General features: G+C 36.6%; 5 protein-coding genes and 3 long non-coding RNA genes across 19 annotated transcripts; 3 read left to right on the forward strand and 5 right to left on the reverse strand.

Moving 5' to 3' along the window:
- The first annotated feature begins 282 nt into the window (after window positions 1-282).
- Window positions 283-8,429, forward strand: LOC114246035 (mitochondrial thiamine pyrophosphate carrier). Its single transcript, XM_028178416.2, has 4 exons — window positions 283-611; window positions 2,011-2,206; window positions 3,613-3,837; window positions 8,211-8,429. Exons 1-4 carry the CDS (start codon window positions 283-285, stop codon window positions 8,412-8,414), a joined length of 954 nt encoding a protein of 317 aa, XP_028034217.1. The 3' UTR covers window positions 8,415-8,429.
- Window positions 8,430-10,273: 1,844 nt separating this feature from the next.
- On the reverse strand, window positions 10,274-16,637 carry LOC149503442 (uncharacterized). The gene is made up of 4 exons (XM_028178392.2): window positions 16,230-16,637; window positions 16,028-16,089; window positions 11,752-12,077; window positions 10,274-11,076 (listed from the first exon to the last, which is right to left on the reverse strand). The coding sequence occupies exons 1-3, from the start codon at window positions 16,245-16,247 to the stop codon at window positions 11,783-11,785; spliced, it is 375 nt and encodes a 124-aa protein (XP_028034193.1). The 5' UTR covers window positions 16,248-16,637; the 3' UTR covers window positions 10,274-11,076; window positions 11,752-11,782.
- A 14,513-nt stretch (window positions 16,638-31,150) lies between these two features.
- On the reverse strand, window positions 31,151-34,646 carry LOC114246007 (uncharacterized). The gene is made up of 4 exons (XM_028178383.2): window positions 34,280-34,646; window positions 32,327-33,431; window positions 31,908-32,081; window positions 31,151-31,413 (listed from the first exon to the last, which is right to left on the reverse strand). Exons 1-4 carry the CDS (start codon window positions 34,537-34,539, stop codon window positions 31,297-31,299), a joined length of 1,656 nt encoding a protein of 551 aa, XP_028034184.2. The 5' UTR covers window positions 34,540-34,646; the 3' UTR covers window positions 31,151-31,296.
- A 282-nt stretch (window positions 34,647-34,928) lies between these two features.
- LOC114252315 (uncharacterized) lies at window positions 34,929-37,229 on the forward strand. 6 transcript variants are annotated; one of them, XR_016325772.1, is made up of 3 exons: window positions 34,929-35,419; window positions 35,507-35,794; window positions 36,281-37,229. It is a non-coding gene; the product is annotated as an uncharacterized LOC114252315 (long non-coding RNA). The 6 variants fall into 6 exon arrangements; XR_016325776.1 differs by having other exon boundaries at window positions 34,929-35,366; XR_016325777.1 differs by having other exon boundaries at window positions 34,931-35,419; window positions 35,548-35,794.
- A 1,101-nt stretch (window positions 37,230-38,330) lies between these two features.
- LOC114252314 (uncharacterized) lies at window positions 38,331-40,013 on the reverse strand. 7 transcript variants are annotated; one of them, XR_016325792.1, is made up of 3 exons: window positions 39,750-40,013; window positions 39,177-39,423; window positions 38,331-38,690 (listed from the first exon to the last, which is right to left on the reverse strand). It is a non-coding gene; the product is annotated as an uncharacterized LOC114252314 (long non-coding RNA). The 7 variants fall into 7 exon arrangements; XR_016325790.1 differs by having other exon boundaries at window positions 39,177-39,464; window positions 39,750-39,764; XR_016325791.1 differs by lacking the exon at window positions 39,750-40,013 and adding an exon at window positions 39,605-39,743.
- A 692-nt stretch (window positions 40,014-40,705) lies between these two features.
- LOC114247384 (uncharacterized) lies at window positions 40,706-41,657 on the reverse strand. Its single transcript, XR_016324776.1, has 2 exons — window positions 41,383-41,657; window positions 40,706-41,187 (listed from the first exon to the last, which is right to left on the reverse strand). It is a non-coding gene; the product is annotated as an uncharacterized LOC114247384 (long non-coding RNA).
- A 3,090-nt stretch (window positions 41,658-44,747) lies between these two features.
- LOC114246270 (uncharacterized) lies at window positions 44,748-47,267 on the forward strand. The gene is made up of 2 exons (XM_028178735.2): window positions 44,748-45,257; window positions 45,387-47,267. The coding sequence occupies exons 1-2, from the start codon at window positions 45,125-45,127 to the stop codon at window positions 45,797-45,799; spliced, it is 546 nt and encodes a 181-aa protein (XP_028034536.2). The 5' UTR covers window positions 44,748-45,124; the 3' UTR covers window positions 45,800-47,267.
- A 1,481-nt stretch (window positions 47,268-48,748) lies between these two features.
- Window positions 48,749-81,658, reverse strand: LOC114246128 (gamma-soluble NSF attachment protein). Its single transcript, XM_028178540.2, has 8 exons — window positions 81,445-81,658; window positions 74,210-74,277; window positions 63,849-64,003; window positions 59,793-59,948; window positions 54,891-54,961; window positions 53,287-53,434; window positions 51,817-52,071; window positions 48,749-50,869 (listed from the first exon to the last, which is right to left on the reverse strand). The coding sequence occupies exons 1-8, from the start codon at window positions 81,495-81,497 to the stop codon at window positions 50,762-50,764; spliced, it is 1,014 nt and encodes a 337-aa protein (XP_028034341.1). The 5' UTR covers window positions 81,498-81,658; the 3' UTR covers window positions 48,749-50,761.
- Between the last annotated feature and the right edge of the window lie 30,555 nt (window positions 81,659-112,213).

Genomic DNA, 112,213 nt, shown 5'->3' on the forward strand with positions numbered 1-112,213 from the left:
GTATCTATTTAGACTTTCCAAAGCTGTTAAATATGTCTTAGTAGTAACATTTGAATTTCACCCGGAGCAGTTTATTTGACATCCAAATTGAAATAAATAAATTTCGAATTTGTATTTAACCAGAAAGCACGCTAAAAGAGAGTAATTCTCTTTCGCTCTAATCTTTCGTTCGCAATGGATAAAGTATTTTGAAAATTCTCTATCTGTCACTATCGAATATTGACAAACAAGATGACGAAATGTAATTTCATATAAAAAAAAACCGCATAATGCTTATTCTAGATGGTCGGCTATCAGGAGAATGACACGCTGACCTCGAACCAGAAGTTGATCTCTGGCTGCGTCTCGGGATTCATGACGCGGTTCATAACCCAACCTCTGGACGTCGTGAAACTGCGGGAACAGCTGAAGAGTCCAGCGGTCCGGGCAGCCGATCAGAAGGAATGGTTCAAGGCCACGCGGAAGATATTTAAGAACGAAGGGATTACGGCCTTCTGGCAAGGGCACAATGTAGGCCAAATACATTCTATGATTTCATTAACGTGTCAGTTTTTTGTGTACGAAGTCTCAACGAAAGCTGTCGCGGTCTCTAATGTTCATAATAGATATAAGTAAGTTATTCTCCTTAACTTTTAATTCAGAAAAACACATCGATGACGTTTCTTTCGTTTTCTTAATAGGCAAAGAAACATATATTTTTTTATTGCTTAGATGGGTTGACGAGCTCACAACCCACCGGGTGTGAAGTGGTTGCTGGAGCCTATAGACCTCTGGGACGTAAATGCGCCACCCACCTTGAGATATAAGTTCTAAGGTCTCGAGTATAGTTACAACGGCTTACCCTTCAAACCGAAACGCATGACTGCTTCACGGCAGAAATAGGCAGGGTGGTGGTACCTACCCGCGTGGACTCACAAGAGATCCTACCACCAGTAGACTCACAAGAGGTCCTACCATCAGCAGTACATATGGCCTAAACTAATTTTAATGGACAATATAAATCCCAAGGACGGAGTTGCCTACCACTCAATAAACTTTTCAAATCACGTTTGAAGAAAGGCATGTTATAGTGCTCTGAAAACACCATCTAGGGGAGATCATTTCCCAAACGGATGCAACGTGACAAAATGATATCTGAGTATGAACTGTCCACAGCCCGGTATTCTGATGAAGATATATGTTTTTTGGCCTGAATATACTCATTGTTGTCTCGAATACATACTTCCTTTTTTATGAATGAGGTATTACTGGTGGCCCAGAGGCCTTTCCAGTTTCACCAGGACAGGTGGGCGAGTAAAGGCTTAGCCAGGAACTTCCTCTTACCCGTAACAAAGCAGCAAATACCAGTGCGGTTCATTGCTCGCCCACCTGTCCTGGTGAAGCTGGAAAGCCGCTCAGACAACCAGTAATCATTCCTTCATAATAAAAAAAAGGTTCATTAAAGAAAGGTTTCTAATCTCAACTTTAGGTCCCATACTTTGCTTATATCAATACCGTAGGCGTTACGAATTAAATATATTTTTTGTTGTTTATCGACTAGTTTTTAATGAGAATTATTGAAAACAAACTTGAACGATTTCCGTTATTAGTGTAGACCAACACTTTTGTGGTACTGTGTTAAATTAGTACAATAATTTGTGCCCGTAGACACACAAACTAAAGTAAATTTCCCGTCCTGACGAAACTGTAAAAGGCTTCCGAGCTATCAACAATCGCTCCATCGCAAATATTCAAAATAAAGAGTCTAATTATTAGATATTAATTACATTTTCATTTAGATTATTACATTTGAAACACCGAAATATAGCTCAAACCAATTATTATTACATAATAAATGTCTTAGATCGGTTGATATTTCATAGAGCCTAAAGGGGTAAGCTCTGCTGCTCTGCCTATCGCGTTTGTTCTGATTCGAAGTGTCGGTCAGTCATTTTACAATCAAACTGAGAATATGAACAAAAAAAATTTCGTTATATGTTTAGCAGTAAGCATTGTATGTATTCATTTCAGGCCGTTCCTTGTCTTCATGTGTGGAGTATTAGCTGGTGGCTCCACGGCCTTATTGGTCAGTCCCTTGGAGGTGATAAGAGTGAGGCAGATGCTAAACAAATCCCAATACAAAGGTATCATTAATGGCGCTCGTGAAGTGTACAAAACCAGAGGGATACTTTCATTTTATGAGGGCGTCAATGCTTCCTTACTACAGGTAAGTTTTGTTTATAGTGTGGATAAGCAAACGAGCTGCTTACCCTTATAGACAACGCAATGTGGTGAACACCGCCTGCCTAACTAAGATGACGACCAGTAAAGCGCGTTACAAATCGAATGAAAAATAACAAAGTCGTGAAAATAGCTTTTTTTTATTTATTGCTTAGACGGGTGGACGAGCTCACAGCCCACCTGGTGTTAAGTGGTTACTGGAGCCCATAGACATCCACAACGTAAATGCGCCACCCACCTTGAGATATAAGCTCTAAGGTCTCAAGTATAGTTACAACGGCTGCCCCACCCTTCAAACCGAAATGCATTACTGCTTCACGGCAGAAATAGGCAGGGTGGTGGTACCCACCCGCGCGGACTCACAAGAGGTCCTACCACCAGTAAGATATAATACCACCAACAAGATCTTGATATAACTTTACTCCCCCCGAATGTAGCACTGTAAAAGCAGTACATTGTCCTAATAGATTTTTCTATTAGATTGCCACGCTTCAAACTGAGACGTGCGAATGCTCCTCGGTAGTAATAGCAGGATGATGGTAACTAACCGCGCGAGTTCTCAAACAATTATCATGCCAATAAAACGTAAAATGAATGTTTATATATTTACTAAATTGAACTAAGGTTCATCCAAAGAATGGAATTCGACCTAATGCATTGGTATCTACTCTTTTGCTACGTACGACATTGTTAGGTTTTTTCTTTTGTTTTGTCATTATCCTTTGAAAGAAAAATACTGACAATTCCAAAATTTTTAATAAGACTAAATCTCTTTAATTGAACCGGTGTTCGAATCCTGCAGGCGGGTACCAATTTTTCTAATGAAATACGTACTCAACGAATGTTCACGATTGATTTCCACGGTGAAGGAATAACATCGTGTAATAAAAATGAAACCCGCAAAATTATAATTTGCATAATTACTAGTGGTAGAACCTCTTGTGAGTCCGCGTGGGTAGGTACCACCGCCCTGCCTATTTCTGCCGTGAAGCAGTAATGCGTTTCGGTTTGAAGGGTGGGGCAGCCGTTGTAACTATACTTGGGACCTTAGAACTTATATCTCAAAGGTGGGTGGCGCATTTACGTTGTGGATGTCTATGGGCTCCAGTAACCACTTAACACCAGATGGGCTGTGAGCTCGTCCACCCATCTAAGCAATGAAAAAAATAAAAAAAAACTTAGCTTTCGGCTATAGCTATTTAATTAGAGATTTAGTATTTCAGTTTTATTATTCTTCTTCTTCTACTTATATTTCCAATGGTTATTATTTAAGAGTTTTCTTAAATCAATATGCCTTGAAACTCGTATTTAATTTAGGCATGGATTGTTATGTTGCTTGTCTGTGCATAGTTTTGATAAATGAACGTAAAAATTCCAAACTTTATGTTCCAGATGGGCCCCTCAGTTGGCATAGGCTTTGCTGTCTTCAATTTCGTTCAGCCTTTGGTCTTGGCCAGGATGCACAACTGCGATAGGGGGCACTGCAAGTCTGGACGTCACCACTACAACCCTGAACATGTGCTGCTGGCCAGCACTATAGCCGGATCAGCATCAGGCTTTGTATCAAAAAGCGTGACGTATCCATTTGATCTGGCCAAGAGAAGAATGCAGATTTCAGTTCGTATTTTCTTCTTAAATTTTGTCTTAAATGAGTACTTTCTTGAGTAAAAAAATGAGGAGGATTTTAAGTGATACAACTTTGAGTTATTGTAAAATAGAAGGGGTTAGCGACAAAGCTAGAAATGATTGGGAAATAAACTCAGTAATAAGGTTCGAAACCATAAAAAGTATGCCTATAAACTGTACTACCATCGTCCATCACTGTGTTCCATAATATTCACATAACACGACGCCATTACATAAAACAAACAAGACACAGTCTACATTGAGTTGACAAACATTAACAGTGATTGATGAACACCTGGTCTACGTTCGACGCGTAGGGCCACGCACACACGTGCATTTTTAAAGACTTTAGATACGTAGATGTGTAGATTTATATAAAATCTACCCATCTATCTATTGTTAAATATAAAATAAACATTAGATACTATTTACCTCTAATTACGATTTGTATTAGTGTACTCCCATGATTAACTGGAACTTCTTACTAACAAATGACGTCACAATATGTACTGAGTCATGCGATTCGAATTTGTCGAAAATTTTTGGACTAATCACAAAACGATCCTTGTGGTTTTTTATAATTTCATATAACAAGTATCAAGTTGATAAGTCACTGAAATGAGCAATTAGATATATTCTCATTTACGATAGAACTAAACGAATTTTCAATTAGAAAATATTTGTATGCACCTTACCTTATACTGCGTGAGACCATCGACCTGACGCAACGCCCCCTACTAACGGCTTGATAACAGTTTGTTTAATTGAATTCATAATTTAAAAGTCATAGGTTGAATTTTCTTATGATAGCTAATATTGTTTGTATTAATATATTATTATGTATATTGACCCTATCCAGGCCAACTGAATAGACCGTACCATTACTACAAGTATCCTCCACAATTCTTCATTTGTCATTTTTCATTTATCATTTATCATCATATCATTTATCATCATATCATTTATCATATATCATTTATCATGTCATTTGTCATTTAATTTCCTTTTTCAATCGCTTCTATTACATAAAGCATAGCCTCTTCTTCTTAGAGCCTTTAGCGCATGGTAGCACATTGGCAACTTATGCATTTTTATTTTATTTTACATGGTATACAGCAATATAAGAAAAATGTATGTAGTACCATTAACATAAAACACAAATTTATTTCTTATATCGAAAAGAGCCAAACCCATACATGAGTTTTCTGCCCAAAAACCAAAATGAAAGTAACATAAAGAGATAATTAAAGTTTAAAAATTAACAAATATAAAGACATTACGTATGCAAGTGTTTTGTCAAATATGCTAAAATTCAACCGAAGATAAAAAATACATTTACATTACTAAAACATAATATAAATTTGTAATAGAATATAGTGAAATATACTACATTTATACCATAACTTCTCTTGTGTACCACAACCCTCTGAGAACCAGTACTCCTAACGCGTAGTAGGCTGCCGGTCGTAAAACAACAAAGCCAGGTCAATTATGTAATAACAAACTATGTACATAATAATAGAATCTTTCTAGGAGCCGTGGTATTGTTTATTAATAAACTTAAAACAATACTAGATTACTTAGCATTTTGACGATTTTCTAAATATGTACCAAATTCAATTCATCTCATAAGGCTTTTTTTTTTAATTAACGTAAATTAATTCCAAACCAAACCAAAGTGAGGCTGGTACGTACATTGGTCTTCTCAATTTTTCTTTATGGCGCCGGATCCTGGACGATAAGACGAAGTGAGAGAGCAAAGATCGACGCTTTGAAATGTGGTGTTGGAGATGGATGTTGCGAATTCCATGGACAGCACGCCGGACCAACCTGTCCATTCTGAAGGAGCTCGGTATTGCCACAAGGCTGTCCGCTATCTGCTTCCAACGTATCTCGCGTACTTCGGCCACATCACTCGTAGAGGCCCCGATAACTTGGAGAAGCTGATGGTAGTTGGTCAGGTTGACGGGAGAAGATCACGCGGACGCTCACCTATCCGCTGGTCTGATCTGGTTAAGACGCTCACCGGCCTGCCAATAACCGAAGCTATAACGACCGCCGAAGACAGGAAGACGTGAGGAAACATTGTGCATCGAGTGGTCCACATTTTAGATTAGACACGACCTTCAGTAATGAAGAGACCGACTCAGAAGAATAAATTAATTCCAGATAAGATTTCTCGAGAAACTCGTGGTAGGATCTCCTAGTGATGTCTTAAACGAGTACTATACGGATACAGAGTTCACAATGCAAAAACGAGTTTCTTTACAAAAGTAACAGCTATTTTAACGATATATTTAAATGGGCCGGCTCATTTCTCGCTCTCTTTTGTGTCTTCTTAATATGAGAATACTAAATTGATATTGCGCATTTATTAATTTAAAAGAAAAAACGGTAGTTTTTTTTTTTACTTAAATGGATGAACGGGCTCACAGCCGACCTGTTGGTATGTGATACCGGAACTTAGCACGACGTGATTAACGCTAACCACTCTGAAAGATGAAATCGAATTTAAAGCAAAACAGCTGACGCGCAGTAGCCATTTTTTTTTGCTGGTCATTGAACTCACAAATTCGCTAGGTAAAATAAGATTCATTTGCATATTTGCCGTCTATGCATTTTGTTAAGGGTTTTCCTTATAAGCTCTTTTTTATAACGATGGTTTGTTTTTAGCTGTACACAAATGTGACATGCGCATGTGCACGTGAATAATAATATGTTTAATATCGAATGCATTTTGATAAATTTTAATTTCTTATGATGTGAACAAAGAGAAAACTTGACATAAGATGTTTATCCACACAAACGTTATTCACCGGTTCCCGCCTGAATAGTGATACACTACTCTTGCCACGCTCTTATTGGCTTTATTTTATGGTCTTTGTAGGGAGAATAGCCTATGACCTTCTTGACGGTGAGTGCTCACCGTCGCTCATGGCCATCAGCAACGCCAGTGGCATAACAAAGTTGCGGCTTTTCTCGACCTGCTCGACCTGCATTATTGCTTCTTTTTTTTTATTGCCTTTGTAGGCAGACGAGCATAAGGCCCACCTGATGGTAAGTGGTTACCGTCGCTCATGGACGTCAGCAATGCCAGGGGCAGAGCCAAGCCGCTGCCTACCATAAAGTACTCTCCGCAAGGCTCGTTTGAAGAAGGACATGTCATAGCATATTTAAATATGTGACGTTGTATCGCTCAACGTAATTATAGCCATGTTCAAGACCATGTGCGATTAACTCTTGAAAATTTTGCATACGTATTAAGAAGTAATAACAATCCAAAAAATTATATTATGGAAGGACGAGGATCATCGTGCTGAAAACAAAAAAAAAATCTGGTTTACCTCTTTTATAGCTTTTAAACGATATTACTTAAACACTAATAGCGGTTATAGCGACATAATCTCTTCTGTTGCCATCCTCTTACTTTTTATTAACAGCTATAAGCATTGGATCTTGCTAAAATTACGAAAATCCACTTTAAGACCTCCAGTAAAAAATATGCGTATTTAACCAAATAAGAACAAAACATAGAAGCCTATACAAATTATATTGTTTCTTTATTAATCACACGATCGGTTCATTTTTGTTCGAGCATACGAGTACCAGGGTATGGGTACCAGGAGCGTGGGGCGTCCTCCAACCAGGTGGACTGACGACTTAGTGCGCACGGCGGAAAGTCGTTGGATGCGGAAGGCGTAGGATCGCATTATGTGGAAGGCATTGGGGAAGGCCTATGTCCAGCAGTGGGCAGATAAAGGCTGATGATGATGATGATGATACGAGTATGCGAATTTCAACTTTATACCACATGGGCCTAAAAGCAATGTTTATTTTTCTGGGTTCATTTAATGTATGTCAATTTCATAACTTTGAAGTATCTGAACATATTTATATATATTAGAACCGACTGTCACCTAATTAATGTAATTGGTTAAGGAAGGCCTTATGTTTTTATTTTTAAATGTTATTTTAATTGCCGTCTCCGAGACGGAGAGGAAGTCTGCTCATCAACGTGGAAGCTCTTCACGTCTACTTGAGTCTTACGTCTTACTGGTGGTACGACCTCTTGTGAGTCCGCGCGGGTGGGTACCACCACCCCGCCTATTTCTGCCGTGAAGCAGTAACGCGTTTGAAGGGTGGCGCAGCCGTTGTAACTATACTTGAGACCTTAGAACTTATATCTCAAGGTGGGTGGCGCATTTACGTTGTGGATGTCTATGGGCTCCAGTAACCACTTAACACCAGGTGGGCTGTGTGCTAGTCCACCCAGCTAAGCAAAAAAAAACTTTAGTTTCACAGCCACTATATAGAGAATAATTTAAATATTAATATATTTCTTGAAACACAAATTTATCTTTCAGAGCTACAGGTCCGTAAATCAGCCCGTTTCTAAGGAATTGATGAAGTGCACCTCGTTGAGTGACTGCCTCGTAAACATGTACAGAGAGGACGGTATACGAGGAATGTTCAGAGGTTGGAAGATCACGATTTACAAGGCTCAGATAACCAGCATCGTCTCATTTACGTCATACGAATTAATGTGCTATTCTTTAAGACAGATATAGTAGTTGTTTTAAAAATTTTGAACTTTTATTTCTTAGGTTCTGTAGGTGAACAACTTCTAAAATACAACTAATCTAACGCTGCTGCTATTACAACCGCTGCCCCACCCTTCAAACCGAAACGCATTACTACGAAACGCATACATACTGCTTCAAGGCAGAAATAGGCAGGGTGGTGGAACCTACGCGTGCGAACTCATAAGAGATCCTACCACCAGTAATTACGCAAATTATAATTTTGCGGGTTTGATTTTTATTACACGATGCTATTCCTTCACCGTGGAAGTCAATCGTGATAATTTGTTAAGTACGTATTTCATTAGAAAAATTGGTACCCGCCTGCGGGAATCGAACACCGGTGCATCGCTAGTTACGAATGCATCGGACTTCTTAAGTTTTGGGCCACGACGACGATATTATATTATCTAACGTGTTTGCGAGATACTTTACGGTATAACCCAGATTTTTTGAAATTTGTGATTCGCGTAACTTGATCTATGTCACTAAATAATTAAACTATAATAAAAACACGAAATCGAACCATAAAAGCATTATAGCTTCAACCTTTAGTAACTTAAACCCAACGAATCCTATCATAAGTACAATAAATGTAATTGGTAATGTCGATTATGGCTTCAAGGAATAAAACTATGAAATTTAAGTGGCGATTTGATTCACTTATGGGCACGTCAGGATAGACGTAATACGTAATTACTTGATTCAAAACGCCTTGTAGTAAATTACGCGCATAGTACCTACTTTCCTTACCCGAGACATAGTAAGTGAAAGTGAAACAAAATCCATCTAACGCCTCCAGAGAGCGAAGACTTTAACCACGGATAAAATTGTTTTACCACTATTTCGATCGCGTCGTTGTTTTAGAGATGCGAAACCCTGATTGCAAGACTCGGACTAAGGATATTCGGTATTCGGTGTCTGAGTACTTTTCATGTTCCTTATAATACCTATGATATATGATAAATTCCAGGAAGTGGTCATTGAATTTTTATATAATTGTAAATAGACATGCTTTAATAAAAACCGACTTCACATTGAAAAAAAAAAGATATTCCAAAACAAATTAATATACACGATAAATCATCGAAATCGGTTGGCGTGATATTGAGTTATTCATCTATTTGTCGCGCACGTACTTAATGAAAATTTAAGACTTAAATGTTTTTCTCATGGATACCATTATCAGAACTGGACTAAATTAAAATGGGACCACACGGGAAGCGTCAGAAGGAAAAAAATAATCATCAAAATCGATTCACCCAGTCAAAAGTTATAAGGTAACAAACATTAAAAAAAACACACAGTCAAATTGAGAACCTCCTCCTTTTTTGTAGTCGGTTAAAAAGCTTGCTTCAACTTAGACTATCAGGTATTCCCCTTCGCTTCGGATTATATATATAAGCATAACGTTTTTATTGCGCTAAATGTTTCTTCGAGATCATAGACATCATTATGTGAATGTCACCATCCTCCTTGAGACATGAGGTCGAAGCTTTGACTTTGGAAGACTCGCCCTTCAAACAGGTACGCATGATCGCTTCTCGATAGTAACCACAGTTGCGGCTCAATACCAACATAACTTGCAAAATATCTTATACTGTTTAAGTTTGATGTGAATTCAAGACAAAACTAAATTACAAATTACTTTCAGTAGTAAATTGTGATATTATAACAAATGAATAATAAACGCATATAACACTTTAAAAAAACAGTCTACAGGAATTGCTGAAACATTTCATCAGAGGTATAAAGCCATAGATAATACACTTAATATTTGAGTTATAAAGCTGTCTATAAACGTGCGTAGTAGAAGCAGGAGTCGCGGCAATGTTAATAAAAATACATTTTTTTTTATATAACCACTCCATTTATTCTCTTTGGTTATATACATTTAACAAACATGGTAACTATAAAATGAGTATAACAATTACAGTGGACGAACAGTTTACAAAATATACAACCTTACATTCGTTGACAATCGAATAAATGGCAGGCATCATTATAGCATTAAAAAAAATTGGAATGAGCCAAAATGTACATATATGAATTTCTCCTTTTAATAAATTTTCTTGGTAGGATTGCAATATGCATATTCTATACCAATATACAGATAAAATCGAAATGTCACAGAGTATCTTAACGTTTTCATATTGGTATGATTACAAATAGCTTAAAAATTTTTTTATTCGTTGAACTAGTGACGTCTTTTTAATGTTGAATATTTTATTGGCATTTACTAATAATTTATTTATAATGGCTTTATATTTAAATTTTATTTTGTCGAATTCGTTAGCTGATACCTTAGTGTCAACTTTATAAAATGAAATCAATAACATTTTAAAAACAGATTTATATTATACTTCGTAAACTGATGTCGTAAAATCACATTCGGTGGAAAACGAATATTGTTAAAACATGTCTTTAAAGCGTATACCGTTGCATTATTTTAGCAGTTTAAGCTAAAAATAATGCTAATATTTAATTATTATTATTATAGTTATAACATTGTTTTCAACTGAATGTAATTAGTTAGCCTCTTCTAGCAATAGCTATTCGATTTTTCTATTTACATTATGATGATGATGGTGAAGAAGCAACCGATCCTTGCTCGATCGATTTGTGATGACGTGTGATTGACCTAGTGTATCTGAAAAACGAAAATAGTATTTAAGGCAATGACTTTAGAGACGAAAAACATCGTCTTGTTAGTAATTCAGTAATAACAGTAGGTTGTTATTTATTGCTTAGATGGGTGGACGAGCTCAGAGTTCACCTGGTGTTAAATGGTTACCGGAGACCTAGACATAACGTTAATGCTGCCAACCACCTCGAGGCTAGGGGTTCTAAGGTCTAACGGTTAAATAGAAATATAATTTATATAACTCATTTTCAATTTGTTGGTTTACGCAGGTAAGATATTGTTTTGGTATACAATAAACTTGTTAACCTAAGTTAACGTCTGCTATCTCATAGTTATTCCAAATCATCGTCTAAAAATTGCCTCTTGTGTCGTCAATAGTTCCTATTACACGTTTAGTCAGTGGACACGAAGCTATTTTTAAGGTGAAGCGGATTCTAATTGCTCACAGCAGTATGAGTTCTAGAGTTACAACAAAAAAACTGCATGACTTGGTGGGAAATGTCTCTGGTCTCTAATTGATTTACTAAAATAATATCTACCTACTTATTATAACATAAATAGCATATACATATATTCTGTTATCATTCCTAGTATTTGAGATAAATAAACGAGATTTAGTTTAAGATAAAGCAAATGCTAATTGAAAAGAAATATTCAAAATTTATGTTTGTCGAAACCGACCTTAAGCTATGATGAATTTTCTTTGATAAAATCAGTTCCAGCCGTGTAACGCTTCGCCTTCCCACCCGTGTTGTTCCTCTTCATGGTGCTCATGGTGCTCGTGATGATGGACCGGCACGATCACCTTCTTCTCGACTTCCACATGTTTCACGACGGGGAAAGGCACGTGCTTAACGATGGGCACCGGCACGTGTTTGATGATGGGCACCTCCTTGATGACCTGGACTTCCTTGATTACAGGCACGTGCACTGGAACGTGCACCTTGGACACGTGGTGGTGGTGGATCGTGTGGATCTTGTAGGGAACGTGGATGGTCACGTGTTTGCTGTTGAAGAAAAAATCGAAGATGTTAACTTTAATGTGTTCAATGAGGTCCATAGGTGTACTTGTGTGTGCTTAAAAGTACGAAGCAATAAAGACCTTATGAATTTGATACTAAATACTAATGATACTAAATACTAATGATACTAAATTTGACACTACATAACACGTTTCACAATACACGCTGATGACTCCGCGCGGAAAAGAGTCCTAGCAGCCAATGAGACTGTGGGCAATACTATCAGTCAAGTCACACATAACCAAAATGTAATAATTATGAGCAACTTAGTAGACTTCAAGATTATAAACCGCCTCTGTCTTTACCGCAACTAAGCCCTTGCATTAGACGCCTTTAGCTCTAACACTAGGAGTAGAGACCTTGGTGACCGTACTCGTCGAACTCGACAAAGAGTTCGATGTGCAACCTAACCTAAGCATCGACCAGCTGAGTTTCTCGCCGGATCTTCTCAGCGGGTCACGATTCCGATCCGGTAGTAGATTCATTCGCGAAGCAGCTGCCCTTGAGTTGTTAGGTCTCCTTTGGAGGCGCTCGAGCAGCTGTTAGCAAATCTCACCCCTCCTGGCTGAGCCTCTGCTCGCCCACCTGTCCTGGTGAAACTGGAGGCCTCCGGGCCACCAGTAATCCCTCATTCATAAAATATAAAAAACCGCATCTACTTATAATACAAGTCACAATAAACCAATATAATTTATAGTAATTGCTAGAGGCTGATAAGTTTTTGTATGATCAGAGAGAACCTGTATTTATTTTTCGATTCTCCATAAACCGGATCGTGGTGAAGTTGACACTTTCGCGAAAATTCCATCGTTACTTTTGCAAGTGATGTAATGCAACGTAATGTTTATCGATATGTACATCGAGGGTTGAAAGGATATTTAGTTTAAGTGATATTTCGCTTAATACACAACATTTATTTTTCTGATTAAAGGTATTGGTTATAGGCTTTCTAATTAAATAATTTGGTATTATAATCAACAGTTCGGTGTTTTTAATTGAACTTCAATTAAGTTTACTACATTGAAATAGCTAAAGAAGTTTTTTCTTATGAATTTTTTTCAAATTTTCAAATTTAAATGGACTCCTGTAAAGTTGTAAAAATGGCGCTTAAACCAAATCGCCTTTCGTCCCTCGATATGATTTTTTGCAAATGATATGTTTTCTTTGGATTTATATTGAATTTTTATGAGAACCAATGACATAATTATCAATACAGCTTTAGACAGGTATACGCAGTAGACAATGATGTAGTAAAATTGTATTCAGCAAGTAGAGAACGTTGAAATCGTAATGAAATAATATATCGCTTGACATTTTATAACAGTCAGACGATTGAAATAAGCTGAGCCATCTTTAAAAAAATAATCTTATTCCACGTTTAGTAGAATTTGAGATTTGTAGTGATTTTATTCCGCTAAATATAACGAACAAATTTCTGGTGTTTATAAATTAATGCGTACTAGTTTGAATGAAAACATAGCTGTTATATCGAAATAACAAAGTTTGGGAGCAGTTTTAACAAATTGTAGTTTCAAACAATTTAATTATTAAGGGCACACCCGTATATAGCCGATACGATTTATCGTGTAGTTAGATGTAAATCTAAAGCCGGCGGTAAACAAAGTCAATTGAACTTTCACTACAAATAACATAGATTATATGAAAATAATAAGGAACGCGCGTTTGATTACGTTTACAACAGAGAACTAGGAGTCGTATTGTGAAGCTTACTTTAAGAAAGTTGGGAGGAAATTTTACGAACACAGAATTAAGAAACTATCTAATTTGGACAGTAATTTGATAGTAATTTATGTAACTTTGTACACAATAGAAACAATGGCAGAATGTGATTCACGTGCTTACTGGGTTAATGAAGGGAAAATTTATCTCCACATTAGACACATAACGGTCAGATACGATTTCAATTTTTCAAATCAAATTTATAATAAATAATAAATGGGAATAAATCACGAACGGTCACCCGCCCCTAAATTAGGATTCCCTGTGTTATCAATGGGTACCAATGACTGACATACATGCTTATATACATTTAAATATACACATATAAAGATAATAAGCACGTAGACAAAGAGCAAACAAGCCTCTTCATCGATGTGGGAATCGAACTCACGACTCTCGGCGCCACAATCAGAGACTCTAACTACTGCATCGCCGAGTCAGTAATTTATATGTGCTAATTTTATTTCCCAAAAACAAAGTGATGTTTTAATGTCAATACGGCAGTCAGACTTCAATGTAGATGTTGAGAGTAATCACGGTGATGCCTTTTGGTAATAAAAAATATCATCCACAAAAGTATCTACTTGAAAATATCATTAAAACATTTCATTTAACAAAAAAAAATATTCGAAATTCCAGTGCCCGTCTCACCTTCTTATATAAGATCTGACTGTCTCTGCCTTTTACTTTAATGTAAATGTGTACTTAAATGCACCGTATATTCGATTAAAACTTACATGACGACAGACTCGATGAACGAGATCAAGTATTCTTAACGTATTCTTAGCTCGGTGAGTATTCTCGTACGAAAAGAAACTTAAAAGGCAAGAAATAGTTTTTATATTTAAAAAGCAGACAGGAGATGCCCCCAATAATCAAATGTCGACGAATAACACTAGAGCGGTCCGCGACCACGGAACCCGTTTAGTATCTGCCGGAAACGTCGAGAATGACAAAATAAAAATGCAAATGCGTGATCGAAATCGAAAAAATAGTTTCAATTTCTTAATCTTATCTTATCAAAATATATGCATTAATTTTTTTACTGGTGGTAGGACCTCTTGTGAGTCCGCGCGGGCAGGTACTACCGCCCTGCCTATTTCTGCCGTGAAGCAGTAATGCGTTTCGGTTTGAAGGGTGGGGCAGCCGTCGTAACTATACTGAGATCTTAGAACTTATATCTCAAGATGGGTGGCGCATTTACGTTGTAGATGTCTATGGGCTCCAGTAACCACTTAAAACCAGGTGGGCTGTGAGCTCGTCCATCCATATAAGCAATAAAAAAAAGAATTAAACAACTTTAAGATTACAACTTTTGAATTTAGTTTCGTTCATAAAAAAAAAGCGAAGTAATTTATTGGCGGCAGTTATTTTTTTAATTGAATGCTTATTATAAATGACGTTATATATCAAGCACGCTTTAGTAACTCAACACACGATCTGTTACATAAGAAGCGGGGTGCAATAATGAGAGGTTTGTTTTGTGCGTTCATTAATTCCGTAATTTTCTTTCGTAATTATGCAGATGAGGTCATACGCTCTACTCCACTATTTCTTGGGCTTTCTACAATATTACCTTGCATTAATAAAAAATAATGGCTCTCGCTAAAATTCTTTATAAAATAGATGATTACGTATCACGTTTTAACAATACAATTTTAATTAAAATTGTTGATTAAAAACCAAAAAAAAGATCAATTTTGATTGAACTTAATCTTGAATAATTTAATGCCTAATTAACACACATTCATGCGATTAATTAAAATATTGAGAAACACAGCTCTATACGTTATTGCAGATCTGCTAATATAATACATATATATATATATATGGTGAATCTAGACCAAAAATTAGATTACGAAAATAGCAAGACATAATCGGCTTCGGCTGCGGCCTTCGCTTACATAATTCGATTGTTTTCTGTCGAAAGATTTTTTCTTTTAAATAATCGTTAATTGAACACTGGCTGTTGTTACGTGTAATGAAGTTCAATGTCGATACTATTTTGACTTTCTGCGAACTGTTGCTACAATTCGTTTTTCAACAACGCAACGATTTTTTTGGATCAAAATGTTAAATTGAATTTTCATTATTGTAATTCAATTCTACTAGCCCTATAAGGCTGTATATGATTCTACAGGTGCTCTAAACATGAAATGGATTAAATTGAATGTGAAATAATAATAAATACGTACTGTCCGCCGCCGCCTCCGGGTGTAGGGGATGCGACCACTACGGCAACCACGAGTGAGATGAGCTGAAAAAGATACACAAAAATAACTTAAAAACCGCAACACTAAACACTGCTATTTAAGTAATTATTTTTTAATATCACTGCAGTCCCATCTCTAATTCGTTATTATTCTTATTATTATTTTTTGTAAATAATTCACTCACGGCGATTTTAGCGTACATCTTGCTTGTTTCCGCTGGACTGATTCAGTAATACACTTGGTCTGTTGTCAGTACTTTCTATGCATTGAGCATGCTTTACCAGCTTATATATAGTGACCGTTGCCGGCTAAGATACATTGCGTAATCTAGCCCCCTGATGCATCCCTACTAGCCCGTTAAACCCGGTCGCTTTAGAAAGGCTTTATTCGATACCGTTGCTGCTAATTGAAAGGTGTTATTTAAATTCGGTTGGGTTTGAAGGTGGGGTGAATTCCGTATACAGTTTTGGGTGTATTTAGTGCATGGTATCGAATTAAGAGTGACGTGCGGATGAAAATAATTTGATATTAAGTTCTTCTTGTCAGGTTAGACTGATCCAGTGGTTGGGTCTATAGTTGCTAAACTTTTTTTTTTTCTTGATATATTTTAATTTTTTAATTTTTCATTTGCACTTTCGTAAGTGATTAATTGTGTTTTTGCTTTGCGAAGTTTTTTTTTGTGCTAGTGCTGATTTAAATCATTTTCAAATTTAATGTAACGAAATACACGAAAAACATAAGATAATCAAATTCATAAAACAACGGTCCAAAGCTAGTTTTCGTAATGTTGCTTTAATAAATTTATAATTTCGTTTTTGATAAATTAAGATATGAAAACGTCATTCACTAATTAACGATTTAATGTAAAGTAAAAGAAACCGTTACATTTAACTGTCCATAATTATAAATGCGAAAGTGAACTTTTTTATTTGTTTAAATATTTAGTTTTGTAGAAAAACATGAACCACCTTTTTATCATAGCTCAGAAAAAAAGTATTATTCCCGAGGGTTATATTATCTTTACCTTTCAACCGAGCGAAACCGCTAGGTTTAAGAAGCTAGCATGGAAAAACATCCAACTATGACAGGGGTTCCCAAACTTATTTTGTCTACTGCCCACTTTGGGAATAAATTATTTTTAACGCCTCCATTTTTTCACCTACTTAAAAACCAATATAGCGAGAGCTCAGTCGGTGTCTAAGAGTCTTCCTAGATAAAATTACAAATTGCCTTCCAAGCCTCTATACAACGTCCCTTTTTTTTTGCTTCTCTTACCGCCCCCCTTTAGGCTTGCAGCGCCCACATGGGGGCGTTATCGCCCACTTCGGGAAAGGCTGATCTATGAAAATGGAATGGAACAATTGTAGCTACGTGCACCCCAAGCACGTGCTATTTACAGCCCGTCAACTAAACCAGATTTGTCTAGTGTAATTTTATTTTACTACCTAAGCTGGTAGCATTGAGAGGCTATGCCAGCGTACCCAAGCGAATAGGTGAGCTCTCGGGGCTCTAACGTGGAGGCGTTGCTAACAGTAGCGAGACCAGCGCTTCGCAGAATCTACCGCCGGATCGGAAACGCGACCCACTGAGAAGATCCGACGAGAAACTCAGTTGGCTGTGCTTATGGGTTAGTTTACTCGCCGAACCCTGGGAGGACCCGAAATGACGTCTAGTGTACAATAACCTTTACTATTGTACTCTCGGAGTCTGTATCTTTGTTAAAGATTAGCTGTTCGATGTCTAATTATATTTGCTTTTATCTCATGTCAGTGTTTCCAGTACTCACAACATAGGAATTCTAATATTTAACTGCTTCATTTAAAATGTTTTTATTGATAGGCCTAAATAAATTAATTTATTCTTCATCAGTCAATCATTCATGCACCATTTATGAAAAAGTATACTCAAGGATATAATTATAAACTTGTTGCCGCTTACGACAAAGAAAAATCAAAGTCATAATTTGTGTAATTTACGACTATGATTACGATCGCTTTGGTACATTATAAAAAGTGTGAACACACATTATGACATTGCAATTGCGCTTTTTTTTTGCTTTAATCGCATGTCCCATACATAGTCCCTTACATTCCTGCGAGTTATACCTACTGCTTACCTGAGTCTATGAAAAAAATTGCAATTACATACAGTTTAAATTAATTGCAATTACCTACATTCAAAAGTTTCCGCCGTAAAGCAGTTGTTATTTCCAGTCCAAAGGCTGTGACAACCTTTACCCGATACAGTTGAAACTCCGATCTCATTTCTCGAAACTTCTATTTCCACCGTCAGCCGTGACGATATCCGCATTGATATATACGGTATGCTCTTAAAAACGGGTAGGCCGTGAGATCGTTCATACATAAATGCAATAAATAAATTAATTAACTTTTACTATGTAATAATGTAACAATACACTCTTAGAAGCACTATTTTCTAATGAAATATGTACTTAACAAATATTCGCGATTGACTTCCACGGTGAAGGAATCGTGTAATAAAAATCAAACCCGCAAAATTATAATTTGCGTAATTACTTGTGGTAGGACCTCTTGTGAGTCCGCGCTGGTGAGTACCACAACCCTGCCTATTTGTGCCGTGGAGCAGTAATGCGTTTCAGTTTGAAGGGTGGGGTAGCCGTTGTAACTATACTTAAGACCTTAAACCGTTTATCTCAAGGTGGGTGGAGCACTTACGTTGTGGATATCTATGGGCTCCAGTAACCACTTAACACCAGGTGGGCTGTGAGCTCGTCAACCCATCTAAGCAATAAAAATAATAGGTGAGAATTATTAGTCATTACTTATTTTAGTACATAATTAGAGTTTAATTATTTGTACTAAGTAGAATGGTATGAACACGAAAGCGTGGTAGCTACCACCACCCTACGTGGGGTTTACGTGTTTCCACCAGCTGGCGGCTGTAAGTTCTATGACATCCCAAAAAGGATTTTCTACTAGGACTTATTTAAAAACCGTAATACGTTAGTAGGCATAGCTGTCGTCGCGCACTCACTTATGTCACCAGCGATTTCATTACATAATATCATATTATTGCCACAATCTTTATGTACGTTTATTCAAATAGTCTAACTACGGCATACGCGTGAAATTCTTTTTTCTAATCACGAACATCAACGGTATTTTGCACGTTCGAAATATAAAATACGTTGTAAAACCGCAATGCTTACCCAACGCATCAAATACTACTACAACAACATTAAGCAAGTTTTAACTATTCAGTTTAGCTCAGATTGAATGAAATAGAAACGTAGTAACGTTAATTGTAACTGCGCTTAATCGTATCAATCTGAAACGGCATTAAAGTTTTTCGGTTTTACGCGAACAAAAATAAGATGAGACTAAAATTTATTATGGCCTCATGTTACAGAGCACGGAAACTTTGAAGGGCCCATTCGAAATGTTAATACTTCTTGTTTCACTGCTGCCTCATTTTTTTTTCTTTTTTTTATTGCTTAGATGGGTGGTTTTAAGTGATTACTGGAGCCCATAGACACCTACAAAGTAAACGCGCCACCGACCTTGAGATATAGGTTCTAAGGTCTCAATATAGTTATAAAGGCTGCCCCACCTTTCAAACCGAAACGCATTACTGCTTCACGGCAGAGATAGGCAGGGCGATGGTACCTATCCGTGTGGACTTACAAGAGGTCCTACCACTACCGCGCCGGCTGACTGATTGGCGACAGAAACGAGCAGAAAACTGGTACTCACCGGTGCAGGCTCACGATATGCTCTATCGCCACTAATTACGCACATCTGTACATGTTACGAGTTTTATTTTTGAACCTTATTACAGGATTTTATAGGCATAGTGCGTCATAAGAATATACCTAGTCAGGTCATAAATTCTGTCACATGTTTGATGTAAAATAATTGAAACAAGTTTATTCATTATGTAACCATTCATATACCAAAATGAACTTAACAAAACATAGATTCTTATGACACTAAAGTTTATTCAAAATGACCTCCGTGCTTTAAATACAGGCCTTCAATCTGCGCGGCCAGTCGTCTATCGCAGCACGAACGAGGTCCATGTCAATATCGGCGGCTGCCTTAATCAAGGATGTCTTGAGTGACTCCAAATTGGGATGACTCACAAAAATGTACCTCTGTTAAGCCCCAATAAGAAACTCCCAACCATACCTTGAGCGAGGATGGAAAATTACCTCGTTGGACACGCGGAATACGGTTGCTCGCTTCTTCACTACTGTGTGCGTACACCTTATCATTTTGTTTGTTGTAGCTCTCTTCTACGGTAAAAATTTTTTCATCCGAAAAAAGAATTTCCCGATATTTTTTTCCCGCGTACCGCTTCAACAAAGCGCGGCATCTCTTCAGTCTCAGGTCCATTAGACGAGCATTCAAACGATGTCCTTTTTTCTTCGATATGCCCGAAGCCCTAAGTCTTCATTTAACACCCTTTTCACCGTGGTTCTGCTTAACCCCATCTGAAGGGCCAACAGTTTCTGCTTACGTTTGGGATTTCTTTGAATTCTCGCCTTCACAGCTTTTATCACTGCTGGAGTCCTAACAGACCGAGGGCGACCACTTCTTGACCTGTCATCTACACTAGAGTCTTCATTGTATCGTTTGATGGTACGATAAACGAATCTTTTGGTTATATTCAAATTTTTCAGTATGTTAAAAATTTGACTTGGCGCGTAACCGCAACGATGCAACGCAATAACCGCAACACGGTCTTCTTTAAGCGTCCACTCCATATTTTAAAATGAGTAAAATTCTAAAAGTATACATTTTTATTTTCATGAACAATTCGAAATTCGAATTCAATAAACTTTTTTGTGGCCAGCATTCTAAAAGAAAAGTTTTTACTGTGTGACAGTACTTATGACCTGACTAGGTACATACACCCGGTTGTCGTATCATTTAGGCCACGATGATGTCGACCAAAATATCTAGAGAACAGAGCACAGAAGAATAGTTCATGTGAAGCTTAATTCAGAGTCACCTTAGGATTACGTCATTTAGGTACGTAGTTAGGTTTACTACAATACTTCCCTGCGTTACGGTCTGCTCAGTATGCGATTTCTTCAACAAAATAACCATGAAATGACAGCCCTAATAGGCCACACTCAATTTCACATAACGTGCCGACCTTATTACATGACAAGGTAATTTACGTATCCATTAGAGCGACTTCAAACCCCCTGAATATGCTTAAGGCTTCAAGTCAATATACCCATTACAACATATTTTCGGATAAACTTTCCATATTATTTAAACAGTTTTCAAATTTCTGGTTAAAAGTCCTAAGTAAGACTGGCACTGGGCAGGGCACAATGCTCTCCTAGATGGTCATGGTCGTGTCGCTCAGTCGCCAATCCAGCGAACTGAGAACGATTGGCGGTTGGCGTTTATTTGCACGTTATTCATTATAGCTCACCGCCTTACTCAGCTCTATCTCAGACTCAAACTAGGGCTTAGCGGCAAAGTAGTCGATCGCTAATCACCAGAACAAGGCGATCTTGTGATAGTTGTGAGTAAGTTGGAGGCACATAGGCGTATGTTGATTAATATCTAAGCAGACGATTATGATTAAATTTCTTATCGTAAAAATGTACGGTCTTCCAATGAAAGCCAAAGTGGTTTTATGCGCTGTTATTTTCACGTTATGTTGTCTATGACCTCCGATAGCTGGCACAAGCTAACCGTCAGGTCTACTGCAGTAATGTAACATCGCAAATTGATCAAATCGATTTGATGGCTTCCACGAATAAATGACTGGCGAGGGAAAGGCATGGTATCCAATAGTGATAAATAATGATTGTTTTCCCTTTTTTTTTATATATATACAACCAACAAAGAATGCTCACCTGTTGCCAGGAGTCCCATTTTCTTCAGACTTTCATATTTATTTTGTATTTATGTTTTCAATTATGCACATTCGCAACGATTGCTATTCGCTCTATCATCTAAACAACCGAATAATGCATTAAATGCGGAAGAAATACTCAAAATGTTCATAATATCCAGAAAGGTCTACGTTTCATTGAAACTAACCTATAAGAACCGGTCAAGAATCTTCGTTTATTACATAAATGCAATTCTCTGTCTCGATTACAGTTTAATCGTCTCAAATCGCTTCCTTGTTTTAAATTGTGAATAACTTAACAATGTCATTAATCATGATTGGACTAGATTTTTTTTTTCGACATCTTAAGACGAAAAAGACTGACGGTTTTGGTCGGAATTACGATGCAGATTGATATAATATATAATTTACGTTTCTGGAAACGCAATATTATAACTATCTGAAAGACTCGAGTCGACTTAGAGAACAAGAATTACCTTATGAAAAAATCATATTTATGTATTATATTATTTTCGACGAGTTCACAATCCAACACTACAAGGTGAATGCTAAGTCTTGCTTGATAGCTCGAAACGAGAATTCATGTCTGTTTCCCCGGAGAAACAAGGCGCTCGCACTTACTTACGAGTCAACAATACGGCCTACGTTAATGAAATAGTTTTTTTTTTTAATACAATAGACGGACAACTGATTTGATAGTAATCAGCGGAGCTCATGTACATACATCACAATGTGAATCTAATCACCCACTGAACAGTCGGTTAATTAGTTTGACGCCTATTAAGGTATTCAGTTTTCCCTTTTTTCGTCCTCGTCAAGTTTAGAAAAGCCACAATGTCAAATCTCCGTCTTAGTCTATGTCTTCTATAGATCGCATGTCTGTCAAAGAGGTTGCACACCACACACCCATTCTGCGATACGAAGTCTTTTATTATATATAGCGGCCCGCTCCGGCTCCGGTCTTTAACAAAAATTTCAACGATATTTGACGTTGTTTTATTTTTTTAAATCAAAGAACACTTATTGCGGCATAACTATAATAGTTAGAAAAATTATTATGCTGTCGCGATGTAAAGAATATTTTAGGTATTTTTTTTACACCCTGGGTTACATTATTAGAGTTTTAGTAAGGATCTCTAATTTTTTTTTTCAAAAAATATTATGACCTCTGTCACTCGAGAATAGTGTAGCTTCCAAACAGTAAAATAATTTTTCAAATCGGTCCAGTGGTTTCGGAGCCTATTCAATACAAACAAACAAACAAATCTTTCCTCTTTATAATATTAGTATAGAGTATAGATAAAAGCTATCCCGCTCTTCAAATCTAACGCATAGCAGCTTCGCGATAGAAATATTCATAAAAAAATACTTGTTAATGTTTCAATATTCGTAAAACGCTTCGAAATAGAATTGGTCAACTATTTTCATTTCTGTTGAGATATGTGACCCGGACCTACACGAGCTAGCCCCTCATATAAATTGAAGACATGAGTGTATGAATGGGATACGATACAATTTGTTAATTTTGAGAAAACGGGTAACAAACTTTTGTTACTTGTACTTTTTCATCGTACATAACTCCTCCATCACATGTAATTTCTAAAAATAGCCTTTAAGCCAGGAGTTTTTAGGTCTAATATTGTTTATAGGCACATAACACCTTCATTAAATGTAAAAACTCAAAAATCTTAAAAATGGTACTTAACCCCTTCCACTCCACTCATGACTTCAATTCTCCATAACTCATCATCAGTAGTGCGAACCTATCTTAACTACTAACCCATTCGCGTCTTGATTGGCCAATCCATTCCTAAGTAAAGGTATACAGCAAAATAAAAATATACATTCTACTGGTGGTAGGACCTCTTGAGTCCGCGCGGGTAGGTACCACCGCCCTGCTTATTTCTGCCGTGAAGCAGTAATGCGTTTCGGTTTTAAGGGTGGGGCAGCCGTTTAACTATACTTGAGACCTTCGAACTTATATCTCAAGGTGGGTGGCGCATTTACGTTGTAGATGTCTATGGGCTCTAGTAACCACTTAACACCAGGTGAGCTGTGAGCTCGTCCACCCATATAAGCAATAAAAAATAAATAAAAATAATGCATAACTGTATAATTTAGCTTTTAATGAAATGCTGCAACAGGTCAATCACATCTCGAGCTCTCACAAGTCCTTACCATAACGAACGCTAACGCATAGTTAAATTTCAGTACATTACGGATTCCAATTAAGAGAATTAGAAACGCAACTAGTTCACATACGTTTAAATTCATTATGTTAGGCTAATTTCGTAAGCATTCGTTCCAGCATTTATTGCTGCAATCATTTCTATTCTTTCATTATTTTGGACGCTTGCGAAATTTAATAGATTCAAACGAAATTAAGTAATTTATTTTATTGCAAAATTAAAAGCAAAACGTTACGTATATGTTATTAAATATATAAAAATTCTAATCTTCGATTAAGGATATCATAACCTCTTTAAAGTAATTGTAGTTTTTATCGGTGTAGATGCGCAGAAGAATTTACGACCAAATCCAATCCAATCTGATAATATATTTGGCCCTATCCTGAACAAAGTTTTCTCCATTCATTCCATTTGCAGCCCCTCCCATATTCATTTCTTGAGTACTGGTAATAAGGCCTATTTTTATTTCACAAACTCGTAGTAAATACACTAAATAGATTTGAGAGAGATTTGTATAGGTTCCTATTATATTTCAATTATATTTTATTGCCGAAGTAGAAGTAACTGCGACTCCATTCGCGAAGCATATTTAGATTTGCCCTATTATAAACTTTCCAAATTCTTATGCAGGTATTCTAACAATATGTTTGCAATAAAATAGCACTATTCTTGGAAAAAAGCATTCTATTTCATTCTTTTACGTTCTACTTCTGTGAGACAGTGACCATGCAACCTCTTATTTGTCTCGCAACCTATTAAACCTGTCCTTATCGGGAGTGCGAAAATATTCTTTTGATAAATAGTTTCTGCTTACTAATATTTTTATAGATAAAAAATACGCAACATAACCATAATTCGTATTCATATTATTTTATGGCACTAACAAATTATTAATTGACATCGTCCAATAAATTAACAACGGAACACTCAATCACATCAACGTTCAAAATCCGTTTTATAACTCTTAAACATATCATTACAATCATTATTAGAGGTATGCAGATATGTATGTTATCTTATAATTAATATATTGCACTAAAATAGAAAGTTGAATATCGAATAACAACAGTTTTATTGCTATATATAATTAAGTAGCTTTGGGCCGTTTTATATTGCGTTCTCGTTACGTTGTTTTATTCGCTTGGAGCCGGCATGATGTTATCTGATACCATACATCATTTGTTTTCCGGTAATGCCCATCTACCAGATGGCTAAAGAATAAAAATGGAGTATAGTGGAATGTTGAGTTTTTGAAACATTTTTATTTATATCACTTTATGAAAAACTGATTTTCATAACTTTTTATAGGTTTTATGTTAAGTGAGTGATTAAAGTGATTAATCTGAATAAAAGAGGTAAATTTGGCAAATTATTTATAATTGCCGTAGTCGTACCCTATAAATGTAAAATATCTACCATAGAGTTCAGGTTCAATTATCAGTCAGCCATATTACTTTTTTTTATTATAATTTCCGTAGAAAATTAAAAATGTCACTTTGAGAGTGACAACCTACACCGCGAAACTTCATTACCAAAAACTTTTTCATTTCTTTTTTTTTAAAGACAATGGCAGCGTGAAAGTATTATTTAGCGATAATACCTTCCATTGTACATTAAAAGTCTATGTTTTAGAGTGAATAAATTGTGTATATTCGTAGTATTGTATGTTTCTAACTTGTTCTTGCCTCGTATAAGTCATACAAGAGAAAATATGAAATTTGAGCGCTTCAATGTTTATGAATTTAATGAATGTTTAATTATTTCAACTACGCCAAAAATACTCGTATATAGATTTAAATGAGACAAATGAATAGGCCTCCGTGTTGTTATCTAGTTTCACGATATAGTCTCATTATGAGGTCGATGTTATAATAGCATTGGAATAGCGTCTGCCTTACTGTTCAAACTGTAACGCATTGCTACCGGTACATCACAAAGATATATCAAGCAAGCGTTTTTGGGATAAGATTTCTTAAATTATAATAAATCTACCTAAAATACAGAGATCGAAATCGTCAGGAAAAAAAACACAATTCGAATGAATTTAAAATCGCTATTATTTTTATTTAAAATATTTACTCGCCTATACTAGATCTAAATTAAAAAAAAAATTATAATTAAAATTTAAAATTATTTAGCATTTAAATATTTCAAAATGGAGCCTTAAGAAATAAGTATATTTAAAACGATTAAAACGATTACATAAAGCAGCTATACAATTACGCATGTGGGTTAGATTGGATCACGATGTACGTACCTCAACTGGACCGAACATCATTTTTGAAAGGGGTTCAACAGCTTTTGCACGTAGTTTAAGTATATTACACAAGATAATGTTCTTGAAAATGAAATTAAAAAATATCTTGCGTCTTATTGATAGTGACAACACTTTAGATGAGGAACTAAAATTTTGTTTTCTCATTCCAAATTATTAGCGTAAGCCAAACTTTTGTCTTTTTTTTTTGTTAATTTAATATCATTTCGGTTTTATACTTGTAATAATGGTAGACTTATTAAGCGTTTAATATATAATATGTAAATGCGCACATCTGTGGAACATGAAACAAAATCGCTAAACCGTTATTTCAGCCGTGAAGCAGTAATGCGTTTCGGTTTGAAAGGTGGAGCAGCCGTTGTAACTATACTGAGACCTTAGAACTCATATCTCAAGGTGGGTGGCGACATTTACGTTATAGATGTCTATGGGCTCCGGTCACCACTTAACACCAGGTAGGCTGTGATCTCGCCCACCCACCTAGGCAATAAAAAATAAAATAAAAACCTAGAACTGCAGTTTTTTTTAAACATCTACAACGTAAATGCCGCCACCCACCTTGAGATATGAATTCTAGTTTTAGTATAGTTACGATTTCAGCTATATCAGCCTCATTTCATTCCGGCCTTATTCATTCTCTAAGTAGCCAATTATGTCGTTTTGGAACGACCTAGCAAGAACGAATAGTTTGACAAGCGTGGATGTCGACGCAAAAGTGAGCTCACCGGCTCAACCTGAGAGAATTTGCTAACTGGCCCTAGCAAGAGCAGTGCTTCGCAGATTCTACGACCAGATCGAAATCGAGACCCCTTTTAAGTCCGATATTTAATGAATTTACAATTGAAAATGAAATAAACGCATTTCTAATACTGAAAAAATGTATACACCTTTATTCATCAATATTATTAGCCGTTATATCATTAATGTTATTTAATTAGCTATTGTACGCAAATTTTCGTACGGAAGGCTTTAAATGGAAGCGATTTTAAGGAGTAAACTCTAATAACCTCCACAGAGAACATACTAGTCTTTAGAAAATTTACTATAATAAATCTTTTAAGAATCAACACCCATTATATCGTTTTCATTTAGGACGTTAAGGACTATCGAACATACTTAGTACAGAAAATCAAATAAAAATATATTTAATAAAAAAATACCTTCACACTAGGATACGTTCCGGATTTAGTCCGAGAACTTTATATCTCGGTCATTCACCGTCTCGCTTACTAAATCCATCCGGAATCGTCGGTACGCTTAACCATGACCTATACCGGTGTTTTATAAACAATCACGTATGTGCTGATTTCACAATTTTGAGCAAACACACACACGCAACAACCGTAATGAGTTCAATTTGTAATTACAGTGCGTGTGTTCTTTATTCCGACGAATGGAAACAGTGACATTTGTCCATCACTAATAACTAGGAACCAACCCTATGCCGCTAAGGACTTACATAATGAAAAACTCGTTTAAAAAGGCATAGTGTTTATAAAAGAGCGTGAAAGGTAATTTATTCGAGACGAACGAAAATGATTTATAAAAATTTGGATCAAAGTAGTATGGGTCGGCTCTGCTGGGATAGCAAAGAACACAGAGATAGTAAAATTTAGAGGGGCAGATCTCAAACAATATCTCTAACCACTCCCTGTGGATCCGTATAGTAGACAACACAGAGTCCGTGCGACTGTCATTAACTAGGTACTCCTTTTATCCGACCTGATATAAATTAAGCAATTTATAACATGACAGCTTGGCTTTACCCCTCAAACTACTGCTTCTGAATACCTATGAAACTTTACGTTCCGCAATGGCTCCAAATGACCCGAAGTAAGATTTCTTCTGTGTTATTAGTGTTAACAGAGCATGTAAGTGACAAGAACAATCATATCTTGGATAAAAAATGGTTTTAACAGTGACTACGGGCACTGCAGTACAGTAGGCACTTAGGTTTACTAACCACTAAACCAGCGAGGAGCTCGAAATGTTTTTGTATAAGACTTTTTCATAATAACATAAAACAATTTGCGGGAAGCTCAGAAGATGCTCTGTTGGGAATATTACGTAAATTTTTATTGTTTATCATGTTAAATGAATTTATTATGTTGAAACACAATTTACCATATGTAGTTAAATACATAGAAATGATTGTTATTACGTCAAAAGGAATAAGCCTGTATTTACAAAGGACTTACTAAAGATCTGTTTAGTCATGCTATTAAGTGGAGCACAATTAGTTATGCAATCAGCTAATTTCCTAAATTATTTTTAATTTCGGCAGTTTTTTATTTTTTTTATTGCTTAGATGGGTGGACGAGCTCACAGCCCACCTGGTGTTAAGTGGTTACTGGAGCCCATAGACATCCACAACGTAAATTCGCCACCCACCTTGAGATATAAGTTCTAAGGTCTCAGTATAGTTACAACGGCTGCCCCACCCTTCAAACCGAAACGCATTACTGCTTCACGGCAGAAATAGGCGGGGCGGTGGTACCCACCCGCGCGGACTCACAAGAAGTCCTACCACCAGTAAATAGTGGTTTTGCGATTCTTTTTTATTGTACTTGTAGGCAGTCGAGCATACGGCCCATCTGGTGGTGAATGTTTACCGTCTCTCATAGACGTCAGCAATACCAGATGCGGTACTAAGCCGCTGCCTACCTTTAAAATTATGCTCATTAAATTAATATAAATTTAGCCAGGGCGCCTGTTCTTTCATCCTAAGATATTATGACTGCAATCACCAATTTATTTTGCTATCATACCAAGTAAAGGTTTTTTACTAACGATAATCACATGGCAAAGTTTTGTAACATTAACTCAAAATTCAATGAAGCGTTTATAAATATTTATGTAAATGATGACTTAATAAGTGACGTGTTCCATGGGTCAACGTTACTTGAAATGCTGCACGTTTGTCAATACTTCAATACTTAATATATACGATGACTCATTGATTTACAATACTTGTTTAGATATTACATATGAAAACTAAATCCACAATAATAATTGGTATATGGTATTTTTTGTTTAACCATATATTTTTATAAGTGTAAGGTAAATGGAGGTAAAGTGGAGACAACTTGTGAGGGCCCTATGTACCAGCGGGGTACCCTAGGACTACAACAACAACAATATATTTTTTCGTTTGATTGAAAACGATAACACAGTTTACGAGACAGACTGTATACTCCATAAAACAAAAACGCGGTTGATATGCTAACATATTCACGTAACTTTCCCCGTATTACGACCACAATTACAAATTACCGGTCCAAGGCAGTAAGTAAAGCATAAAGTCACTTACATAATATTTCCCGAGCTGTAGAAGATTTCCACTACAACTTATATTTATATTTTGTTACGTAAAAAATGTTTCTTTCTTTATATTTCAAGGAGAATCGCAAATGAATACCAGTTTCACAGGGTTTCTTTGAGTTGGGCATTCAGATTTTTTTCAAATAGGTCAAAAGTGATTTATGGTAAGCCCGTGGCTCTTTAACTACTTATGTCGTAAATAACAATATCTAATCCTACCTATTCGCCAGTAGCCTAAGAGGATATTCAAGCTTCGTGCAGACGGGTAGGTGACCACAGGGGCTCAACCTAAGAGTTTGCTGACACTAGCCGTAGCAAGAGCAGTGCTTCGTAGAATCTACCACCAAATTGAAACCGCTACTTACTGAGAAGATCCGGCGAGAAATTCAGTGGACTATGTCTTGAGTTAGCTCGCTCGTCTAACTCTTCGATAACAAGTTCAACCAGAACGTTGACCGGTGTTTGAAGAGCCTAAAAGCACCGAGGATCCGACAAGACAAGTTTCTGGCGACGGCCACTTTGTATTGTCCCGTCGCCTGGGTCGTACATGTTATCAATATGACGTACCTGGTTCACTTTATAAAAAAGGCATCGATTTTATATGTGACTTTTTTTTTAGTGTAGTATATTTTATGTGCAGCTCTAAACGATCCCGTTAGCGAGTGCACAAGAAGGGCCGCGGTACGCGAGGAATGGCGACGTCTGGTGAAGCGCACCACCAACCAAAGTGATGACCACGACCACTCTGCCAAGAGTGCATACGACTGAGAATAAGAATATTTTATGTATTATTGTGTATGTATTAATTTGTGTTTATATTATGAAAATCATTGTTTATATTATGAAAATCATGTTTATATTATGAAAATCATATCTTCAAGAAGTCTACATGTCAAAAAATATCACTAAAGCCAAAAGAAAGGAAATCAACGCGGGAATTCAAGTCACGTCAAACGACAGGACACAGGTGCGGAATCGCAACATGCAACACAGTGATTCGCATCGATCGTGTAGGTATGACCTAATTTCTATAGTTTACGTAAGTGCGTCTGCATTCAGTACACGAAATTACACGAAATGTCAATGTCTTTATAGACTGGTCTTTACGCTACAAAGAATTAGTTACGAAAAATCAAAAACATTCAAAATTCAAATAGTATTTAAACTATATGGCGGTATGGTCTTGTAAGCCTATGTATGTATCGTATGTATGTATTGCTAGTATTGCACATTGCTTATTTCTGCCGTAATGCAGTAATACGTTTCGGTTTGAAGAGTGGGACAGTAGTTTTGTAAAACTGAGAAAAAAAAGCTACTTTACGTCTTTGATGTATTTTTTTTTTAAATTCCATCTAGGTGCTTACTCAATTGTAGAATGAAAATAATGAAAAATAATATTGTATTACACAATAAACGCTAAATACTTCTGTTTGATTCGTTCTTTATAATTAAACATATATAATGGCTATTTTTTTTATTTAAAACCCAATCCTATGAAATACAAATTTTACATTATGGCACCTGAGTTAAAGCCGGTATAAAAACTATAAGGAAGTTTCTGTTTTACTGTACATCAAAACAGTGATGCAATAGGCATATAAGCAGCTTCACTCAGTCGAATCGATGTCACTAAATTTCTTTTTGAGTACATGCTTTAATTTGAAGAACAAGTCTGTATGATTTCTCATATACATACGAAATGCTCCCTTATCTAACGTTAAAATCTGAAATAAAAGATGAACCAAATGGCTCTTGAAAACATTATTACCATAATATTAGCATAGGCAAGAAGACCTCAGTAATATCAAAAGATGCAGATTAAGTACCAATCCCTGAATTACTGCTATAATTTCCTTATTAAAAATCCGTAGTTATACATTTCCATCAATTTTCTAACCAAACATCTCATCTGCCCATAAAAATCTTCCTACATCTACCACAAAGCAATATTTCAATTTGAGATGTAAGACAGCCTACAGATGAGGACCCTGTATTGTCTACAAATGCAATTGAGGATCTTGATCTGGAGTCTTAAGATGAACAACAGCATATACATTATGGTGTCATTGGACTCTAGTAACCCTGCCCTAATCTAGGTGGCGCCAGAACTCGTCATCTCATCTTAGTGAACTTGGTAACTCATTTTAGTAAAGTAAAGAGTTAACTCAGAGTTATGAACGAAATCTGAATACTTTTCAATCTAAATAGTGCATCGAACCTGAGAATCTGTTATTGTCACAACATATGATGTCCTGACTTCCTTGTCAGTAATAAGAGACAATTCTCCAAAATAATCTCCATCAATAAGGTGAGCAGTCTCCTCATCATCCACCGAATACACTGCTAGTTCTCCTGCATCTACTATTATCAGACCATCACCTTGAATCCAAGGCTAGAACAGAATAATTACTGAACCAAATTATGAGTTCAAACACATAAACAATTATTTTTGTAAGAGTCTTGCCTATAACCACGTTGTGGCTCCGTACAATAAATTTTCATGTTGTGGTGTCCGTACAATAAATTTTCATGTTGTGGTGTTGGGATTTAGAAGCAACATACTCTTCAAATTACTGCATTTGTCATATGAGTCCATCTATTATTACTATAAAATGTAAATCCTTGTGAATTACTAACCTCTGCAACTATATCATTGGCCAAATAAATTTTCTCTTTGAGCATAACAACAATATCCTCAATGACACTCACAGGCCAATCGCAAAAATAAGGTATTCTCATTATGTAGCCTCTATAACAGCTCAGCATGATTTCTCGCTGCAATATATCTGGTAATGATCGGTATAGGCAGTTCTGCCATTTAACAACTGTCATTTTAGAAAGATTGGACTTGTAATATTTCACTACCCTCTGGTACACTTTTTCGGGAAGCTTTCGACTTTTTACTAGATCTGCAGATGACTTTACATTCATTATTATATGATCATTTGTATACTTGTAGCAACAAAAGAAATCATAGCATTCCAAAAGGCACCACACATAAAAAATATTGGCTATCAAATGAGCCATAAGTGAGAATATCAGATCTAGATAATATGTTTTCTTTAAAGGTCTGACACTGAACAGAACAAGAGATTTACAAACTCTCAGAAATTCATAGGCTATTTTCTTGTAACTTGATATTGAGTTACTTGATTTATAAGACATTTTAAGGAGATATCCATAATGTGATGAACGATCGATATCATCATTGACCAAAATGTACAGTAAAGAGACTGTGTCAGAAAAATTAACAATCTGAAGCATAGTGAAAAAACTAATTAATATTATTCGTAAGAAATTGTGCAAATGTATTGCTTTCAATGACTTTCTATTTCTGTTACAGTACGTTGTTGTCTCATATACCCTATATAGACTGATTATGCTAAGAAGTCGCAGCACGCTGATAAGAATATTGGCCTTGCACAATGAACAGTATGAATTTCTCCCATATTTCAAAAAAATTATGACTTGCACGGGTATAGCTGAAGCTACATGAATAAATAACTTTGTCGAAAAATACCGTACCAGCCCCTTTTTTAAATCCAAAATTATTTCTCTACTTTCACTGTCAACATAACCCGTATTCATATTGACAAACAAATCAAGAATTATGATGAATTCAAAAAATATCCCTATGTAATAGGGAATTATAGTATTTGTTGCCAAGATCACTGAAGTATTATGGTGTTGTAATATCTTGTTGCAAAGAAATACATTTACAATAAGGAAGTCCCAGAAGTTACTGTGAAATAAAACTATATTTTAAAAGAACTTTCTTTAGAACTACATTTTTAACTTTAAAAGTTGTCATGGGATAAAGGATAGGATTCCCAGGGGGCTGTATCAAATAATGCAACTATGCAGATGTTTGAATCCCAACTGACATCATGTGTATTAACACTTTGTAATAAAAATTAAATCCTCAAAATTCTTACAATTATCAGAATTACTATACAATTCAGACTTAGATCTCAAATCTCAAGGTAGATGGCAGCATTTAAATTGTTAATATGTCTACAGGCTCCACTGAACACTTAACACCAGGTGGGTCACAAACACAAACACTAGAAATTATCTATGGGAAAAATAAAGAAAAATCAATAATAAGTAGGACCTTGTTAAGATTCTATCACATCTCACATTAGCAAGCTCCCCTTAGGCACTTACTAGAGAGGCAGTTGGGTAAGAATTGTGATATGTACTAATACTACAGACAGATGTTGAGAAACTAGTAGTAGACTGAATATTAGATTTGAAAATAAGCAGCGATAAAGATGCATGACACACAAATTTATTGCTTTCCAGTGCAAATTTAAAAAAATCAAACTACTGTCTATGGCTTGTCCTTCAAGATGCTTTAGGCGGTAATGCTAATTCCAGTAGAAAACTAGGTTTTAGATATCTATGCATTATTAAACTTAATAATCAATATGTACATACTATTTTATAATTTTTGGACATTAATTATTGTTATAATTTAGAACGAAGCAGGTAAAAAAATTAATTAGTTCCGGGAGAGATGAATGATACCATCACAATCCAAAAAAACGTGAAAAATTAACGAATTAAACTACAGTAGATATTACTTACCGAAACTTACTAAATGGATGTATACGATATATGCAATGACGAAATTGTCTTAATCTTTCTAATCTAATTGCATGTGAACTTGTATAATAATTGCGTGTCCTTTTATCTTCATATGAAAGTAAGAACAAATCGCACCATTTCCTTTTCAAATTTATGACGAAGCCATTCCCAGTAATATCTGATTCAAGTACATCGGTCTTGGAAGTAATGGAACAAATATGTTCATAATATAATTCATGTAATCCTTCTGTTTTAGGCATTTTATGATATTTATTTTAGTTTCCTTTTAAGAAATTTTAGGATACAGCTATTATTTATTTTCACCAATTTTGTTATAGCTATTATCTAATTTGCATGCTATTTGACTGTAATTGACGTTGACGTGAGTGAGTAGTGTAATGTAGTAATTCTGCTTTCCAACCGGAAAGGCGAAGGTATCACATCATACGGTTTAATTAAAAAAAAAAAGTAGAGTGTGTAAAAAAAGTACAGACCGTTAGGTGAATGAAGTTAGCCCCTCAAAAAATTTTTTTTTTCCTGTTTTCTACTTATTTTCTATTAATTCGTTTGTTCATCATTTGTTCTTGATTGTTCACTGTTAATCATTGTTTGTTCCCCATTTATTTATTTTAAAAAAAATATTAAAAATATATCTAAAAGTTAGCCCCTCGATTGCAATTTTTAATATTTTTTCGTCCTTAATTACTCGTAAATATTCATTTTCGATTGTTCTTATATAAAATACGTTTGTTCTCTTTCGAAATTACTCATTTTTTGTTTAATTAATTGTATTAGTTGAATAAATGTATACAAAATATGTGTACTGCGCATGCCATAAGTGTATATTCTATGGCGCATGCGTCAACTATAATGCCTAAACTTTCTACGCGGTTTTAATCGTGAAAAAAAAACAATTATAAATCCTGAAGGATCAATTAATTGGTATACAGTTTAATTAAAAAAATTAAAAAATAAATAAATAAAATAATGTGCATTCGCGTAAAGTTAGCCCAAATACATTTTTTCCATCCTCCTATATACCTATCGCTATGAAGGTATAAAAAAGATAGGTTAAGAGTTCACATAGGTAATATAAACAAATAAGTAAATATGTTCATTATTTATCTTTCAAGAGATAATGTAGGTATACATTATAATAACATTTTGACACAGTCGAAATTATATTCCTAACATTAGTAAAATAACATTTTAATAATTTTTTTATAGGTTATGTATTGAAATTGTTGGAAAATTATTTCATGTTTTAGCTGGAAAACGACATGGAGAATTATATGCAATACAAGATAATGAGCTCCATCAAATGAATTCGAATGAAACCAAACTGTTTACCATCCAAATTCGATTGTCGGGCAGATAGAAAACGAAAATTCACTCATAGTGAACCTCGGCCTGCATTTGTGAAACGGCAAAGACTCACTATTATCAAGGAAATTGAAGAGACGACTAAAAATGAGATGTGTCGTATTATTATACCTTTGCCATCTTGTAGTCAAGGTAGGTGTAACTGTCAATAATTAGTTACACTCACAAATCTCCTAATCAAATAACAATATCAGAAAAAATGAGAATAGTTAGTTAGTTAGTGGAAGTAGCCAAAATGGGCAAGTGGATCTCAGTTCCTATTACATAAGGTACTAGGAAGTTTGTGAAAATGAAAATTTATCACAGTGTAATATCACTTACTTACTTTAACAGTGAAGGAAAACATTGTGATGAAACCTGCACACCTAAATGTTCTTAGGATTTTCTTAGGTGTGTAATCCACCAACCAGCACTAGGCCAGCGTGGTGGACTAAGGCCTAAAAACCCTCTCAATGGTAGTGAAGGCCAGTGTCCAGCAAGGGGATATATTATATGGGCTGATGATGATGACTAGGAAGTTAAATACTACTACTACTACTACGACAGTACACATATAATCCTATATATTTACAAACTATACGTTTGTTGGAAATTGCTAACATTATTTCATATTTCCAGATGTCCAGCCACTTGAAAATAGGTGTAGTAATGACAAAGCTATCCAAGTAGCTCCAGCACAGGAACACAAAGGCAAGGCAAGTGTGTATTGCCACATCACCCCTTAATATATCTGAAGCAAGTATAAGTAAACAATCAGAACCAGCAAAAAAAAAAAACTGTTGTTCCTGAGGACAAATTTGACAGTGATGAGTCAAATGCACCAGCAACAGAAGGATCAACTGTTGACTATGAGTTATCTCTCTATATCTCCACTCCATCAAAGACTTGTGCACTTCAGACTATAGCTCTCAAGAAGACTAAAAAGTTGAAAAAATGAATGTGTTAACAACTTTATCTAAAGTGAAAAATAAACAACGTTTATATATTGGTCTTCCACAAGAATTATGTTTCATAATAGGCTTGATTGAGAAACATACAAATGTTTCTGAACAAAATATTATATTATGTCTGATGAGAATAACATTAAATAGAACATTCTCTCAATTGGCTGATGATTTCGATTTATCTGTAAGTCAAGCAAGCAATATATTTTTCAACAAACTCCCAGAAATTGCAAATGTAATATCACCCCTTGTTAGACTATAAAAAAAACAATACAATAAATATATATGCAGGAAGGATAATTGATGTCAACTTGGTGGAAAATAGAAAGTTTTTAGATAGTTTGCCACCTACAAAACTCTTTAATTAAATAAGTAATCCTTACTTATAAATAGGAAGTTTTGTAAGTATTTTCACTCTTCATTCAAAAACTACTGAACAGATTTTAATAAGACTTTTATGCTGGTCTTCTATGGCTAGCAACTCATTATTATTTTGATTCTGTTTTCCACAAATGTGCTAAATATGGGCTTATATATATGAAAAGGAATAAATATTAATGTTATGTAACCTTTGTACCTGTATGTTAAGAATAATTTTTAATAAAACATAATTTAAATTGAAATATTATTTTTATTAAATCACATTCATTTTGTACACATCAATATTTTGTACTCCCTAAAAGGAAAATAGGTATAAAGTTTTTTTAAAATATTTAACATTACATTTTTGTGTAATATTAGAAAATTGTTATTCTTCCAAAAAGAAACTACATTATCTAACAACTGTGCAACTTACTCGGAATCAAAATCAATACCTACTAATTATAGTGACCTGATTATTTTTTTCAAAGTTGCTGGATGCTACACAAAAGTAGCAAGTTTTACTTTTAGCACAATACATATGCATTTGAACTTGTGCATAATATCTTTCTTTAATTTTTTTTTGCCTTTTTATTTATGGAAACATAGCATTACTCACTTGCTTGTTTGCAGATCTATCAAAAAAACATAATTTATGTTTTTTTAGCACAGTGGGCAATACCCTATTATTCATATTAATTATATACGGCGCGGCGATGCGAAAATTCATTACTGAATTATTTAAGAATGATAGGCATAATATAATATTTTAATTCGCGATCTGTTTATAATTTTTAATATATGATTTAAAAATAAGTTATCTTTAATATTTTTAATATTGTGATTTATGGGGTGGTCACAGTCATTATTATAAAAATAGAAATTTTGAGGAAATATAAATGTTTAATACAAATTATTTTGATAATCGAAATAAATTCATATCAATCCAAATTCATATTTGAACTATGAAAATTGTATGGTATGTAAACAGAAATATATTTTATAATTATAATGACTATTTATTCCATGCAGTATCGGTTAGAGAAGCTTGCACAGCTTCTCTAACTGACACTGCAACTAGAATAAAGTCTAATAAAGAATAAGAATAAACTTTTCTTCGAAGCTCAATTCTACAAGGGTATTCAATCAGATAGCTATCTATCTGTCGTTCCTGTATGAAATTTTGGTATGTCGAAATCTTGGATAAATCCAGCAAAGCTAAATAAAGTATTTACCTAAAAAATATGTTTATGCTTAAAGTCACGTGTTTATGTTATTCGAAAGTATTAAGCTCCAAGCAGCATTTAGCTCCAACTAAATTCATTAAGAACCAATTTTTCAATCGATGATTAAAACAACATTAATACTGAGAATGAATATTTATTTATAAAATACACATATGTTTTGACCACGAATTTTGCACGATAATTTAAATTAATATTCATTAATATTAATTTAAATAAATATGAATTAATCTTCTTCTTCTATAACCCATAGTCAACAGTTGATCCTTCTGTTGCTGGTGCATTTGACTCATCACTGTCAAATTTGTCCTCAGGAACAACAGTTTTTTTTTTTGCTGGTTCTGATTGTTTACTTATACTTGCTTCAGATATATTAAGGGGTGATGTGGCAATACACACTTGCCTTGCCTTTGTGTTCCTGTGCTGGAGCTACTTGGATAGCTTTGTCATTACTACACCTATTTTCAAGTGGCTGGACATCTGGAAATATGAAATAATGTTAGCAATTTCCAACAAACGTATAGTTTGTAAATATATAGGATTATATGTGTACTGTCGTAGTAGTAGTAGTAGTATTTAACTTCCTAGTCATCATCATCAGCCCATATAATATATCCCCTTGCTGGACACTGGCCTTCACTACCATTGAGAGGGTTTTTAGGCCTTAGTCCACCACGCTGGCCTAGTGCTGGTTGGTGGATTACACACCTAAGAAAATCCTAAGAACATTTAGGTGTGCAGGTTTCATCACAATGTTTTCCTTCACTGTTAAAGTAAGTAAGTGATATTACACTGTGATAAATTTTCATTTTCACAAACTTCCTAGTACCTTATGTAATAGGAACTGAGATCCACTTGCCCATTTTGGCTACTTCCACTAACTAACTAACTATTCTCATTTTTTCTGATATTGTTATTTGATTAGGAGATTTGTGAGTGTAACTAATTATTGACAGTTACACCTACCTTGACTACAAGATGGCAAAGGTATAATAATACGACACATCTCATTTTTAGTCGTCTCTTCAATTTCCTTGATAATAGTGAGTCTTTGCCGTTTCACAAATGCAGGCCGAGGTTCACTATGAGTGAATTTTCGTTTTCTATCTGCCCGACAATCGAATTTGGATGGTAAACAGTTTGGTTTCATTCGAATTCATTTGATGGAGCTCATTATCTTGTATTGCATATAATTCTCCATGTCGTTTTCCAGCTAAAACATGAAATAATTTTCCAACAATTTCAATACATAACCTATAAAAAAATTATTAAAATGTTATTTTACTAATGTTAGGAATATAATTTCGACTGTGTCAAAATGTTATTATAATGTATACCTACATTATCTCTTGAAAGATAAATAATGAACATATTTACTTATTTGTTTATATTACCTATGTGAACTCTTAACCTATCTTTTTTATACCTTCATAGCGATAGGTATATAGGAGGATGGAAAAAATGTATTTGGGCTAACTTTACGCGAATGCACATTATTTTATTTATTTATTTTTTAATTTTTTGAATTAAACTGTATACCAATTAATTGATCCTTCAGGATTTATAATTGTTTTTTTTTCACGATTAAAACCGCGTAGAAAGTTTAGGCATTATAGTTGACGCATGCGCCATAGAATATACACTTATGGCATGCGCAGTACACATATTTTGTATACATTTATTCAACTAATACAATTAATTAAACAAAAAATGAGTAATTTCGAAAGAGAACAAACGTATTTTATATAAGAACAATCGAAAATGAATATTTACGAGTAATTAAGGACGAAAAAATATTAAAAATTGCAATCGAGGGGCTAACTTTTAGATATATTTTTAATATTTTTTTTAAAATAAATAAATGGGGAACAAACAATGATTAACAGTGAACAATCAAGAACAAATGATGAACAAACGAATTAATAGAAAATAAGTAGAAAACAGGAAAAAAAAATTTTTTTGAGGGGCTAACTTCATTCACCTCAGACCGTTCACCATAAGATGTCCCCTGCCTTGAGAGTTGGTAGCATTGCCAACGGTGTTGCAAACAATATATGTACCTTTTACCCCCCATTATCTTGTATGTAATGTAAAATTATTGTTTTGGCTTCTGTTGCTCTAATAAAGACCCCCTATATTAGTTTTTCTTTAATATCTTCAAAGTACAGATATCGACCTGGCTTATTTTTATTATATGTCTAGATAATATATTATAGCTAAAAGACTAGGAAGGTGGTAAATTATCACACAATTTAATTTTTAAATTATTTATTTATCTCATTTTTCCTGACAATAAATAAGGACGAAAGAAACGATTCCAGAGATATCACTGTCACTTGCATAAGCGTCGTCTGACGTAGGTATCCGAATTTGTGCTGCTGTCGTTTCCTAGTTCACTTATGAATTTATCCGTAATATTATCCATGCAGTCATCACGTTCATAAAATGTCTTCTAAACATTTTACGTGTTCACACTGTTTTTGCCAATCCTGAGGAGTTATCGATGAAAAAGCTTCTTCAGTTAACTTCACGATATTACCAGCTTCTTGGCCGACATTATTGCTAGCTAGTCTCTTTAAAAGACTCTACATAAACTCAATAACATTTAAGTCACAGTGATAGGGGGGCAACCTAACCACTTTATGGCCATGACTTATCAATAATTGGTCAGCTTGGTTTGAACCACAATTTTTGTATTGAAATCCGATTCATTTTAAAATTATCCACAAAGTCGTTCGACCTCCACCAAAGTTTATATCATTCTTTAATTCAATAAGTAATTTATTCAAGGTAGGAACAACTTTTCTGACAGTATACATTTCATGGATTTTATTTCTTAATGCGCATAAATCGAAATAATCAAGATTCACCGTTTTACGTTTTTGACGGTGTTTTCCAGGAGACTTGAGTTTTTGAGACGTAGAGGCAGCAACTTCACCTTCTTTAGTTATTATACGCACGGTTTTCTCCGACATGCCTGAAATAAACACATAAAATTTGTATCTTTTTATAAAATTTAATATTTATATAAACTCAAGTAATGACCATATTATAGAAATAAATTAAATTCACTGAGATGTGTACTTTTTTATTTTAATTCTTTATGTCAGTAAATTCTTATTACCCATACTAAAGGCATTGTGTCTGAAGCTTGTATCCCAATTTTACTAACCTGTCATGGCGGCGACTCGTGCTCGCACTTGATCGAGTCGAATTAACGTGGCTTGGTTTGCCTTTTCTCTCTCACAAAAGGCACGAACCTTCAACACAATCTCTCTTGCACTGCTTTTAAATGGCTTTGGCATGATTAATTTGAAGGGGTATTAAATATTAGCACAAAAACTAACGGCACACGTCACAACAGACAATCTGACAACACCAAATTGACAAAAATGACAAGTAATAGTGCCAACATCACGGCAGGGGACAACTTACGGTGAACGATCTGTAGTGAGAAAATGAAATGGATGAAATGAGTTGAAGTCAATTTATTTGAGACTCTATAGTTAATAGGGGTGGAGATGGGATAAAATAAGGTAAAATTTTGGTTCTTTACAAAGACTTTAGGGACATTTTGGAAGAACCCGAAAAGCTACATCAAGCTATTTTGTTTCATTTTCTCACACTTTTGTACTTTCACAGACGCTAAATAGTTAATAATCTACTGCAATTAAACGTTTCATCATAAATGTAAAATAATTCACACAACTTTGCGAGTAGTTTTATTATCGTCTTTTGAATAAAAAAAGGCTTATTATAGCTTAATAACTCTTTTTCCGCGAACGGGTAGGTGAGCTCGCGGGCTCAACTAAGGATTTTGCTAACACCAACCCTAGCAAGAACAATGCTTCGCAGAATCTGCCGCCAGACCACTGAGACCTGCCAAGAAATTCACTGGGCAACTATGTATATAACCTGCCACTTAACAAAATGTCATTGTGTATTTAATAGATGTAGACATATACCAACTTATTTTTGTTTATTTAATGGTGAGAATAGACAAAGATTCCGCGGAACTTTATGGAAGACACGAAAAGCCACATTAAGTCTTACACGTTTAATTTAATTTTGTTCATATTGTTTATTCAGGTCTTTGAGGGATATCGATATACCATGTACATGTCGATGTTTAGTTAAAGCTTTAAAATGCAATTTGAATTGAATTGAATTGAATTCACGTGAAATAACAATCTATTAAATAACTTTTACACTTAGAACATGCTGGAGTCATAGTCCAGACGGCTGGCTGATCCTTCACCTAGTCGTAGGACCGTCGAGGCGAATCTCGCCCAAGCCCTGGCCTTCTAAGCGTTTCGGGTCCCCCTCACATGTCGGTCTGGGGACCAGCGAGGGGGGCCTAAGAAGACGACGTGCAAGCTGCTCTGCACGCGTTTTAGACAAGAGCATCCGGGTGACGGAAGGCTGGCTATCCTCGACCCACGCTGGTTCTGGTCCAGCGAGGTATTCCGTAGGATAGCTCACTCTAACCGGCACCATGCGGGCTTCGGATAGCCTGCCGACCGAGAGGGCTGGTGGTCGTGGTGCCGACGACCGCCGGTCCGGTGTCCGAGGGGGAGGGTGATGGGAGAGATGTGCTCCGCACTAATCGCTACACTGTCCCCCCCTTGCCTTTTCATGAGTTCTGTCTCATGTGAGGTTTGGACGTTGGTTGTTGAGCGACAGGAGGTTTTAGTAAGTTCGACTCTGACAAGGCCAGGCCTCCATTTCCAGTGGAGGGCGGAAGACCGGCGATTTCCTTCTGACCAAAATAAAAACACTTAGAACATTAACAGTGTGATTTTACACATTTTAATTTTACCATGATTTCTGTGTCTACCATAAATCATATCAATGTGTGATCAGCGACTGACAGTACGGTTTCCGTCACGGTCGGTCAGCTGGCGATCTTCTGGTATACCTTACTCACAGGTGGGCTGAAGCCTTGGAGAGAAAGGGCGAGGCTCTTGCTGTGAGCCTTGATATCGCGAAGGCCTTCGACAGGGTCTGGCATAGGGCACTTCTGTCGAAGCTAGCATCTTACGGAATCCCCGAGGGTCTCTGCAAGTGGATCGCTAGCTTTTTGGATGAGCGGAGCATCACGGTCGTTGTAGACGGTGACTGTTCTGATACCATGACCATTAACGCCGGCGTTCCACAAAGTTCGGTGCTTTTCCCCACGCTTTTCATCCTGTATATCAATGACATGCTGTCTATTGATGGCATGCATTGCTATGCGGATGACAGCACGGGGGATGCGCGATATATCGGCCATCAGAGTCTCTCTCGGAGCGTGGTGCAAGAGAGACGATCAAAACTTGTGTCTGAAGTGGAGAACTCTCTGGGGCGAGCCTCTTGAGTTGATTGAACTTGGTTCAATTCAACCCATTAAAGACACAGGTTTGCGCGTTCACTGCGAAGAAGGACCCCTTTGTCATGGCGCCGCAATTTCAAGGAGTATCCCTGCAATCTTCCGAGAGTATTGGGATACTTAGGGTCGACATTTCGAGCGATGTCCAGTTTCGGAGTCATTTGGAAGGCAAAGCCAAGTTGGCATCCAAAATGCTGGGAGTCCTCAACAGAGCGAAGCGGTACTCCACGCCTGGACTAAGGCTTTTGCTATACAAAGCACAAGTCCGGCCTCGCGTGGAGTACTGCTCCCATCTCTGGGCCGGGGCTCCCAAATACCAGCTTCTTCCATTTGACTCCATAGAGAGGAGGGCCGTTCGGATTATCGATAATCCCATTCTCACGGATCGTTTGGAACCTCTGGGTCTGCGGAGGGACTTCGGTTCCCTCTGTATTTTGTACCCTATGTTCCATGGGGAGTGCTCTGAGGAATTGTTCGAGATTATACCGGCATCTCGTTTTTACCATCGCATCGCCCGCCACCGAAGTAGAGTTCATCCATACTACCTGGAGCCACTGCGGTCATCCACAGTGCGTTTTCAGAGATATTTTTTGGCACGTACCATCCGGCTATGGAATGAGCTCCCCTCCACGGTGTTTCCCGAGCGCTATGACATGTCCTTCTTCAAACGAGGCTTGTGGAGAGTATTAAGCGGTAGGCAGCGGCTTGGCTCTGCCCCTGGCATTGTTGAAGTCCATGGGTGACGGTAATCACTCACCATCAGGTGGGCCGTATGCTCGGCTGCCTACCAGGGCAATAAAAAAAAAAGCGAAGCGAGGGCGGATCGCTAGTTTTTTTATAAGATATAATCTAAAATCTATAACAGACCCGAACAATAAATAATTAAATCTGGAATTGTTAGACTGTCATTGATATTTTTTTTAATGTAATCAGTACTATTACAAAATTAGAGTTTTTAATTATATTTTAATTGAAGTAAAATATCTGAGGGCTATTTTTTTTACTATATTATTAGTTAATTAATGTCTGCCACATTTAGAAATATTTATTTCTAAATAATTTAGTAATAATTCTATTAGAGGGGCCTAGAAAGCTGATCAATTTCCATACTCTTTGGAGATTTACAAGATACTTTTTGGCAAAGGGATTTGAGATATTTATATTAAGGTTATGAAATGAAGAAAATGATAGGTACATAGTTTACGTAATATTAATATAAACTAAACATAATAAAATTTAAGATATGAATTACGAAAAAAAATCTTACGCGCATGGCAGTGTTTAATGATTTTATTTTAAAATTGCCATGCTTAAAAAGTTAAACAAAGCAGAGAAAAGCAGCAAGCCGCCATAGCAATAGCACCTTCTGAATTTTCTGATTTCAGTCTCTTTGAGCTTTGATTTTAAGCTAGGCTCATTACATTTAAATATCTAAGTTATAATTTTAAAATTTGAGCTGAACCTGGAGCCTAAGTCACACAACATACCTCTTTCTAGGTATTAATGCCTTAATCTTTGTGTTTATATTAAATAGTCACATCTCAAAATGCCTAAAAACATAACTAGTGAAGTGCGCGAAATAATATTAAAAGTGAAAGAGTTTATGGACGAAGAGAAACGAATGCAAGTTCCTATAATTCCTCTGAGTAAAGTTTATGTTCGAGTTTCGGCCGCCACAGGTACGTTATTAGTCGTATAAGTAGTCATAAATATTCTATTACCCTACGAATAAATAATAAGTATTACCCCAGTCATATTATCAAGCAAATATATTTATTTTCTATATTTTAATAGTTCTTGATTTGTAGGTGTTTCAGAGCGCACCGTTCTTAACATCGCGAGGGAAGCACGACTAGTGGAACAAGGCCTCTTAGACCCTGAAACTTTAAAAAAGAGTCCAAAAAAAAGAGTACGAACTAAAGGTAAAATTGAAGTTGATGAGTATGATTTGCAAGTAATCAGAAGAAAGATTCACGAATTCTATGCTTTCAAAAAAGAAGTTCCAACTATTAACAAGTTGTTACAAATTTTAAAGGAAGAAATAAATTTCAAAGGTTCTAGAGAAACCTTACGTAAGATACTCCGTAAGAATGGTTTCCAGTTCAGAAAAACGAAGAACAATAAAGACAAAGAACAAGCACCTCAGCAGACCACATCAGTACCTCCTATGGTACCGCCATACATTCATACTATGTTCAGTCATAAGTCCATACAATCATAGATATAAGTTAAATCAGTTTAGATTAAGATTAAAGACTTGAGAATCTAAACTCTGTTAAGTGCTTTATAAAAATCATCCCTCACTAGAGTATAACTGTACAGTTCAATAATTTGTTAATAAAATATTTTATTTTGTAGTTTATGAGGGATATAAAGCCATACATTTTAACAAAATCACATATGCATATGAAACATACATACAGATTTGTTTTGCGTATCAGTTAAACAATGTATGTTTATTCTTAACAAATAAATATAGGTTAGTGGAATAGATTGAGAAAAATAAGTTATCATAAAATTTAAGGAAAATGTATTTCTATTTTTAAGGCTTTTTAGGATTATAATGTAAATTTAACATTGAACAAAAGTTTATTTTTTTAGTAATATTATGCCGATCAAGTAATCTTCAAGCCAATCATCGTCACAGTATTGTATATCACCAATGTCTAATAATAACAGTGAAATTTGCCAACATACCTGCTAATTGCCTCCAGCTGTATTGTTTAAATGGCCAATTTAAAAAATTTCAAGTATTAATACTAAGAATGATCATTAAAATAATTACCAAATAAGGCTGCTATGCGCTTCAATCTTACCATTGAGCTATTACATAATTTACACCCTTGTACTTTATTGCAATGTCGCTACAGCGAATAATTATTATAACAATAGCTACAGCGATTAATATTATTAACATTTATATAGGCAAGGAATGTTGCAAGCCTCACTGTTTATTATACCACGTAGGTACCAGTGTGTATTTAAGAATGCAACCCTTGTGAATGTGAGAATACCTTTCAATATTTGGATCATAGTATTTCTGTAGATGGCAACATGCCTGTGGTTACCTTTGTTCATGGACATCAGTAGTACCAACAGAAATGTTAAAATTGCATAACCCACAGACAACCCACTGAGTTTCTCATCGAATCTCTTCAGCAGGTCGCTAATTTGATCCAGTAGTAGATTCAGCAAAACACTACCTTTGCTAGGGAAGATTTTAGAAATCCTTTCAGGCTGAGCTCTCGTGAGCTCACCTACCACCCATGGCAAAGTCAGAATAGCCCCGAGGGTACTGCCACTTAGACAAAAGATGTGGTAAACTGCTGCCTTCTTAAATATTATATTGTTAAATAAATTCTTGCAAAATATAAGAATACCAAAGTCTGATTTTGGATGTCCCAATGTGGGAAAAATAGTATTCTCTTGAAACAAACTTTTGGATGTAGTGTTCACAAGTAACACGGATGAACGATAGATGAATGAATCTCTTTCATTAACCCACCAATTCTCAAGCAGCCACGACTCTCACTTTAGGACAAGTTTAGATCATAGTAGCAGAAAATTTTCAAAGAAGCTGGTCGTTACATTGCGATCTGTATTATTATCAATTTTTTTAAAGAAAGCTATGCGTAATTACTGTTGTAAGGGCGTATTGTGTAACCAAGTACAAGATAAGTAGCCACAAAGCGTTTCACTTGCAAACCCTTAGGTGACGATTCTATAATTATATATTGTAAAACTGCCATGATACTGTAATACTGATACTTAGAAGTCGTGTTTCAAGTGGGTATTAGCATTTAGGCTGTTGATGTCTATGGACTCCAGTAACTATACCGCGGGGGCCGTGAGCTCGTACGCCCGTCTAAGAGAGAGAGAGACAAAGAATACACTTTATTGCACACCAAAACACAATTTACATTCAAAAAACAATGCAAGCAATGAAGCAAAGGTAATTAATTCCACGAGAGTATCTCGGTGGTGAAGTAGTTAGCGGCCCTGTTTGTTGCGCCGAGGGTCGTGGGTTTGGTACACACATTAGTGTGCTTAGTGCGAGATTTTTAACGCTCTCGATAGCGTAAAAGTTAACTCAAGTTTATATGGAGTCGTCGCTGTCGTCGCCGAACATACGCGGGGACCCCGTATGAGGTTTTCTTATATCTCGAGGTGGGTGGCGCATTTACGTTGTAGATGTCTATGGGCTCCAGTAACCACTTAATACCAGGTGGACTGTGAGCTCGTCCATCCATCTAAGCAATAAATAAAAAAAGGTTCGGCCCCCGGCCCGAGAAAAAAAAAAGTATGGAGTTGGAAGGTTTGCCTACGTTTGCCGCTAGGGGCGCTGCAGTAAGTATGGCAGTATCCGGTACCAATAACACAGGGAATCCTAATTTTTTACTATTAATATACTACAGTTTGGTCAAATTCACTTCATTAAATAGGTTAGCTTCAATCATCATTGTTACTGCAAGTAAGACAAATTACCTAATAACCGTATCAAGCTTTATGGGACTCGCATACCTCCGCTTCGAATAAAGTGATGCCTCTACTTTACTTATCTTTATTATCCGAAAGAGTGAGACTGGTGAGATTTGTGTAATAGATCCTCATATTTCGACTCCGTTTGATAGAGTCCGCACTAATGTATTTTTTTTTTTAATTGTTTATTAGAGCCATGCACCTATTAGGTTAAGTCGGCTTCGCAAATGTAATTGGATTTGGAATTTTTGTTTCAAAGGAATCCTTTAGAATCAGGAACCTTAGGAATCAGAGTTTTCATTCAATAAGGCATACCTTATACATGATTTGGCAATTCGCTGACAAATGTCCTTAAGCAGATTGACGTCATCCGGTTCTTTTTTTTTCTACCGTACCACCTTGAGAGGCTATGTCTGCGTAACCCTAGGGTGTATGTGAGCTCTCGGGGCTCAAACCAGGTGTTGCTAACACTGGCCCTAGCAAGAGCCGTGCTTTGCAGAATCTACCACCGGATCGGAAACGCGACCCGCTGAGAAGATCCGGCGAGAAACTCAGTGGGCTGTGTCGGATGGTGGTCATCTGAGCGATGGTCGTAAATCTTAATTCAATTCAGATTATACTGTGTGACCACTAAGGATAGGTGATGGAAGTGGTATAAACGACAAGATAGGTTTTAATAATAACGCTGGTCTATTGATTACATTTATTACTAATAAAAGTGAACATATAGTGGGCTCTCCACTTTACTCATACATCATTAAAACTGACGCCTGCACTTACTGAACGCGGCAAATTGAACTTGAACTATAGATATCCCACTGATGCGTGGTTAATATTACATTGTTTCATATTATATTAATGATGCATTTCATATTAAAAAATTACATGAATAGAGTCTTAAATATGTGTCCGTCGATTATTGTGCATTTATTCAAATGTTCTATTCAGAACAATCTGAAGTCAATCGCTGCTGAAATGTGATTATATAGCCCTAATAGCTACATACCCGGATTTTAAAAGTTTCATAGTAACTCAAATAATTTATCGATAAGAGAAAAAAAAAGTAGTATCGTAAAATGCACAATAATCTTCCATTTGTAAATCCAGCAATCGTTTCATTAAACCTAAGCTGTAAACGTTACCCGCGGCTAAAGTATCAAATACATACGAACGAAATCTTACTACGCTCAAATGATTACGATACTTGCTATTTAAATTTTATAACGAGTCTTACTGTTTCAAAGGCAGCGGCTGAAACGCCAAATACAAAAGACAAAACATTATATCCTTTTGCCACGTCAAGCGATACCTACGCTTTTTGTGCGTGTTTTCAGACTTGTTCTTAGTTCTAAATAGGCAGTTGAAGTTTGACGTTTCTTTATTGTCAACGCTACAGCAGTAGTTTTTTTTTTAAAGTTATGCAAACAAATTCACTATAGTTGCTCTTGTTACGCTCGGGCTTAACATATGCATACGATCGAATAATCGACTTACTAGTCGTCGATGACGGTCTGAATTGAACGGACGATGTTGTATATAATATTTGTCGCATTAATTTCGAGATGTTGAATGGTCAATGGAAGTCCATAGACCACAACTATATAATAATTCGATTAACGATTCGTATAAATGCGCTTAGCCTGGCTGAATTTAGGACAGTGTCGTTCTATTTAAGATTCTATTACCGATTAAAAACTTAACAACTTACTTAATTATTTAAAAAAAATACATAAATATAATTAATATACAAAAACTGAGCATACAAAAAATCGTAAATGAAAAGTATCGTTAATTAACTATCAAAACAATTAAACAGAAGGATGCATCTTCTAAATATACACTTACATGATTAAATTTTAAGTTAAAGATTAATGATAACATATGTTCGGGAACCGCCGGATCAATAGCATATTGCACTAAACAACACAATCACAAGATTAATGACGTCATCCGATATGAGACAATGACGCGTTGCCAGATTTCGTTACGGTAATACAATTATGTACGGCGTTATCCCCTTATACTAATATCTAATAATATTTGATTACGAATTACGGAATACATTCAAAGTGAAGGTTTCAATCGCTATGGGCGTAATTACTTAAGCTGAGGAATGTAACTAGTATATAAACCCGTTTCGCTTTAACATTACGATTTTACAGAATACGCAAGATAGATAAAAGGTTGGAACACATCATATCAGACGTACGATGGTACGATTGTGTGACGGTAGTGTTTTCGATGGCAAACGTAAAATTATATTCAAATTACGGTGTGTGTTTTAATTAAACGAAATAAAACAAGGTAATTCATGTATCACAGAAAGAAATCGTATGAGATTAAACAATAATCATACAACATCACATTTGGATTCAAATCCATCAATGTAATGGCAACACAAAAATTTAAAATCACGCAACTCGTGCGACTATTGACTCTTAGCGTTTTCTGCGCTATACATTGCTGACTCGACATGTAACGAAAAAAAATAAACTTGTGTCTTGTTTGTGTGTCGTCAATAAATTACAGTTACAGCTCAGAGTCCATCACTAAGTTCCTCCTCCGATAAATTTCTCAAAGGAAGAAGCACCACTCGAATTCATTAACGCCTTCTTCGCCTAAAAGTTTCTGGGTTATGTGTGTGGTCTAAAGGTGTGTATTCGGGAAGTGGATGTTAAGGAAACGGGTTTATTACGTAATTGATTTAGCAGAGCTCCTCGTCTTCGTCTTCTTCCTCGATCTTCTTGGGGCCGTAAGTGACGGGCTCGTAGGGAGATTCCTCATTCTCCTCGTCGTAGGCACGATGATGTTCCTGTAAAACAATTCATCAATATTTTGAGTGTTACCATCGGATTGCAATTTTTTTTAAAGGGATTTTAGGATTTTATGACCTGGTAATTAAGACCTTTAGGTCAAGTCTTATTTTAATTTATATTCTTATTTTTATGAAAAATGATAATATGGAGTGAAATGAAATTAATTAAAGATGATTAATTTGAGACATTAATCAAATAAGATGAAATTAAATGAAATGAGATGATATGGAATGAAATATAATCTCAGTAAAATGGTGGTTATCTATTGAGACTTTTTCAGTAGACTTTTTGAAGGATCACGAGAAGTTACGTCCAGCAGCTTTGTTTCATTTCCCCACATTTGTACACTTTCACAGATACTAAACAGTTAAAAAACTACCGTTATTACGCATTTAAACATGAAGAAACACTAAATAGACAACATAAAACAAATCACACAACTTCACTCCTCGTGTTCCCGCCAAAAAGTCCCATCGGATTATAATAAACTAGCGACCCGCCCTCGCTGCGCTTCGGAAACTGTAATTTATTATTGATTTCTCCACTATTTAATGGATGTTATTATACATATAAACCTTCTTCTTCAATCACTCTATCTATTAAAAAAAACCGCATCAAAATCCGTTGCGTAGTTTTAAAGATTTAAGCATAGGGATATAGGGACAGAGAAAGCGACTTTGTTTTATACTATGTAGTGATTCATCCATTTATATAATAAATCGATCTACCCTACTAGTGTTCTCCACACGAAGGTGTGGAGTCTTGGAAGTCAAAGTTTAGTTAGTTAACAACACTCTAGGACAGGGGTGACCAATAAACTTCCCGCGACGGATATATTAATCAGTAAATAGTTTTGGAGATAAATACACAGTTTGGATAATAGAATTCTTTATCAAAACAACATTTGTATCAGAGCTACCAGATTTAGAGAGGGAGTACGTACCACCGAGGCGGATGTACTGGCGTTAGGGCTGACGTACGACGGCGCGGCGTTCTCTCGCACTCCGGCCCTCATCATCGGGTCCAGTGGCTCCGGAAGCGGGATGCAGTTAGCCAGACGGGAGTACTCCACGTCCATGCTGCGGATGAACGGGGAACGGAGGGCCTTGCGAGCGGAATCCGGGTCCTCTTCATCGTAGGCCTGGAGCAGCTGATCCAACGTCTGCACTTCGGCCATTTCGCAGTGACCGCCCCATTCCTTAGAAAGGTTTTGGAAGAATCTATATATTAATACGTGAAGCAAAAAATGTTAACCCCTTTTTACACGAAAATTGCGCGGACGGAGCAGTATGAAATTTCCCACACTTATACCGATATAGAGAAGGAGTACAGAATGCTAATTTTTTTTTTTTTTTAATTATGCTTTAATAATATATTAAATCAATAAATAAAAACATTACACACACTACCGTGTATTTGACACGCACACGCATGCATACTGTTTGTTTATTTTCAATCTTTTCTTTATTTATATAGTCTGTGGTCAAATTGAGAATAGATTAAATATTGTTTGTCTTTATTAATATTCGTCAAAAGTGTATGTAGTGTTGGCGAAGTATAATAGTATGTGATAATAGAATCATAATAGTGTACAAACTTATAATTTCAATTAATTATAGTCGAATTTCGACCACCGGGGAAGCACTTCCAAGATTTAGATTCGACTAGTACTCGAAGAAATTACTTAACAAAAATAGAAAAAAAAACTGTACTAACTACACAAATCATACGTAGTCTATTTATCCGGGAGATATAAAGAAAAACCTTTTTTTATGTATTTTTATAAAAAATCTTTTTAGTTTAAACAAATAATGAATTTTCTTATATAAATTGACTGAACTCTCTGTCATTGAGAAAAAAAGGCGAGTTCAGTTTTATTTAATTCAAGAATACTGCGTAAAATAATTTGTGGAAAATTAAGGATTTTTTTTATTGCTGAGATGGGTGGACAAGCTCACAGCCCACCTGGTGTTAAGTGGGTTACGTGGGTACTGGAGCCCATAGACATCTACAACGTAAATTCGCCACCCAACCTTAGATATAAGTTCTAAAGTCTCAGTATAATTACAACGGCTGCCCCGCCCTTCAAACCGAAACGCGTTACTGCTTCACGGCAGAAATATGCAGAGTGGTAGTACCCACCCGTGCGGACTCACAAGAGGTGCTACCACCAGTAAGAAACACATAGTTTATACACAAGGACGTTACTCACGCTAGCACCATACTCGTTCAATCATTATTTACGTTATAGTCAAGCTATATCATGCCTACAGAGCTCTAACACCATCTCCCTCCTGGCTGAGGCTTTGCTCGCCCACCTGTCCTGGTGAAACTGGAAAGGCCTACGGGCTACCAGTAATCCTTCAATCCTAAAAAAAAAGCTCTAACATTGCACCATATTGAATACGATTACCTTGTAGCTCTTCTCGGCAGCGACGGTATCGCCGCGGGCCAGTTGTACCAGCACGATGGCCACGCACAGCCTGCCCACGGCCGGCAAGTTATTCGCTTCAAGATGGAATCCGATCTCGCGACGCAAATTATCGACAGCCTCGTCGTAGCTGAAAGCATACCAAACGCTACTCAAATACTAATCTTTTAAAACCCTCTTGACTCGAGAACAGACCACGACATTGGTAAGTAATATAAAGAGTACAGCTTTGAAGTCATCGTGGCCTAAAGGATAAGACGTCCGGTGCATTCGTATCCAGCGATGCATCAGTGTTCGAATCCCGCTGGCACGTACCAGTTTTTCTAATGAAATACGTACTTAACAAATGTTCACGGTTTACTTCCACGGTGAGGGAATAACATCGTGTAGTAAAAATCAAACCCGCAAAATTATAATTTGCGTAGGTACCATCACCCTGCCTATTTCTGCCGTAAATCAGTAATACGTTTCGGTTTAAGAGCGGGGCAGCCGTTGTAACTATACTGAGACCTTAGAACTTATCTCAAGGTAGGTGGTAGCATTTACGTTGTAGATGTCTATGGGCTCCAATTGCCTTATGCTTCAATTGTATAGTAAGTATTGTGGCTGCTTCAACGCTACAATCTGTAACGCGTGACTGTTCCGTGGCAGAAATAGGCAGGGTGGTGATACCCACTCGTGGGGACTTACAATCAACCCTATCACTAGTAACGGTCAATTTCGATCAAAACGTTTTTGCTTGTTAATTTCAGTTTATGTATCGTTTACCTTTTATTCTTAAAAGCTATAAATTAAATTATATAAGCTATAAAACAAATTAATATTATAAATTAAATAAATTGGGTAAAACATTCGTTAAAACTATACCTCGCATTTTCTAAAGCCAAATCAAATACCCAAACAAACCATATTTCACGGACACATTTTAATTATCGAATAACTTTCCACGTAGTACAGCTAATTACGTCAATAGCTATGTAATTGTACCGAGCGCTCTGAATATTTCACATACCAATGTACTACAATGGCTTTGGAAGAACATTTCCCTGAAAATACGCACGACGTGTTTTAGTTCTCTCTGTATTTTGTACCACATAAACCAATCTGAAGGATTAGAGCGGATGATTCTGTCGTCCGTCTTCGATTATCGCACCTCCTATCATACGAAATTCATCCCTACGATATGATACCGCAAGGTTCATCTACAATGCATTTCTAGAGATTGTTCTTGCTACATATCACCGAGCTCTGGAATGAATTTCCTTTCAAGATAGGTTTCCTGAGCACTAAGACATAATTAAAATACGACTGTAGGGAGGTCTGTATCGCTGCGTGGGATTGAGGGAAATTTAAAATAGAAATAATTCAGGAACAACAACAGGAGAGCATGCCACAAGAATACGAAACTTCCTAGTCGTACACTCTTGATAGAGTGGTCGTGGTCATGCATCAGTCGGATCCTGCGATACCGATGCTCTCGTGATGCGACGCCATGTGGCATGTTTCTCAGAGTGAGTGAGTTAAAACTACTTATTGTATTATGAAGAATATGACATATTATAACGGATTGCTTCAAGAACACTTACCGTTCAAGACGAACCAACAATCTGGACGCCTTGCTTATGTACTCGATGCCCTGATGCTGGCTGCTCTCGTTCTGAAACGATTTGTATTGCAATGCACAGGGGAGCGGTCACAGTAAACGTTATTCATTGTCAGACATTACTAAATATTTTTGGAATGAAGTCCCTTATGGGACGATGCGGAGGGGTACCCTAACCGGGAAAAAACGTCCGTAACGCAAGATTTTTATTAGTAATGCACACACGACTTAACTTTGTAATAACGTACAAAAAATTACATATTTTTCATTCATTCATTGACCACGATCTCAGAGCGTTCGTTTACGCAATACACTAACTCTTATGCAAACAACCGTGAATGAAGTGTACCACAATAAGTTCGCACGTTACCGAATGACCGTGGGTTGTTGCGAAACCTCCAGTTTTATCTTCTTTATACTTCGAATAGAACTTTAAATTAATCTACACTAATATATAAATCTACAGTGGTTTTTACGGTTGTTCCGTTATAACTACTGAACCATGCATCCGATTGACTTGAAACTTGGTATCCATTTAGAAAATACATGTACTTAATGGATACGCTGATATATAAATGAGCGTTGGACTCCCTAATAATAATGACAAAAAAAAAAAAGTGGTGTCGTGGGACACCAGGTAGGAACGAAGTTCCTTCGGCTAATGTAGAATAGACACAATTTGCAAAAAAAAAATGGTGCTCAATTTTATGTAGGTTTTCTTGATTTTTCTCTTAAATTTTGCTGATTAGTTTTTATTTAAGTATAGGAAAGTATTTAGGAAATGCAGTATTTTAGGAAATAATAAATTACGTAAAATAGAAAGAGAATGGATGAGAGAACGAAAAGAAAGAGGGAGAAAGAGAAAGGTATTATACACTACTCGCTTGTGTATGCGACTGTCGCGCCTGCGCACGTCTCATTTAACGGTTTTATTCCACGCACTTTTTTCCACGGATTTTTTCTTACGGTTTTACTATCACATTTTTTTCAGTTCGGTCGCGCAGCAAAATCCCTATCCCCTCCAAGCCTGCCGTAAGGAACTTCGTTCCAATAAATAATAATTTTAATTTTAAATGCCCAGCGAAGCGGGCGAGTACGGCTAGTATTTTTATAATAAGGAACTTCGTTCCTATCTGGTGTCCCACGACACCACACATCTTTTTTTGCAAAAGAAGGACCAACATACCGAACTATACTCGTGAGCTCTCTTCCGTAAATCGTGCATATTTATTTTTATAAAGCATCATACATTTTTACCCTAGTCAATCGTTGGTAGCCTAAGGAGTTATTCCAACTTCACACGGATCGGTAGGTGAGCGCACGGGCTCAACCTGAGAGAATTGCTAACACTAGCCTAAAAACCAATTTATCTGTGTCTGCTCGTCAAAATTAATTATCTGTGATTATAAAAGGAGTAATCAATAGTAAGTATACGTTGAAGAAATTCAATAATTATGTCAGAAGTAAATAAAAAAATGAGGCTTCTAAATTAAATTATATTGTTTCAAAACTCATCCCACGCATATCTAGAGATGTACAGTCTTTTATATTGATTCGATATCTGTACCGATCAAATTTCACGGTTCGTTATCGGATATGAATACTTTCAAGAATTTCGCAATCACAAAACAAACACTAATTAAGGAAAACTCTAGAACACACGACACGTGCAAATACACGTTTCGTAGAAATCATAGAATGATCCGAGACTTGAGTGAAACCAGCTTAAACGTTTCTATCGAGGATCTGAATACACAGAGTAACACAAACTAACTGCATTTACTATACGATACAACTCGATTTATGATACACTATCTATCATCGTTGTACAGTAATCATTGAACTAAAATTTTTATTTTAAGATATCAATTGTTGTCTCTTTCATGTAAGGATAACGGAAATGTAAATAAAATTGTACATTGAAAAACAAATTTAACAGTCAGTTGGCTCCCACTTTTTTTTTAAATTTTATGCGTTTTTTTTATAATTTAAATTTATTCTTTTAGTTTTATAATCATATTGGCCCAGTGCCTTCTTTTATATGTATATAACTACAAGTAATTTATCTGTACAACAATGTTACAAAAGTGTGAGTCAGCGATTTTTTTTGGCTTCATGAAACCGAACCTTTATAAACGAACCTTTATGAAACTCGAGCATATTGCGACAGACACGAATTAATCCAGGAAGCGGTATACGTTTTGCGTCATAAACACTCGTTTATCAATTAAAAATCAAGGTTTTTCTTTTAATTAAATGAATCCTTTACAAGCTCTTTTATAACGTCATAAATTTACCACCCTTTTTGAAAGTCACGTGTACCGGACACGGTGGGATCGTGGGCCGGTTCCCGGTTGTGCGCGGTGTTCCACAGGGGTCGGTGCTCGGCCCCCCTTTTGTGGAATATCGGGTATGACTAGGTGCTGAGGAGTGCCCTCCTCCCGGGCCTGAGCGTAATCTGTTACGCAGACGGCACGTTGGTCGTGGCCTGGGGGGGAGTTTTGCTGAGTCTGCCCGTCCTGCTTCCGCTGGGGTGGTGCATGTCATCGACAAAATCAGGAGTTTGGGTCTCGGCGTGGCGCTCAGTAAATCCAATCAGTAAATCTATCACCTGTCGATGCCCATATCGTGGTTGAAGGCGTCTGTATCGGGGTCGGGGTGCAGCTGAAGTACCTTGGCCTCATTCTGGACAATCGTACCTTCCGTGCTCACTTTCAGCACTTGGCCCCTCGTTTGTCGGGGGTGGCCGGCGCGTTAAGCCGGCTTCTACCCAACTTCGGGGGGCCTGACCAGGGGACGCGCCGTCTCTATACGGGGGTGGTGCGATCATTAGCCCTATACGGGGCGCCCGTGTGGGGCCAGTCCCTGGCCATGGGGGTGGCGAAGCTGCTGCAACTTGTCGTTGCCGAGTGTTGTGGATACCATAGACATCTTCCAACGTAAATGCCACCGCCCAACTTGAGATATGAGTTCTGAAGTTTCAGTATAGTTACAACGGCTGCCACATCCTTCAAACCGAAACGCATTACTGCTTAACGGTAGAAATAAGCAGGGTGGTGGTACCTACCTGTGCGGACTCACAAGAGGTTCTGCCACCAGTAATTACGCAAATTATAATTTAGAAATTTTGAAATCATAACAGTAGTAAAAAAAATACTATGTTTTATGTGGCTGCAAATAAAGTAATGTGTAGTTATAAACTCAGCAGATTTATGAACAACTTCAACTTCGTCCGATATTAGTTTGCCCACTACAAGTTCCGCTTATTCGAAGGCCGTAGGTACTATAGCAAATATTATCGGTACATATGGATCCAGACAGATCCAGGATTATAGCCAGTTACAGCGAGATTAACATCAAAGTACTTATAATGAAATACCTGTGCACTTTAATGAATAGAATAGACGATATTGTAATATCGCACAAGACTTAAGCGTGATTCAAAAACACTTTGTTAGTTTTCTTTTTATTATAGACTAGCCGTACTCGCCCGCTTCGCTGGGCATTTAAAATTAACATTATTATTAATTGTCATTAGTATTAGGGAGTCCAAGACTCATAAATATTAGCCTATCCATTAAATTAAGTACATGTATTTTTTACACGGATACCAAGTTTCAAGTCAATCGGATGCATGGTTCAGTGGTTATAACGGAACATCCGTAAAAACCACTGTAGATTTATATATTAAGTATAGATAGTATAGACTACTATGAAGAATGCGTTTTATTGGGCATTTGAGCATTGGCATTTGAGAATTATCTGCGTTACACCTATTTTCATTAAATTTTCTAATCAAATATCAACGGACATATTAATCGGAAAGCACAAGGCACTCTTATTCTATTTAAAACTTTTAATATATTAGTCGTGATCACGGAATAAATTAGCGGTGCTCTCTCCACAACGAGAAAATACACTGTGACATCTGTGCATTAACAAAATTATTTTTCAATCCTCAAAGCGACCACATTGCTACCTCTTTTCATAATTATTTACCAGAATAAACATTTCAAGCAGTGCGCTCGAATACGCGACCCGATATTAACTTTAAACTTGATTTTTCAATCATCAAGCTAATTACAATTTTGAGTGAATAATATCATATAAATACTTACAATAATATCATCACATAAACGAAATGCGATTTTAATTTATGTCATTTTTATCCTTCATTGTGAACATACTGGGATCTTATAGACGTTTAATGTTGAAAAAATAGGTAAGAAGCATGATCAACTTTTGCAAAAAATCCTCACTGTACGGAGTTCTTTGAACGAAGTAGAAATGCACTTTGAATAAATATTATTCGTAGCGGTAGAGCATTCTAAGCCGACCCGAGTGTGTGCTACCTATTTAAAGGGGTAATACATTCCAGTTTGAAGATTGATACAAACATTATACAATAAAATGCAATATCGATCGCATTTATCTCTTTCAAACTAAACGAATGTTCAGATTTTGAAATAAATTAACTCTGGTAGCCTTTTAATACCAAGAGATCTTAAAAATATTAATTTTTTTACTGATGGTAGAACCTCTTTTGAGTTCGCACGGGTAAGTACCTGTGTAACCCTGCCTATTTCTGCCGTGAAGCAGTTATTGCGTTTCGACTTGAAAGGTGGGGCAGCCGTTGCGACTATACTGAGACCTTAGAACTTATATTTCAAGGTTGGCGGTGACATTTACGTTGTAGATGTCTATGGGGTCCAGTAAACACTTAGCCCCAGATGGGCTGTGAGCTCTTCCATCCATCTAAGCAATAAAAAGAAAGTTACCCACATAATTTTTCAGGGTTGCCTTATCAACCATATTTCCAACACTGTTAAGTAAGTAAGTTCATCAACATTTTCACCATAAGATAAATTATGAATTTACTACTTACGGCAGAAATATCGGCAGCGTGCTGGTACAGCTTCACGGCCAGCTGGGGTGTGTCCTGCTCTAGGATGCGACCGGCCTTGTCCAAGAGTCCGGCGGCGCTGTCCCCGGACCCATGCTGCTGGTACAGGCTAGAGGCCTCCAGTGCCAAGTTGAACAGCTACCAATACAAAATATTCGTTATCTACAAGTCAGCATTGATGTTACTAAGACTTCGCAACAGAATGCTGATATCTTCCATTAAAGGCTGCTTACTGACTTGTGTCAATCAGTCAATCAATTTTAAAATGGCGGACTCCAGAATCTTCGTACACGCCGTTCATGATAACAATCACACAAATAAATCGGTTATTTCTGTTTAATGGCAAGGAACAGCAGACCTGTTGTGTGAAACTTCATTTCAGCTAAAAAAAAATTTAACTTCAATGTAATCTTGACGTAAAATGGGCACACGCATTGGACTCTTTGGATGATATTCATCCTTAATAACCGCGGACCGAAGACTGTGTCCATATAATTTAATTTCGACAAAATTGCTAGAAGTTGTATGGTATCTTAAATAGATTCCAGTAATACTTCTCGATTCTAAAAGCAAGTTATTTAAATAGAAGAGTTCATTTCCTTTAGCATTTTAAATATGGATGTGAACTTCATTTTATGCAAAGAGATGCAAAGAGTCCAATGCAGTTGAAAATAAATTTCTGCTTATTGTTTTTTTGTCGCTACTAGTACCTAATTATTAGTTAATTATTAAACTAATTAAAAATGAAACAAAATTACAAAATATTTAGAAACATATGTATATTTCTAAATAATAATAAAATTTATTTTCAACCGCATTGTACTCTGTACTGCTCTTTACATAAATGAAGTTTATATTCATACTTAAAAAAAAAACTACTTTCTTATTCGGCTAAGAACAAAAAAATGATTTTTTTTACTAAGAACTCAAATTGCATAATCTTGATAAATTATTTATTTGATTTCACACATTAAAAAAAAAACTCTCTTTCTGATCCTTCCAGTTAGACATATGCATATAAATTTGTCTTCAAGATTGAGTCACGGAAATCTTATCGTACATCTCAAACGTGTATTTGCCGTAAGATACTAATTTACGAGTATCTTCGGATATAAGCAAAATCACTAATTCAGTGTATCCCGGTCAGAATAATGAGGTAAACTTATTATGTATATAAAATTTTATAATATAACATATTGAGAGGCGAATGTCTATTTGGTTTAAGCCACATTTTGCAACTTTACAGGAGCGCCATTTAAAGATTAAAATTTTGGAAAAAATATCATATAGCTGAAAAACTTCTTCAGCTATTTTAATGGGGTAAACATAATTGAGGTAAATTACGTCGAATCCAGTATCATTCGATGGAGAAAAAAATCGCTGATTCCGAATCTATACTAATATTATAAAGAGGAAAGATTCGTTTGTTTGTTTATATTGAATAGGCTCCAAAACTACTGAACTGATTTAAAAAATTCTTTCACTGTTTGGAAGCTACACTATCCCCGAGTGACATAGGCTATAATCTTTTTTGAAAAAAATTAGGGATCCTTACTAAAACTCCAATAATGTAACCCAAGGTGTAAAAAAATTAGTTAAAATATTCTTTACATCGCGCGACCTGCGAAAACCATTGATGATAGAATAAAATAATGTAGTACGACTTTTTTTTTTCTCCCATTTCTTGGCCTGCACGGTTTGTGCGTCAGCCATGCAAAAAGTTCAGGAAGTGTGTTAATGGATTTATTTTTTGGATTGGAAATTGGAACGGAATTTGGAAAAAGGATCAGGTATATATATTTGTAGAATACATTATTATTGACATAAGGTGTCGCGACAGCATATGTCTAACTAGTATAGTTATGCCGCGATAAGTGTTCTTTCATTTAAAAAAATAAAACAACGTCAAATATCTTTGTAATTTTTGTTAAAGACCCGAGCGGAACCGGAGCGGGCCGCTAGTATGTATACAACTCAATATCACTTAATTTAATTATCAATTAATCATTGTCGGTTTTTGATAAATGCTAAATTTCAACTTATTCCGATGTTCTGAAGTGAATATCACCATATATTCCGTTACATATATACAAAAAAACAATCGAAACTATTACAATATGAGGGTATGTATTGATATGGTCCGTCCGATTCTTTATTCCGCACGGACCGAGCAGCGTCCTTCGCAATCAAACGCATTGCGACAGAAACAAAAGCAGTACTTTACAATTACTTTACGAAAAAGTACCTGAATCGTACTGTCGACTCACTTTAGTTGTGAAGAATGTAAACACAATTATATTGTACTAGCTTTTGCCCGCGACATCGTCCGCGTGGAATAGTTCACAAATAATGCTTTATTTTAGAATAAATTTGGTTAGCATAAAAAACGTTATAGTGAGCCAACCTTAACATATAGACATATGCTAACGCGGACTTTTTTTAGATTTTTAAAGGGGAACAATTCTGTCATACATTATTTTAGCGAAACTTTAACCGTTTCTGCAGCGCACGCAGCGGAAGCTCTCAAAAGGGAAAAACCTCCGATTTTGAAACATTCTTTGTTGGTGCTCCCCTTGTCTTGGTCTTAGCGTGATGTATGTATAGCCTATAGGCTTCCTCAATAAATGGGCTATCTAACATTGAAAGAATTTTTCAAATCGGACCAGTAGTTCCTGAGATTAGCGCGTTCAAACAAACAAACTCTTCAGCTTTATAATATTAGTATAGATTTCAACTACAAAATAAAATACATATACATATTAAAATGTTTATATTGAGCGCGTAAGACATCAACTGGGTTTTCTTAATTGATTTACTAGAATTTATATTTTATAGAAAAATATAACCCAGTACGTTCTTTGTGACGGTCTTTTATCGTCATCAAACATGTTACTCCAACAAATAGTGTTTTTTTTTAGACTCATACTCAATGTGGTAGGCTCTACTGGTAGTAGGACCTCTTGTGAGTCCGCACGGGTAGGTACCACCACCCCGCCTATTTCTGCCGTGAAGCAGTAATGCGTTTCGGTTTGAAGGGTGGGGTAGCCGTTGTAACTATACTGAGACCTTAGAACTTATATCTCAAGGTGGATGGCGCATTTACATTGTAGATGTCTATGGGCTCCTCCTCCTCGCGTCGTTTCCTCACTGCTGAGGGTCGTGACCATTATAATTCGACATGATTTTACTCCTTGTGATGTCCCGCCAGCGCCTCCGATCATTGGCCGCATGAAGGGCGTCGTGGAATGGGATCTCTAGTGTGGTGCGGATTTGGTCGAACCACCTTGTCGGACTGCGCCCGCGCGGTCTCTTTCCCTCGATCTTCCCTGTCACGAATAGTCTTTCTAAGCTATCCGGTGTTTTCCGAGCAATATGACCGAAGTACTCGAGTGCGCGGCGAAGGCAGAGTGTGGACAGTCTAGTCTTGATCTGCAGTTGATCTAAGATAGACTGATTGCTTCTCTTCGCTGTCCAAGGTATCCGGAGCATTCTTCTCCAGCACCACATCTCAAAAGCATCCACGCGTTTGCGATCAGCTGCTTTAAGGGTCCAGGTCTCCGCTCCGTATATAAAAATGGAAAAGACCATTGGACTATGGGCTCCAGTAACCACTTAACACCAGGTGGGCTGTGAGCTCGTTTACCCATCTAAGCAATAAAAAAAGAAAGAAAAAATGCTCAATGTTGCTGACGACGTTTAAGTTGTTGATGTTGATGTAACCACTTCACACAAGGTGTGCCGTGAGCTCGTCCAGCCGTCTAAACAATATAAAATCTCTATATATAAAAATGAATTGCTGTTCGTTAGTCTCGCTGAAACTCGTACGTACGTAGATAAATATGAAAATGCTCGGAATTAAATAAAAATAACAATTTTGTTTTTCCTGTGATGTGTCCTCGGTCGGACGGATTCCTTTTGTTTGTTTTAAGTTTATTTCATACAAAAGTCTTTTATTTATCAATTGAGGCACTACGAAGTCTGTCGCGTCAGCTAGTTATTCATAAATACAAAAGAAACTTAAAAGTTATAATTTCATACCTCGTCAGCATTGCTGAGCTCCTTGCCGACGAGCAGGGCTTGCTCCAAAGCTTTAGCCGCGTGGAAGAACGACCTGTTCTTCTTATAGCTCTCTGAAGCGCGGTAGTAGCAGTCCCTGGCTTGCTTCAGGTCCCGAGCGATACGGTAGCACTGAGCTGCAAGTTTATTGCGACGTCAGTGTTATTGTTACTGGTAGTAGGACTTCTTGTGAGTCCGCACGGGTAGGTACCACCGCCGTGAAGCAGTAATGCGTTTCGATTTGAAGGCAGCCGTTGTAACTATACTGAGACCTCAGAACTTATATCTCAAGGTGGGTGGCGCATTTACATTGTAGATGTCTATGGGCTCCAGTAACCACTTAACACCAGGTGGGCTATGAGCTCATCAACCCAACTAAGCATTAAAAAAAAACTTAATTGAAGTTCAATTAAAAGCATCTAATTGTTGATATTAATACCAAATAAAACGCACCTTTAATTATAATACAATGATAAATGTCGCCTATTAAGCAAAATGTCGCTTAAATCAAATATCCTTTCAAAGGATGAAAAATGAAAAAAAAAACACAATACTACGCATCGAAAAAGAAGTTTCACTTCATTCACGTACACCACGTACACGTGCATAGTTTTTGTTTATGTAGCATACCTACGCACGCATTGTGTGCGTTTGCCCGTACCATGCGCACCCGGTTCAGAATGACGAATGTCCTTCCGATAAAAATGCTGGCCGACAACTACCTAATAACCAAGAGTTAAAGCAACAAATTTCTCAAACTCCTGGTTCAATGCGCGGCTGGCATTTAAGTATTTATTCCAATAACCGTTTTATATTTTTTTTCCTTGCTTAGATGGGTGAACGATCTCACAGCCCACCTGGTGTTAAGTGGTTACTGGAGCCCATAGACATCTACAACGTAATGCGCCACCCACCTTGAGATATAAGTTCTAAGGTCTCAGTATAGTTACAACGGCTGCCCCACCCTTCAAACCGAAACGCATTACTGCTTCACGGCAGAAATATGGAGGGTGTTGGTACCCACCCGCGTGGACTCACAAGAGGTCCTACTACCAGTAAACAGCCTTCGTTGCCTTAAAAGCCGTATCACTAACAAAATAAATATCAAATATTTTCTTTTTCCTTTTCTTAAAATCTCAGGAGGAAATCCTCATAAACAGTTTAAGTATTTGTTTGTTGGAAAACGATTTAATATTTTTTATATATGATTTAATTTCAGAATGGGCGTTTTTGTCGCAGTGAATATATTCAGATATCATATAAAAGATTATTTACGGATTTCCTTTTGGGTACAAACATATTTTATTGATGTAAAGGGGTTGATGAGCTCATATCCTATCTGATAAAGCCGCCCCCCCCCTTTGAGACATGGGCTGAAGCATATCGGTCTGATAAGATCGCCATAGCACAGAGACCAACGTCGTTGGTCGTAGACTATGACCTTGACGATCCGTCGGTCGAGCGCCCTAGGGGTGGCGACACCAGTCAGGTTGTAGTGTTGACCGCGGGAACCCCCTTACTCTGACCAGGTTCTGACTCCAGTCGGAGATCGAACGTCGGGTATAAGAGTGCAAGGGAGTCGTTTAGTGTGATAGAACCTTATAAAGAAGGTTTGGCCCCGGATAGAAAGAAAAGCAAAAATAAATAAATTGCATTGTATGACTAACCCACTCTTCGAAACGGAGAACATACCGAGAACTACCCGAGGGCAAGATTTTTTTTTACTATCTAATTGTTGGTAGCCTATGGGGGTATTTCAAATAAGCGCGAACGGGCAAGTGAGCTTACGGGGCTCAACCTGAGAGAACTTGCTAACACTAGCTCTAGAAAGAACAGTACTTCGGTGAATCCACCACCGGATCGAAATCGTGACCCCTGAGAAGATCCAGCGAGAACAAAGGGCTGTGGTTATGGGCTAAGTTGCATGTTAAACTCTTCGTTGTATTCGACGAGTTCAACGACAACGGTGCCAGGTGCATGAAGAGCCTAAAAGTACCGAGAGTTGAATCTGGAGGACCCGATAAAACATATTTTGGGCAACGGCGGCTTTGTGTTTCCCCGTCGCCTGGGTTGGATATGTTGTTAGAGGCGGTCACGATAAGAGGATTATCGTGACGCTTTTTCGATGAAACACGAGCTTACAATACATTCTTACCACTAGTCAACACAAACCAAAGCCCGCCTGCAGTCCCAGAGCAGGTTCCAACTATATACATCAGTTATAGGCACTATTATTCTTCTAGAATAGTCTGTTTTCGGTATTACCACTAGAAAGAGTAGAAAGATGGTAGACAGTCTTTTCTGCTCATAGTGTCAGACCCTCAGTCTACGCTTAAAACAACATCGAAATAGCGGGTACTTATTAAAGCAGAAAATGGTTGTAGAAACTCGTTTGATAATAGTGTCTATGTTGCAGGTAGCCGCGAAAATTTTAAAAAATACGTCAGAATTAGTCATGTGAATTTAATGGACATAATAAACCTGTAGAATAAGAATCTTTGATAGGCAGGACATGTAGTTCAAATTGAGGAGACCAAAATACCAAGACATCTACTATATGGCAAACCAGAGAGCCGCAGAAGTCGTGGCAGGCCCAAACTCCGATGGTTAGATGGCGTAGAGCACGATTTCAAAGTTATCGGTGTGCAGAACTGGAAGTAGAAAGCCCTGAACAGAGCAGTCTGGAGAAACCTATTAGACCAGGCTAAGGTCCACCCTGGACTGTAAGGCCTAAGATGAATAAGAATCTTGGAAAGTCGAGGATACGTGGGGCACCTTATCGATACGACAAATTCATTATTAAGTTAAGCTACACAGGTGTATACAGTTGTATATATACAGGTGTATATGAATTGATGAGGTATTTTATCGTTAATAAAATATCAACAATTTTAGCCAGTACGATCGACTGTTCTCTGATAGCCTAGGAGCAAACTAGGTGTTAATTTAGCTTACATGCCTTAAATATTTTCATCTCTCTATCTTTCGGGTCTTCTTCATCTTCACGGTCCAAATTCAACAAAAATAATACATTTATTTATATCTGTGTGATGCTAAGTTTTGAACATAGCAAATAAATAGTTAGAATAATTTTTATTCCAACATTTAAAAATATTTGAATTACAATTTTCGTAATCATGGCTCAGTGCTTTCCCTGTCAATGTAAATTTTGCTTCATCTATTAAACTAGTAATAAAATTTGCAATTTCACGTCTAAAATAGCGGTTTATTTCTCTTCGGGCCGCTCTAAGTCATCCGTGGTTCATTATGCATTCATAATCAATAAGCAGTCGGGCCGCGCCAAAGAAAAACATGGAAATACTGGAAAACTCATTAGCATTATGGCTAATTCAGTCAAAATGTAAGAGAACCGCCATCAAAGCCGCTATGGTACTATACTACTCAAGATTAATCGAGGGCCAATAATTGGACCTACATGTCTCGTGGTACTTTTCCGTGACCTAGCTCTCTACTCCATTCTCTTTTCAAGTTCGATCTCTGCGGAGATTGGGCGTTTCAGTCTGTTTAGTGGGTTTGACTTTCCCTAGCTCATGGAGCTGTTACACAGCCACGCAGCCACAAAAAAGTCTCACAGTCTCACGTGTTTCACGTGTTTAACAAAACAGTCGTGCGCTGTTGTTTGAAAATTAAAGGTAGCCTTAATTACAGTATAACTGAGACTTCTTTTTTATCTTAATATAGACGAAGACGTTATCGTCTAAAGTGGCTAGGATTTTCGTAAAATGAAGATACTATTTTGGAGCTTGACGACGAAAGCAAGATCATCCACCGAGCGGGTGTGATTGCTCGGTAGACCGACCGTCCGAATGTTGTTGTTCCGAACTTGTAAATATGCAAGCTTATCTTGGTAATGTTGTAAGCGAGGCATCTGTCAAATATCTTGCGTTCTATGACGGCTGTCCGCCACTAGACAATTAAATTCGCGTTCTACACAGGCCCTCTCCAATTAAATGTCAGAGTTTACAAACAATCATACAATGTTACATGTGAAATGCTCAGAAATACATACAGCAGTGGCTCGGAGGGGTAGTCGGTGTGACCTAGTTTTTACACTAACAATACGCACACAAAGGGTATTTGGCGTGCCTGAAAAGTATATTAAAATGTGGCTGAAATTTCCGCGCTTCGTATTTTAAAAGAATTTACAATGTACTTTGTGATTGTCGAGTTACAAGGCTACCGTGCTCTATGTGGATGACGTACGAGTTTTCACTAATGGGATTTATTGTTTTTAAGAAATAAATATGGCTTCGTGAAACCTCAATAAAAACAAAAAAAATTGTAGAACTTTTGGTAGAACTTTTGCGGAAATGAGCATGAAATTTAACAGCGACAGAAAGTCACATAGGAAAGTCGAGTGAAGTGTTTTATAAGAAGAAGAAAAAAGGATTAAATTAAAACTATGACCAGCAATATAACAGCTTTAGTAAATTGACCTCCGACACTTAAATTGCGTCAATATCGAGGTGTAAATAAAAATATTTTCATTTAGAAACGTTAATGAACTTCAAAGAACTCGATATAAATAATACCGAAAACATCAGAGTATATTAAATACAATATAATAAGCTTTCCTTAACAATAGTAATATTATTATAAGTAATTTTATTTGCACAGTAACAAAATTACAAAATTTATTTTATTCAAGCAGGCGACCTTTCGTCGTATTTTAACGAACAAACCAAATTCAAGAGCTTAAATAGGTACTGGGAATTATCGGGAAATCGCCAGTTTTACATAAACTATGAAGAAAACATCCGAGGTTTTCATGAAAATCATATCTGAATAACGTTCAAGTTTTATTTAAGTGCTTTTAAAATGTTTATCGCAGCGTTAGGGAAAATGTTCAGTGTTTTATTTGAGTGCTTTTAAAATGTTTTGTTAAATCTCTGTTTGTAAATAGATATTCAGAAAAAGTCATCACCGTAGTTGCAAAGAATCGCAGTTAAAACATTTCATAAATTCTATTCAACTTTACATATTCATATTGAGAACGATATAATTGTTAGAAGCAGTTCGATTCAATCGTATATTGTAGTACTTAATTCGTCGAAGTAGTAGGTAATAAAATATTATTTTGAATCCTTTTTTTTTGTTTTTGTTTTATTATTAGCAAAGGTGCATTGCTACATTGCATTTTTGTTTTAAAAACATTGAAAATGAGCAGCTTGGCTCTGCCCCTGGCATTGCTGAAGTCCATGGGTGACGGTAAACACTCACCATCAGATGGGCCGTTTGCTCGTCTGCCTACAAGGGCAATAAAAAAAAAAATTATATCCGACGTCTGCTAAAAGTCCTAAAGTTATCGAATAAAAAAAACTGCGCTTTACGTACCGATACTAATAAACGTGGGGCGTTACAAAATGACCAAAACGATTTCTACTTTCAATTTAATCGTATATAACGAAACAAAAACAATATAAAACAAATATTAATTCAGAAATTACTTTCGAGAAATTTCTACAGGCAAGTATGCCGTAGTCCAGTCACTATTACTTCTTATTAAACTTGAATTCCAATGAGAAAGACATACCGTGTTGATTCCTAAGAAAGTAAAGATCCTTTGTATTGTTTGATAGAACAACTATCAGATTTTGCTTTTGTAACTAAAATCAGTTAGACAAAAGGACTGTTCTTGATCCCAAATACGATATATACATTTTTCAGTTTGTATTTCTAATTAAAAATCTATACGAAAAAATCTATACGAGCCTCTGTTAGTCATTATTTATAGAACATAAATATTCCGAATTGATCATTTTAATTCGAAACGCACAGAATGAATTCAGGGTTTTCACAGTTTCTCTAATTGAATTTTCACTTGCATATTCAAACGAGTGTACAACTGAAAACCACAATAGAACGAAGCCAAGCATTTCAACCGCGTGCATTCGGACAGGTGAGCCTGATTATCCGCACAATGGACAACAAACAAACACTGGTACAGAGGCAGACACAATTCCATTAGTATGAAATCTTTAATAATTGATTTCACAAAATATGTATTTGTTAAAATACGGTGAAAGTTTCAGTAGCAATAAGGGATACATGTGAGACGTTTTTTTTAAAATGAAGGCAAGTTTAATTTTTTTTTTTATTGCCCTTGTAGGCAGACGAGCATACGGCCCACCTGATGGTGAGTGGTTACCGTCGTCCATAGACTTCAGCAATGCCAGGGGCAGAGCCAAGCCGCTGCTTACCGCTTAATACTCTCCACAAGCCTCGTATGAAGAAGGACATGTCATAGCGCTCGGGAAACACCGTGGAGGGGAGCTCATTCCATAGCCGGATGGTACGTGGCAAAAAAGACCTCTGGAAACGCGTTGTGGATGACCGCAGTGGCTCCAGGTAGTATGGATGAACTCTACTCCGGTGGCGGGCAGTGCAATGATAAAAACGAAATGATGGTATCATCTCAAACAATTCCTCAGAGCACTCCCCATGGAACGTACGGTACAAAATACAAAGGGAATCGAAATCGCTCCGCAGACCCAGAGGTTCCAAACGATCCCTGAGAATGGGATTATCGACAATCCGAACGGCCCTCTCCTGTATGGAGTCAAATGGAAGAAGCTGGTATTTGGGAACCCCGGCCCAGAGATGGGAGCAGTACTCCACGCGAGGCTGGACTTGTGCTTTACAAAGCAAAAGTCTTTGTCCAGGCGTGATGTACCGCTTAGCTCTGTTGAGGACTCCCAGCATTTTGGAAGCCAACTTGGATTTGTTTTCCAAATAACTCCGAAATTGGACATCGCTCGAAATGTCGACCACAAGTATCCCAAGTATCTCGATAAGTGATATTGTGAACGAATACAAAAACAATATTTTTATTTATTTAAAAAATATACAATTTCCAGTTTCCGCATTGTAACGTCATTAAATCGGGTACATGCATCGCCCACATTATTCTTGAATGTGGAGGTAGCGCGTTTTGAAACGAACCTAATGAAATTTTAACTTACTAAGACTACAAATATTATTCCTGGACTATATTAGATTGGTCACGTTGAATACAGGTGGCAAGGAACCGGTCGCACTGGACATCAATTAGAGAGGCCTATGTTCAACAGTGGACAGTGTACAGGCTGAGATGATGATGATTAGATAGATAGCAGCTATTCAATGCAACTTTGCCATTTTACGCATAATCACATTCTTTTAATGCAACAGTTGCGCGGTGCTTAAAGACCGCTTTTCGCCCTTTTAAATTCAGATATAGAAACTATATATTAAATACGTGAAGCAAAAACTTTGTACCCCTTTTTACGAAAATAACGCGGACGGAGGAGTATGAAATTTTCAATACTTATAGAGAATATACAGGAGTGCGCAATGCTAATGCTTTTTTAAAATAATGCATTAATAATACATTATATTATATAAAAAAAAACATTACACACACTACCATGTATTTGACACACACACACACATATATCTACTATTATCTACTATACTATACTCTTTGTTTACTGTCAAACTTTTGTTATTGCTTTTAGTCTGTGGTCAAATGGAAAATAGATGAATATTGACACTTTTTGGCGAGCGCAAGGAGTGAAGTTGTGTGATTTGTTTTATTTTGTCTATCTAGTGTTTCTTCAGGTTTAAATGTGTAATAGCGATGGTTTATTATCTGTTTAATATGTGTGAAAGTGCACAAATGTGGGAAAATGAAACAAAGCCTCTGGACGTAACTTCTCGGGATCCTCCAAAAAGTACACTGAAAAAATCTCAGTAAATGACCACCATTTTACTAAGATTCTGTTTCATCCCATATTATGTCATTTCATCTCAATTGATTAATATCTCAAATTAATCATCTTCATTTCATTTCGTTTCACTCTATATTATAATTTTTCATAAAAATAAGAATATCAATTAAAAATAAGACATGACTGGTCCCAGTAACCAGGTCATAAAATCATTTAAAAAAAAAGATTAATATTGTTTATCTTTAATATTATCTGTCTATAGTGTAGTTTTGGCGAAAGTTGTTGACAATAGAATTATAATATAATTTCAATTAATTCTGGTCGAATTTCGACTACCGAAGGACCACTAGTCTAAATACAACTAAAAACAATACAGGTAGAATTATCCTACATCTGTCGGTAAGCAATTCTACCTTTGGTTTTGAGGCGAAGCAACACCTTGATTGTAATCTAATGATACTTCGGCCCCGCGTTTATGGGATCGTCAAACACCGAAATACTGAAAAAAATCCTGAACTTTCGAGTACCGTGCAGTGAAATATGCATAATAATAATAATTACATTTATTTACTCCACAATACAAATAACTTTTCAATTAATATGACATAAAAATTCAAATTCTAAACAATATTACAATATATTAATTATACTGACACAATGGAGATAAAAAGGCCGCGGATCAGCTTTGTGATAGCTGAAACTATCGCTGTTATTCTGCCGCTGCCTGTAATTTTAATCTATAAACTAATCTAATCTATAAAATAATAAACTAAATTACTAAAACTAAATTAATATAAAGTAATCTATAAAAAAATCGAATAATACCAAAATTTAAATATGTGGAATAATATAACCCCCGGGAGACCCCTCACTGATGCGGCCCCTCGTGACACCGACGTGTCATGTTATTTATTTGCTTACCGCGAACTGACGACGCGTCGCCCAGAGATGATTAAAGATTAAATTATCCTAACTTTTCAGAGATTTTCCCTTTAGAAGCTTATGAGATTTTATCGTTACAATTTAAATTTATATTTGCTCAATTAATATTACCTTTACCATTGAATGTCGCATATTTATTGTCATTTGATTATTTTCCATGGTTCGAATACTTCACCTTCACCGTAGTCACGGTCGACTGTGGACTGGTCAGTAAAAGTAATAGATATATATAATATATATACATCTATATCTACTATATGCGAAAATCGAAAAAAATAATACATATGTAATTTTTACACATACAATAAAATGTACACCGTAAGGTATTATTAAGATCTATCCGCTCTTTAAGCACTTCATTATAAAATGATAGTTTTGATTTGATTAAAATATGTGCTATTGTTTTGTATTAAAACATCAAAATCAAATAGTATAGGATAAAAGAAAAAGAGACGAGGAGAGTCCATGATCTGTTGCGTTATTTTCTTACAACAAAAAGGACAAAAAATTTTGAGCGATTATCTATAAGATAATATAAAGACTTTTATACAAGAAGATAAATTAAAACGGTCACTTAGGGTAAAAAATAGCGAGCCAATAAGAAAAAAAATAAAAACTTAAAATGTTTCCACGCGTAAAAATGGCAAATTACAAAGTACGTAAAAATGGCTCGAAAACATTACTTGGCCTAGAGATTACTACTAAATACTCGAGGCATTATCAACATTGGATACAAAAGTTTTGGCAAAAATACTTAATCGCCTCGGATTTTTTTTCGACTTAAATGCGGATCCACAACACAGCTAACGTCTAATATTCGAGACAGCTAATGGGAGAAATAAAATCATGAGAAATGCAATTATACTTAAATTGGCAAGATATAAGTAGTACATAATCCCATCTGCACTAATCCGTGAGTTTGTGAGTGAGTGAAACACTCGATACTGCGTGGTCACAACCGCGTCATAAGTCTCTATAAGCATTCTCACAGTCGGGGTCGATGACGTCATTCTGCAGATTTCTGTATGCATTACGCTTGGTATCGTTCGACATCAATAAATGAGCGGCTTATTAGGATATATTGACAGTAGAAGCAACTACAACTAGTAGAAAACAGGGCTGGTATTGCTATCATCTTATTACATTACGTAAGTTTTTCTCGTCGATCTTCAAAGTTCGAGGACTCCTTTAAAGTTACTTGAGATAAGAAATTTGACTCGTTGAAGAGAACGGATGCGCACTTTAAATAGGAATATCATAAGTTGATTGCTGAACACAAGAACGGGCCGACAGTTCTAAGTTTAATTAAATTTACCGCGGGATGTCGAGTTGAACTAGCCGAGTTAGCGAGATCCCCCTCCAAAGCCCCTTTTAGTCTGTTCTTCAATTTATTTACTTTGAACAAGTTATTTGCAGAGCTGGATGCATTTCCCCGATTCAGTCTGTCGGGATAATTGGATTACGGCATCTACTCTGCGCGATAAGCTTTCGTTGCATTATAGGAAATGCTTAACGACGGTGGGGAGATCCTCCATAGAGCGGGTGTAATTGCTCAGTAGACTGACGGTCCAGATGTTGTTGTTCGGAACTTGTATATATGCAAGCTTATCTTAAAAATGTCGTAAGCGAAATTCAAGTATCTGTCAAATATCTTGCGCATTTAATACAAACCTGCTTGACAGAATTCATCGGCAGCCGAATCGAAGTCCGGTTTCCAGCGGAGCACAGACGTCTTCAGGCTGCGAAATGAAAATACATTTAATTAGCTGTCAAATAAAGTAAACTTAAATAGTTGTTGGATCTCAATTACGGAAAAATACGTATTTTTTTGTAGTCTGCATGATAGACCATGTCTCCACCTAGTATGTATGTACGTATAGTTACAATGCTGCGAGTTACTCAGATGCCGACTTAATAGTTAATCAAACATAATTAAATAATAATCATCAAATAGCTACTTTTTCTATTAAGTGCCATTCACTAAAAGATATTTTTTTTACTATAAAGATACGACTCTTCTCCTTTATTCCCGTCAAAGGAAACGATGATACCATTAGGAAATTTAATTTGAAATGGTTTGTTTTCAGCAGTTTCTTGACATTACAGGTCTAGGTTTAAATAACTATTTCGAATATCTTGAATAATCCTTTACGCTGATTCGGCCGCATCAAAGGGAATATTACTTAAGATTATATTAAGGGAGCACTCTCAGTCAGTTTATTATTAAAACTAAGGCTATTTTTGTGTCAAAAAGCCTTCGAAACGAGGACCATCTTTGGTCAGAAATATCGATTTGCCTTTAAGAATTATGATCTTTATTATTGTCAATAAATTCAGTTTTAAAGGCTTTTCCACTACCTTTAAGGCAGTTTAGCTTACGGTTCAGAGACCAACGCGACCTAACGCCAGTACTCAAGGTAAAAATCGGAAGAATTAATAGAAGAAGTTAAGTATAGTTACAACGGCTGCCCCACCCTTCAAACCGAAACGCATTACTGCTTCACGGCAGAAATAGGCAGGGCGGTGGTACCTACCCGCGCGGACTCACAAGAGGTCCTACCACCAATAATTACGCAAATTATAATTTTGCGGGTTTCATTTTTATTGAACATTCGTCTTATCCCTTAGGCCACGACGACTTCTGTATTGTATAACTGCCCCACCCTTCAATACAGAAATAGGCAGGACGGTGGTACTTGCTGGTGCGACCTCACAATACCTCCTACCATCAGCGAAGTACAACTTGTCATTCTAAAATCGTGTCCCAGAATGCAAGCTTTTTGATATGAGACAGAGGAAGATCTCGTTCCAAACATTCTTTTATTTCAACGAATTCATGATTAAAGAATTGATGTGAATTATTTCATGTAAAATTCGGTGGTTTCGATGAATTAAAAGAATATTTATACATACATATGTATACATATATATCGACATCTGACAAATTCATTTCATAAATGGTTTCTTAAATACGTAATCATTTCTGGGAAATTCTTCTAGTGAAGAGATTTTTATTATTATAATAAATAGAAAATTCTTGGTTTTTATTATAACGTTCGAAATAAGTATGTTTTTATCAGCAATTCAATAAGTGTTATATTGTTTAAGCCGTTGAATTTTTATTAGTACATAGTATATTGTGAAGCGACGTGCGTTGTTAGTTCTGTGTGTGATTTTGAAAGACACGATAAATATTATGTGACAGTAGCAATTAAAAATTAACGATCCGAAAACGGTTTCCCTGGAATGCAAAATTGAAAAACATTAAAATGATTTGAATTTTGAACTCGAATAATTAGGTACAAAGTCCGGCACCGCATCGTTTTGACTCTCCTGGCCTCTTCATTGCCTCCCCGCCTATCAGAGGGGCCTGGTACCTGGTCTCTCCGCCCGTCAGAGGACACGTGATCGGTCAAAGGATCAAGTTAATCTCCTTTAATGAAGGTCTTTCAGGTCACGTAAATAATGTTACTTCGGCCCAACATGTCAGAGAGATTATTACATTTTTTCAAATTTCAACTTACCCGTTTTATTATTTGGCTCTAATAAAGAAATAAAAGAAAAAAAATGTAAAAATGTGTATTTGTTACTCTATGGCGGGAATAGAGTTGGTTTTGGTTGAAATTTCCAACAAGGATAGTTTTTAGTCTTTTTTTTTTGTTTTAATCAACACATCGTTTTTGACATCGTGACCTGCCAAAAACGCTACCCAGACAACGCCGGCTATATCTACGAGTACTACTCGTATAGTAAATACGACAGTGTTCGCTGACACGTGATTTTACATATGAACGGATCTACAAATTGACTAGCAGTGTATGCATCACATAAGAAGCTGATCATTCCGGGAAAATGCAACAGAAATCTATCGATCCAAATTATAAATATAACGCGAGCGAAACTGCGGAGTACGTTAAGTACAGTATATATTTTCAATGTAAAAAATAATTCTGATTCAATTTTCACTACTTTCCGTGCGCTCATGTTTGGGCAACATAATATATACTAATATAAAAATCTACAGTGGTTTTTACGGATGTTCCGTTATAACTACTGAACCGTGCATCCGATTGACTTGAAACTTGGTATCCATGTAGAAAATACATGTACTTAATGGATAGGCTAATATATATATAAGAGTAAGACTACCTAATAATAATGACAATAAATACTTAATAATGTTAATTTTAATTGCCCAGCGAAGCGGGCGAGTACGGCTTGTAATATATGAAATAGTGTTATATCGATATTACACGGTATTAATTTTTTTAAATCTATCTATAAGTGTTTTATAATCCGGAGAAAATTATATACGGCGAGCGAATTCTTACTATCTATTAATAGCTAGATAGCTTCAAAATGGAACTGCTTTTCTAAGTTGGTCCCTCTACTAATTCCTCTTCTAACTTTTCAATCAAATCAAACGGGGTTGGTGTCAGGCAGGCGGCTAGCCATAAAACTGTAATCAAATAACGATAAGGCTCTACATGCAAGGATGAAGGAAAAGAAAACAAAGATCATGGCGTCTGCTTCTCCACTAAAATATCGTTGACTCAATGAAATTTAAAAGTACACATCTGTTATTTACCCGTTATAAGTTGTGGCGATTTTTTATATACGACGAATATATTATAACGATATAGCACGAAAGGGACTTAAGTCGAAAACACCTACAAAAAGACATCGACCTGAATTTTCACAAATATAAGGTGGAAGTTTTTTTTCCCTAAAATAATATAAGATTTTTGGATTTGGTTGTATGTTTACTTATGCACTAATAAAATGTGTTTTAAATGTCTGAAAAAAGAGAAACTAATCGGCTACTAGTAATTTTAGAAGGTACACACTTTTTAAAAATAAGTTTATTAGTAATAGATAGATTATATAGCATACAATATTTGTTGAGGTCAAGAACGGAAATAGGAGAATACTTTCTGTTTAGACTAAACGTAATGCATTTAAACGACCAACAGTAACTTGTTCGTGACATAAGACAGACTAAATAGTTTCAAGAAAGATGAGAAGTGATCACACAATATCATTGAATTAGGCAGACTATGAAGTTTTGTTATTCTATACTATTTACGGATATATCTTAGCGTCACCAATTCTTTTTTTGTTTGAAGTTATCTATATATATAAAAATGAATTGCTGTTCGTTAATCTGGCTAAAACTCGTGAACGGCTGGACCGATTTGGCTAATTTTGGTCTTGAATTATTTATGGAAGTCCAGAGAAGGTTTAAAAGGTAGATAAAGGTATGAAAATGTTCGGAATTAAATAAAAATAACAATTTTGTTTTTCCTTTGATGTGTCCCACGTCGGACGGATTCCTTTTGTTTGTTTTAAGTTTATTTTATACAAAAGTTTAGGTCTTTTATTTGTCCATTGAGGCACTACGAAGTCTGCCGGGTCAGCTAGTTTTTAATAAAATTTGTGGGAAACTAAAACAATATTTATATTGTGCGCATAGTAAAGTGTGACGGCATTTCGTTTTGAACTTGGATTTTTAAACATGCTTAACTTGCAGCATAAGCCGCCCAGATTATCAGCTAGATCAACGGAAAACACGGATAATGGAAACGGCGTTGTATCGAGTCGAGGCGAATTGCAACATTTTACTTGGGTAACTATTATACCAGGGCCTTCCTTCGGTTTAGGTTTATAGACAGCCAACAGACAGCAGTGGTAATTGAATTTTTCAATCTAACTTTTAACGTATGCACTCTTCCATGAGCTTTGGCTCGACGTGTTCAACTCGGCTTCCTTTGACATGTGTCGGCTTTGTTTACTTGATCTCTGTTACTGGCGTGCCGGCTTCGTATGGGTTTTATTGATATTGAAACCAATTTGTGAAAGTTTTCGCGAATTTAATACAAACAATCGCAGACCACGAAACTGCGACATTAAAGCATAAAATGTAAAATTTTTGGATCCTAATAAATTATAAATCCTTAATCCACAATTATTTTTTATAGGTGCATCGGTGAAGTTCCGTTCGGGGCCTAATTAGTGAGAGCAGCGAACACAACCTTACTTTTAGAGATAAGCCCTACACAAGTATAAATTTAAACAAGAAACGCTATTTTCGACAAAACTAGTCAGGATGGCGGAATCAAAATTTCAGTACCCACATTATAGTTTGCCAGAGTTCATCTTATGGTGCATTTAGGCCCCTCAAGTCATCATTTTCGTAAAGCGAATTAGCCCATAGACACAGCCCACTGAGATCTTCTCAGTGGGTCACGATTCCGATACGGTGATACATTCTACGAAGTACTGCTCTTGCTAGGGTCAGTGTTAGCAACACACCCGGTTTGAGCCCCTTGAGCTCACCTACACGTCTGGACGTAGCTGGAATAGTCCCTTAGGCTACCAGTGAATAGATAGGGAATAAATAAAAACTTATCTCATGACAGGATTCGAATTTTAATTCGCCTCTCATGCATGTCTTTGAAGCAAAATGCAGATGCCATGTAAAATAGAGAAGCCACTTCAAACGCATCCATGACATTAACAATGCTAATACTGTTTATTTTGTTGTTTATCTCGAGCTTGCCGAAGCGCCCGTCAAGTGAAACACGACACAGTGCAGTAAACACAGCAGGAACGTCAGCTTTGTACACAGCAGTGTCATCGATGGGCAGTGAACGGAAATTTTGTTACTAGGTACTAAATAATTTTTTTTCTACCTATTGCTAGTTACTTCAAGGAGTTATGCCTAAATTTACCGAGCGTATAAGCGAGCGCACGGGAGACTTTGTTAAGTAGCAAAAGCCTTTCGTTAAGAAGTATTTTTGTTGGGACTATGACTTTTATATTTTTTTATTACATAGATGGGTGGACGAGCTCACAGCCCATAGACATCTACAACGTAAATGCCGCCACCCACCTTGAGATATGAGTTCTAAGGAATCTGTATAGTTACAACGGCTGCCCCACCCTTCAAACCGAAATGCATTACTGCTTCACGGCAGCGATAGGTAAATTATAAGGTAAGGTAGGTATATAGGTACCAGCCGGCGAGATTCGAACACTGATGCATGGCAAGATACGAATGCATCGGACGTCTTATCCTTTAGACGACGACGACTTCACACAGCAGACAGTAACTATCGACGTGTTGGCTGTTAGTAATCAAATTTAAATACATTAAGAGGGCTATTAGCTAATTTTCTTTACCACGTTTTACTCCTTCCTGTTGGATGTCGTTCTTTTTTTTTTAACCTTCAAACCGAAATGCATTACTGGTTCACGGCAGAAATAGGCAGCACCGGTGGTTCCAACCCGTGCGAAATCACAAGATGTCCTATCACTAGTAATTACGCAAATTTAGTTTTGCGGGTATGATTTTTATTACACGATGTCATTTGTTCACTGTGGAAATCAATTCGAACATTTGTCAAGTAGGTATTTCATTAGAAAAATTGGTACCCGCTGCGGGATTCGAACACCCTTGCAACGCTCGACATGAATGCACCGAACGTTTTATCCTTTAGGCCACGCTGACTTCAAATGTTCCTCCTTTCTTTCCTGTCCTCTGCACAGTGGATAGCGATATTGACGGTGGAGTCCAATATCGTCTTAATATGCTCGGACCAGCGCATGGGACTACGCTCCCTTGTCTTCTTTCCTTCCACTTTGTCTGTGTTGCGTAGTCTTTCTAGATTGTCATCCTTTTTCTTCTACCAATACCAGTGCTTGGCTGAATCTACCACCGGATCGAAAACGCGACCCACTGAGAAGATCCGGCGAGAAACTCAGCGGGTTTAAATCCTTCGTAGTTTTATTTTAATCGCGTAAATTAGCAGGTAGTATTTGGAACTAGACTTCTCCGGCCTGGCCTTGACGGGAGACGAAATCCAGAACGTGATAGCCTAATCAGTGTACGCGAATATGAAGATGTACAGGTTTCGTCATCCTCGTGTTACAACAGCATCCCGTATGATTCTTCATCAAAAGAGGAAAGAGCCTCGTTATTTGATGTTGCTGATGATTTGGTCCTTGAATCCAATGGGCTTACTGTTCAAGGTTTGAGGGTTGGCAGTCAGCAGCTAAGAAGGTTACGTTAAATAGTATCACTCCTGTCTCTGTCACTGGAGGGTAGCAGATGAGTTTCTGTTTGTCAAAACAAAGAGCCAGTCCTTTTTTACGTAAATTTGGCGATAGATTCATTTTTATTGTATTTTTTCTATAAATGTATATTGCGGTTAGTATTTAACATTATGTTAATTAGTGTGAACCGCATTAGAAAACAGCTAACAATGCCCGTTCAATTACCATGAGCAAGTGTATATCCATTTAAAGTAAAGTGAGTCATGAATTCGTCTGTATTCGGTTACAAAAAAAGTGTACATTTTGTTGAAGCGCAAGTTTTTTAATGATTCAAATCATTGCGTTTTTTTTTTGTAATAAGCAGTTCTGTTGTTTTAATCATAATCTATTATTTAAATGTCAATGTAATTGTAAAATAATAATGTAAATATATAAAAATATTAATTGTAAAACATAATATGAAAATAACAATAAAAATAAAATTCGCAAACAAAAATATATGTATTTTATTAAATATAAAATAAAAAAGGGTATCAATCAAAATATCTAATAATAACTTATAACTAGCACAGAGCGCATAAGCGTATTTATTATTAAAACAAACAAACTAATAAAGGCAAAGTAAAAAATCTGAAAAATTCGCAAAAGAAAATTATGTAACAAAAAAAAACTAAAAAGAACAAAACAAAAAAGTGTCTAATAATTTATCTAAATAATAGGCCAAAATAATAGCATAAACTTTCAATTAATAGTGAAATAGAGTAAAATAATTTAAAAACTAAAAGTTATATATGCTCTACAAAGCGAGGCTGTATGACTATAAACACTGTTGACATTTTTTATCTACTCACTATTTCTGAGCTGTTTTGATGTGTTCTAAAGCTTCTTCAATTTTCGTCGACATCGTAACCGTGAAGAATCACAACCTGAGGGGCGCAAGACACACGACTGATTCCGGCAGTAACGAGATTCAACTAAACACTAATAAATCATGAAAAATCGATAGGAATACACGGAGACAACACAAGCAAACATCTCTCTCGTACGTGTGACTGCCGCATGACAGTAAACGTCACAAACGTCAGAATATTGGCTTTGACATTTGAGTGTTGCACAGAATACTCACCTTTCTACCAAATGGTAGTATTTTTAATGAAATATATTTTTAATAAAAGTCTTTTGAATAATTAATTCATGTATCGCTCTAAAATTATTAAAAAGAATAGCAACAAATAAACGTTTCACACTAAACAACTCCGAGCAATTTTATGAAAATCGTAAATATGTTTAAACAGTATAAGAATAAGTATAAATATCAAGCATGTTAAATGGATAGAGTGACTTCGACCAAGAATTCAACCCATGGAATATGGGCCACCTTAATATAACACTTAACAAAACATACAATAATATAACACAAATTAAAACACATAGGTATTTTAGCAGATTTTAGCTCAGGCTTTGTATACCATACCCTTCCATAAGGGTATTCCATACCCTTAGGCTTTGTAGGTACTTATTAACTCCATGGGCTATCGCTTTAACGTTAAAATTTAGAGTTTATGTGTATAATCTACGATTTAGAGTACACTAATATTTTACATTGAGAATATTAGATTTAGGCTAGTATGTACCCAGTAGACATTGTTTAGCTATGCCCCCGGTATTACTATTTACTGCTATCCATGAATGATGGCTGTCGTGTTTGCTGGAAAGCAAAAAACATTTTTTTGTTTATTTCGTTTAGATGGTATTGTTTCCATTTTAAAAATATTTTTTTATTTTTTATTATGGGACAATACAAGTTATTATGGACGTATTATTTGCTGTGCTCCTGATATTTGCTGGTCACCTTCATAAGTTACCATGGCAATTGACGCTCAGTTGACTAAGCTATGGGGTAGATCCTTGAACACCACAAAAAAAAATACATATAATATTTATTATAATAAATAATTGAAATAAATCTAGTATGTAAGTGAAGTAAGCAAAATTATAATTTATGTTTCATTTCCTTTTTTATTAATTGCCCTTGTAGGCAGACAAGCATACGGTTCACCTGACGGTAATGGTCCCCAAGACCAAGCCGTTAAAAATAAAATGAAATGAAATGAAATGAAATGACGTGTGGCACTTGGAGACTGCCGCGGTAAAGCTATTGCGTAGCATTTTTTATCAAATTATGCAATTATAAATCGACAATAATAATTTAATAATAAAACAACAATTAAATAAGATCCGGCGAGAAACTCAGTGGGCTAACTTGAATGAAACAATGAATCTGCTACATTGTGAGTATTCCATTTTGATCGCGCACTCACTAGAGGGCGCTACATGGGATAGCGATACGTCTTTGGATGCTAGTTCTAACTCTCATTCGCCCAGAATCAACGATTTAGCTAGTTTATTTTTAATGCCACTCTAATCACTGAATGAGTAGTAGGAGTAGTAATAAAATTCTTCGACTAAGCGATAGAAAATGGCACGCCCAACGCATTGTAATGTGATATAATTTTCTATTTTACAATTCCGTTTTTCGCCGATAGATGGCGCTTGACGAAAAGCTGAATCGCGCTATCGTTGTGTTACCCCATAAATCGGTGTTTAGACTTCTTACTTTAAACACTACACAAGCGCAACGTGTGAATGTGTTGAACGCGAGCAACATAGTAGGCGTAGTAAGGGGTGGAAGGTTTTTTTCGTTACGGAATTTCATGATTTCGCTCTCAAGCCGCCCTCAAGGCCAGCGATAAAATCTATGCAATAGCTTAAAATAAAATAAAGATCCATTCTCTTTTAAGTGCTCAAGCTTTAACAAGATGCACTGTATTTTCCAAAATAAATTTAGCCGACTTAGAATGTTGATTATTTTTGAGTTCCTGAATTAAATAAATAGCAAAATTTTTGATAGCAATCATACAAACATTTATATAAAGGTGCGAACAGGATTACATGCTATTTAAATAACAGGATAAAAGCTTGTCGGTCAACATTCCATTTCTGGTGGAAGCTGATATTCACGTTGCAATCTCTATGGACTCCAATAGCCACATAACAATTTCAGGTGCGTTTTTCTACGTATCAACAACAATAAAACAAGTAATATCCAAACAAATGACACACCAAAGAAGTAAAATACATAAAAATAATACTCATCAATTTAACAACCAAACAAATACAGCTCAATCGTTATTACTATCAAAAACCCCACAAACATTACAGTTACTTTTACGTTAGGGGTTACCAAGCAGGTGTACGTATGGCGAAGATGGTAGAAATCTTATTATTAAAAGTGGTACGCATGTAACACTTCGTGGGAATGCGCGCGCAACGATCCCCCGCCGCGTGCTTGTAAATTGGCGCGAGCGGGGGTTGAATTTAGAGGGGCGATTTGAAAAGAGTCCAAGGTGCTACATCGTAACGGTTCTTTCCTGCCAACCAATGACTTGATTATATTTTTAAATTATTTTAAAAATACATTCGTTTTTATACAAACACTTAGTTTCGTTACTGATAATATTAAAAATCCTGATCTTATATTCCAAGTTACATCACGCAGTACTGCGTATGAAAATGAGATTAATTTAAAAATACACATGATTCAAAAAGTTGGGTTAGTAGAACTTATTTCCGAATGAAAGCATGGCTCAAAACAGAGAGAGAGGTCCGCAAAAAACATCTTAATACTCTTGAAAATTCATTATAACGTTTTATTGGCAACGTACTAAGTTCGTTGCTAGTCGAGGACTTTTGTCCGCATCGAGGATACTGGTTCTCTTAATGAACAACACAACTCTGGTGATCAAACCTCTTGTGAGCGAAGTTGTATCAAAATTCTAATTCTCTTTTTTAAGCATTAGTCTTAGGGTGAATTGTAAACCTTATTGTATTATAGTAGAGCATAAAGTTGTGTATATCAATATTTCATTGTCTCTCTGTTAATATAACGTGAAATAATTCGAATCACTAAGACAAAGGTCTAGAACTTTGATTATTGTTCTTCATACTGTTTTCGTAATAATGAACTACTTCACATTGACTTGACATTTTTCATAGATTCTTAACAATGTTTATCGTTCTAGAATGCTGCCCGGTTATTTGAGGTTTAGACACCGATAATAATGTATTCGTAAAAAAATTGCGTAATATAATATTTTAAATATTTCTAAAGCTGAAATATTTTTTGTGTAAGTATTTTCCTGGTGGCATTCTGGGCTGTGTCACTTATAATTAGCCCAAAGCAAATACATGACACGGCAAAATGGGTTAGAACTAGATCTCAAGTTACCCGAAATTTAATAAAAAATTAAACCGACTTCATGTTGGTAAATGTGCAACGAGATATCGACTAGAGATTTTAATTGAATCTTAAATTAGTATTACATTTAGATTTAATTATGCGTTACTCTGTAAACACAATCGAAATGATTTAAAACTAGTTTGATATAAGTAATACACTAACTATTTTAAAATATTGAGTTACATTATATTCCATTTTTACTCTATAAACTTTTTCTAATGAATAGCTGTTATACCTATGTCGTCGTGGCCTAACATAAGTCGTCGTGGCCTAACGGATAAGACGTCTCGTGCATTCGTATCGAGCGATGCACCGGGTGTTCGAATCTCAGGCGGGTACCAATTTTTCTAATGAAATACGTACTCAACAAATGTTTGCGATTAATTTCCACGGTGAAGGAATAACATCGTGTAATAAAAATCAAACCCGCAAAATTATAATTTGCGTAATTACTGGTGGTAGGACCTCTTGTGAGTCCGCGCTAGTGGGTACCACCACCCTGCCTATTTCTGCCGTGAAGCAGTAATGCGTTTCGGTTTGAAGGGTGGGGCAGCCGTTGTAACTTACTTGAGACCTTAAAACTTATATCTCAAGGTGGGTGGCGCATTTACGTTGTGGATGTCTATGGGCTCCAGTAACCACTTAACACCAGGTGGGCTGTGAGCTCGTCCACTCATGTAAGGAACAAAAAAAAAACCTACATTATTGAAGATTATTATCATTAAGATCTATTTGCAAATCATGTTTAGATGGCGCATGTGAAACCGTGCCACCCACCTAGTCAATACTACACCTAGCCAATAATAAAGAGGTGTCATGGTAATAGCGATTATAGTGAACATTACGACAAATATTGGCTAACTTTGTTTGTTTATCTGCTGCTTCGACTATTTTCCCACGACATCGGCGATTTATCTAAAAAAAAAACTTGATAACGCGGTCAGTGCAAAATTGCTATTTATTTCTTTTAATATTTTTTTTTGTTTTTTCGTTTACATTATTACCAAAAATATTTCCACTCGGCTGTTTTTTTTTTATAGCTTAGATGGGTGGACGAGCTCACAGCCCACCTGATATTAAGTGGTTACTGGAGCCCATAGATATCTACAACGTAAATGCGCCACCCACCTTGAGATATAAGCTCTAAGGTCTCAGTATAGTTACAGCGGCTGCCCCACCCTTCAAACCGAAACGCATTACTGCTTCACGGCATAAATAGGCAAAGTGGTGGTACCTACCCGCGCGGACTCACAAGAGATCCTACCACCAGCCTGCGTCGTGTTTCGCGTTTCGTGTTCCGTGTTTCGCGTCGGCCCGAGCGATCTTACTGAGGAAATAGGAGTATCTTGAAATTTTCGTTACTGTTAATGCGATTTAATGGAAGTAGCTACGCGTAAGTATATCGCAATGAATTATCATATAAACATTCTCTTTTGTGTTTATTATTTAATATTTTTGTTTATATGAATATAGAAGCTTATACTGCTCGTTAATACAGCTCAATGAGATAACAACGCAGCTTCCGCCGCCTCCATATGTGACAACACAAGTTCGCAGTCTTCATTGCAACGAAACGTCCATTTCAATATTCATTTTGAAACAATTGGATTAAAGAAGAAATACAAATAATGGTAAATAAATTTAATACAACTGTACCACGAAATTACGCGGTCAGGTGGCGTGTTAATTCAACAAATTCTCCTTTGTGGGTCGCGATTTCAATCCGGTGGTAGATTCAGTGAGGCACTGCTTTTGCTAGGGTAGATGTTAACAAACTCTTTCGGGCTAAGCCTCATGTCCTTGTCCACAGCTCGAGGTGAAGAATAGCTCCCAGAGGGTACTTATAGGTAGCCATAAACAAAACTTAATACAGTGCGTATCATTGCGCGATTTCTCAATCCAGTAGTTTGCATAGACACAGCCTAGATGCCACTGCTAAACTAAGCGTTATAACTTAAGACCGTCAAATTGACTTGATTGATTTGACAATTGTCCGGACCCAGCTCTAACAAAACCGGTCAAAATATAGAAGCAAATGTTCGTACACAAGTAATGAACCGTGCATTCGATTGACTTGAAACTTGATGTCCATCTAGAAAATACATGTACTTAATGGATAGACTAATATTTATATGAGAGTTGGACTCCCTACACCAGTTGCGGGGGCGTTAATGATGAGAATCTTTGCGGGGGTGAGAATTAATAATGTAAATTTTAAATGCCCAGCGAAGCGGACGGGTTGAGCTAGTATAATATAATAAAAACAATCATTTTAGCTGCAACTCGTTCCATCGAGCATCCCACTCCCCTCGCCTGTGTCAATGTTTTCCCAGTGCGGCGTCGTTATTGTAATACTAAGTACATGCTCGAACCGGAAACGGTCTAACAAGACCGCAGATTTAATATAATATTTTGAACTGATCGTTCAGTCTAATTTCATTGTTGTCCTTCGTACGGAATGATATCATTTTCTATATTTCATTAGCGTTTTTTCGAACTACAGTTTTTTAGTTGATTACTTTCAGAGGCTTGATGCTTAATTAATACGAGTTTTACTTAAGAAATACCTTCTATAAGCAAAAGTACTGCGTATTATGTGTGTGGCGGCATTTACGTTGTAGATGTCTATGGGATCCATTAACCACCTAACACCAGGTGAGCTATAAGCTCATCCACCCATCTTTGCATTTTTTAACACTAATTAAAGATATCTAGTTTAAAATACAGTATCATCTATAAGTTGGTTGTCTGAAGTCGTTCTGACAAAAATACTATGATGAAACTTACTGGTGGTAGGACCTCTTTTGATTTCGCACGGGTAGGTACCGCCATCCTGCCTATTTCTGCCTTGAAGCGGTAATGTGTTTCGGTTTGAAGGGTAGGGCAGCCGTTGTAACTATACTTGAGATCTTAAAACTTATATCTCAAGTTGGGTGGCGCATTTACGTTGTAGATGTCTATGGGCTCCAGTAACTACTTAACACCTGGTAGGCTGTGAGCTCGTCCAACCATCTAAGCATTAAAAATAATAACATGTTCAAGATTACAAGAAAGTATGTACTAAATCTGCTTAACAACCAAACGTGGATCTACGAAAACGTAATACGATAAGAAATAAAATCGACCGATTATGTAAACGTTTAACTTTGTTGACACGAATACAACGTACATTTTTCGGGATCACTTCGCTCGATCTCCTTGAGGGATATTAAATTTCTGTTAGAAATATTTAAAGGAGAAAAATTTCTTTTATCATCAATCCAATGAAGCGTTTCGAAGGTTTCAGTATAGGTAGGGGAGCCGCATTTTTGCTCATTCATTTAAATTATAAAGTACCTAATAATCTGGTTTTGGGGATTATTTTTTAATAATTGTGGCAGGTTTGTACAAATATTATCTACCTGTAATTTCTTGATGTAGCCTAAATATTAAGGAAACTTATCTAAAGGAAACTTATATACGTGTCGTGACTGACGTGAGCTTGACGTGAGCTTAAATTACGAGTCTAGTCCCCGCCGCCAGATTAGGTAGTTATTTTAATTGGGTCAGGAAAGCTCTCACTTTATCTCCTGTTTGCGTAAATGTGTGGAGACCCCTCTAGCGCTAGGTGGTAATCTACACACATACATAGATATTACAACATCACAAAGAGACTTGAGGCATATCCCTGAAATACAGTAAATACATACCACAGTCTCAGCAAAAAAATAAACAAATATTCTATTCGAAATGGCCACCTTTGGCTTTTATACAGGCCTTTCATGTGTCTGGCTACGAATCTATGGATTTACGCACTGTTTCCAAGATAAATTTCGCCACTGCCTGCTCCAAAGATTTTTTAAGAGACTCAATGTTCACGGTGTCGCTTAGAACAAATAATGTCCTCTAAAACTGACCATAATTTGAAGTCTAAAGGGCCGAGGTCTGGGCTAGATGAAGGCCAGTGTTCAGCTCTTATAAAGTCCGGAACGATGGTTTCAAGCTAGGCTTGGGTAGTTCGTGCCTTGTGACCAGGTGCAGAGTCCTGCTGGAAAGTCCACGCTATATTTTTTAAAAAGTGTATTACTGAGAGGTTTCACAGCATGATCCAAGACCCTAGGGGAGATTAACGGTAGCATCGTGCCCACACCGCCCACTCCGTCTTCCTCGCTGAGGAGCCGAAGAGGAATACCACTTCCTTTCGTGCTCCTCAGCCTCACGAAGCGCCATGACTAGGTCGCGAAATCTGGCCATGGCCTCCCACGAACTCTGGTCCTCTTGCATGCGGGCGACGACAACCCGCAAGGAGAGGTCCCTCCCCAGCACCGCGATGAGATCTCGCTGCGAGTACTCCCAACGCGAGCACGCTTCGAGCGCGTGCTCTCCTTGATAAGACACGCCCAACCAAACCATCACTGATACAGAATGATGACCACGTTGCACCTTTCCGACCACTTGAGCAGCTTTTTTAGAACCGTGAGCGTACACTTTATCATTTTGCTTATTGTAGTGTATTCAATCGTCAAAATTTTGTCATCGGTAAAGATAATATTTCTGTGCCTTTCACCTGCGTATCGCGACAGAAGGCGTTTTGATCGATCCACTCTCTTTAATTGTAAAGATTGATTTAGGGGATGTCCTGTATATCGACGATAAGCACCGAGCTTCAGGTCTTGTTTTACAATACGCGACAGAGTCCTAGCAGAAATCTTCATTTCTCGCGATAAGATTTTTTGCTTCCTTAATGGGTTCGACGAATTCTGGCTTTAACAGCATTGACAGCCTTTGTATTTCTAACAGCGCACTCTGATCTTTTCTGGTCTTCGACAGACGAAGTTTTGTGGTATCTGTTGATAGTATATACGAACATACGACTGATACTAAGCTTTTCAAGTGTCTGGAATATGACCGACGGCTCCATGCCCACTTTGTGCAAGGGGATCACTGCAATCCTATTTCCTTTAACATCCCATTTCATATTGGAATTTGTTAACGAACACGAAAAAACATTTGAAATGGTGCAAAATCGAAAGAATAGGTATTCCAAATTCAAAATAATTAAAAAGTTGAAGAAAAAACAAGTTTTTATATAACAGTATTTATGGCCAGACTAGTTAAATTCGTCTTCATTTCAAATTCTTTTTTTTACTTTTTTACTGAATACCTAAATAGTTTTGCTAAAATATTTATTATGTTGGTTAGATTCTGGCTTGTGATCGGTTTTGTTTCTGTTAATTCATAATATTATTAAATAAATATTATTATTCACTGAGTTGTGTAGAGCACAACATTAATGTTATCATTTTTTTTTTAATAAATTAAAACGAGAACTCCAAGATTATGATCTCTAGTTAGCATTATTTTTATAGTTTATTTAGATTTAGTAGAGATGAATATATATTATATAGAACAGACTGCCCAAGACCGATGTAAATGGAAAAATTTGATTCGAGCCCTACACCCCAGCAGAGGGTAATAGGAAGGAATGATGATGATGATAGATGAATTAGCTTTTATTAGCTAAGAATGGGTTGAGTCCAGAGCTGGAGGTCCAAAGAGGAAACAAAAAGACATCATATAATCCAAACTAAAAAGCATTTAAAATTAAAAGCTAGTTTAGCATATTTAAAATATGTTTTAATTTAAATATCCCTTTTTGCGGCTCTTTTAAATCGTCATTACTTTATCTAGCATCGAATAGGAATGCAGTTGCGGCACTGATCGCAGAGATGCAGGGTCAGAAAAAGTTAACTAGAACTTTATACTATTAGTCTTAATAATAATTATAGAATGAAACTATTAAGAATTATTAGGCTTATGTTTTGCATTTTTGATCCGAACTAAAGTTGAATCAGAGTCGCATCTTTGCTAGTTTTTGCACTAAACAACTAGCCGTTATTTTGATTGTTTTTTTTATTTAATAAGGCGTTAAACGAATATAATTTTCGAAGTGTCATTAACAACATTGTTAATGTGGGCCGTGGTTGTTATCAAGTCATTCGGTGCAAATATTTGTTTACGACAATTTAATAGTTTGTTATCTAGAAGATGAAGGGAGCGGGGTCACAGAACTCTTTGTTATCGATTCAACATACTTGAAAAGGCTTTTGCGTGTCCAAATGTCGAACTGGTCGATATTTACATACTGCAATGATTAAGGCAACGGTAGAAGATTCTTACCAAATTTTGTTAGACAAAGATAGTGCAGAAGGCGAAAGTTAGTACTGATGTATCATAGAAGCTCCCCAAACCGGCTCCTAGATCGTAAAGTCCGATCTAAATAAAAAGAGTATCCTTAAATAGACTCCAACAGTTCGAATAACCGAAATAATCGAATCACCAAAAGTAATAGAAAACTGAACAATTCAATATTAAAACTTAATATCATTGCTGATAACTGACTATCACTTTCGGATTAGGGAGTCCAACACTCATATAAATATTAGCTTATTCAATAAGTACCTACATGTATTTTCTACATGGATACCAAGTTTCAAGTCAATCGGATGCATGATTCAGTAGTTATAACGGAGCATCCGTAAAAACCACTGCAGATTTATATATTAGTATAAATTTACACAGTTTCCATTGAATTTACACAAATGCTTATACTGAAGGTTAAACTAATTTATTCAAATTATCACATTTGTAAACAGGTCCATTTGAATCCAATGAAAATATTCAGAATGAAAATACAAGATATTTAAACAATTTTAAAGATCTCGTAATAGGGGACCAGCGTCGAGTAGTATAATTGTATTGTCTCAAATTATTGTAATTACAAATCTCCAACACCACAAAAAATACCCGGGCAATAATATCAACGACTTTTAAAATATTATGCTTTGCCGATATCAATATTGTATATTGGCATGCTGTAAGCTCGTCTCGTGTTTACCTTTAAAATAGAGTAACAAAGTCGGCTAGCTATATAATTTTGCAGCCTTTAGAGCTCCGTCAAATTTCCGGCTGGAGCTAGGACTACGATGCGATCGTACGAAATTTAGCGAGAACCGGCTAGATTCGAATGCTTTCGGGACAACAGTAATAGGTAGTGAAAAATCGTGAAAAATTCTCCAACTTAACGATCCTTTCTACTTTAAAGTAAACTGGTGTATGCAAATAAAAGTAGACATGCAATGTTTGTTTACTGTTTACGTCAAAGTGCACATCTAATTCTCCAATTGATATTTATTCGCAATCTCGCGAGCCATTTCCGGCTATCCTACTATTCTAGTGACAAATAGGAGCTCGTTTGAATCAATTTAAACATTTTAATTAAAGGATAAAGTGACAAAACGTCAAAATCGAAATAATAAACGTAAAATCACATCATTAGTGAGTACAAATGACTTTCCCTTCAGTGGCTCTTATCACTGAGCAGTCCGCCCCTAGCCCCAACGGTAACGTCACCCCAAGTTGCTAAATCTCGCAGGTGTCCATATGAGAACAGTTAGAAGGCGGAGGGGCAGAGTACGACATTCCCACGAAAAATCAAAAGCCCCTTTGTGATTCAAGCACTAACATTAGCCGTTGGGGCGTTTAGCCGAAAGTATTGTGATAAAATTACAATATGTAAGGAATTTTATTAACAGAACATTAAAATAGGTATTAAATTAATGTTTTCTTTAAAATAACAAAGGAATGTTTAGTTTTGTTTTTAAATGTATCAGCAAACTGTACTATGTAATGTACATACGCAAGTTACATTTTATTTTAATTTCCTTTTTTCAACATAATATTTCTGTTTTTTTTTAATTAAAATTCTATTGATTCAAATAGGCTGGCGGACTCGCAGTCTTTAGGTGTTAAGTGGATCGGAGTCCAGAAACATTCCAACGGCAATGCCACCACCCTGAGAAATGAAGTCGAAGCCTTACTTTTATTGAATTTATGACGACTGCTTCACCGTAAAAGTGAAGAGATGTCTATGTGACATGCCTTCTGATGCCAAAGGTCACAGGTGTCAAATGTGACAGTAGTTCATGATGATGATGATGATATTAATTTATCCCTAATGGGAAAGGCAAAGGACCTTAGTTCATACAGCCAGGTCTTGTTCTTGGTAATAATTGGAGAATTTTGGTAGTTTTAAAGGCCGAAGCCATGTCTTCATTGTTCTTGATCGTAAGGCCGAAGCCATGTCTTGTCTTATTGTTTTCATGTCTTATTATTCTCGGTCATAATGGCCTAAGCCACTTCTTCGATGTTTTGAATTGGTCCAAGTCAAATCCATAAGCAAGTTGACAGTAGTTCATTTTTAATATTGTCATTGTTAGTGTCATTTGAAAGTTTATAAAAACGTCGCATTCCCACTGCATTTCCAACTAAGTGGTTATTAATCACACAGACATTAAGCGCGCCGATATTTTTAATTTCAAACACACACACACACAAACCAAAACAGCTTTTACTTTTAACGGCAATTGAAAAGTAAACTGTATTCGTGGTTATGCATAATACTATAACACCCTCTACAAGACTAAGAATGACGTCACATAGTTGGCACCTTTGCTCCGGGCATCGAACCCCCACGCCAGGTGTCGCTCGTGGGAACAACTGGACCGTACAAGGGAACACAGCTACCCCGAACATTATAAGTACTGGTGTCATTATACTGCGCGGATAACTGTTCTTTACAATCTTATTACAAAAAAAAAACAGGCTTAAGAGATCCAAGTTTAATGCATTAGATTTTTATCTGTTTATTTTATCGGTGTTGTGCAGATGACGTCATAACTGATCTGTTTAGGGTACCAGAGTTTTGAATCTTAAGGTCGGTCTTGGTGGCTTCGATTTTTTTTTATTGTTTCGATGGGTGGACGAGCCTACAGTCCACCTGGTGTTAAGTGGTTACTGGAGCCCGTAGACATCTACAATGTAAATGCGCCACCCACCTTGAGATATAAGTTCTAAGGTCTCAAGTATACTTACATAGGCTACCCCACCCTTCAAACCGAAACGCATCACTGCTTCACAGTAGAAATGGGCAAGGTAGTGGTACCTACCCGCGCGGACTCACAAAGGTCCTACCAGCAGTACTTTTGCCGTCCTTCATCAGGAAGTCTGCGTACCAGCATCAAAATATAGGAAAACATTAATAGGTGTCTACCTAATGATCAGGTTTTTTTTTATTGTGTAGAAGATGAACGAGCTCACTGCCTTGCTGATGGTCAGTGGTGACTGGAGCCCATAGACATCACCAAGCGTACACCGCCACCCATCTTGAGACTTGACGTTTAGAAACTGCGTACATTAAATCTTTGTGGTTTCGTTCATTACACAATATTATTCCTTCATCGCGGAAGTCATTCGTACACACATAGGTACATATTAAGCACTAATTTAAATTTTTTTTTGTGTCAGCCTGCCCGATTTAAACATCGGCATAATAGCATCTTTCGATATGAGTACATCGCGCGCCTTATTCTCTAGACCACGACGGCTTCTTGCATTTAGCGTAGTGCTATGTATGTAGGTACTTGAAGCACATTTCTTAACTGTGATATAAGAGTTTGCTTCACACTTTCAAATAAATAAAAAATTTAACACGAAAAAAACACACATTCGGATTTTGATTGATCGGATGGATTACAAGCTTTAATAAGCATTTATAATATAAAATCTCTCGAAAATTCTCATGTGTTTTAAATTGAGCCCCCGTCATAACCAAAGTACTACAGGTTAGTGTTAACTAAAAGACAGTTTGTACGTCGGTACGAACACCTGCTTTTACGTTTGACAAGTTAATCACAGCACGAGACGCAGCGGCCAGTAATAACAGGTTGAGATCAGAAACATCCCCAATCGATGCGTACCCTGAGTTCAAATAAAAAAAATAGCCACTAAAATACACGACTGGCTCAGTGGTGCAATAGTTGGCGCCCATGACTGTTGCGCCGAGCGTCGTGGGTTCGATTCCGACATCCGGCAAACGTTCGTGTGATGAACAGGCTTGTTTGCTCTTTGTCTTATTTTTTATTGCATAGGTGGGCGGACGAGTTCACGGTCCACCCAGTGTTAAGTGGTTACCGGAGCCCATAGACATCTACAACGTAAATGCCGCCACCCTCCTTGAGATATGGGCTCTGAGGTCTTAGTATAGTTACCACGGCTGCCTCGCCCTTCAAACCGAAACGCATTACTGCTTCACGGCAGAAATAGGCAGAGTGGTGGTACCTACCCCTGCGGACTCACAAGAGGACCTACCGCCAGCTCTGGGTGTTTTTTATCTATATAGGAATGTACTTAAACGTATATAAGTATGTTTGTCAGTCGCTGGTGCCCTGGAAATATATTTTTTTATTATAACAAGAACATCGTATCATTAGCGATTCATAGACTGATGTCGACTGTGCGAAGAAATTGTGCTTTTATTTTCACGGCTTAAACGGCAGGAGAATTAGGCATCCAAGAAATTTCTCTCTTACTCTCTACTCTCATAACAAAAATAATAGGCATAACGTTTCCTGACGTGACCGCCATTATGTTTTGGGCGTGCAAGAGAGATGGCGAGATGTTGCCACTATTAATCTCAACAACAATGTACCTAATTTGCATGCTCACAATAAATACTGCTTTAGGTTTTGCGTATGAAATAAAATGGATGTGATTACGGTCGTACGTGGACATAAGCGACGCTAGGGGCACAGTCAACCCGTTAGCACATCGTTATAAAATGTAATGAATATCGACTATTCAATATACATATATATTAATTTTGATACCGGCATCTCGTTTTTACCATCGCACCGCCCGCCACCGGAGTAGAGTTCATCCATACTACCTGGAGCCAATGCGGTCATCCACAGTGCGTTTCCAGAGGTCTTTTTTGCCACGTACCATCCGGCTATGGAATGAGCTCTACCTACACGGTGTTTCCCGAGCGCTATGACATGACCTTCTTCAATCGAGTATTGTGGAGAGTATTAAGCGGTAGGCAGCGGCTTGGCTCTGCCCCTGGCATTGCTGAAGTCCATCCGTAACCACTCACCATCAGGTGGGCCGTATGCTCGTCTGCCTACAAGGGCAATAAAAAAAAATATATTATTTCAAACTGTAATTTTCACCTTGTAGCGTCTATGAATTGCGGCCTTCGTTAAGTAGCAGGTGGACGTCGAACCTGCGTAATAACCTTAGTAGGTACCTAGACTTAAAGTGCGATTCATTAAATTATCTTTCGAATGACCGAAATGAGGACCCTAGTAAGATTTTATTAAAAAAAAAAGTACATCGAAGTCCGTTCCTTATCCCGGGACTATTTTTTTCATGATTGTAAATTTAATTACTATTTCTGTGGTGAGCGGTGTACCATTGAACTTTGCAGATTCACACATCAGTGTTTTAATAGCGTGTGGCTTTCTTATAATATGGACAGTTCGGAGTAAGCAGAGGCGTTCACGGCCTCTCCATAACAAGGCACTGACATTGTCGGGAAATATAGAGAAAATAATCAATATCTAGTTTAAATAAACTATATTAATACCTCCAGTAAAAATATAGTTTCAATAAAAATTAATTAAAAATCTCCGACGTCACGAAATTAATAATACAATAAGTTTGAATTGTGTATAGATTTTTGGAGACAGAATTACGAATTAATAGGATAATTTCATGACCATAATCTTGAATGGTGATTTGGACTATAGTGTTGACGGCTGATGACCTAAAATAACACTTAATTCTGTTCAGGCTTAAATTTAATTATTTGGTGCATACACTGCAAAGATTGTTGGCATTAGGCCGTGATGCCGCATCCAACTAAATATATTTAAGCCAAGTTGAAGCCAGTATACAATTATATGAATGTAATTGCTATAAACTATTTTACAATTTTTTTTATTGCTTAGATGGGTGGTTACTGGAGCCCTCTATCCGATGTTATGCAGGCGAAGTAAATGTCCCTTAGAAATAAGGTGACACTCTACAAAACTTGCATACGCCCCGTCATGACCTATGCAAGTGTAGTGTTCGCTCACGCGGCCCGCACTCACTTAAAATCCTTCCAAATTATTCAATCCCGTTTTTGCAGGATAGCCGTCGGAGCCCCGTGGTTCGTCAGGAACGTCGACCTCCATGACGACCTGGACTTAGAGTCCATCAGTAAGTATCTTCAGTCGACGTCGATGCGCCACTTCGATAAAGCGGCACGACACGAGAACCCTCTCATCGTGGCCGCCGGTAACTACATTCCCGATCCTGCGGACAGAATGGAAAGCAGTCGACGTCGCCCAAAACACGTCATCTCGGATCCTCCCGATCCACTAACGGTGCTTTTAGGTACTTCAAGCACCGGTCACCGTTCTCGTCGAACCCGTCGCTTGCGACGAAGGGCTCGACGAGTAAATTAACTCTCAGACACAGCCCACTGAGTTTCTCGCCGGATCTTCTCAGTGGGTCGTGTTTCCGATCCGGTGGTAGATTCTGCGAAGCACGGCTCTTGCTAGGGTTCGTGTTAGCAACGTCATCAAGTTTGAGCCCCGTGAGCTCACCTACAAACGTTAGGGTTACGCTGAAATAGCCCCTAAGGCTATCAGCTTAGGTAGGAAAAAAAAAAATATGGAGCCCATAGACATCTACAATGTAAATGCGCCAACCACCTTGAGATATAAGGTCTCATTATAGTTATAACGGCTGCCCCACCCTTCAAGCCGAAACGCATTACTGCTTCACGGCAGAAACAGGCAGGTCGGTGGTACCTACCCGTGCGGACTCACAACAGGTCCTACCAGCAGTGAACTAGATCGTACTAGTTAAGATTGTAGTACCAAAATGACGATAAGCATCTTCGTTTTGAATGAATGAATGAATGAATGATTTATTTTATTTCAGCAACAACAAGTCCATATGTGTACATGATAGTATCATTGAAATATACTTAAAATTAACAAAACCAATCAAATAAAAAAGATACATGTATTAAAAATAATTATCAGTTGAATACATTTCAAATATTCCATTCAACTGATACTTACTTCTTATTTTATTTTATTTTATTTATGAAGTTTGAGCATTCTGTTGAGTTAAATAAATAAGCCATTTATATTGACAGAGGACTGGAAACTGGAAAGACAAACACTTTTTTCCAGTTTCCAATAAAGTGCACTTCCCTAAGTCTCCAATTAGTGTCCATTAGATTCACTCCCCCTGCTTTTACTGAGTTACAGCAGGAAGTAGCATTAGCGGAGTGCGAACTGGATTTTAAATTCAACAAACGAAAAAGGATATAATATTAGTTAGACGAATGCAACGAAAATAGAACGTATTTGTATAGGCCTTGTGTTCATTATAGATTGTTGGTTATATAAGGTTAGGGCCGTTTCAATTGTCAGTAACATTGTTTGCGTTAAGTTTCTCAAGAAATCTGCAGTGAAGTCTGATAAATGACATACATGATTATTGGTCGTGACAATATTTTTCTGTGCGATATTTTTTGTTATAGATTTTATAAAAGCGGATATTTTTAAAATGAGCTTAGAAATATGTTAGGGTTTGTTAATGACAATTGTTTTGTGAGAATCAGTAGTGAATATTATAAGTGAAAAAAAAAAACAATGTATTTCTTTTTTTGAAATTACATACTGATGATTGGAATACATTTTTCGTTCTTGTATAGACTAGATCTTTATCTTATGTATATTGTAAAGATAATATATTTTAGATCATTATCTATTATGTGTTGTCTATATAGCAACAGATCAATTGTTAAATAATGTTCGTATATTATGGTCCTCAGTATCAACTCACATTTCGTAACTACTAAATCACAGACCAATAGCTACGAAACGAATTAAATATGTACTTAGTGACATTTATCTGTATTATACAACGAAAATGTGAACGGAAAATTTAATCGGGAAATTTCTCGAATATCGTAAAACGAAGCACTACAAAAGCAACGTCCGAGACAAGGAATTTCATTGATTTAACAAGAGCAGAGACTCTGGAACATAAAACATTAGTTACTGACTCCATTTTGTGCTAACTTTTCAAGATACGTGTAAGTCTCAGACTCACTACCTACTACTAAACGACGCTCGAAACGGACCTTCATCATCATCATCATCAACAGCCCACAGTCGTCCACTGCTGGACATAGGCCTCTCCCAATCCACACCACTGAGCCCGGTCTACGGCTCTCCTCGTCCACTTACTTACTGGTGGTAGGACCTCTTGTGAGTCCGCACGGGTAGGTACCACCGGCCCGCCTATTTCTGCCGTGAAGCAGTAATGCGTTTCGGTTTGAAGGGTGGGGCAGCCGTTGTAACTATACTTGAGACCTTAGAACTTTTTAAAAAAAATTCTGTTCTAGTCGAGATCCTCAAATTCGACATGCAACTTAACCCACTGAGTTTCTGGCCGGATCTTCACTTTTTTCCCCTACTATTTGCTGGTAGCCTGGCTATTCCAGCTACGCCCGGACGGGGTCTTAAATTTGTTAGGACAGATGTTAGCAAATCCACGGCAGACTGAGCCCCATGAGCTCGTTCACTAAGATTAGAACATCCCATCGATACGAAAAAAAGAAATAGCAGTAAATAAATATGGTATAATAATCTCAATTTTAAAGTTTTCACCGATCATTTCTATGGATACAAACATTGTCCGCGGACAAAAAAAATACGTTCGTAGTTTCAAATCTATTCATTCGTAAAGGTTTGTATATAAGACAAAAAACAACATTGACCGCCTTACTTTTTATTTTGTTAAAGAGTTTTTTTTTTCATTTTGTTACACCCACTACACGCATTCCATTAAAAAAAACAGGCTTTACACGTACATGTTTGACTACCTGATGGACCCAACGCTGCAAATCTTATTTGGTAGCCGCCCATATGCCTTTTTTGCACCACTCGCATCGAGGCTTAGTCTTTTACATAATCTTCACGTTCTTTGCAGACTAATAAACAATACAATGCAAAAAATAGAACAGATACCTTTGAGATATTTTTACAGTCGCATACGCCTGAAGCCTTATGTCCTTTGTGGAATATAGAACTGAAAATGAAATTGCATTATCGTATTTTAATTATATTTTTAAAACGTAGCCTCAAAAAGTCGTCGTGGCCTAAATGATAAGACGTCCGGTGCAGTCGTGTTGAGCGATGCACCGGTGTTCGAATCCCAGGCGGATACTAATTTTTCTAATGAAATACGTACTTAACAACTGTTCACGATTGACTTCCACGGTGAAGGAATAACATCGTGTAATAAAAATCAAATCCGCAAAATTATAATTTGCGTAATTACTGGTGGTAGGACCTCTTGTGAGTCCGCGCGAGTAGATAGTAGGTACCACCTTACCTATTTCTGCCGTGAAGCAGTAATGCAGTTTGAAGGGTGGCAGCCGCTGTAATATACTTGAGACCTTAGAACTCAAGGTGGGTGGCGCATTTACGTTGTAGATGTCTATGGGCTCCAGTAACCACTTAACACCAGGTGCGCTGTGAGCTTGTACACCCATTTAAGCAATAGCAATAAAAAAAAACTTAAAGCCAGCCAATACGTCAACATAAGAATATCAAATTACAATAATTAGGTAGCAAGTTCTAACTTTTGCAAAACCATCGGCGGAACATAATATTTAACTCGATAGGGCTAACTCAGTGCAGAAGTGTTATTATCGTTAGGGGCTGCTGTGGTGAGCTTGTCTCCCCTATCCCCCCTCGGTGAGGTAGGTAACAGGAGCTACGTCCAGGTTTAGGGGTTGTTTACATTGCTGATTATGTACAACGACAGGGCAATACTTCTGATACCTGCACTTTAGGTGTGCGATTTTTCTTGCAGATTAATATAATATTTGTAGATACTTAATGTTAGAAATGGGTTAAAATAAAAAAATATGAGCGGCAAAGTTTAGGGTGTTGTACTTTTTTCATAAGGGCATACTCATAAAAAGAGTCCACAGATCATCAACAACCACGTTATTGTCTGTATCTAAAAAAGATGCTAGTAAGCTATAAATATCTGCCACTGAAATACACACTCGCAAATGAAACGTAAGCATTTAAATACACCGTAAGATTAGTAAGTAGATGTTGATCTAATAATTGCTTATATTTCTGAAATCGCTCAGACCAACATCGTTTTCACACACTTCAGCATTTTCATTATCTCATACAGCAATGTGATACTAGTTCATCCGGCTTTCGGATGCTAAGTATCGTTTAGGGTTTTGCGTACACAGAGCGGAATAAAGCCGTCAGATAATAGTATTAATTATGAAAATCAAGGCGTTCTAGGACATAGAAGAACCAATAGCAAGTTTAGCAGCATCAAGCGGTACAAAGTTTCTTAGGCGTGCCTCAAATGACCTCACAGAAGGTAAGCCACCTTCAAACATTTGGCCTAGGAATAATCTTTGGCCCCTGTGTGGTCGACTGTGTTTGGTCGACTGCGTTTGATTTGGAGGTCGTTAGTTGGTAGATTGTAGGGTCACTAGTTCCGGGCGGCACAATAAGGCGTCCGTAATAGGATAGGCAGTTTATTTTTTATTTACACAGTAATTAACAGAAGGAGAAAGTACGGAGAACACAAGGCACAGATAAAGCGGTAGCAAGTCCAAGGACAATATTAAAGATAGGTACGAGCAACAGATCGGAACAAAGGAAAAGCATACCGTAAGTCGAGGAGTGACACGGGCTTCGCGTGGCGTTGATCAAATATTCAATAAGTGTGTTTTGTAAATTAATAAATAATGTGAACTATACATAAATTAATGGCAAAGTTTATTGTCGGAGGCGAAGACCTAATTCGGGGTCATAGCGCCAGCGCACTAGTAGTAGTAGTAATATACATAAATATAGTAGGAGCACCTACATTTGAAGCTAGCTGCCATTACTTGCACATACACATTCAAGTGTTAACATAATATTTTAAGCATTACTTTCAGTTTTGTCCTTCTTTAGTCAACGTTCAATACAAATGAAAGGTTTTATTTCTCGTGAGAACTTACTGTATCGTAATAGAGAAAACAGCACTTATTCTGCTGACTGAACATGAGATCATGAAATAGGAGATTTTCTTTATCGTTACTTTACTATCAATAGTTCAAGCATGGCATGAGTGTAATGCTTAACCGAAATATACAAATCTGTAGAATTGTATCGTCTGTCTCTAATTTAGAAATTATTTGCAATACTAGTGGTAGGACCTCTTGTTAGTTCGTACGGATAGGCACCACCACCCTGCCTATTTATGTCGTGAAGCAGTAATGCGTTACGGTTTCAATGGCGGGGCAGCTTTTGTAGTGTTAAAAGTGAGACCTTATAACTCATGTTTCAAGGTGGGCGGCCGCATTTACGTTGTAGATGTCTATGGGCTCCGGTACCCACTTTACCCCAGGTGGACTGTGAGCTCGTCCACCTATCTATGCAATAAAAAAAAGGTGACTATGAATATAGATCAAATTAATGCCTCAACATAGTAACGTAAGCTGAGCAATAGATGTCCGATCTCATTTATTATACAGTTTATTTATATGTGTTCGAAAACATTTCCTTATCAATTTCTGAAGCAAAATAAGTTGTCATTGAACTTTTACGACAATCTTTGTATAAATAAAACAATTATTTATAGAAACGTGGGTGATATTGTTTAAGTAGTATATTATTCTCAACACAGAACATAATTTACGTGAGAGAAACTTTGTTTTATTGGTTTTATTAGTTTGGATTTTAAAACGAAAGCCGCGAGAGGATGTCATCTGCGTAACGAGAGTTAATTGATTTCGCCCGTTTCTGTGTGCTACATTGCTTGCTAAAAACATCATTAGAATATTCAACTTATTAACAAACCTTTTTTTCCTAAATAAGATGATAGCCTTGAGAGGGTATATCAGCGTAACCTTAACTAGTAGGTGAGGTCACGGGGCTCAAACCTGACGACGTTGCTAACACGAACCCTAGCAAGAGTCGTGCTTCGCAGAATCTACCACCGGATCGAAAACGCGACCTACTGAGAAGATCCGGCGAGAAACTCAGCGGGCTGTGGATTAATTTACTCGATTAAGAACGATGGCCGATACTTGAGGTACCTAAAAGCACCGTCAGTGGATCGGGAGGATCCGAAATGACGTGTTTTGGGCGACGTCGACTGCTTTCCATTCTGTCCGCAGGATCGGGAATGTAGTTACCGGCGGCCACGATGAGAGGGTTCTCGTGTCGCGCCGCTTTATCGAAGTGGTTAACAAACTTTTACACCTGGTATCCACGTAAAATTACTGTTCTCCGTCAAAGATATTTAACGATCGGCATATTGCAAAACCATGTAATATTTACTTAAAATTTCCTTAAGCTTAATCTTTTTTTTTTCTAAACAATACGTTAGTTGTATTTAATAAGATAACACTAACTTTTGGCTAAACTGAAATTAAATTATTTTTGAAGTCTATAGACATAATTACACGAATTATACTATTTATACATAATATATAAATACATATATTGAGACAATTGTTCGAAGTCTGGTTTGTATAGTTCAACGGCCTTATTAGGCAACCTGCCTTATTATTTGAATCCCATCTCCATAGTAGATTGCGCTTTATCTAAATTATTTCCATCATCACACTGGCAGGACATATTCTGAGTGCTATCCATCTGATCTGTGCTATCTATTGCTGCCACAAAGCTGTCTTCAATTCCGTATGACAAAATAGCTCTTAAATTAAATATATAATTTTGAAACAACCAAGACTGTGTGTGCTTACCTTTATCTAAAGCTTAATTAAATGAGCTGAGCTAGCTCTCTTAGTCAACTGAGACTGAAGTGTAGGTACTGACGTGACAAAACACCGAATAGTTAAATGTAGGTAGTAGGTATCCCGGGCTGCCCGGATCCGTGTTCTGGCTAATGTAATTGGATGTGCAACGTAACTCTGCTATGAAGTTTAGTTAGAAACTGTAGTAAGTATATAATGTATTTGAGATTAGAATATAAGACGCTGCCCTGCATACACAAAATGAATTTCAAGTAGATCCAGCCGTTTAGTTGCAGTATAGATAAATAATCTAGATACCGACTGCAGCGCCATCTGCTGGGCTTTTCTAATTTGTGAACCTAAGCCATCCAGGGCGCCAACCAAACGCAGACAAAAAAAACATTCAAATCGGTCCAGCCACTTAGGAGGAGTTCAGTGACATACACACGTACAGTACAATTATATACCTATATAAAGATGTTTACTGGCTGACAAAAAATAACTGTTTAACGAAGTCTAGGTAAGAATAAGGTATGATCATCTTGCCAATCTCTGGCACAAAGCTATGCGGTTCGCTTTGAAGTATAAGTTAGCTATTATACAAAACTAGTGGTCCCTCAGTAGTCGAAATTCGACTATAATTAATTGTAATTATAAGTTTGAACATTATTATGGTTCTATTGTCAAATATTTCTAATCCCAGATTTCGCCAAGACAAGACTACACCATAGACAAATAATACTAAAGACAAACAATATATTATTAATCTATTCTCAATTTGACCTCAGACTAACAATAACAAAAGCTTGACAATAAACAGAGAGTATATTATTATATTATATAGATGTGTGTTGCGTCAAATACATGGTAATGTGTGGAATGTTTTTTTTATTGATTTAATGTATTTTTTATACACAATTAAAAAAATATTGACATTCTGCACTCCTTGTCTATATTTTTTATAAGTGTGGGAAATTTCATACTCCGTGTAATATTCGTAAAAGGGGTACAAAGTTTTTGCTTCACTTTTTTTATTTATAGATAATTGAGAGTTTAACTCGTATCACAAGCAGGCTGGTGACATTTATATTGTAACATATATGGGCTCCGATATCCACTTCACAGCAGATGGGCCGTGAGCTGGTTTACCTAACTCAGCAATGAGAAAACTGAATAATAAACGAGTGTTAGATTTATAATATAATTAGCTATTTATTATATTTACATCTATGGTTGATACAGCATATATTCTACGAACTCTTTCCTCGATGTAGTGGATTTCAAGTCGCTGACGGCAAAAGTGTTCGACGACGGATTTAAAAGCTCAAAGCTGAAATGTTGACGTGGCTTATGTTCGTCAGAAACGTAGACAAAAAAATTGGTTGGCTGTAAAGTCGGTTTACTGACGATAGTTGAACGTGACAACGTCATAAGAAAATACGCCTCAGAGTGAGGTAACGCCGCATGAGTCATGTCTTTTCGTGCGTGCAGCCGGCTCCATCGAATTATAAGACGCTGTCACGTCAAAAAATATTATGTTAGTTATATCCGTATAGTAACACTCAAACTCGGAACGCCCAATATCTTTGACGAAAATTGTCTCTGACCGGAAATCCGGACCTCGTACATAATAAGGAGTAATTCCGCCATCCAAGGAGAGTGTATCAATTTTAGTTGAAAACATACTCTTCGTTGGAAGAGATGTCACTTAAAATGCTCGTACGTATGTAACTTCGATAAATTAGTAGTACCAAAATTATAACAGAAATAATTTCACCAGTATTTTTATCTTCTACCTTCTGCCTGTACTGAAGTAGGCTTCGTAGCTACGGGGTAATCAAGAAGGGAAGGTCAGAAGGCATTTCGAACACTAGCCCTACTAAGAGCTAGATAAGTATTGTTATATATTATACAAGCGGCCCGCTACGGCTTCGCTCAGTTTGTTGTTTTATTTTTTTAAATAAAAGAACACTTTTTGCGCCATAATTATAATAGTTAGACATATGGTGTCGGGACATTTTTACTAAATAATTATGTGTTCTACAAAGTCGTAGTAGATTATTTTATTCTATCATCAATGGTTTCCGCAGGGCACGCTATGTAAAGAATAGTTTTGGTTATTTTTTTACACTTTGGGTTACATTATTGGAGTTTTAGTAAGGATCCCTAATTTAAAAAAAAAAAAGATTTTAGCCTATGTTACTCGGGAATAGTGTAGCTTCCAAACAGTGGAGGATTTTTTCAAATCGGTTCAGTAGTTTCGGAGCCTATTCAATACAAACAAACAAACAAATCTTTCCTCTTTATAACATTAGTATAGACTAGCTGACCCGGCAGACTTCGTAGTGCCTCAATCGATAAATAAAATACCTAACCTTCTGTATCAAATATACCTAAAACAAAAAAAGGAAAAACAAAATTGTTATTTTTATTTAATTCCGAGAATTTTCATATTTATTCACCTTTTAAACCTTCTCTGGACTTCCACAAATAATTCAAGACCAAAATTAGCCAAATCGGTCCAGCCGTTCTCGAGTTTTAGCGAGACTAACGAACAGCAATTCATTTATATATATATGTAGATATAGATATTGGCTGAAGCTACCACGGGTTCAGAATCGCTACCCACTAACAAGATCCAGCGAGAAACTCAGTAGAGTGGAGGTATGGGCTAGGTTGCAAGTCGAACTCATCGACAAATTTTACGAGATTCTTGTATTAAAGTGAGTGGTATCCTTTACGTTGTAATAGTTGTGAGCTTCCATAACTACCTATTTAAAAACAATGCGTCGTGATTGTTCACCCAAAAAAATTCTCCAGGGAAACCAGTGCGGGGGTGTTACTCCTGCAGCACCATTATAAGTAAATATAAAATTAACATTTAGTCAAATATTTCTGCAAAGAAGTCATTTTTATTTGTATGTCAATAACTAAGAAAATTAATATATAAGGTACAGAACTCAAGTTTTTTGAGAGTCATAAAATGTATATTTTATCATGGCACTGATAATGGCACTGATAATCTTGATGAAAGCGGTAAAATATTCCAAATAAAACATATAAGAAACTTTTACTGGTGGTAGGACGTGTTGTAAGTCCGCACGGGTAGATACTACCACCCTGCCTATTTCTGCCGTGAAGCAGTAATGCGTTTCCGTTTGAAGGGTGGAGCAGCCGCTGTACTGTAAAAACTGAGACCTAAGGACTCATATCTCAAGGTGGGTGGCAGCATTTACGTTGTAGATGTCTACGGGCTCCGGTAACCAATTTTCACCAGCTGGGGCGTGCGCTCGTCCACACACCGAAGCAAAAAAAAAAACGACTTGAGATAATCCAAGGAAATACCATAAATATGTTACAATGTTGAAGATGAAACGGCTGGAGGCTACATCGTACTCTCCTCTGCCGAGTTCTCGGTTGACAAAACACAAAACACGGTATTGTTAGAAAACATAACTAAATGACGGAATTTGGTACTATTATAGGTATTTTTATTACAAAATAAGCATTGCGCTTAAGTAGCTCGTGTATCTATTGTAATGAGATTAAATATTTTTAGGTTCCCCGTTTGCCTCAAACACCTCATACTTTAATGAGCGAATAACCTTTTCAATTTTTTACTGACTCCCCAGGTCATCTACGAATTTTATCGGCATTACATCTTATTGCTTCCCTGAAACCTTAGATCTTAGATTATATCTTACTTTAGACCACTTTACCCTAGATCATATCTTACCTTAGCAACGCTTTAGATCATATCTTACAAAAAGAATGAAGCGAATATTTACACCAACAAAAAAAATCTGATTGCTTATATACAATATTACAAGCATTATAGTCAATTAAATCTTACGACGGCATCATAGCCTAAAAAATATATGTCCAAATGTACTATGTGCACAAAATTTATAAATTGCTGGTGGTAGGGCGTATTGTAAACAAACCAGCTACGACTTCCAGCTTTTAGTTTTCTTTTTTTTAGACTACCTAAGCTGATGGCTGAGGCGATTTCAGCGTAACCCTAACAAGGTGGGTGAGCTCACAGAGCTCAAGCCAGATGACGTTACTTCGCAGAATCTACCACCGGATCGGAAACGGGACCTACTGAGATCATCCGGCGAGAAACTCAGTGGGCTGTGCCTGGCTTAATTTACTCGCCGAGCACTTCATAGCAAGCAACGGGTCCGACGAGACCGATGACCGGTGCTTGACAGCTTCAAGGATGAAACAGGTTATCATACATTCGCAAGTCTAACGTAAGTCTCAAGCTAGGCGGTGGTATTATGAAGTCCATGAACTCCAGTAACCACTTCCTAGCCCGGTGACGCTGACACGGTCTCTCTAGATCTAGACCATTAGCTTAGGTAGGGAAAAAACCACAACACTAAGTGGCACGTAATCTGGTTCACCTGCGTAGGCAATAAAAAAAGCTGCTTTTAACTGATCATTTATATATTTTTTTATTATTATTTTTTTATTGCCTCTGTAGGCAGACGAGCATACGGCCCACCTGATGGTGAGTGGTTACCGTCGCCCATGGACTTCAGCAATGCCAGGGGCAGAGCCAAGCCGCTGCCTACTATTAGGATGAATTTATGTTTCATTTTTAACGAAACAAATAAATTTATTTAATTTTCAATTCATAGAGACCATCGGTTGTCGGAGCTGTTAAACATTCTAACACGATAAATAAGGTTTATTCGGCTCGTTACTACAAAATTTTTTTTTTAAATGTATTTTGTATTAGAAAAGACACGTCAATAAGGATACAGAGTACAAGGGCACTACTCATTTCATGCTGAAATCTCTTCCAGTAGGCCCACAAAAGGAAAAAAGAATTAGGAACACAAACCTAGTGTATACAGTAAACATTACATATAATAATATATACATATTACAAGAGACAAAACAATATATATACATACAAATACACACACACACACATACCTAGTCAGGTCATAAATTCTGTCACATGTTTAATGTAAAATAATTGAAATAAGTTTATTCATTAAATTATCATCTCAGCAATTATTATTATTATCTATTATACTAAACTTATGGTTACTTTTACCCACACTTCCCACCCGCACTTGCGATAACAAGTAGCTCCGTACAAATTAATTGTCTTTAATTAGATATTCAAATATTTAACTCGCAATTAAGTATTGAAAGTTGATAACGCTCGTATAAAAGTTATCATAACCAAGTATGCCAAGTTGGCAGAGTATGTTAGAGCAAATAACTAGTTGTAATAACTTATGTATCATATTCTTGTGAAATAAAACTAATTTTTTTTCCTAAATTTCTAAATCTATTTAGATAAAAGTTGTCAATAAAGTAATTTAATTATGTAGTGATGCTGAGAAAGGGGCGGCTGATGGCTTGGGGCCTAGGGCGGCCGAGACTGCAAATCCGCCACCGTGTCTGAGAGCGCGGCGTTCAGCTGAGAATTATCATTTTTTTTTCATATCGAGTAGCTTCATGCCGTATTGAATTAAATATTTTTTTCCTACCTAAGCTGAGAGCCTTGAGAGGCTATTTCAGCGTAACCCTAACGTTTGTAGGTGAGCTCACGGGGCTCAAACCTGATGACGTTGCTAACACGAACCCTAGCAAGAGCCGTGCTTCGCAGAATCTACCACCGGATCGGCAACGCGACCCACTGAGAAGATCCGGCAAGAAACTCAGTGGGCTGTGTCTGAGAGTTAATTTACTCGTCGAGCCCTTCGTCGCAAGCGACGGGTTCGACGAGAACGGTGAACGGTGCTTGAAGTACCTAAAAGCACCGTTAGTGGATCGGAAGGATCCGAGATGACGTGTGTGAATTACATCAAAATAGGAATACAAGAGCCTCCACGCGGAACCATGAATTAGAAACCAAAAGTTCTTAATACTCTCATTATATTAAAGGACAAACGTGTATGTTGATCCCATATTAATAGAACCTTCCAATGTTTCTGCGAAAAGGATATTCATATAAATCAAAGGACATTCAGGTGATTGCGATTTTTGGCGCGTGTGACCTTTCCTTGCTGACATGTGACTAAAAATAATATCTACTCGTAGAACAAAGAAAAGTACATATTATATCGAGAGGTGAAAAGCTATTTGGCTTATGGCGACATTTTGCTTAATACCCTGCATTTATCTTTTATAATTATATGTATTTGGTATTATTAACATCAACAGTTCGATGTTCGAATAGCAGATTTTTTTTATTATTATATTTTTTTCCAAATTTCACCCTTTAATAGCACTCCTTTAAAGTTAAAAAAAATGTCACTTAAACCAGATATGTAATAGCCTTTCACTCCTAGATATGTAATTTTCAAAACTGAAAAAACCTGCATCAATAGCAAACCGAACTAACAATGGATTTAATTATTTTATTGTCTGTTTACCGACCGGTCAAGATATAAGAACGAAATTAATTACGAGTAAGTACATTAATTTTATTGTCACCAGTCCTTGATGCGTGTGCAAATTTTCAAGTCAATTGGACGTCTTGAAGTCGGATGAAAATGACATTCGAAAATTTATTACGTACCGATCAACATGCATCTCTTTCGAACTAATAAAAGCGTATTAAAAATCAGGGTCTTGGTGTACTCCGGAAACCAGGTGGGCCGTAAGCACATGTCAAGATTAACGTTCAAATTTTACCATACATTTATACATAATATGTATAGGTATATAAAAGTCGCTGTGTGTATGTTCCGCACATCGAGTTTTCGATGAAATTTTCGGAGACTCTTCGTATTAGTCTAGCTAGTTATCCTGTAAAGCTTGGCAGCGATCGGATCAAAGTTAAATGAAAGATAAGCCAGCAGAGCGAGATGGGTTTGACTAGTAGCAAATAACACGTGGATGCCACTTACATCCGAGTCATAATTTGAGGACAACAGCGATACTGTAGTAGCATATTGTTTTTATGTTTTTACTGGTGGTAGGACCTCTTGTGAGTCCGCGCGAGTAGCTACCACCACTATACCTATTTCTGCCGTGAAGCAGTAGTAATGCATTTCGGTTTGAAGGGTGGGGCAGCCGTTGTAACTATACGGAGACCTTAGAACTTATATCTCAAGGTGGGTGGCGCATTTACGTTGTAGATGTATATGGGCTCCAGTAACCACCTAATAACACCAGGAGGACTGTGAGCTCGTCCACCCATCTAAGTAATAAAAAAAATCATTTTTGAACCAATTAACGGCCAGCTTAGCGTTAGATGGTTTCCCGTGCCAACAGACAAAGCGAGCGGTCGCGAACGGCACAATCAGGTCAATCAAAGCCTTGGACAATCAACTAAATTGACTACAGGTTCACGCAATGCATTCCAATTTTCCAGAATGACAGAATGCTGAAAGATACCTATGATGTCGCGAGGGCCTTAGAATACGCCCACCTATAACTATGTACTGTATTGTTAATAATACAGTATCTAATCTATACTAATATATAAATCTACAGTGGTTTTTACGGATGTTCCGTTATAACTACTGAACCATGCATCCGATTGACTTGAAACTTGGTATCCATGTAGAAAATACATGTACGTAATTGATAGGCTAATATTTATATGAGTGTTGGACTCCCTACACGAGTTGCGGGGGCATTCATAATAAAAATCTTTGTGGGGGTGAGAAATAATAATGTTAATTTTAAATGCCCGGCGAAGCGGAGCCAGATAGTATTTTATATGTTAATACCTGCTCAAACCAATGAAACCCAAATTTACCTTAATTTAATTTCTAACAAAATAATTTCACGTTCCACAGAGAGATGGCGCTATTTTAGACAAGCAGTGGATTTTCCTTGCGCCATCTTGCATTTTCCTTTGCAATATCATGAAATTTGGGTCTGGTTTCTGTGTCTGCACGTTATATGCGAGCTACAATAGATGTCGGTATCGGAAACAACAAAAGTCCGGGGAGAAGCATTCTCTTAATAACATGTGTTTCTGAAAAGACTAATTATTAAGATAAATCAAAGATTTATAGATATAAGATGGTTTAATTCAATAAATTCGGGAAAAATAATCAAAATTACGCTTATGATAAATAAATATTACAACACTAAATAGAAACAAAAAAATACAGTAAAATGGTAGATCCTATCTTTAAAAACTACCAAAAAATAAGTGGGGATAAATAAATACTTATCTTTTGCTGCGTATGCCGCGTATGCCGCGTTTTTTAAACATTAAGACTTCTACATTTTCTGAATTGTCATCTAAATCTGAGTTATATTAATTTGTTCACGATACTAACATATCATCCCAATTTTTTAATACGCTTTTATTAGCTTCAGACATATGTATGTTAGTATGTAAAGGAATCTTTGAACATGATTTTGAACCCCTTCAAAAAGTCGGATTAACTCGAAATTTGTTATACTTATTAAGGACCGATGACAATCCATAATTAAAAAAAATATTGAAAAAATTGAAATTCAACTAACAAATGAAAAATAAATAATAGTTTAAAAAAATGAACAAAATACGTTTTTATAGCCACGCTTTTTTTACAATAAAATCATTTTTTCTTTTTTAGTTGGATTTTCTATAAAAACGTAATTTGTTAGTTTTTTTAAACTATTATTTATTTTTTTAATTATAATTTTCCACTCAAAGGAAGAGTTTCAGGGT

The sequence above is a fragment of the Bombyx mandarina genome, chromosome 01, assembly GCF_030267445.1.
Source record: "Bombyx mandarina strain Sakado chromosome 01, ASM3026744v2".
NCBI lineage: Eukaryota > Metazoa > Arthropoda > Insecta > Lepidoptera > Bombycidae > Bombyx > Bombyx mandarina.

What these genes read in the sequence shown, in the direction of transcription:
- LOC114246035 (XM_028178416.2), top strand. Translation starts at nt 283, where the DNA reads ATGGTCGGCTATCAGGAGAATGACACGCTGACCTCGAACCAGAAGTTG. An exon ending in AATGTTCATAATAGATATAA is followed by an intron (nt 612 to 2,010) that starts GTAAGTTATTCT and finishes TATTCATTTCAG; the next exon opens with GCCGTTCCTTGTCTTCATGT. An exon ending in AGAGAAGAATGCAGATTTCA is followed by an intron (nt 3,838 to 8,210) that starts GTTCGTATTTTC and finishes TTTATCTTTCAG; the next exon opens with AGCTACAGGTCCGTAAATCA.
- LOC114246128 (XM_028178540.2), bottom strand. Translation starts at nt 81,497, where the DNA reads ATGTCGACGAAAATTGAAGAAGCTTTAGAACACATCAAAACAGCTCAG. An exon ending in CTGCCGAGAAGAGCTACAAG is followed by an intron (nt 52,072 to 53,286) that starts GTAATCGTATTC and finishes AACCTTTCTAAG; the next exon opens with GAATGGGGCGGTCACTGCGA. An exon ending in CCAGTACATCCGCCTCGGTG is followed by an intron (nt 50,870 to 51,816) that starts GTACGTACTCCC and finishes ATTGTTTTACAG; the next exon opens with GAACATCATCGTGCCTACGA.
- LOC114246007 (XM_028178383.2), bottom strand. Translation starts at nt 34,539, where the DNA reads ATGCCTAAAACAGAAGGATTACATGAATTATATTATGAACATATTTGT. An exon ending in CATCCATTTAGTAAGTTTCG is followed by an intron (nt 33,432 to 34,279) that starts GTAAGTAATATC and finishes TTTATTTCACAG; the next exon opens with TAACTTCTGGGACTTCCTTA. An exon ending in CCAATGATATAGTTGCAGAG is followed by an intron (nt 32,082 to 32,326) that starts GTTAGTAATTCA and finishes ATTCTGTTCTAG; the next exon opens with CCTTGGATTCAAGGTGATGG.
- LOC114246270 (XM_028178735.2), top strand. Translation starts at nt 45,125, where the DNA reads ATGCCTAAAAACATAACTAGTGAAGTGCGCGAAATAATATTAAAAGTG. An exon ending in TCGAGTTTCGGCCGCCACAG is followed by an intron (nt 45,258 to 45,386) that starts GTACGTTATTAG and finishes CTTGATTTGTAG; the next exon opens with GTGTTTCAGAGCGCACCGTT.
- LOC149503442 (XM_028178392.2), bottom strand. An exon ending in CCCGGAGGCGGCGGCGGACA is followed by an intron (nt 12,078 to 16,027) that starts GTACGTATTTAT and finishes TTTCTTCAACAG; the next exon opens with CAAACACGTGACCATCCACG.